At 33.6% G+C, this 143,745-nt stretch overlaps 2 protein-coding genes across 7 annotated transcripts; one reads left to right on the top strand and one right to left on the bottom strand.

Annotated features, from left to right (window-relative positions):
• Positions 1 to 11,034: 11,034 nt before the first annotated feature.
• Positions 11,035 to 61,110, bottom strand: LOC143247445 (uncharacterized). 4 transcript variants are annotated; one of them, XM_076495554.1, is made up of 4 exons: positions 60,704 to 61,103; positions 23,702 to 23,806; positions 15,090 to 15,202; positions 11,035 to 14,126 (listed from the first exon to the last, which is right to left on the bottom strand). In XM_076495554.1, exon 4 carries the CDS (start codon positions 14,084 to 14,086, stop codon positions 11,513 to 11,515), a length of 2,574 nt encoding a protein of 857 aa, XP_076351669.1. In that variant the 5' UTR covers positions 14,087 to 14,126; positions 15,090 to 15,202; positions 23,702 to 23,806; positions 60,704 to 61,103; the 3' UTR covers positions 11,035 to 11,512. The 4 variants fall into 4 exon arrangements, with proteins under 4 accessions (XP_076351669.1, XP_076351668.1, XP_076351671.1 ...); XM_076495553.1 differs by lacking the exon at positions 15,090 to 15,202 and having other exon boundaries at positions 60,704 to 61,110; XM_076495556.1 differs by lacking the exon at positions 23,702 to 23,806.
• A 19,967-nt stretch (positions 61,111 to 81,077) lies between these two features.
• Positions 81,078 to 116,311, top strand: LOC143247447 (uncharacterized). Of its 3 annotated transcripts, none has more exons than XM_076495563.1 (6): positions 81,078 to 81,205; positions 82,778 to 82,872; positions 95,797 to 95,909; positions 106,274 to 106,336; positions 108,138 to 108,317; positions 112,918 to 116,311. In XM_076495563.1, exons 2-6 carry the CDS (start codon positions 82,823 to 82,825, stop codon positions 112,923 to 112,925), a joined length of 414 nt encoding a protein of 137 aa, XP_076351678.1. In that variant the 5' UTR covers positions 81,078 to 81,205; positions 82,778 to 82,822; the 3' UTR covers positions 112,926 to 116,311. The 3 variants fall into 3 exon arrangements, with proteins under 3 accessions (XP_076351678.1, XP_076351676.1, XP_076351677.1); XM_076495561.1 differs by having other exon boundaries at positions 116,003 to 116,311; XM_076495562.1 differs by lacking the exon at positions 81,078 to 81,205 and adding an exon at positions 81,632 to 81,761 and having other exon boundaries at positions 116,003 to 116,311.
• The last annotated feature ends 27,434 nt before the right edge of the window (positions 116,312 to 143,745 follow it).

A 143,745-nucleotide genomic window follows, 5' to 3' on the forward strand; every position in this document is an offset into this window, starting at 1 on the left:
TTGTGAAGGAACTATGGATTATCACTATAGAAATGATAACAGAAATGTGAGGCAGGGATCAATAGAATAATAACCTAACTGTACGTGATACCTAAAGAGAGAGAGAAAATATGTGAAAAATGTAATAATTTTTCAAGAACAACAAAAATCAAAGTTAAAAATGTATCTCAGAACGGCTGGTATGGATATGAACACTTTTACTGATAAGGAGAGAACAACGTCATTCTATCTTCCTAGGTCATCTTCAGGTTATGATAGAGAGAGTGTTTGAATGTGATCGTTGACGTACACGACTTAAGGACGAGAGTATAAACAGATACCGGATTGTAGGGAGCGTTGCAGGTGGATGTTAGGTTATTAATTAGTGTAGGTATAAAGGTGTTCCTTTATATTGGTTTAATTTTGGTTTTGTTGCTGTATAAGTAGTGCCTCTTTGATTTTGTATTTGTTTATATTTGTTTCCCTACTTAATATCTATATGTTTTCCATGATTATGTTGTGTTTATTTGATTTGCAGTGTTCAGAAACATGTGAAGGTGACTTTTTGTGTTCTTTGTATCTGGTTTCTATTTTTCTACTTGTTTCTCCAATATAGAAGTCGTGGCAGTTGTTACAATGTATTTTATAAATTATGTTGGTGTTGTGTTTATCAGTGTAGTTTTTACATAGTATGGACTTTAGTTTTGTACCTGGTTTTTGAATAAATTTGGTGTTTATTGGAATGTTGTGTTTTGTTATAAATTTTATCAAAATGTCGGTTATTTTTTCGCTGATGTTGCGAACGTATAGTATGCAGCGGTATAAGGTTTTGTAGTTTGTTGTATCTTGGGATTTATTGTTATTTGTTTGTTGTTGGTCCAGGTGTGTGCGTATAATTTTTTCCACGGTTTTTGAAGAAATTTGTTGATGTTGATGAAGTGTTTATTTTGTTGATTTCATCGTTAGTTTTACCAGGTGAACGTAGATTTGTGGCTATGTTTATTTGGTTTCTTAATATGTTAAGTTTTTGTTTTGTTTTGTTTCATGTGCTAAGTCCCATGGAATATATAATGTAGTATGGGCGATTTTTTTGTGGATTTCTGTTTTGAATTGTGTAACAGTTCCAGTGATTTTGAGGTCAAGAAATACTACTTGGTTTTTTTTTTTTCCTGTTCATGGGTGAACTTAATGTTGGGGTCTATCGAGTTAACGTGATTGAAAAAAACTAAGTGTGCGTTCTGTAGATGTGAATCCAGCAATTGTATCATCAACATATCTGTACCAGTATAGTGGTGGGTGTAAGGTTGAATTGATCGCTTGTGATTCAATCTGTGTCATAAAAACGTTGACTAAGGCTGGTGACACGGGATTCCCCATACATAGGGAACTTATTTGTAGGTAGTTTGGATTATTGAACATAAAGTTAGTTTTGGTAGTAGTGAATTCTATAAAGGTTGCTAGTTGGTTGCTGGGGATGTGTATCGATGTTTTGGGGTCTTGGATATAAAGATCTAAGGCTATCTTGCAGGTTTCAGTTGTTGGGTCTTCTGTGAAGAGGGAGATTACATCAAAATTAGTCTTTAAGGCTTTGTGATTTAGTTGATAAAGAATAGACTTAACACTAAAGAACCTTTGAAAAAGGAGCCGGCTGATATTACATATTTAGAAAATGTCCACACTATATATTTACCGAGGGTGTAGTTAAATGATTCATCAAGAAATATCATAGTTATATAGATTGTGTCATTAAATAATCATTTTACTAGTAACATAATTAAATTTAGACATTGATGACATTTTTAGAAATTCTATGATGACATCGCCATCATGGCCGCCGAGCAATACGCTTTCTGGACAACGTCCATTGTTATGATAATAAAGCCTCGCCTAACAACGATCTCTATGTCTTCAGTTTGTCCTAGCAAAGCACCAACTGGCAACACTTCATGGAACCATCGTTTCTAGCGCTGAGGTGATATACTCGTGTTGCTGTCTGGAGGCGTGCGTGGCAAATATCTTCGAACTATTCACAAATATCCAAGTACTTTATATTTGTCTGAGGAAACGTCAAGGGAGGAGATATATGACAGTTTTAATGATCAAATGTCAAAATCTGTAACGTCAGTTGGAGATTAACTCCTTAACCACATTTAGTTCGAAGTTTCTTTACTTAATTTATCAACTATTAAGTAGTATTTTGCAATGAGGTGTGTTCACTACTCAACATGATTATTGTTATGTTAGTTGAATACTGTAGAAAGGGTTTGCATCATTTGCAGTTATTGCTAGGAATTTGAAAACAATTGTAAGTTCAAAGGGTGTTGCAACCCTCACTTTCAAAGCTATCAACCAGTATTCAGAAGGAATATGTCTTGTGATAATCACTTGTGCTATATATGGTAACAAGAATGGACTTTCTGCAAATCGGAATTTGCAATACTCGTTAGATATACAGTAGAACAGCTGGCGGTTGTATAGCGATTTGTGATAATCACTTGCACTATTTAATGGTGAACTTTCTGTGGAGTAAATCATCCATTATTATTTAGATACAATAACTATTGTTAATTAAATGTAGTGCGTAAAACATTAACTGATAACAAGGCTGGAATGGTTGCAAGGAGTTAAAGCCTATATAGACTGAAATGTCTTTGTAATCTTTGTTTGCTTAAAAATTGGGTGAATTTTGTGTTGAATATTTTAAGGGGTTTATAGAAAAAAACTACGCGATTACACATACAAACTACAACTTACCACCAGAGGATAAGTTATTAGGGAAGTATTGCTAGGCTGCTATGACAGACGGCCATGATGTCATAGCTCCACGAAGTCGAAACAATACACATTTGATCAACATGACTATATTTAATACAATTAGTTTAAATCACTAACTTATTAGCTAATTAAATTTCTTGATCATATATATTTAAATCCTATTAGAAAAGGATGATTAACACTAAGTTATTATTTATATACATTTACCAATCATTTATACGCAAACAGTCCAGAAAAAATGTTTATTAGACTTTATGCAATAATTAAAACTTCCACTCCACTGGCTTGACTTCGGCTATCAATATAACTTGACAAAATAATACATCTCCATGTTCGACAAAAGTGGATGGTGTTCTGCATATACACCATGTTCTAAAGCATTAATTATACTTACACATTCACTAGAGTGAATTCATGTTATAATTTAATAAAATATTTTATTTTACACATTAGACTTTACAGTTTTATCTTACACGAGGGTTAAAAGGGTAAATACTACACTCCCACGTATTAACATATATGCAGTGACAGTGTTATTATATTTCCACATGTTATTCCATGATCAATGTCTAGATGTAATTATATCAGAACCATAATTTTGCATATTTTAACATTGTTCTAATACAATTTCTTTAAGACTGCCACTGTTCCAACATATTTAATCAATGTGTTCTTTGGTATTTTACTCCAAATGTCTCTAATACACTCCCATACAGTTTCTTTGGAAATAACGTTTAATATCTCAAGTTTGATTTATAAAATCCTAGATATCTTCATTTGGGTTGGGATTGGGGCTCTGTGGGGGCCATTGTATCATAAATGACTCCAGCAACTTCTTTCTTAGATAAGCATTTTTTTCATAGTTTGGATGAGTGTTTGGGGTTATCATCTTCTTGGCAGTAGAATCTTTTACGCAAATCACTGAATATACAATGACGGACGAATATGTGATGGTACTTGTGCTGGTCTATTGTTCCATCTACTTTCTAAATATTTTCTGTTTTTTCAGCTGAAAAACAACACCTAAACTATTACATTACCTCCCCATGCTTCATGGTAGGTGATACGCACTGATCAGGTATCGAAAATACTTATTATGCTTCGATACTATATAGTTTCTTTGTTCAAGACAAGTCTAGGTGCAGCTTATTTTCAACCGTGTAGAAATATACGCATCACAGCACATGCAAATAAAACAAGAAACATATCAAAATTATAAATTGAAACCGAAATTAAGACTTGAAAAACATTTTAAATATAATAAGTTACCATAACATGATAAATATGTGGACATATCATGCTTGTTCAATATTAAATATGTGGACATATCATGCTTGTTCAATATTAAATATGTGGACATATCATGCTTGTTCAATATTAAATATGTGGACATATCATGCTTGTTCAACATTCAGCTGTACTGCCAATTGTTATTGTTTTCGTGACTAGCACTACCCAGTTACCTTATTACATTTTTTTGTTTTCGTGACTAGCACTACCCAGTTACCTTATTACATTTTTTTGTTTTCGTGACTAGCACTACCCAGTTACCTTATTACATTTTTTTGTTTTCGTGACTAGCACTACCCAGTTACCTTATTACATTTTTTTGTTTTCGTGACTAGCACTACCCAGTTACCTTATTACATTTTTTTGTTTTCGTGACTAGCACTACCCAGTTACCTTATTACATTTTTTTGTTTTCGTGACCAGCACTACCCAGTTACCTTATTACATTTTTTTGTTTTCGTGACTAGCACTACCCAGTTACCTTATTACATTTTTTTTGTCTTCGTGACTAGCACTACCCAGTTACCTTATTACATTTTTTGTTTTCGTGACTAGCACTACCCAGTTACCTTATTACATTTTTTTGTTTTCGTGACTAGCACTACCCAGTTACCTTATTACATTTTTTTTTTTGTCTTCGTGACTAGCACTACCCAGTTACCTTATTACATTTTTTGTTTTCGTGACTAGCACTACCCAGTTACCTTATTACATTTTTTTGTTTTCGTGACTAGCACTACCCAGTTACCTTATTACATTTTTTTTGTTTTCGTGATTAGCACTACCAGTTACCTTATTACATTTTTTTGTTTTCGTGACTAGCACTACCCAGTTACCTTATTACATTTTTTTGTTTTCGTGACTAGCACTACCCAGTTACCTTATTACATTTTTTTGTTTTCGTGATTAGCACTACCCAGTTACCTTATTACATTTTTTTGTTTTCGTGACTAGCACTACCCAGTTACCTTATTACATTTTTTTGTTTTCGTGACTAGCACTACCCAGTTACCTTATTACATTTTTTTGTTTTCGTGACTAGCACTACCCAGTTACCTTATTACATTTTTTTTTTTCGTGACTAGCACTACCCAGTTACCTTATTACATTTTTTTGTTTTCGTGACTAGCACTACCCAGTTACCTTATTACATTTTTTTGTTTTCGTGACTAGCACTACCCAGTTACCTTATTACATTTTTTTGTTTTCGTGACTAGCACTACCCAGTTACCTTATTACATTTTTTTGTCTTCGTGATTAGCACTACCCAGTTACCTTATTACATTTTTTTGTTTTCGTGACTAGCACTACCCAGTTACCTTATTACATTTTTTTGTTTTCGTGACTAGCACTACCCAGTTACCTTATTACATTTTTTTGTTTTCGTGACTAGCACTACCCAGTTACCTTATTACATTTTTTTTTGTTTTCGTGACTAGCACTACCCAGTTACTTTATTACATTTTTTTGTTTTCGTGACTAGCACTACCCAGTTACCTTATTACATTTTTTTTGTTTTCGTGATTAGCACTACCCAGTTACCTTATTACATTTTTTTTGTTTTCGTGACCAGCACTACCCAGTTACCTTATTACATTTTTTTGTTTTCGTGACTAGCACTACCCAGGTACCTTATTACATTTTTTTGTTGTCATTTTTTTGTTTTCGTGACTAGCACTACCCAGTTACCTTATTACATTTTTTTGTTTTCGTGACTAGCACTACCCAGTTACCTTATTACATTTTTTTTGTTTTGTGACTAGCACTACCCAGTTACCTTATTACATTTTTTTTGTTTTCGTGATTAGCACTACCCAGTTACCTTATTACATTTTTTTTGTTTTCGTGACTAGCACTACCCAGTTACCTTATTACATTTTTTTGTTTTCGTGATTAGCACTACCCAGTTACCTTATTACATTTTTTTTGTTTTCGTGATTAGCACTACCCAGTTACCTTATTACATTTTTTTGTTTTCGTGATTAGCACTACCCAGTTACCTTATTACATTTTTTTGTTTTCGTGACTAGCACTACCCAGTTACCTTATTACATTTTTTTGTTTTCGTGACTAGCACTACCCAGTTACCTTATTACATTTTTTTGTTTTCGTGACTAGCACTACCAGTTACCTTATTACATTTTTTTGTTTTCGTGATTAGCACTACCCAGTTACCTTATTACATTTTTTTGTTTTCGTGGATTAGCACTACCCAGTTACCTTATTACATTTTTTTTGTTTTCGTGACTAGCACTACCCAGTTACCTTATTACATTTTTTTGTTTTCGTGACTAGCACTACCCAGTTACCTTATTACATTTTTTTGTTTTCGTGATTAGCACTACCCAGTTACCTTATTACATTTTTTTGTTTTCGTGATTAGCACTACCCAGTTACCTTATTACATTTTTTTGTTTTCGTGACTAGCACTACCCAGTTACCTTATTACATTTTTTTGTTTTCGTGACTAGCACTACCCAGTTACCTTATTACATTTTTTTGTTTTCGTGACTAGCACTACCCAGTTACCTTATTACATTTTTTTGTTTTCGTGACTAGCACTACCCAGTTACCTTATTACATTTTTTTGTTTTCGTGATTAGCACTACCCAGTTACCTTATTACATTTTTTTGTTTTCGTGACTAGCACTACCCAGTTACCTTATTACATTTTTTTGTTTTCGTGACTAGCACTACCCAGTTACCTTATTACATTTTTTTGTTTTCGTGACTAGCACTACCCAGTTACCTTATTACATTTTTTTGTTTTCGTGATTAGCACTACCCAGTTACCTTATTACATTTTCTTCACCACAATATGTTTGTTATACAAACAAAACCCAGATCCAGCAGGAAAGGAAATGGGGTGGACCTGCAACTACTTCTTCCTGCACAAATAACTGAAGCTTAAACAGGCTGCCTGTTGTAAAAAGTATCATCTTTTATCTTTTCACTTATTGAATCCATTAAGTACAGATCAGAGGTGACCTCAAAGAAATACCATGAAGTGTTACTTTCTAAGTGACGTTACATACTCATAGTCTTCCCGTTTATTTTAACTGTATTTTGTGCTGAAACAAAATTAAGAAAATATCAGTAAAACTGTACCTTAAAATATTATTTCAATCTGAACAATTGAAAATAACGAAATATATCAAAATAAAACTTTGCTCTATAAGGTATTATTTGTGAACTTCGCACTCATCAGATTTCACCATTTCATGAATATTATTACTCAATAAATTAAAAATGTTCCTCTACTATTACTAAAACAAGAAGACAGCTGTGTTTTAATCGAAGATAGTATGAGATCATTACTTGCTAATATTTCTTCAAGGAAAATCCACTACTTGACGAATATTTCAGTGTCGAAGTTAAATATTCTTGAAAATAAAATTAATAAACATATTGGATATATCATATCTTGAGTGATGCTTTACATGCTAATAATTACTGTTTAATTCATGCTTCAGTGTATTAGTAATCAGATCAAATTGATCTATTTTTAATCAGATGTTGCTTCAGCGTTGTGTTCCTCCCATGCTACATAACACTTGTGAATACCTTTATTAAATGTCCACATAGGCATATAACACAACGTATGTACATTCATACATATACATTGCAATATACTTATATCTGAGCAGTACATATGAATATATTACTAGTAGCATGAAATATACTTCTTCTTGTTGGCACACCATTACCTTGTGAACGAAAATGAGCTATCTCCGTTAGGTATATCTCAATAACTGTGGCACCATCCATGTGCCACTATCTATCAGCATGTTATAGCTCGACATGTTATCTTAGCTTTACAAAAAAAATAGCCATTGGCAGAAATGAGTTTATCTAAGACTTTTAGTCTAAAATTATTGTAGACAGAATTAATATTTGTATTGTCACTGTACCAACACACTCAGAGCAACAAATACTAAATATGATAATGCACAGAAAAGTATACTTACAACCCAGACAAATATTAAAGCAATAGCCAAGCTATCACAATGTGATATTACCATTCCTGAGTCGATCCATTGCTGAAGTTTGTATTACACAATAATAATTATTAGAAACATCTTATCAAATATGAACTTTTCCACTTAGATTTGTAACCACTTCATTCATGTTCCATGTTGAAAGAGAACAGAGTATCCTTGCTGCACATATAGGAATCATAGGAATATACTGAGTTGTACAAACTGTTGTTGTTCCGTGTGTTACACGTACTAACACTACGCATTTTAACTGTATAGGAACACAGGAGCTACAATTAAATATCATATTGAGATCTTCCAGTTTAAACTCTGTTCAATAGCTGGAAAGGTTACACTTCACATTTGCACCCTTAATTTTCCATTTAACAAACAATCCTAACTTTGTAGTAGGCAACTGGCAAACACATACATTTCGCAGTAAAACATTCCTTGATAGCTCAGAAAGCAAGAAACGCCATTTTGATTACTCCTTAATTTTAGTATCGTGCCTTCTCCCCAGATGTTTCCAAAATCTGATTCATCTCATACAAACAGATAAGTATTCTCAAAATTTGAGTTGAGATGATACAAAAAATAATCTTAATATTCTCTGATTCATCAGACTAGGTAATGCATGAGAGGTTTGTCCCATTTGGTTCTATTAGGAATAGCAAACTTCACAAACATTTGCTTTATAGGTTGTATTATCCATTACTTCTAAACATCAAGACGGTTCTGTCCAGTAAGCCATGCACTCATATCACGTGATACTATGCATTCCATTTAGCCAACATAAATGCATATTTATAATTTTAAACATAGCCAACAACAGTACCATCTGGTGAAATCATTGCCAAGTCTTGAAAAAAAACAGTGAGGAAAAGCACACTGACTTTTGATCAATGACTCAAGACTCTGGTTCTCCAGTAGATTACATAATATAATATATGAAAAATATTGATGGTTGGTGTGTATTTATTGAATTGTAATTTTAATACATTAATGTGACACTAATTCTGATCTCAGATAATGTTGTTTCCATGCTAACGAATCTTTCACGTCAATGTGACCGCACTGCCTAAAACAAAGCCATTTAAAATTACTTAAAGAATGTGTATTTTAGTAAATAATTACAAACATAATAAAACTGTTTATTATATTAGTTTTCCGGAAAATTATATTTCAAATACTGTTACCATATAGCACACTTTGAGTTATATTTCTTGTAAGGTTCTGAAAGCTCTTCATTTTGAATGTTTTTGTGACAGAAAATACACAAAGAAAAATTATAAACTGTCTCTTCAGGCAATAATCCTAATTATTTACTGTATCAGAAGTAATAGATGTATGCAACTACACAATTAAAAATTGTTGTTGTTTTTTAATTTCGCACAAAGCTATTCGAGGGCTATCTGCACTAGCCGTCCCTAATTTAGCAGTGTAAGACTAGAGGGAAGGCAGCTAGTCATCACCACCCACCGCCAACTTTTGGGTTACTCTTTTACCAACGAATAGTGGGATTGGCCGTAACATTATAACGCCCCCACGGCTGAAAGAGCGAGCATATTTGGCGCGACGAGGATGCGAACCCGCGACCCTCAGATTACGAGTCGCACGCCTTAACACGCTTGGCCATGCCGGGCCCGAGTTAATTATTATAATATTTAGTTTTTTTGCATGTTTGAATTTAATAATGATATAGTCCATAAACGAAAAAACATGTAACAAGAATCAACGTTTCAACTGTAATAAGAGTTTAGAAAAGTGTTATGCTCAAGTTGTGGTTAGAATTCAACATTCAGGTTTGCTATCAAGATAGCACTTTTATTTCACAAAATTACAAGACAGCTTATAATTTATGCACTGGTGAGAATAAAATGTTCTCATAATCGAAATATCTTTATGCATTGACGCAAGTATAACAATATAGGTAATAATATTTATAAAATTAGTGCTCAATCTAAGTATAAAAGTTCTCATTGACACATGGGTATTGAAAGGCAGTATGCGACGATCTTTAGCTTTTCCGAATCTTTAGGAACTTGAAAATACAGGCTACTCAATGACTCCACTGTTCGAATTACTTACTAAAGTTGAGAGGAGGTCGTCTAATTGTCTTTCATCTAACGGTGTTATAGAATGCTTCAGTTCATGGATATCTTGCGGTTGAAAATATTTCGAGGTTGGTGACAATTTTAGTGGATGTATTTGCTTGATCAGACTTGGGGTTGATTGACAGATTCTGTGACAAGCAGAGGCCACCTTTGGTGAGTTTAATTTAAGTGACATTGGTCTGTTTGTTCGTCCAGTGGGCTCTTGTGTTTCTCTAGTAACTTTAAGATTTATAAAGTCACTTGCTACGGAGTTTGTGTGGTCGTTTTTCCTTAACTGTAAGTTTACCACATTATCTTGTTCTTCTGCACTTCCAGTGCATCGACATTCTCGACTAACTATTTGTTTATCAGAAGCATTTTCATGTGCAAAATTGACAGACATGTGTTTGGAGACTCGAACGTCTTTTATCTGTTGGACTTCTGTAGACATCTTCATTAAAGATTTGGGTGAATTGCAGTTAAATGAGGCTTCATGTTTTCCACTAAACAAACAGTTTTCTCCGTCGGCATTCATGCCAATGATGCTCTGAGCTCGTTCAAAATCTCTAGAATTATTATTAAGTTCTTTACTAAAGGCAATATTGGCTATATTTGCAGATAGTGAACGTACAGCTCGATGTTTCTTTTTCTTTTCGCAGTCAACAAAACAAATATCAGTAGTTTCTTTATTATGGTTAAGCCGATCTTTTGAATAATTTTTGCAGTCTATTTCATTAAGTAATCTTAAATTTGTCTTTTCTAAAAAGGTATTTTTTTCTCTTTTTTCGGATTCAGTATTAAAATGGGGGAATATTAGAGAGAGGTCGAGAATAAGTTGTTCTGTAAACAGGAGGATGTTCATGAAATTTATCTTCCTTCATTTGATCCATATGTGAACTCTGACTCTCCTCATTCAAGAGTTTTTCTGCTTTTGTTGTTGAGATTAATTCTGGAAATTGTGATTTTTTTTCCTTAGGCTTTTTTTGTGTTGTCGTGAAAAGTTTATTTTGTCCTGGTGTAGAGATATTGAATGAAGGGTCATTCTCAACACTGTTTGATACACTGAATCTTCGTCTATAGGATGTATCAGAAGAAGAAATTGCGTTGAGTAAAGATTCAGTTTTGCTTTTTACTTCAGATTTCAAACTGTAATTCTTTCCATCACTACTGCTACGAGTCAAGGGATAACCAGCAATAGGTTGCATTTTGTTACTAATATTTTGTACACGGTTAAAAACAGAAGAATCTTTACATTCTTGAGACACTGTAAGTTTGCCACATTTAGCCTTTATTGATGGAGGATGAGAGTTATTCTGTTCTTGAAACGCTAACTCCTCGTCAGTAAACCTCAAATTATTATATATTTCTTGAAGTTCCTTAACTGCATTAACAAAATTTTCAGAAAACTTTTTTCTTTCTTTCCCTCTGTACAAACTCGTCGATTTGTTTTTTAGCTGTCTCCAAACTGAGAGTAGAACCCGAATGTATTTTGTCTGGAAGGAAGAGTGAAGCATTATTTTCTACTGAATCTGTGAAGCTACATTTACTCTCTGACAAAGCACAGTTGCCTGAAGTTTTCAAAGTGCAGCACGTATCTCGGTTAAAGGAATTTATCATTTTATTACAAAAATCAGTTTCAGTCATTTCGCAGTTACAATTAACTTGGGATTGTTCTTGCTCATTAATTTTTACTTCTTCTGGCCTAGCAAGGTAATCATTTATTTTGGGAACTCGAACATTAAACTTATTATTGCTGACAGTCATTCTGTTTCTCTGCCTTGTTCGGATGCCTGACATCATTTCTACAAAATTAGTGCTGTTTTTCACATTCCTCTGAGAATCATGTACATTTAAAATATCAGTTTTTTCTGGGAAATTTTTGTTTAGAAAGGTTTTAGATAGTGGAGCTTGATCAGTATAGGAATATACGGGAGCACAGGATTTAGAACAATTTATTAGAGAGGCAAGAGTTTGTTTTGGTGGCATATCTGTGTAACTATATATCATATTATTTTTGCTTGCTGTAAAAGTGTTGGAATTTTTCGTATGTTGTGATATTTCTTTCTCATGCATTTTTATTTTAGAAGAAGTGTCAGTGACACATGTATTTCCTATTTTTCCTTCGCTTTTGGGGGATTGTTGAATTTTACTTCTTGAATTAGAATATTTTTCATTAAGTACAAATTTCCTCTGATTGATGGAAGAATTATAATTAACCGTGTGTTTATCAATTGCTTTCTGTGACTCTGTGTGTGTGAGTAATGAATGATTTATTAAATTTGTTTGAGAACTACACAACTGATGGACAGTTTCGTTATAAACAATTTTGGACTGAGAGGATCTTGGAGGAGGAGTGGGTGCTCGTCCATCAGTTGAGGCTTGATTTAATGGATGTGAAATGTTTGGTGGTGTGTTTGTTTGTCCAACGAACGTGTAACTCATGATGGGATGGGAAATTACTTGAATTGGTTTCATTGTTTGCACAGCAGGTGGGCAACATGTTACAGGACACGAATTGTTTGGAAGTGGTTTGAATGTTTTTCCAAAATGTGGGTCACATAAGGCAGAGCTCGGGGCGTCTAAAGCAAGAGTGGGCTCTTTCCTAAGGGATGAACCACATACCACAGACGATGTAGTATATGCTTGTTGAACAGATTGATCATCTTTTGAACAGATCTCTGAATCTAAAGATAAACAACTGGCACTTATATGACTATTTATACAGGTACTTCCAGATACTGATGTGATCAATGCATCTGCTAATGATTCCCTTCCTGTTGTAATAGTAGAAGTCACTCTCGTCAACAAATTAATTGGTAGGGAAAATTTTCGATGACTAATTTCCCGTTGCTGAGTCCTAGGAGAAGCTCGTGAGTATTTTATCCCTGATGCAGAACAGAAAGAGATATCTGGAGAAATACAAGAAGAAGGATTATCGGGAAGTTGGGATCTTTCTTTTGTTGCATTAGAATTACTTGTAAAATGAGCTAGTGAAGAAACAGAACGAGTTTCGTCTAATAACTTGTTCATCTCAAAGTTAGAAGTCTTAGTTTCGTATGCATTATCTTTAATTCTCTGACAGTTTTGTTCTTCCTCTTTTACAGTCAGATCTTTATAAATATTAGACTCTTGCCAGTTATAGCAAAGTCCTAAATATGGAGCAACTGGAGGCTTTTTGATATTTTCACTGACATGCTTTTCATGTAAATCAACTACTTTATCTGGACTTCCAATGCATTTTACATTTGCTTCATCTTGAGATCGCCGTTTATGATATTTCTCTGATCGTGTTGATTTTAATCTGTTATCACGGTGCAAACCTATATCACTATAACAACGCGAATGCTTCTGAGTCATCTCTTCTTCTGAAGAGCTTTCACCTAATTGTTCACGTTGTGCTTCAACCCTAGCTTTTAAAGCTTCACGCCTTTCCTTTCTAGTCCAGCTATCTGTAGAACTCTTTGATGAAACACTTGAAATTGTGGATTCTCGTTTGTCGTTTTTATCCTGAATGCCTAAGTACATATGTCGATTTTCTTTAAGAGGTATGTAGGTTCCAGATAATTTATTGGGTTGAACTGGATTATTGAAATCAGACAAGCCAAATACAAAAGAATATAATCTCTGTTGTTCTTCGGAGAGATTTGCAGACTGTCTCTGCTGACTCAGTTTTTTTTGCCATTCTTCGGGTCTATGAAACTCTAGTGATGAACATGATGTATCTGAGCTTAACGAACTTTCATGTTGACTAAAGTGGTTTCCTTCAAATGACTTTAAAGGTAAACAAGAGTAGCGGTAATCACTCACATTTCTCTGCTGAGTATTTTTTTTAATTTTTTTTTCTTTATCATGTTCTCTGAATGTTGATATGTGATCCACAGTTTCCAATCTACTCTCTGTAGGTAAGCTGCTTGATTTTTTCTTGATTTTTGATGACATCAAAACTTCATTATTCATTCCACTCATTTTCATTGTGTGGATAGACGCTGTGGATTTTAAGGAAATACAATACCTAAGGGGAAAAATATATAAATTATTATGTTCAACATACTACAAACACAAACATATAAAAATAATTTATTTCAAACTTTTAAACAACTAATAATGAAATTGCAAAGTATTTATCAAAACTGTAGAAAAAACTAATTACTACTGTATATATAATGTTTGATGTGCGATAATTACAACTGTCTAAACAAAGTGAAGGTTGAAACAGTAGCATGTCTTTTAACTGAAACATTTTCTTCCTAAGTTAAAAATTTGCTTTTTAGCACAAAGCTATTCAAAAAAAGTGACTTATCAGTCCATTTACCATCAATAGAAGCCGCCTCTGTGTGTGTGTTTAGAGGGATCATTATTGAAATCAAAAAGTGTTGCCCAATGTGTCGTCAAAGTGTGCCATTAGGGGATAATCAATGAGATTATCCATTGGGCAGATGTTTATAACACTGTCAACGTTAAAATTGACTGTTTTACTTCCAACCCTGTCCTATCAGACTCAGAAATAGACTCATGCTACTCGCTGGTCTTGTCTTCATCCGAGTCAAACACTAATACTTGACCGCCGTGAAGAAGAAACTGAGAAAAGTAGAGCCACGCAGTAAGTATCTCCCCTAAACCAAATGAAAATTATTTCAACAAGAACAATTCTATCAACACAACACACTCGAACAACTAAACAACCTACATTGTCAATAAACCACTCATACCCGTACTATTTGTTCCTACTGTTCTACAAGCAGCCTCAAGTGGCTGGAGAATTTCGAAAATTGTTTCCGAACATAAAATTAAAAGAAATCAGAAGGCTTTATGAAGAAGGACTACGGAACCCCAAGATTTCACACACATATTAGCCCGCTGGATCACTAGTGCTCATCTGTGCACACTCCTACAAACATTTAGCAGCTACACACTTTAGTAATTAAACACATTGGACCACTAGTGTTCATCAATGCACACTCCTACAAACACTTACCAGCTACATCCTTTAGTAATTAAACACAACAGTGAAGCCAATGAAATCCACGAAAGCCTGGTAGCTTCGAGACTGTCTCCGAAAAGGGGTAGAGAAGATCGTTTCGTTTAAAACTAAGGAAAAAAAACACCACTGATTAAAATTAGTTTCGATGACAAAGAACACTACAGCTTATTCAACAGTGGCTGCACGCTCTTTTTCACAAAGTGTAGAAATGAGGCCTCAAAACCCCTTCTAAAGTTGGTGCTACAGCGGGTGCATCAAGTGTTAGAAATTAGGGCACTCGAAACACAATGTCACTGCTAACCCGAGACCTGTCAGGTGTTCCGGCCCACAAGAGGTTGATTATTACCCCAACCAATGAGATGAGGCGAAATGTGCAAATTGCCAAGACTTATACGTAGCAAGATACAGAATTTGCCCAAAATATTAGGCTATTATAAACAGACTCAACCTAATTCACTACAAACTACCCTTACCCAGCCCCCAGCAGCTCCACTGATTTTCGCTTCCCAAGCAAAATAATTTTTCAACCATCTACACAATTCAACCCCTTTTCTGTTACAGTTCCAAAGACAAACAAAACCATTCACTTTCACTGCCATAACAAACATCACATCTGCACAAACCCTGTTAAATAACACCTATGAAGCTGTTGTATATAAAAAGACAAACACGCTCAGAGACACGTAGCAACACACACACAAAATAAAACAACAGCATACGCACATTAACTCAGACTGGCCTTTCTCACTAAGTGAAGCATACAACACCCTCATTATCTACAGGCCCGGCATGGCCAAGCGTGTTAAGGCGTACGACTCGTAATCTGAGGGTCGCGGGTTCGCGCCCGCGTCGCGCTAAACATGCTCGCCCTCCCAGCCGTGAGGGTGTATAATGTGACGGTCAATCCCACTATTTGTTGGTAAAAGAGTAGTCCAAGAGTTGGCGGTGGGTGGTGATGACTAGCTGCCTTCTCTTTAGTCTTACACTGCTAAATTAGGGACGGCTAGCACAGATAGCTCTCGAGTAGCTTTGTGCGAAAGTCAAAAACAAACAAACAAACATTATCTACAAATGCGACTAATCTAAACACTGCTTTCTGCTACAAACACTAAAGCCAAACCATATTGCACAAAGCGTGGAACCTCGTAAGAGTAATGCGCAACATTCAGAAACACACTAACCATTTTATACAAGTGTAAAAAACTTGAAATATTCAACCTGATCAGAAATATTGCAGAAATAATTATAATTTCAGAAACTCTAGCAAATGAAGGTTTGTTTGTTTGTTTTTGAATTTCGCGCAAAGCTTCATGAGGGCTATCAGCGCTAGCCGTCCCTAATTTAACAGTGTAAGACTAGAGGGAAGGTAGCTAGTCATCACCACCCGCCGCCAACTCTTGAGCTACTCTTTTACTAACAAATAGTGGGATTGACCGTCACATTATAACAACCCCACGGCTGAAAGGACGAGCATGTTTGGTGCGACCGGGATTCAAACCCGCGACCCTCGGGTTACGAGTCGAACGCCTTAATCCACCTGGCCATGCCAGACCTGCAAAAGAAGGAAGTAGCATTAAAATTCCAGAATTTAAGTTATTCACAAGAGTGAAATTTTAAACATCACTTTCACACCGCGTATCAATTGAAAGAAAATATTTCAAAAATGAATGAAAGAATTTTCTGTAATAAAAATCACGATTTTTTTAGCTGCAAAATGTTCATCTAGTAAACCGTTAAACATAAACTTCCTTTCAACCTGCCTTTTAATGCATCCTAAACCCATCCTAATTTTAATGCCTCTCACACCAACTTGGATAGCTCCGGAATCAACCCCAGAGATTCAGCCCATCACACACTTCTCACGAACAATAACATGCACGTCATGAACAGCAATAACCATATACAGTTACAGACTCTTACGACCTAGTTGACGTAACAATAATTCCAGTCACTACCACACAGTTACAGATTCTTACAACCTACTTGACGTAACAATAATTCCGATTTAACTCTACCTATCTATTGAAACTTCTCAGAACATTTTGCCGTGTCTAACGACCACTTTCCTATCTCTCTCTCTCCAAATTAACAGATAAGACACACCCATAAATTTCCCACGGGCATGTGATTACAATAAAACTGACTGGAACAACTCCAACACATTAGTAAATGCCCTTCTAGCTAACCCGACTAATTAAATAACGACAACTAATACGTGAAAGACGTTACAAAAGTGATTTCTATAGCTACTGAAAAGACAACACCCACAGCTCAGAGGAGGCATACATCATAACACTGGACATTATTAACTCCTGAAATTTACAAACTAATTCAGAACCGAAAAACTTTGTAACTGTTGAGATGGAAATAACTTAATATAATAGTTCAATTAGTGTCTGCCCATTATGATTTTAGTGATAGAGATGAAAAAGGACCGTTAGGGGATGCTGTGAACCTTGTAAGTCTAGAGAATTATTTGTTTGTTTTTGAATTTCGCGCAAAGCTACACGAGGGTTATCTGTGCTAGCCGTATTTAGAGGGAAGACAGCTAGTCATTACCACCCACCGCCAACTCTTGGGCTACTCTTTTATCAACAAATATTGGGATTACCCATCACATTATAATGCCCCCACGGCTGAAAGGGAGAGCATATTTGGTGCGACCGGGATTCGAACCCGCGACCCTCAACTTACGAGTCGAGTGCCTTAACCACCTGGTCATGCAGGGCCAAGTCTAACCTTAGTATGGGATCACCTATCCTTGCGCCCCCGCTAATACAGCAGTAAGTCTACGGATTTACAACACTAAAATTAGGGGGTTCGGTTCCCCTCGGTGGGCTCAGCAGATAGCCAGATGTGGCTTTGCTATAAGAAAACCCACCCACACCTAACCTTGAACAAAGTGAATGAAAGTTATCATGAAAGAAAAAATATTATTTTAAAGGTAAATCGTCTATGAATTAAGGTATGTTCTATTCTATCACCAACGTTTTTAGTAAAAAAAAAACCTCTTTAATTAACGGAGACTAAATTAAAAAATTAAAAATATTCTTCCATAACATAGAAGTCATTGTTGGAACATAGTGTTGCAAAAACGTACTGGGTTTTCTGTATGTTAGAAGTTGTCAATGTAACTTATTTTTATCTACAACTATCCTATAAATATGCCACAAATTTATTTCATCAATAATCTTAATTTTGATTGGCTCACAAAGGAATTTATCAACGTTTTACTGTTTCGATGCACTTTTCTGCTTCTTTGTTTGTCAAGCATGATTTTACAAAATTTATTTATTTTGGTTAGGTATGAAATGTGAAGCGTAAGCGGTAGTACTTGCCCCCTGTCAGTTTTGATGGGCTGTACACCAATACAGAACATAATATCTTGATAACGATCGTAGATAATAAAACAGTACTTGTTATTTTTATAATGTTATGCATACAAGATATGTCGAAACTATGTTTATGTTAACTGTGACGGATTTACTATAATGTATCTATTTTAATATCGGTGTGTGTTTAAGTTAAATTTATATTTAGACGTACACAACTTATGTTGTTAAATCTGTATTGCGAAATTCCCGCCTATTTACTAAACTTGTAGAAAATTTCTGAGTGTAAGATTCGGGCCTGGCATGGCCTAGCGCGTTAAGGCATGCGCTTCGTAATCTGAGGGTTTCGGGTTCGCGCCCGAGTCGCGCCAAACATGCTCGCCCTCCCAGCCGTGGGGGCGTTATAATGTGACGGTCAATCCCACTTTTCGTTGGTAAAAGAGTAGTCCAAGAGTTGGCGGTGGATGGTGATGACTAGCTGCCTTCCCTCTAGTCTTACACTGCTAAATTAGGGACGGCTAGCACAGATAGCCCTCGAGTAGCTTTTTTGCGAAATTTCAAACAACAAGTGTAAGATTCAACAATATATATGTGTACTTAAACACTAGTGTATCGTCGGTATTGTTGTACAAGCTGAAATTTCTAGAAACTCTCCTCACATCTATGAATGTAACCAACGCTACGCACCAAGATATATTATTAGTTTGATATAGTTGGGATACCATAAATGAAGAATACAGAACCAGCTAGCTCCTTGTTAAATTCAGTTGTATTTACATTAACTCTAAATTAATTTGCTCATCGCGAATCCTCGATAAGATAAAGGAACTGCAGAACCAGATAGAAGACTCAATACTGTTTGCAAGTTTATTAAACTTTTGTATAGATAATTATTTGAAATAACCCTTATCATGTATTGTATTATTATTTTTTGTATATTAAAATATATTTGTATTAAAAAAGAAAACTGTTTGTATCAATGTTGTTGGCAAGTATCATATATTTATACATATTGACATTTTATTTACCTTTCAAATCTCAATTACAATTTAACTTAGTTTTAGACTATTTGAAATTGTAATACGTAACTTAATACAAAAAACAGTTTTTCCCGTAACTTGTAAGATCAAGTTTCACATGTGTATAATTATGAAGTATGTTATACAAACATTTCAACTGCAATACACAAAATATTAATTTTATATATTCAGACTCTTTGTTTATTATTGTTATCGAAGAGAAACTATGAAGTTGACTGTGAGCATAACACCGAAATCCTAAATACATGAAAGGATTTTAGATGAGAACAAATCAGTAAAGTTGCCGGTTGCCAAGATTTGGACATCTGTGGTACTAGAAGTTAGATCTATCTTCCTTGACTCTGCAACAGATAATTATTGTTTATTTAGAGATTTAGTGCATTAACTATAATAAAGAGGTAATTTTTGGCGTCATAAGTTTAAGATTTTAATGCACGAGGTAATTAGGAACGTGTGGTATGAGGTGAAGTAGACACAGTCGATGAAACCCCCCAGTGGCTCGGCGGTATGTTTGCGGACTTACAATGCTAAAAACCGGGTTTCAATACCCGTGGTGGACAGAGCACAGATAGCCCATTGTGTAGTTTTGTTCTTAATTCAAAACAACAACAACAGTCGATGTAAAGACATCTGGTGTGGATCTGTCAATACAAATACCATGGTTGTAATCTATAGATCCAATGCCTACAAGTTTGGTATGGGGAGAAACGGGAGAACCTCAAAAAATCCACTTTCACTGAATGGGACTGAATTAAAACCAGGCCCAGATAATGTGCAGACTGGACTTTGTGTGGATGTCTGCATACATCAGACTGTATAACGAAATGTACTTTCTCCAGATAAGATAAGTAACTTCTAAAGAAGGGAGGTGAAAAGTGGGAGAGTTATCATTTATGGCTTTAATACAGCACGTTTTTCTAACCTGAGTAGCTTGGTCTTGATATGGGATGCTTCCCAATGGTTCTCTATGTTGTGTGAAGGCGCATATTGTGAGAGATGGTATGCTAATCTAGATACTTGATTTTGAAGTTTTTGTAATTTAAAGAACTAAGTTTCTTTCATATTACAGGTGATCATACGATCGTATTCTATTAAGGGTTTGATGGATGTTTTCTAAATATGAAGCATTGTGTGTGTTTTGCAGCCGTGTATATGTTGGCTTATCATTTTGAAGTGTACTATTCTTGCTTGAAGCTTTTTGTATATTTCTTTTATGTGTGAATGCTTTGTGATATTGTGGTTGAGTGTCATGCCTAGGAATTTGATTAATGATGACAATGTGATATTGGAGTTGCAAACTTTAAGATTTAAATCTCTAAGTTTTATATTTTTTGTTGAGACTTCTGTGGAATATTATGGCTTGAGTTTTGTCGTGGACCATATTGTGATTTTACTGGGTTTTTTTTTTTGCAATGTGGAAGCGGCTAGAATTGGGTATTTGGAAGTACTTAAAATGGCTATATCATTTGCGTAATGAGAAGCATGCGTGAGTGGTGTGACAGTTTGGGGAAGGTCGTTTACGAAGAGCATGTATAAGAGAAGGATGAGGACTGCGCTTTTAGGAACCTCTTCATTGAATGGAATGGAGATGTTGTTCTTAATTTTCAAATTTGCTGTTCTGTTTTTGAGAAAGTTAGAGATACATTTTTACATTTTACATTTTAGTCCATTTTGCCAAATAGTGTTGAAAGCTTATTGAACTTCAAGGAAGGTGGCAACTGTAACTTGATATTTACTGAACCCGTTAAAGGATTTTCCGATTAGTCTGACAAAATCTGAGCTTTGTCTGTTTTTCCTACCTGCGTTTTGAATTTAAGAGAGATTATTGTTGTATCGTAACATCCATAATTCTTTAGTTGTTATTATTTATTCTAACAATTTTGGAATGCAGTTGATGTAATTGATTGGCCAGAAGTCATACGGGTTTTATTTTTATTTTTATCTTTTTTTAATTTTTTTTAGGAATTAGTGTGATGATTGTTTGCGGGAGATAACCTGAGAAAAGTGATAGGTCATACACATTCTTTAGATGTTTTAGGACTTTGAGGGAGGCATGTTTTAGTACTGTATTGTAGATGTTTTCTTCTTTAGGTGTGCTATTGTTTATTTTTTTAAGCTGTAATTAGATTGTTGCAGTGGCTATACGTATAGCCGTACTGTTGAGGGCGGTGTTCAGAATGGTAGTTGAGAAGCATGTGGAAAGTATGCTGTAGATATATTGGATAATGTTATTGATTTTATTGTAGTAATTTTGATTAAGTAGTAGCGAATGTGTTGGAGAAATACTTGGGATTTTTTTTAATCATAGAAATGTATATCAATGTTTCATTCTCTTTTTGTATATTGTGACACGACTTCATGTGCTACAACATCCTATGTTAGTTCACTCGTGAACCAGTTAAAGAAATATCTGTTATCGTCCAACAGAAAGTGAAAATGTAGATTGAACTGGACTTCCCTTGAACATAGACTTTGAGATTGTACAATTTTCTGAATACCTAGTTTATTTATAACACCTGCTGTTGTGCGGCTATATAATGTCAAGAACTAAATAATGGTCAATGGCACACTTCATTTACCCAATGTATAAGTTTTTTCATAATGACTACAAAGCACGTTCACACCGACAATGTTTAAGGCTATTACATTACAAAGTTTGCTCTTAGCTCATGCTACGCAACTTGTAGCTTAATACTTGTTAGGTACGTATCATCTTGCATGCAGGGCTGTTTGAATACTTGAACTTAAATCATGAAATCTGTAATTACCTCCTGTTAGGTTTCATTTTATTTTTACCTTAAACATTTGAATCCTTAACAATAGATGGAAGGATACTTTTTATATCTTAAATATTTGCTTTCTTATATGAGAAGAGACAAGTATTTTATCTATACCTTAAATATTTGTTTCTTCATCAGGCAGAGAAAAAGTATTATGCTCGTACCAAAAACAATTGTTTCCTTATTAGATAATGGACATAAGAATGGTGATTATTTTTGCCTAAATATTTGTTCCATATCAGACAAAAACCTTGATTTTACAAGATCAATATTTGTTTCCTTACCGAAGAAGAACGAAACGTTGTGTTCATATGATAGGAATTTTCGTTGTTATCAGACAAGATATGGATAATTATTTTCACACACTACATATTTGATTCCTTATGAGATAAAATGTTTAAGGATTTTACTTATAAATAAACAATTGTATCCTTATCGCATGATTGGAAAAAATCTAAAATTAACATTTTATTCTTTACTACATAAAAAAACAAGGATAATCTTGTTTATACCATAAACATGTCTATAGTTATCAGGTATATTTGATTTCTGTTTATACCATAAACATGTCTATAGTTATCAGGTATATTTGATTTCTGATGAAAGAGGTAGAACGATTGTCTTTATACCGTAAAAAATTTCTTTACCAGACAAAAGATAAAAGCGCTTTCATTATATTCAAAATATTCATGCCATTATCAGAAGAGAAGTGTAAGGATTACGGTTATGTCAGAAATAATTGCTTCTTTATCAGGTTAGAGATAGAGAGACTGTTTATACCATAAACAAAAGTATCTTTACATTTATAAAACAGGAGGCAGAAGAACTGTCTATACTATAAATATTGGTGTTTTTAACAGAAAAAGGACAACCCGATTTTTTTGTCATACACATTAGTTTCTTTATCAGATAACATATACCATAATATTTGTTTTATCAGACAACAAAGAAGAATATTTCCTTTTAACATCAAAAAAAATATTTCCTACTTAAACAGTAAAAGGAAGGTTTCTGTTTACACCATCAAGACAGATAAGAGCAAGAAAAATTATCTTTATACCATAAACATTGTCCTCATAAAGAGGAGACATAAGAACGGTATTTGTTCCTTAAACCTTTGTCTTTCATTTTTCATATAATAAATACTTGATTCCATATAAGAAATTACAAAAAAGGGATTTTAGCTATGCCATAAATATTTGTTTACTTATTAGATAAAAGAATATTTTTACAATAAATATCCGTATGCTTAAAAAACAAGATAAGGATTTTCTTTATACTGTAAGCATTTGTATCTTTACTATTCAAGAGACGGAAGGATTCTGTTTATACCATCAATTTGTTCTCTTATCATAGAAGAAACTAAAAGAGATGGTTATTTTTAAATCGTAAATATTATATTTCTTGTCAGATAAACCACATACGATTTTTAAAATAAATATTCATATCCTTACCAGGCAAAAGAAAAAGATTCTCTTCTGCAGTAGTCCCCTGTTGTACAGCGCTAAACGTACGGACTTACAAACCATAAAATCAGGGGTTTGCCGGATGTGGCTTTGCTATAAGAAAAACACACAAACCTTATACAGTGATCATTCAATCCTTTATCAGATAACACACAGAATAACTGTTTATATCAAATATTTCTTTCTTTAGCTGACAAAAGACAGAATAATAATTTGTATACTTTAAACAGTTCTTTACTTGTCAGATAGAAAACAAATACTTTTTAATAAACAGTTGTATTTTCCTCAGAGTGGAGACAGACTAGTTCTCTTTCACTCCATAAATACTCAAGAGAAGGACTTTTAAATATTAAGCATTTGTGTGCTTTCCAGATAGAAAATGTAAAGATTTTATTTACACCAGAAACATATGTCTATCAGATAAAAGAGAGGAAACCTGTATTTATACCATAAGTTGTTTACTTATCAGACAGGGAATAGAATTATAACCTTCGTATCATAAACATTAGTTTCTTTATCAGAAAAGAGGAACATTTGTTTATTTCAATAAAATGTTTCTGTATCAGACAAAAGAAAGAAGAATTCTGTTTATACCTTAAACATTTGTATCTCTTAGAAGGAGAGAGAGAGTGATTTACGTTTTCTTAAGTTGAAAATGTATTTTCAGAAATACTTACCTTCCCACACTCATAGCTATTACTTAACCTCCAGGGCTTCTTTCCTTCCTCATCTAAGCATTGATCCGATTTTTTCATTTGTTTCATTCTTTTATACCAACTCAACTGCTTTGGGCGATATCTATATCTTGATACTCTCTAACCATGTTAATGCATCTCTATCCCACTACTTTGTTTTAGCACCTTTTTCAGATAATTTTATCACTTTTTCGAGACTGACTCAATCTCGAGCACTGGCTCATAGTGGGGAAGAAAGGTGGGAGAACGTCACAGAATGTTAATATTATTCGATATACATTTTCAATTTAGGAAATTGCGAACTTCCAAAACATATTTACCGTCTCTGACGCTTATTGCTAGAAACCCTCATTGATAAGTATCTGCATAGATCATTGGTATGACAGTAGAAGATTGGCACTCTCGTGAGGGGAATACACTACAACTAGAACATTTATGTTCTTCACTTTTACTTTTGTTCCTGTATCATGAGTGAAATTGTACATGAATGGTAATTACTATAGGCCAGTCCCAACATGATAGTCAAAGTTCCACTACTTCGGGTTGAAATTATGGAGTCTTAGTCCTTCTATCCCATGTTGGCAATTGGACCACAATGTGATAGATAAATATACTTGTGAGTAAACTACAACCTGTAACCATAAAGTTATGCATTTTGAGCCACTGATATTCACGATGTAAAAGTAAGCAACACAAAAATAAATAAACCTTCCCTTCTACCTAAAAAAAGCCCCAAATGCAATACTTTAGGTTTGTAATAACAGGATCACGTATGTCGTGCTCAACCAAAGGAAGAGAACTAATGCAGTCTGGAATTATGAACATCATCTCCCGAACTGAGTTCATAAGGTACATTCCACTTGCCCCTGGTATTATGGGGAGGACATGAAATAACTTTGCTCAATCAAAGACTTGGGATGGGATTACTCCACATTCAGAATTACAAGGAGATAATGGACTCTTTTCCATGAGCAACATAATGATTCTATATTGATCAAAAAGTGCTTCGTACATCCTAACTGGATAAATGAGCATTAAATTTAAACTGGAATTTCGAGTAGACTCCTGTATAGACTGGTGCCACTCCTACTGTCATCTGGGGAAACATCCAGGGATCCAGGTAGGAGAGCACCCAAATTCGCCCTTTTCTCCAACAGAAGAGAAATTCAGTCTAACACTCTGGAAGAAAACCCTCTGTTCACCACCACAGTGACTTGAAACTGGGTGTAGTAAAAACCTCCCTAGCTACATTAGTTGAACCTGGAGAATAATACATGTTGTGAAGGTCTGAGGAACGTTGCTCTAGAAACAATGCAACGGATGAACCAATTTTCCTACATTATTAAAGGTAAGCCGATCTTGACGTATTCAATCAATATGGGATCCTACGAATACAAGGTTAGAGACTGAACTTTAGAAATACTTACCTCTCTGGATAGTCTAGCAAAAATGGGTAAGATAGGTATAGGGAGAAGGTAAAAACTCTTAGATGGAGAGACGGCCAGATTATGCAAATAAATGGAGATAAAGGTTTTGGGGGAGATTCACATACCACTTTACACCATTACCTCAAGTGAGCAATTTGACAAGGACACTAAGAACATAGAAAAGTAAAAATCTGATAAGATATGGCTTACATAATATTCCTCGCCTTTAAAGAGAGCCCAGTATACAAATTGTTGTTTATTTTCTCTAAAGGTATTATTGCAGACAACAAAGACTAAACCCTCACTGAACATTACCAAAATGAAAATCTTATTGGACATAAAACAAGAAATTATGAACATTGAAACAGAGAAAACACCTGAACTCCTTTCATATTTTACATTTTCTTGGATAAGAATAACTGGTCTGAAAATGTAAAGCGAATGAGAGAGTAGTCTTTGGATAAACAACGTTAATCACTCCAACCATGGATGTACATAGGTCAGCAGCTATGAAAACTAAACCTACATGGCATATAAGAGTTAGATCACAAACAAGTGTGAAAACAAAACACGTAATATAACCGTAATATACCTGGTAGGTAATTGGTATGGCCTTTTGGAACAATGTACCCAAAGTGATTTGGAAAATCTGGAGAGTACTGGAGCCTCGAAAAATATGTATTCGTGATAATCAAATAATAGTAGATAAGGTTACATAAAACAAGGCGGTTGTGGAAGATGCAAAACTTCTGTCAAAAAGCCAGGTTAAAAATGCTATTGTTTACACTACTGACTGAAATAAGTTCTACATTCTCCAATACACCATTGTCAGTATGCAAGTTCTTAGTATTGATAAATGTCTCTTTCTCACTAAGCAAAAAACTAAAACAGATGCATGGCAACCTCAGAAGTTAAATCCCGATGCTGCAAGAAAGATAGCATAATATCTGTGCCAGACGCTTAAGCTTTTGGATAACTGTATTCATCATATCATCAGATCAGGACTGCTCACAAAGAGAAAGCCTTAACAGAATGAAATGTTTTGACATATTGTACGGGACCACAAAAGCTGAAACACGTGTATAACAAATAACCTGATGCTATTAACAGAATCTTAGAATGACTTGGAACTAATTTTTAGTACCGCAGGTAAGAAATGAAGTGCAGAGAAGGTTTAGAGTTGTAAATCCCTTTCTGTTCTGGAAAAGCCTGAATATAAGTTACTGGAAACTGAATTACCAGTAGTTAGGTGATCCAGTGAAAGATAACTAGAGTGGCAAAATGAGACAAAATCTAATCAGATTTTTTCAATTTAACATGCATACTGTCAGGAGAATCTAGTTGTATTAAAACAGATTTTCTACCACAGGTACTCTCTTTGAGCATGGCAAGTTAGCAGTGTAAGAAGACAGAAAAGTTCCAATAAAGGAAATCGAAAAGTCAAAAACAAGGATCCCTCTTTGATGAGAAACATAACACACCACATGGAATAGTCAAAGTGAAGTCTGACGATTTACCCCTTTAATCCTCTTATGTTGGGTATTCTTTACTTATAGAGAAACAATACTTGTTGTTTACGTTATACTAAATAGTATAACATAAAATTGTAGCTAAGAGTCTATATTTTAGTAGCATATACTTTAACTTCTTAATTGATTATAAAGCAATATTTTAAAAAATTCCTGTATTTCCTCCAGTGTGACACGTACACACCTAACATAATTTCTCTGGGTATCTTCTCATCTGTAATTTATCTACCTTCCCTCACAAGAGACTAAGAAATTAAATTCAATATACTCATTATAAAATCGCCATTGTTTAGAAAAAACATAATTTTTATAGCTTTCAATTTTGTTTGGTTACAGAGCTATTAAATAGAAAAGCAGACCCCTCATGCCATACTCACTTATTACTCCCTCTGTTTCAGGACTCCTTACTAGTTCTCTCTTTGTTTAATTATACGTTATTTATAACCAATATAAAGTACACATTTTCGTCTTTCAAATGACGTATTGTATACCGTTGTGTTCTAAACATAAAATAATAAATTTTACTTCCTATTCAACTTTGGTTCTCACAGGAATCACAACAGTTAGCTTGGATTCAAAGATATTTTTTTTTAGTTTGATAAAAATACTTATTTAAAATATCAAACATTAGTAGTATCGAATTTATAAACTATGCGAGTACAAAGAGGTCACGTGTGAAAAGAGTTAATAAGTCTAGACCATAAGGCATTGCCCTTTGAAGATCAAAAAGGATAAAAATATCGTGTAAAGAATCCTCTTCTTCTGTGCATAGATCCTAAAGTTTCAAATTTTGTTATAGCATCCCATCTCTGACGTAAAGTCTTCATGAATAGATGGAACTCTGCAATGAGGTGGCAGTAGAGGAACCTACATCGTAGTGGTGTCCAGACTTAATAACCGCTCCAGACTGAAGAATGATTCCAACTAAGAAAACTGGGGAATTAACGAATCAGTGCTTTTATGAAATCCTGGTGGCAGAAGGACTAATAAAAGGATCCTTGTGATCCTGCCCCATAGATACGAGATATTCGAGTGTTGTTTACATTCCCAGAAAAGAAAGAACCATCTGTGGAATGGGAAAAGATGAAGTGAGTAAGAGTGGCATCCTGTTCTATAGCATTGAGCCAGATGGGAGTCAGCTGGGTCCGACTGAGAGACGAGATGAAAAATAAGAAATATCCAGACTGGTAACATATTGAATTGGAGAAAGAATAGATGTTTCAGTTCTAAAAGGGAAACCTGCCTTGATTAATTCTGAAAGTAGAATCAGAATCTAATATTTTGACAATTAATGAGATAGTGCTTGCAGTAACCATCGTCTATGAATGGTTTACCACATTACAATAAATGAAGGTGTCAGGTGATGATAGAAAAAAACACGTACCGCACAGTGAGATCCACGTGAAGCCATTAACATTCCGAAGGTAAAAAAACCTAGAACTGCAGTACCCTATCCTTGTGCACAACAAACTCCAATAGTGGTGAGATACCTGCTATGGCAAAGCATGGATAAGAACTGACTATAACCAACGTAGGCATCTATGATACTAAAAAAACTCAAATTGAGAAATGAACAATTTGTGAATATTAAGAATCTTGTTATTGATATAGACGAGAAAGATCGATGACTGAACACCAATATCCTATGTGAACAGGCCTGACAACGAACAGAAATTAAAACTATGAAGAACTAGTACGAGCTCTCTCACTACTCTCAAACCATCCAAACACAAATCACTCTAGAACGAAGTTCTAAATCCCGATAAACTCGACCAAAGATACTTGAAACCAAGCTGTGAAAGTAAACAAGAATCACTAATGCTGCTGGTGATCCGACCAAGTGGAAACCTTATGCTCGTATTCAAACATAATCTATTCCAGGTAACAATGTATCGAGGCGCTGATGTTGGGACTCAGTGCGAAACTGTGACCTGTGTGTAAACTGATGTAATTCGAGACTCCACCAAAGTGCATGCTAATAATGAATTAAGCTTATACAAAAATATTTGATTTCCTACTAAAAAGAAAAAAAAATTCTTTATGAAACAAGAGAAAGAAATATTCTGTCCATACAATAAACATTTCTATCGTTATCAAGGAAACTATAAGAATTCATTTTATGCCATGAACATTGGTTTCATAATAATAAAACAAAAGATAGAAGAACTGTGATTTTACTGTACACATTTGTATTATTATCAGGCAAAGACAGGTTTCTCTTTTTATATCATAATATTTTATACCTTAATAAAACAAGAATAAAGAACAATCTAGAAGCTGGAAATTAAGGAAAATGTATTCGATCTTTGCATCCTACATTATCGAAACTAAACACTAGTTTGACCCAAAAGAAAAAAGTGCAAATTTTACATATCTCTGAAAAAAGTAAAACATACAGAGACAATCTGGAAATTTTAGAAATAAGTAGATGACTAAAAACGATCCTGAAAAAGGCTCTACACGACAAAGCCAACTTGTTTCATTACTTTTTATAGCAGGATCCATAATTCGTTTTAAAATTTATAATTTTAATAATCTTGTTTAAATTGAACTCTTCAAACACCATCTATGAAATAAATTATAAACTGAAATTATGATTAAATGTATATGTATATATAGGTGTGAAAGACGGTAAGAAAGAAAACATTGCTTAGCAAGAGAAAGAAAAGTTAGATGAATGGTATAACAAAATTTAAACAGATTAGTTCATGTTTGGATAACTGAAAAGAGGGGAAACAAGTGACATGGTCGAAGAAGTTCCTGAAGAAACAAAACGAATAAGACAAACTGATACTGAATGAGATGCAGACTGGTTCCAGTCTCTATATCTTCTCCATGCGTTGAACGGATGTATTGATCATTACAACAGAAGTATCATATATGACGTAAAAACTGCTTTTAAAAGTAAAGCAATTGTCTTTTCTCGATAATATATGCCTTATGGGTGTCAAACAACCACTGCATCAAGCAAGCACAATAAATAAAAATCTAGCATTATAATACAATTTCTGCCAAGATTTACACAGTTCGTGTGAGTTTTCCCTGCTGTTTTAGAACACAACACGCTTACGATTGCTGTAGACTAACCACACTTACAGACATGATCACACTTTGTAGCACACAACAAGGCCATTCCATTTTGGTTTTCTTTAGCCAATCCCCCAATTTCCAACACAAAACTTAATCCGAGAATTTGAAAAGCAATGATTGAAAAGTCCTTTCAGCTAATGAGCATAAAACAGATCACACCAACTATGAACAGTCAGAACCAGTTGTTAATGTCCAGAAATTTATTTGATTACTTTAGCTTCTCACGGTAGCATTATGTGTCCTAAATTCATCAACATGATACTCTCAAATATTGCTTGACAGTTCAGAAAGTAGTTTGCAGTTTCCGTTCATTTGTTGATCTGCTAATCAAACAACTGTTTATAATGTATTGGTTATCATAACATGTTTCATAGATATCCCACCGTCAACCAACACTTTATAGGTTGAATGATATAATTCATTTGTGGTATTCAAATCCTGCAGCTGCTTTAACTGCCAATCTTTAACATCATTATAATTGTTTGTCTATCAGTTAATATCAGACATGATAAACAAGAATTTTAAGTCAGTGTCTAATCGATTTCTAAGTATTTTAATTAAGGCTTGAGGTCATCATAGGCAATTCAGATTGTATCATGGATTAAGCAAGCATTTCTATAGCTACTGTTGTTAGCTTTTTTTTCTTTTCTAGCTTTCATTTCAACGTGACTGCTTCAAACAGAAATATTCTTTGTTAAAAATGAAATGTTCCCAAGATCAGATGCAAGTGATGACTCATGAGTTTGTTTAACATTCGGTTCATCATTATCAAAGAGCAATGTGATACCTTCTCATGGAGTCTCATAGGATTGCATATTTAAACAACCAAGTTCTTGTAGAAAATCCGTCTTTTACTATTTAACTTGGTCTTATTGATTCTCTGTTTCTCAAGGGTCAAATTTTTGATGCAGTTGCTGAGTTACTCTTAAGTTAATTAGCACATTAGACCATTTACATTCAATATCAGACACTGCAACGCTTGTTTTTGGTCCCAATTGTTCCATTACGAAATTTGTACTATATATTTAGAGGAAATGTCTCAAATCGCTCTTTTATCTCTCTTTAAACATCAATGGATTAACTTGCATTACTTTCCTTTGTAGCAAAATCAGCATGTCTCTATCACTATGGGGCTGATACATCAATTAAAAGGAGGTGCTACTTTTCTTCATAATTCATAGATTTGTGCATGCTAAGGATTACACTGTCATAAGCTACGTCAGAAACACATGAGTTATTGCAATAATAGAAAGATCGAGAAAACTTATTTTTTCATAGGGTTAACTAAAATGGCCAAACATTTGTGTAAAGACAAAAATAAAATTTCCATACTCGTCACAGAAATTATTACATCCTTGTTGGACAAGAGACAGAAGGATTTTAAGAATTATAATGGTACTCTGTGTCTGTTATCGTTATATATGTTCAATAGAACTTTTTCCATTTCATATTAACTAGTGCAAGTCTATATGACTCATCCACTAAGGATGACCCACATTCCAAGATAAGATAACATAATATGGTCAAGCAAACACAAGCTCTGTAGAATAACCACTATGAAAACAAACAATCGAACTTTTTCAAACATGTTTGGTACCAGGTTAACAGCTAAATGAAAAACAGTATTCACACTAATGTATAAGTTAAATACTAGATAGGTACAACTACACTGTAAATTATTTACTTTATTTACATTACATTATATTTGTCTTTGAATCCTTAAACTATCAGCTTGAGATGTTTTCTAATAACAAAAAATATAAGTCCTATACTCTCAGATCTGTATGACACAGTCGATAAGCTTTGAACCCAAAATTTAACTGAGATGAAATCACCTTCAGTAGCTGACAACATTAGGGTTATAATAATGTTAGCTTACAATATCAAAAGTTTAAAAGCAACGCAAAACACTGTATAATGTGAATTTTTAAAGACATTAAAATTATTCAATCGCAGATTCAATGGTATGTTTTTACACAATTTTTTACATCTGCTGTAACTGTTCTCCTGGTTTACGATAGAGACGTTTTTCACCCACTCATAGAACAAGTTTAACACCTCATACCGTACGATAAAAATAATACTAATTTATGTCGTAAGACGCATTTTAGAAATTATATTATAATGCATCGCTAATTAAATACAATGCAAGCATCAGTAAAATAGCACACATAAAGCCAAACTTCATAATAACATTTATTTTCTATTTATGGTTCTAATGTACATTCATGAATTTAACGTTTTGGGCTCTAGTGTCACGTATTTTCGAAAGTAATGATAAAAAAAATCTGTGTAAGACTGATATCCGAATACAAGTTACATTTGCTAACCAAACCATGTGGAAATTCTTACAAGATATGTCGCGAGTATTTAGCCTCGAACTTTATTGAGCTCATTAAGTCTTTTTTATTCAATTTTAGAAGATGTTCGTTATGGAGGTCGCACTGTTTGCTCTTAATAAACAAACGAATTTGTATGATGATCTGGTGAAAGACGCTGAAAATCATAAAACTGTAACGTCTTGATAACTAGCGCTTAAAGACTTTGAATGACTTACTCTAATAAGGAGTTCAGGAAAACGTTTATCACGTGACACTTTGATAAATGATTACAACGATCGTTAATGAAGCTGAGCGTATAGAATGTTCAAACAAGTATACAGTTACAAGGTCAGAAGGGAAAAGTAACACACTTTCGTGCCTCTGGATTTTGGTGGAATCATTGTAAGGGAATCATAAACAGAAGTGTTTCAAAAAATTTTCTTTCACTCATATGGCAGCATCTACTAAAGTTATAAAATTCAACACTGAGGGCAACCGTAGACATCAAAACAATTAAACATTACGGAGAGTTAGAAAATTCAAGAACAATGAAATTAAAATACTAGAACAGTGAAATTTAGTAAAAGGGAAAATATCAAATTAACGCCAGGGAAGAGTTAAAATTATGAAAGAAAAATCATTACAAGAGCGGGAAATTGGTGTTGTTTGGAATAAAGCACAAAGCTATCTGTACTGTGCCCACCACGGATATCGAAAGTCGATTTCTAGCGACGTGAGTCCACATACATATCTCTGTGCCACTGGAAAGCAGTATCGAAAAGTAAGATAATAAGAAAATTACACACTAAAGAATATTAGCGCACTATAAAATTCATTCAAAGAAACCTTATGAAACCGTAAGAAATATAAAATTTCACACCAGCAGATTAATACCATTAAACACCAATAAAATTATAATTTATTTCAATGTCAACAATTTTGAAAAATTACAATACAGTATTGAAAATAAATACAAAATTAAATACTCTCGAAAATTATATAAATCAATACCAGAAAAAAAATGATAAAACTTACTGCTAAAAGAATTTTCAAAAATAGCATAAAAGAAAATTAAATATATTTAGTTCTTGTAAATTTTAAACAATTTAACAACAGGAAGAATCAATTAATTTAATACTGGGAAAAATTTAACATTCCATATTAGAGACATGTATAAAATTGAATTAAAATAAAAATTATCTTTCGCGGACAGTCTGAATTTTAGGAAGTAAGTATTAGCCCCTTTTTTTTAAGAAGACTCCAGTGACACAGCGGTATGCATATGGACTCACACCACGAGAAATCTGGTTTCGATATTCGTGGTAAGCAAAGTATAGATAGTCCATTGGGTAGTTTTGTGCTTAATTTCAAACAAAAGTCTTTTAAATAATTATTTGATTATTTTCTATTTTTATTGCTGTCATTTATAGGCTGCTGTGAGCACTCACTTCAGCAACGAGCTCAATTGATGTCTGTCGATTGGTGTAGAAGACTGGGAATTCGAGGATGTCCGGTTCGAGACGTGGTATTATAAAACACGCTTCACTTCGCTCCGTCACTTCAACTTTGAATGGAATGTAAAAGTAACAGTCAATCCTGCTTCTTGTGACACGTGCTGCCGACTTGTTGCCTGTCCTCTGGTGCGTAACTCAGAATTAGAAATAGTTATGCCTGAGGAGCTTGTTTTTTCATCTAAATAAAATCTTGCCTTCACAATTCGCTAAACAGGTGGGTCAGAAGTCATTATTAATAGCTTTAAAATCATATGTTTATAATTACACGTAGTTTTACTTCGTTAAGTACTTAACATGAAATAAGTGTGAGATTTAACTTTTGAGTGGTATTTTTAAAATTAGTTTTGTTTGTTTGTTTTTTGGAATTTCGCGCAAAGCTACACGAGGGCTATCTGCGCTAGCTGTCCCTAATTTAGCTGTGAAAGACTAGAGGGAAGGCAGCTAGTCATCACAACCCACCGTCAACTCTTGGGCTATTCTTTTATCAATAGTGGGATTGACCGTTACATTATAACGCCCCAACAGCTGGAAGGGGGAGCATGTTTGGTGTAACAGGAATTTGAAACCGCAACCCTCAGATTACTAATCACCTGGCCATGCTGAAAGTCTAAAACATTTCCGTTGAATACTTCCAATCGTTGAATGGCCAAAAAGGTCTCTCAGATACATGTAATCATTTATTGACCAAAAAGTTCCCTCGGATTCATGCAACAACTGAATGTCCCAAAACTTCCCTCGGATACATGAAATCATTGATTGATCAAAACGTTTCGTTGGATACTTGCAATCGTTGAGCAACTAAAACAATCTGTCAGGTACTTGCAATTGTTGAACAACTAAAATAATCTCTCAGATATTTGCAATCGTTGAGTGACCAAAGAAATTTTAAATATCCTATAAAACGTTTTGCTCGTTGTTTGACAAGTCTATTTAGTTTAGTTTATTATGTTGAAAAGAAACAAAATTACAAGAACGCACCGAACATACTGTTGGTGTAAACGTACTTTGTAGTTACTATGATAAAAACCAAAACATTGAATAGTAACCGATGACACTTTTATTTCACTTCACCTAAACAGAGTACAGGTTTTGCTCATAGTGACTACAAAACTGGTAAAATAATTACTATGCAGCAATGAATTCATTAAAAAGTTATCATAGTAATTTGTAAAAACTGTAGTATGACGTATTTTAAATGTTTAGACATTGTAGTCTTCGAGTTATTTAAGGTTTGTACAACATGTTCATTCTCGAGATATTTACTTGCTTGTTTTCCTGAATTTTGCACAAAGCTACCGAAGGGCTATCTTCACTAGTAGTCCATAACCTTGAAGTGATAAACTAGAGGAAAGGCAGCCAGTCGCAACTACTCTCTGTTAAATTTATAATAAATTTTACCAACGAATAGTGAGATTGACTCAAGAATATTGCAATGAATGAGCTTAATTTTCTGAACATTCTTCGGTATCAAAGTCTAAGTTCAAGGGAGGCCCATTTCAATCTTTTATCAACGTATGTTATTGGGTTATACTAGTTTCGGAGAATTCCACTCCAAAAATATATTTGATACTTTTCGTTATGATATCAACTCAACTTATCTCTCTTTGGTTAACTTGTGTTCAGGGTCACTGATGAGGACTGAAGTTCTCCAAGTATAATATGACGTAGTAACACACGTTTATAAAAGTGTAGATTGAAATGACCCTCCCTTGAACGTAGTATTCCAAAATATTGTTCAGCCTCGAAGTCTAAGTTTAGTTATTGTATGAACGTACGTGAAGTCACTATCATATGCGCACAAAATTTAACAACTCGTATTTTATTACATAAAACAATTGAAATATTCCATACTCAAATAGAAGAATGTCTACGTTATTAACGATTTTCAATATGCAATTCAGTAAATCATGTGATAATCACAACCGATAGAACTACATGTATCAGAGTTACATTTTGACATTGGTTAGTGTTTCGTAGGTAATGTGATGCCATCAAGAAATGATTGCTTTTTGGAAAGGTTACATAATACCATTTTATGATGCAAGATATTCATATACTTAGACCAGAAAGATGCGCTCAGATGGGATATTTAATATTTTAAAGACGAAAATATTCCTTGTGCTTAATGGTATCGGAAAATAAAAGAATATAAATAAACTTACACGCAAGTACTTTCAAATAAAAGGCTTACAAACAGATGTAATTCAACTTTAGTAAGCAAAATAAAGCAACTTGTAACATGTGGGAATCCATAAAATTATTAAACCAGTGTAAAAACTGCCCACGTGCTCCAGGTAACAAAGCACAAAAAATCTAGAAGAATCTGGAAAAGCGACAAAGTTATGTGTACACGAATTACTTCCACAACATACCCGTTTGACCGTTGAATACCTCAGACAACTGCAAAACCAAATGGATGTTCAAGTTATTCCATACAAAGGCATACTGATCAATTAGCTAAACGCATCGCCTATGGATTTATTTAGGATGAGATAGCTGAAAAGAATGCTTGAAAACCGATTTACTTGTACACCAGACTGATTACGAAAAGCACAAGGAGCAGTAGTATACTAACAACAGGAATGTAAAGACGTGATGAGGCCCCAAAATAATTTTAATATAACATACTGAATCCACAAATAACGCATAAGAGACATTCTATCAGAAATATAGTGCTTCTATACGTCATCAAAACAATAAAACAGTTGAAAAATATTGCACAAAATATTTTTGAGATGCAGAAAATAAATACACGCAATAGATATTGTGCAAGCAAGAACCTGTTGGGTCTGGCAACAGGTGTTTCTTTGTTTACTTGTCTTGTGTTTAAGGGAAAACAACATAATTACTACCTGCATTGAGTTAACTGCGGGTGTGGAGCTCTGATTTTTAGTGTTTTAAGTCATCAGGATTATTGCTGAGCTACGGGGTGTTCCTTGTTGGAGTTATCTTTTTTTTTGTTCTTGCTTCGTATATATAAATAGTTATTTCAATTTTAAGCAAGTCACTATTCCTTCTAATATCCTATACTCATTTCACAGTAATTTCAACCACACTATCTTTTGAACGTGAATCGAACAACATAAAATTTATAGTAATACTATTATTGAAATAATCCAAGGGCCATTAAAAACTAAATAATCCTTGTTAATTATACAAAGTGATAATAGAGATATAAGGAAGTAATTAAAATGTGTTTACTTTTTAAGCATACATGTATTCGTCAACCAGTCCGACTAACAACAGCTTTATGTAGGTCAGAATAATCTTCTATGCATTATGATAGAGGCAATATCTTTTATTTCTAGTTCTTACAGTTGAAGGGTCTGAACATGTTTATAAATAATTCTAAGAGTGTCATTGACTTTTAACTACTCGTATCTTACTAGATGTTGCTCAGACTGTTACCAGAAAAATGGTGTAGGTTTCTTAATGAAAACACTTAAAGTTCAACACAATACAACAATATACGATTTTTATGTTAGTCATTTCGAAAGAGTGTGTGAGTGTGTTTATTTGTTTCTTTTAGGACAGTCATAACGGTTTATCTGTTGTGTCCACCGAGGGGACATTTTGAAAGAGTGTCTCAAATGGTAGCTGCCAGGAATATTATGACGATTTCTTTTAATAAAATAACTCAGGTGTGGTATTTAACTTTTTTTGTAAAATTTTTCAATTACTGTTGACAGAGCCACATGTAGAATTTTAAAATTTTTCTATTGACTTTTCTAATATTCGTGGTATTGCAGACTCGCATTTTTGAGAGTATTACTGTGTGTAGCTTGGTAATGGTGTATTTACATTATTTTAGGTAATATGTTGTGATTCTAGTAATAAAGTTTCATAAAAAATACGTTTTATTTCTTGAGAAAAATAAGTTTATATTTATGAAATCTTAATTTAAAAAATAATCTACTATTTTCTAATATCAACAAACCACAATATGTACCATTTCTTTGATGGCTTATGTAAGAAGATTATTTAGTTTATTACTTTAGTGATAATTTTATTATCCAGATAGACTTAAATAAATGCTGCGATCTTTTAAATTATACTAAATTGAATTTTTTTGCGCAGTCATTAAAAAATTAATTATTTCATGATAAATATCATAACTTCATGAAAGCATAAGTCCAAAGTTCACATGCAGAGTTATCTCAAAATGTAAACGTTCGTTATATAACTAAATTATTAACGTACAAAAATTTTGTAAATGACATTACGACTTCTGAAATCGTCATTGTCATATTACTGTAAACAATTCTGTAACTTTTGAATTATTACTGATACATTTTTGTAAGAAGCTTTGCGATCCGAGGATTATGTCTTGTATGTTTCCATAATTAAATCTGCATCTTTGGAATCGTCACTAAAATTTCTTTTGGAAACAGCTCTAAAGCTCTGGGGTCAGCATTAATATATTTTTCTATACATCTTTGCAATTTTGGGATTATTACTGGTATATTCTTTAATTAAGTGACTGTGTTAGGATTATCATTTGTTTGTTTTTGGAAACAGTTTGCGGTCATCAGATATTAGGTTTAGAAAGCAACTTCGCGATTTTGCAACCATCATCAACATTCGATTGTAAATAATTACGTAGGTTTGGTATCATAATTGATATACAATTTTGTATCCAATTATTTAGCTTTCGGACTACCATCAGAACGTTGAGAACCTGACCCATCACTGATCACAAAGCCATCTGCAAGTGCAATGTAATGTATAATATTCCCCCTTCCCCGTAGAATATGTAAATTATTTTATCTCAATATAATATCGCATCCTCTAAATTACAACAAAATATGAATATTTGTTTACACTAATATTATCAAAGCACTATGTTAAGCATAGATAACACTTCATATTACACTATAATATTAACCGGTATCACAGTTTGATTAACAGTTTGAAATAACCTGAATGTTAATAAATACAATGATACTTCTAAAATTCTTGAAATACCAACAGTGCCTCAATAACTGGGTATAATTAGAAATTTTTAAACTGTATGCAACACACATTAATGACATTCCAAGAGACACAGGTAGATAAACACAATTACTAGAATAACAGTAAGTAATATCCAACAGTTTTATTTGATTTGATATAAGAAGATTTTTCTTCCTTTGTCGTTTTTAAATAGAATAGTCCACATAAAAACTGAAAAATGAAACATCGCATCTGTTGTTATGCTAAATGTTCTGAAGAAAATTGTTACTTTAGTAATTTAGGCACTATTTTATAAATAATTAAGAAGTTAAATTACCATAAAACTATATTCTTAAGTTCAGTTAAAAGTTTATGTTAAAACATAACCTAGGTTTTAAAGGCAACATCCTAGGTAGTAGTATATAAGTTTAAGTATTCGAGGTACCACCATAAGGTTCTGCAGTCGAATAACAGAACACTGTAACGCTAAATCTTACAACACCGGTAGTGTTACCAACCGCTGTTTAAGCTAATGTGATGTTATGCCGTCACAACTTATTTCAAGTCGTTCCCCATTTCTAGAAATAATTCCAACTTAAAATGCTTGTCATTAAGGTAGGAAACAACAGCTCCTAACCAGAAGATGAGCGCACTGCCAGTTCATCTTAAATTGTAAAAATGTGAAAAAAACAACATGAAGTTCGATTGTTTAATATCCATCAAAATACAAGCATACACGTATTAAGTTACTACATCAAACTCAAAAGTTGGATTCCCATATTTACCTTTCATGAAACAATAATAGTCAAACTGTAAACACGTATCGTTTACGAGAACGTTACACACAATTGGAAATTTATCAGGTATCAAATATTGAATTATCAGTAATCACGGGAGAAAAAAAACACCTGATATAAATTATACATTTTTAAGCCTATAAAATCATTAATTGTAAATTTTATTAGTGATAAAACAATTTAGGATAAAAAGAAATAGTGTTTCCTTCTTTAAACTGTGTTTTCTGTGTCGTTATTACCTTCAACCCACGCTGAAGAGTGATTTCCAGAATCCCGTAATTTCGTTAGAGTTATTTCTGTATAAGAGTCTGGGTCCCACGTAACAAAACATTGTACTCGTTACGTCTTCAACTTCCAACACATTTAGTATCTATTTAACCAACCCACTGTTTTAAATGCAAATAGTAAATTTAACAACTTATGGTTCCCTTCTAAAATTTTGAATCACCTATTTACAACTTCACATCACTTACTTATGATGATTCCTAAGTATTTTACACATAATTATTAAAAGCACAAAGTTTGTAAATTACTAAAAGAACTCTACCCAACTGTTGAAAATATTAGTGCTTACAGTGTTTTTCACGTTTATTATTCTATGTTAAGTACTAAATCTTGACTTGTGTTTTAAGTCACACATGTGGTTACTGTCTCTTCAAATCGCTTAACATTTTCATATCATTCGATTCTGAATTATTGTTCAGTTATAGTAATTACCCATGATTAATTATTCAGAAATATCAAGGAAACAACAAAGGTGAGGAAGAAACGTTGTCATGGCATGTATTTTAGTCCAAGCTAGAAAGAACTAAGATATTTGTGTGGGAACAACCTGCTGTTGACGAACGATTGTTCAGACACGGCTATGCTTCAGGGCGTTATAGATAGAGTTGTATAATCTTTACTGGGTCCCTAAGCCACAACACGAAGGCACATGTGACATAACCTACAGAGATATTACAAACATGAGCTGGAAAACACCTCGACTCGATTCAGATGTGAATCTGAGATACCACCATGGATCTAAAATGTGCTTACTAAACCTTTGAAGCATCTCATCAGAAGAAAATTAATGTTCTGACCCTGAATGAAGCAGCGCAATAAAGGAAATTTGAAGTTATGAGAATGAAGATTGAAGGTATTATTACATTGATTGTGACAGCACACGGTTTCTTCAGTCGAAAGGTTTGGAACAAACTAAGATTCGTTTCACCTATAAACACTTACAAACAGGGTGAATTCCTGAAGCTGAACTTACTGAATCATGTTTTGATAAAAAGTTATGAATAATGAACCTTATAATTTCATGTGTCCACATCTGATATAGACTTTCATTTGTTACATCAAGCTCCTTTTTGACAATAAAAAGCAGAAGTAGTGGACAAGTATTTTACATGAATTGTGTATTTAGACACTTAGGAAACAATACAATATATATAGATTGTTCTGAATGTGCACAAATTAACTGTAAAGACATCCAACTTCTTTTGTTCCTCACATACCATAAATACCATCAATCACTGACAAATATATACTTGCATATACGACATTTCATGTGTACAGTTCCTCAATGGAAACAATAAGGAGTAGGTAGCAGTGAGATAAATAAATGTAATAAGAGAGTACTATCATGTACGAGAGAACGAAGGCCAGGGCCGCCGAGAATTATTCCAGACCAAGGAGCAAGCATGTACACATGGACCCCCATAATATTAGCTAACTTTAAAATACAAATTTCCAAGTCTTGTTAATGTTAAAGGTTTTAATGCACCCTGAAAAGTCAATTTGGCGAGCTTTTGTACGAGTCCTCTAATGACTCCGACCACGGGATAATCCCCCCATTACCCTCCTTATCGGCGATCCTGTATACGGTTTTAATCAACAGCAGCACAAATGCTAATTGCTACTATATACATACATACCTTACAGTATCATAATTTACAACGTATGGGGGCGTTATAAGTTACGGCCAATCCCACTATTCATTGGTCAAATAGTAGCCCAAGAATTGGCTGTGGGTGGTAATGACTAGCTACCTTCCCTCTAGTCTTCCACTGCTAAATTAGGGACGACAAGTACAGATATCCCTGGTGTAGCTTTGCGCGAACTTCAAACCCGACACAAAACCAGTCAATCTCTGTTCTATTGCATGGTATACCATCATGCTACATTGAAACTGTTTTTTCCAGTCAGTTCGACCAAAACTAGCGTACTCTGAAAACATTCAATTTCTAATTTGTATCACTCATTTCATCAAACCATTTATTCATTAGAACCTATGCCTTGTATAACTCGAAGAACAACTGGCGGGTGGAATTAGTTCCTAAGCAGTGTAAATTTCGTCTGGTCACCTATTGTTATGTCAATAAGTCAGCTACAGACTGTGCTAAAGTACTGGGTAATGGCTAAAGTTCAACTGATTTTGAGAAGTGACAATGATAAACACATACAAAGTACATTATTCAGTATGTAGGAGTGACTGACGAATATTCTTTGTGAAGGAGAGCCAATAATTATTTACTCTAGTTTAACCTGTCGTCTGGGGCAGTTTTTCGTTGGGCATCATACACTATACAGTGTTGATACCAGCATCTAATAACCAGAGACGTAGCTAGGGTTTTCAGTGCCCGGGGACAAAGTCAGTTTTCGCGCCCCTCGTGACAAAATGTAAGCCATAATTCCTAATTATGTAACATTAATTTGGCGCCTCCCACCCCCGATGCTGCGCTTGGGGACAGATGTACCCCCTTGCCCCCCTCTAGCTTCGCCATTGCTAATAACTCAACTTGAATTCGCCAGTAAAACCATTGACACACATTAGCACAAGTGCATATTACACTTTAATTACCCAAGCCTTTTCATTGTGTAAAATTTGAAAAATACCTTGTCTCAGAGTTCTTAGAACCACTATCTGCTGCACTGGATAGAAAGCATGCCTTGGTTTTGTAAACAAACCTAATAGACATGCCAATATAACTGTTGGTACAAGTGCCAAAAGGTGTACATACTGCATTCCTCAATATGTTTTAAAGGTGCTTCACCTTGCTACATGACATGAAATGTATCTACTGTGTATCAGAGGGTGTTTGAGGAACATGCGAGTCCATCTGTAAGAAAATTAAAGCTGAAGCACTGGCTGAAAACTTAGAAATGGAGAGTCCTGAAATGGCTGAATCAAAGCCCAAATCTTAATCCCATTGAGATGCTGTGGGGTGACTTGAAATGGGCTGTACATGTAAGAAACCCCTCAAACATCTCACAGCTGAAAGAATTCTGCATTGAGGAATGCGGCAAACTTTCTTCAGAATGATGTCAGAGACTGGTAGATGGCTACAAGAAGCATCTCACTGCAGTTATTTTAGCCAAAGGGGGTAACACTAGCTATTAGGGGGTAGGGTGTTCTAACTTTTACTCAGTTAGAATAAGCATTTTTGAAGAATTACATTTACAGAAGATCTTGAAAAGTCTTTTCTTCAGTTTTAGTTATATTCCTATAATCTATCAGTATTGTTGAAATTGAGATTAAATATCTATACAGCCAAACATGTTACAAAAATAAACAGGCTTTCATAGGGTGTCCTAACCCTTTCACATGACTGTACCTAATTAATGCTGAAACTTACCTCAACATGATTTTTGATCAGTTACATCTAATGATGCTTCAAGTATAATATGACAGAGATGGATACTTTACTGACTGCAGTACTAACCACTTCTGGCTATAAATATTGACAAGCTGATAAAAATTTACCAGTTACCTATAGCCTAATATTTCAAAATGGCGTTACCACATCTTTTCCAGGATAGGTAACAGTATTTCTGCTAATAATATTGTTAGTGAAGATAAAGTAATATCTAATAGACAGTTTCATTTCAAGAAATAATAAGTTTTAATGTATGTTATGTATGCGCTGTTTGTGTATGTTAAACTTAGCAATAATATTTAATAAATAACAATTTGAATTATGAAATATTTTGCTGTAAAGCACCATACTTGCTAAACCTAGCAAAGTTTATAAGATGACTCAGCATGAATGAAAAATTTCCTTATCTTTCAAACAGACATAAATTAACACTGAAAACATTATCAAAAATAAAAAAAAATCTCATGGAACTACAAATACTCTAAGATTTGTGGTTTGCTCCTGAGTATTCTAAACTTCCCATTAGATTGCATCGTTATTCCACTCAGAAGCTTCATGTAATCACTTTCCATACAGTACTGCTCATACATGTTTAGTTTCTCTATTTGTCTTGAGTAGTTTATAATCTGCTTTATACAATGGTATTTAAACCTTGTTTGTTGTGTTTATAATCTGCTTTATACAATGGTATTTAAACCTTGTTTGTTGCTATTTTCAAAACTGTAAATATTCAAGCAATATTTCTGACATCACAAATGACCAGGAATAAAGAGCTGTAATAATAAAATTTTCAAAGAAAGAATAAAATGACATAAAAAACAGTAAATTGAAGATTATATTCTGAAAAATTGTTAAGTTCTTATAAAACATAAATCTTTACTTTGAGATGAGCAGAATACCTCTAAAAAATAACAAGTTTACAAGTATGGTTCTTTGCAGCAGCACATAAATGAAAACTTGACAAGTTTCATTCTTATTTATGAATTACACTAAATAAATGTTGCAAAACAACAAATATCAGTTCTAAAAAATCTTGGAGTTAAAAATTATTAAAATATTTTTATCTTCTCACAATAATTTAAGTTTAATATACAGGTGTACACGTAACACCTGAATGATGTTTTATGATCACACCACGGTTAAGAATATAAATCCCTTTCTGCACATCTTAGAAACCAACATAAATTTTCCAAACTAGAAAAAAATGTTTTCGTTGCAAAATGAGACAAGTTGCTGCACCTACACACAAGAAGTCTCAGTTTTCAGGAAATATATGCTAACATTCACTACATAGTTTCTGTTTGTGTGTTCAGAAAATAAGAATTACAAAGTCATTTCAGCCACTGATGCATTAGAAATCCAAGAATTAGCAGCCAAAGCAACCCTACAATATTGTTCGTATCACTTTATTAATTCTACATTGACTTGAGTAAATTATAACCTGTTCCATCAAATTATTGTTATCAGTCTCTTGGAGATGGACTAGTTGCAACTAGGGTTATTCTCGACAAACAAGAATCTAAGTTGGGTGTTGTGTTTGGCTTTCACTCAGGAAAACACAATTTTACACTGCTTACGCCAGTTCCCGTTTTCTTGATGAAAAGCTGTCGAATAAAAAAATATTTGCTCATTGGCAACACTGTACGATATTCCATGATGACATATTGTCTTCACATTTTGCAATGTTCAAAGTATACTGGTTCCTTCAAAGATCATTTACCACATTTATGTGATTATAACAGCAGTGAACTACATAACTGCGCTTGCAACCATATATCTGGTCTGTGAAGGTAAGCCTCACCTTGCTACACAGTAAGTAATGTTTTAGACAAATGAGTTCTTGAGTTATTCATTCCAAAAAACTTTGATGCGTGATTCGCTGATCATCCATGACTGAAGTAATAACTATCTGCACGGCTTATTATTATTATGGTTGCAATGACTTTTATAGCGGCACAATGTTCTAGGCCTAAGCGTTTAGCAAATGAAAAAGTTCTCACCATATATTAAAGTAATTCATTTGCATTACCATAATTTTTACGTCATACTGCGTCCCCGCTGGTACAAACAGTACGTCAACGGAGTTGGACGCTTCTGTAACTTACCCTGATAGCCTGTAGGTTCTTGGTTGTACAAGTAGCCACCATGCTTTACATTAGATGTTTTTCACTCAGCACATCGGAGTTCAAAACAGTCTGCCAAGTTAATCTAAGAATGTTCAGTTGACCAGCAATATGGCAGCCAAGTCTAATGACCAAATTCTCTAGAGAGCTGAAAGTATATGAGGGCTAACTTGCTTAAAATTCTGGAAGATTCCTGGCTGAGGGCCTACTTTGTCGTCTGATAACAAGATCGAGAATCCAGGAATCCTCCCTTTGCATATGCGTGCAGAATAATTTCATTAAGGAAAATACTAATCGTCGACCATGTTGTATTCTGTCTCGGTAACACTTCAACTTTTGTTTCCTTTGTCATTCATAAGACCTTTATAATATTAGAAAATATTTTTTCATCTTCACAAAAATATACTCAGTAATACCAATAGTACAAATGAAAATCGGAAAAACACACTTAAACTCCATAAAACAAATCCTAACTAACAACACAAAAAATGGTAACTTACGCTTTAAATTTCTCAGATAAAATTAAAATAGATATGTGAGTAGGATTTAGAATTTGTATACAAAGATGGATAGTTCAAGATTAAAGAAATTATGACCAAGAACTAATATATCTTGGATTCATATTCAAGTCCAAGTCTGCTAGGACTAAAAAGAATGTTACACCATCTACATAAAGAGTTCTGTCTCGTTATTTAATTTAAAATTGAAGACCAACGTGTCTCGTATTTTTAGTTTTGCTCATGTCCTGCACATCAAACTTTATTAAAACGAAATCAACAATTTATAATACACTATAAAACACGCAGAGAGACAGCATAGAGGCAGATAAAGTTACACAATGATTCATTGTCCACGAGCAGTGTTTGGCATTGTTCAGAACTGGATACATTATGTTGGTTTAAAAAACTAAGTACAAGGAAAGTGTACTAAAATCTTAAGAATATACCTGAAAATAATTAAAGATATACTCATTTTCTATATTATGAAAGAGTTAAAGTTTTATATATATATATTGTATAGGATAAGTATTATGGGCCCGGCATGGCCAAGCGCGTTAAGGCGTGCGACTCATAATCCGAGGGTCGCGGGTTCGACCCCGCGTCGCGCCAAACATGCTCGCCCTCCCAGCCGTGGGGGCGTCATAATGTGACAGTCAATTCCACTATTCGTTGGTAAAAGAGTAGCCCAAGAGTTGGCGGTGGGTGGTGATGACTAGCTGCCTTCCCTCTAGTCTTACACTACTAAATTAGGGACGGCTCGGTGCAGTGGGCTAACAACCTACTCACTTAAATACTTGTTGAAGAATCCGCAAGCGATTGCGGCCCTATGTTCCTAGATGGAATCGAGTGGTGAATGAATGAATAAGTATTATGAAGAAACAAACATATTATTCATGAAACTACAAAAATATTTAGGCCTATTACAATTGTGGGCCACATAGACACACTTAGTGGGAAATGTACAACATATATTCAGACAATCAACATTTAATATTATCAAACATAATATTATTAAGTCTATCACAGATAATGATTTACATAAAATTTTTAGATAGATAAGTATATTATTTGTCTGAAGATCAGAAATAGCACCACATTACATGAGAAAAATACATAGACGTTGCCCTGATTCGTCGACTTCGCTTTGAGACCAAATCTCCTTGTCTTACTTAATCATGAATCACCCACGTTACAACTCTGATGTGTTGTAATAGAACTAATGAATTAGAATTTTAATGAATACGCTAAAGTGGGGATGGGTATCTACGAACTGTTTGAATTAAAGACGGAAGCAATTAAATATGTGTGAAATATTGTTTTTAATGATATACTTATTTAAAATGGTGAATTGGTGAACTCTGATAAAATTTAATGAAATAATATTATTTGAGAATTATCCTATTACAGACTAATTAAAATTATGCATTATTCCAAATTCAGTTAAATCGATACATGTGTTAAAACCAAAAGAGAGTCTGGAACAGCAATACAGACGCGAATATAAAGTTTAAGTGTCACTACTGTGTTTTAATCCGGTCAGGTGCTGGAGAAACGTGATTGTGACATCAAGAAATTGTGAAGAAGTTCACCCTATACATTTAGCCTTGGCGCTGTCTGTTACCAGATTTACAGTGTTTAATTATCTTACTTTGAAATTTGCCAGTGATAAGTTTACAGAGCTACAATGGTAGAATATAGGTTCAATTCCTCTTACTATATAGTGTAGCTACGATGTAGCTTTGCACTGAAAACAAAAGATGGCAGAAAAGAGAACAGTTATGTTTGTAAAAAACATTGTTATTACAGGTGAGACTGTAAGGAATTAACAGCTGTTATTAAGCAAATAAGATAGTTACTAATGGTATAATTATTCGGACAATTATTCACGTCTTTATTTTGTGTACTAAAATTCTTACCAAGTTTCGATCAATGAACTTTACAGGTTATATAAGACACATATACACAATTCCATGTAGTTGTGGTAGGTCAAAAAAAAGAGGAACAAGTCGGCCTCTGTATGTGAGATTGGAAGAGCACAGGAAGACAGCCATCCAGGGGGATACCAACAATTCTGGCATAGCAGAAAATGTGTGGTATGATGAAGAACACAAACTAGTATGACACGAAGTCACTATCATTGACACGGAACCACATTTTAAAATAAGAAAGGTCAAGGAAGCAGCAAGTATAGACAAGTGAAACAAGTGTAAACACAAGCCTGATTTGGCTTTCAGTATTACGAAAACCTGAGACGACAGAAACTACCAGAGATATAAATAGAGGTATCTCAGAACGACTGGTACGGGCATTAACACTTTTACTAATAAAGAAGGAACAACGTTTCGACCTTTCTAGGTCATCTTCAGGTTAAGAAAGAGAGAGTTTGAATGTGACTGTTGACGGATACATATCTTAGAAACGAGAGTAAACGGGTACGGGATTGTAGGGAGCGTTGCGGGTGGATGTTAGGTTAATAATTGGTATAGGTATAAATGTGTTCCTTTATATTGGTTTAATATTGGTTTTAGTTGCCTTATAAGTCGAATTTCATTGATTTTGCGTTTGTTTATATTTGTTTTCCTTCTTAATATGTAGGTGTCTTCTATGATTATGTTGTGCTTATTTGATTTGCAGTGCTCAAAAACATGTGAAGGCATTTTTCTTGTGTTATTTGAATATAGTTTCCATTTTGCTGCTTGTTTCTCCAATATAGAAGTCGTGGCAGTTGTTGCATTATATTTTATAAATTATGTCGTTTTTAATCACACGTTTTTCAGCACTGCAAATCAAATAAACACATAACCGTAGAAAACATCTAGATATTAAGTAGGGAAACAAATATAAACAAATGCAAAATCAAGGAAGCCTTACTTATATATGGCAAATAAAACCAAAATTAGTCCAATATAAAGGAACATTTTTACACCTATAATGACCCTGCACGGCCAGGTGGGTTAAGGCGTTCGACTCGTAATCTTAGGGTCGCGGGCTTGACTCCTCGTTGCATCAAACATGCTTGCTCTCTCGGCCGTTGGGGCGTTATGATGTTTCTCTCAATCCTACTATTCGTTGGTAAAAGAGTAGCCTAAGAGTTGGCGGTGGGTGGTAATGACTAGCTTCCTTCCCTCTCGTCTTGCACTGCTAAATTAGGGACGGCTAACGCAAATAGTCCACGAGTAGCTTTGAGCAGAATTCAAAACAAACAAACAATATACTTATACTAATTAATAACCTAACATCCACCTACACCGCCATCTACAATCCCGTACCCGTTTATACTCTCGTTCCTAAGACATGTGTCCATCAACAGTTACATTCAAACTCTCTCTTTCTTATCCTGAAGATGACCTAGAAAGTCGATACATTGTTCTCTCCTTATCAGTAAAAGTGTTAATTCAAAACATATTAAAAGTGTTTTCTGATGACCAAGTGATTAGAGTGCCTGTATTTGAGATCAGAAAGTGGAATCCTAGACATTTCATAAATTAAAAAAAACTTTGTACTTCTAAAGTATACAAAATTTCTCAAATAACAGCTTATGAAGGCCAGATAAGTTAAGTGAAATGTTGTGATAATAACATTATATAGAAAAAAAGACTGGAATAATAGAACAAATAATTTTACCATTAGTAATACCAACACCTTGTCTCAGTCATTTAGCAAAATAAAGAGAAAATATGTCTGGTTAGCTTTTCATTAACCCTGTAATTAGCCATAATGTTTCCTTCGTTTTGCAGAATGATTAAGAGAATTTTCTCAGATGAACCTCTTCCTATAGTTCCAGCTGGGATAATTCTCTCTGTCCAAATGAAACAAAGATGTTCATTATTTGAGGAAAACTACCCAAAGGTCTATGGGTTTATTGAAAAAATAAACCTTGCAGTATGTTGGTCAATACCAGTTTTAGCGCTACAACAATTTTGACACAATTTTACAATGAAGAATGAGAAATTGCCTACGGCAATAAGTAAAGAAGATAGATTGGTGTAAAAAGCTTCTTTAAAATTTATAATAGGTGGATATTTAACATTGAATAAGAGTTTATAATGAGAACTAACTTCACAGGGAAAGAGGGATACAACGTCAGATCAGTTTCTTCTAGCCTCACAGTCTACGTCCAAGATATCTCTGTACATTACATAGTAAATAATACAATAAATAAATAAATAATTAAAATATGGTAGGAAGAGTATTGATTGTACCACCAAGAAGTGAAATGTCTATATCAGGAGTTTCTAGAAGTAAACAATGATTAGGGAAAAGTAGAACTATACATTTTGGCATATCACGAGGAATTTTCACTTCTAAGAACTCTCGTGGATTCTAATAATAAAAACTTTATATATGACTTTTCCTGGGAAATATTTAAATCAGTTTGCGATAAAATTAAATTTCATTATGTTGTTAATGATTATCACATTGGATTTCATTAAGGTTATATAGTATGCCCATACAATCCTCACAACTGCTCCTTAAATTACAACTTTCCCTTTTAAGCATAGGGATGATTAAGTGTTTAAAATATTACCTTTGAAAAACAAAACGGCTAATGAAATTATTTATTTGTACTTGTCTACTTCTGTCTGATACAGATTATGACAAAGAACTATGTTTTTCCTCCGGAGAAGAAGACCTCGGGTGATGGAACAAATAAATCAATAATAATAAAAGGTCGTGTCTGTATGTGTGTGTGTGACCTCCATAACTCCAATAGGAATGGGACAGGAATGGGAATAACTCCAATAAGACCTAGAAACCATACTAAGCGAATCCTGAGGGTGTACACCTTAGATTTATTACTTATTTAGGTTTGTGTGCGTTGAAAAGAGTGTGTGACCACCATATCTTCAAGAGAAAAGAATCTAGAAACTTAAAAATTTTGTACTCATACTAAATGGATACTGAGGGTGTGCACCTGGGTATTATTATTTATCCAAGTAAGTGCGCGTATGAACATTTTTTTTAATGAGGCGAGCTACCGAAAAGCCACACGGAAAAGAAGTGTGACTACCATAGTTCCAAAATGTAAAAACCTGGAAACTTGAAATTTTGCATCTACATCAAGTGGATCATGAGGATGTGCACTAAGGTATTATTACTTATCTTATCCATGTACGCATGCACATTTTTTAATCAGGTAAGCTGATGAAAAGCCTCCTCACCGAATATTTTCTTTCTCTTTCAACCGTGGAGGCGTTATAATGCGACGGTAACTTTCACTTTTCGTTGGTAAATGAGTACCCCATGGGTCAGTGCTTAATGGTGTTGGCTTGCTTTCTTCCCCCTAATCTACCATTGCTAAATTAGGGACGGCTAGCACAGATGGCCATCGAGTAGCTTTGTGCGAAATTCAAAAACAAAACAAAACAAACAAACAGATAGCCCTCATGTAGCTTTGTGCGAAATTCAGAACAAACCAAATCTCAAGATAAATACGATTTTTGAGGTCTTATGCTCACATAAGAAAGTTTCGATGGGCCAATAAACAGGAATCTTATCAATGTTATTTTTGTTAGCTTTCTTCCTGTGTATAAAAACTTTTGGAAATTTGAAAACATATCGTCTAAGTCTAGGTTTTGTGACGTAGTTGCTTGTTTCTCTGGCAATCAACCTGAAGCTATGTTAGTACAGTTTATAAATAGTTGGCGCGAAAAACCTACTCAACATCTATGTTCGGTCTAAGCCAGCACATTGAACTTTTTAACACTTAACTCTGATAACATCACCAGAAACAACTTCCGCTCTCAAGTAATTTATATGCAAAACGAAATATAAATACAACTTGCGTTTATAGATTTAAGAAAAGCTATAACACAGCAGCACATACAGTAGATATACGATCTGAGCAAAGTTCGAGGATAGTAAATTTGTTTACACACACTTCTCTAGCACATTTCTTTTTCTATAAAGGCATGTGTGAAAATAGGATGGCTATACTCTCAAAGACAGTCTGTTCTTGGATAGTACATGCTGGATGCATGTGTCTTCTATAATTGTTTACTAACGTGGACTTCATGTTATCATGTTTTAGTATATTTTCGTTAGTTGACTAACAGAAGAATGCTGTTAAAGCCACTATAAAAACTACGTATTAACATGGTTACGATATGTTTTGTATTTAGAATGAGAAACCAAAATTAATAATCTATATGGACTTATATATATATATATATACATATTTGACTTTATTTCAAAATTGGTACTGAAAATGTTTATACAGTATAATGAGATCAGACCTGTTACCATGTTCGCCGATTAATTTTGATCCCGTGGCCTCAGTGTGCGAGTCGAGTGCACTGACCGTCACTCTCTCAGAGAAATGAAAATGGATTATTCTCATAGAAATATGAAATGCTTTAACACTCCTACGAAAAGTGGGGCCTAATAGGACCCAGAGCAACTTGAAAGGTTATTAATATTAGGCTAATAATTTTGTATTTAAATGAAATTGCCATTTAAATCCATTAATAAATGGATTAACGAGATTACCACTGTCCCTATCTACTATCTAGCGAAACCACAGCCAGGGGAACGGGCTTGGAGAAATCAGGACTAGAAACGTCTTTTCGTAGGAGTGTTAATACTTGAATAACATCATAATTCAAGAAATGTTTTATAAATAGTCATGTGTGTGTAATACTTCGAGTTGTATATTCTTGAGATTAACAATTTGAGAATCTACAGGAATTTTCATAAATACTATATTCGTAACTGTGCGATCAGCCCTCTTCAGGTAAAAATGAAAACTTCATAATTATTAATTGTTTACAAGAACATTTATTAAGACTTTCCCGATCTAAACAGGTAAAGATGAAATTAAAGATTTTTATTGATAAAAATTATTCAACGTTGTGAGAAGACTTTGGATAAAAGAGGATAAAAGACGAGACTGTTTTGACAATCTGTAAGAATACGACTCTTCAGTTTATTCATTTTTTAATTTGTTATTTCTACTATCTTAATTTGTGAGGATTTCAAAATGTTTAACATAACGTAATATACCACAACAAGAGATTATTTGATTCTTCAAGAGAGACCTTGCCACACTTTTTCTGAAACCATCGTTTTCCTTCTTTAACTCAGATAGAGTGTTGGCTTCTATGTTTACCAACGACAACATTCAGTAGGCCAGTCGCTGCATTAGACAAATAACGCTGTTTTAAACTTGTGTTCTTCAGAATGTAGCACACTTAGGCGTCAATAGCTACCGTACCAATTCGGAGCTACTACTCAAAATGGTTAAAACATAATTGCAATATAATATATTACACAAAGTTATGCAGGATATACTGAGGACAATGAGGGTCGGTGCTCAGCAACGCCACTGCTATCGATTTTCTAAATAATGTTGTAAACTTCAATAAGATTTCCTTCTACATTATTTTTCTTAAGAGAGAATAAGTTAAGAAGTTTCAACCTACTCTAAAAGATAACCCTTTTATCCACGGAATCATTCTAATAACCCTCCTCTAAGCCATTACCAAGATAAGGATTCCAAAACTATACGCAGTATTCCAAGTGAGGCTTAACAAATAATTCGTATGATAAAGATTATAGCCTATTTGGCTTGTAACTAACATATTAAGACACTTTAAAATTCTATTAGATCTGACATTATCTGGTATCAGAAAGTTTGCCTCGCAATCAGCAAGATCGAAACCCATTCGGAATATGCTAATGCCTTCAGCCATGAGAGTGTTGTTATGTGACGGTCAGCATAACTATTCTTTGGTAAAGAGTGGCTGGAGTTAGTACTGGGTAGTGTTGAATAGCTGCCTTCTTTCAACTCTACCACTTCAAACTTAGGAACGCCGAGTACAGATAGTCCTTGAGTATGTTTTGAGTGAAAATGTAATAAAAAACAATTCTTACTACATATATTGCCTCCAATGAAAAGATTCACAGAATCATCTAGTCATTGTTTGATAAGAGTAACTAAGTTTAATAAGTTTAGCCTATCTGCGTAGAAAATAGATAAAATGAAAGAAGTAGATATGACCAGGATATGCCTCCTTGTGAGGTTGTACAGAAGAAGCTTTACTACATCATGCTCATTCCTGACTTTTAATTTTTTTAATATTTATTTCACCTGTACAGAGAAACAAGACATCATAGTATTTGTTATTACCTCAGCAAAATTGTAACTGCTTATCCATAAAATAGTATTTCAGTCGTTTCTTTTTCTTCTTTACATTAACGCTAACATAATGATGTCCTTCTAAAAATAACTTTACTTTTGCAAAAGGATTATTTCGTAAAACAAATATTTTTTTCTGTAACGTTTCATTTCGGATCTACCACATTGAATGGTTTAGCAGTCACACCGTAGTATTTCAGTTCGAAGGTCATACAATGAGTGGTTTAGAACATGCACAGTGCATCACACTGACTGTCATTTCAGTTCGAAACTGCCATAATAAGTGGTGCAACATATGCATCGTGTTTCGCAATAATATTTGTGTTCGATGGCAGCATAGCGCGTCTCAAACTGTTACATTTCAAAAGAATCTAGCACAGTAACTAGTTTAAAACACACAAAATGTCGTACACTGTCGAAGTGTAAATGTCGAAGCTAACGAGATAACGCTCGAGCAAGAACAGTTACATTTTAGTTGAAGTAAATGGATTAGCAGGTACACCATGTGTCATATTGCAGTTTGAAGCTAGCACGATAAGTGGTGCAGCATGTGCACCGTATCTTAAACTGTAACATTTCAGTTCGAAACAAACAAATTAAGTAGTTTAGCGTGTGCACTATGCTTGACATTGTAAAATTTCAGTTGACAGCTAGCATAGTGACTAGTTTAGCACGTTTCAGTTCGAAGGTAGTACAGTGAGTAGTTAAGCACGCGAGACATGTCTCTAGAAAACAAAATGCTGCCATTGCCCTCACGATAAAACACCAGTGTTCACGAGATACAACACCAGTGTATATCCAGTGGACGGAGACCGTTTCTTGAACTTGTTGTGTCTCTTCCAATTAAATTTTTATTTTTAATTTAAAGAATTACACGGGAATAGTCTCTTTTACAATCTAAACTAAGCTGTTGATCTTTATGGTTTAAATGTATTCTCTTATCTAAGAAATTTTATTTTAAAACGGTTCACCATGAGTACATTGAGTTGTTGGCAAGCTTGTAATTACAGTAACAAATGTAATGTCAGCATTTGATATGTACTTTTGTCAGCGGTTTCACATCTGTTTGTGACCCTTAATTTTCATAATGAATTTCATTTTATTTTTAACTCAGTGATTTTTGTTGATTGTTTCAGCACAGCTACTCAAAAAACTATACGTTGCACCAACGCAGGGAAAGAGCCCCGAATTTTAGTGTTATATGCTCCAAGCTAACGGAGAGGCATTTTTAAATAAAAGACAGAATACGTTTGGCATAAATCTGATTTTCTTTTTTCGTAATTGCTTTCAGGGAAATATATATGTCATATCAAAATGTGTAATTAAAGGCAAGTAGTTTGGTGAAAGAGTGCAAGACTATACACAACGTCTTTCGAAGCTCTGAAAAGAATGCACAAGGTCTTCAGTTGCGGTATACGGTTACTTGGGTTGTGTATGTACTTCATGGAACGAAAACACGTGTGAGACAGCAGAGTATGTAATTCGTTGGCTGAAACCCACACATAGTATACAAATAAATGTAACATTCCGCTTGTTTCAAAATATCTTACTTGGCCAGAGTCCATAAACTAGGGTCTCTGCAATTCTTGAAGGAGAAACTTTTTATATAAGCTACTCATTAGAAAATCAAACTATCTCTGCAATTCTTGAAGGAGAAACTTTTTATATAAGCTACTCATTAGAAAATCAAACTATCCCGATTAGTGAAGTTTTTTTTAGAAACTAAAGTTTCCTGATTACAAAAGTCAAAATTTATCAAATGTCTAAAGAGACGAAGTTATAGTTTTGAATTGTTATGCTATACCAGTTCCCATGTATACAATATTTTGTACAATATCGCCAAATACGGGAATTTAGTTGTGGTTCTTAAGGCGTATCTTGAAGGTATGCTGGAAAGGTCACACTTCAAAGGAATATATTTTATTAAGTGTGCGTTACAGGAGGAATCTTCTGACTAACATCAGAAAGAGACAGTTGGAGTTTATAGGACACGTTATGAAAAGAGAAGGAAGTGAGAATCTGGTCGTAACTGGAAATGTTAAAGGAAGGAGAGTTGGTGGAAGAGAGTAGTGGACTTATGTCAAGAGTTTATCTAAATAGATGTATAAATCGAAATAGGAAGTTTATGTGCCTCAAAAAAAAAAAAAATCTGTGGAAGGACACAGCCACCAACTACTTGTTTGGATATGGTACTTAAAGCGAGAGACCTTTAAGTTCGTAGATGTCAGGTGCTTCGAGAGTCAACCAAATTTTTGGAATAACTTGAACCTCCTTTCAGGAGCTCAGATAATTGTTGTTTTCGAATAAAGCACAAAGCCATGTAAAGGGCTATCTGTGCTCTGCTCACCATGGGTATCAAAAACCGGTTTTTAGTGTTGTATGCCACAGACATACTGCTGTGCTACTAAGGGGCAGGCTCAGAGAAACGAAGTAATATAACAGTATGTAACACAAATCTTGTTCCTGGATAGTATGTGTTATTTCTTAATTGTTTATGTTGTAAAAGTAGAGAAAATGGCCATTATTCCCTTCAAACTTTGCTTTTGTGACCTGGATAATGAAATTTAGAAATTAACCCATTTTCTGTGTAAAAACGGGCAAATTTGCACATTTTCACATACATAAGGTCTGAATAAAGCAACATATGAATCAATATTTACATGTATTCCTACTAAAGTTATGCGAAAATGAACAAAAATGTTTAGAAATGAGTAGTTTTCGAGATTTGCGACTGTAATGTAAACCACTTTCACATATCAGCCCCCAAATATTCTCCCATTATGTTTTCGTTATACGCTCCCAGGTCACAAAAGCAAAGTTTGAAGAGAAAAATAGGTCTTTTCCATTTACTTTAGGCATAAGCAATTGGGAAATAACACTTTCTGCACAGGAACAAGAAAGAGTAAAAATTGTGTTACATAGTGTAGTTGAAGTTAATGATTCCATTTTTCACTACTGTATCTTAGTAGTGACAAGTGTTCACCAAATGTTAGATACGTAACATACACATGCCGTATCCGTTTCTTTATTGAGCAATGTAGTAATACCCACACCAAGATTTCTGCAAAGTTTTGTCTTTATAGCCTGAAGTGTTATGTGAATACGAAAGAAGATAAATAGAACAGCTACTCTTATGGTGTGATATGCATGTATCACAGAACAGGCCTCTTTAATTTCTGAAGTAGCAATGACTAGCTCGATTCAGTGAGTTGAAGCAATTAAACTAAGTTACAACCAAATTTAAGAGATGCTGAAAAAATGAAACGTATGAATCATAAATCGTATTTGTTTCTGATCATTTTCAGCACAAGCTCTTCAAAAGGAAATAAGACTACATAATGAGAACTTATAATTACCCCAAATGTTTTTTTTTTTCTTAATTTATCCGAGCCAGACCCAATGGATAGCATGTAAGGAACTATGAATCTACAGGCCCTTTGTTAGCGTGTTATCAAGGAAAAAATATTTGTTGTGGTTGCTGTTTTATCTCTTTTCTAAACAAAGCACCCACTATGCTGAAGTAAAGCGACAATAAATACTGGCTAATGTACAACAGGGACTAGCGTTATTTGTTTGTTTTCGAATAGTTGTACAAAGGTACTTAAGAACTAACCTTTACTAATTCTAAACTGATAGATACTAGTGAACAGTACCTACCACCAAACTTTTAGTTGATCAATGAATGTGAATGTTATTATTATAACGTATGAATGGTACCAAACAGTATTTTTAAAAACTGAAACGGGACGCTAATATTTAACCCTCTGATCAGTAGTTCGTAGTGTTAACTGTTAAATCACGATCGGCCCTTAGAAGGAAAATAATAAAAACTTTCCTACAAGCAATGTAATGAATCAAACTAATTTTATCCTCTTTCTGTGATGTAGGACCCTCCACACTCTATAAAAATTTAAAATTACAATTTGGAAAAATAACGAATCAATTGAGAATCAATTTTATATAAAACAATTTTTTTTATGATTAACGACAACTGAGCTACTTAACTTCACTCAGTTCCATAAAGGGAAAATCAACTGGTTGTTCACTTAGTGGATTTTGGCTGAAAAGAGAAATAATTGTTTCCATAACGTTTGTTTTTTTCGAAAAAGACGATTGCTAAAAGTACAAAAGAAATATAATTTATTTATTGAAATACAATGTTGAGCGTCCAGATAATGTAATTTCTAAAATCCAAAAGTATTATTTAAATATTTATATTCATTTTCATTGGAAATTTAAAGTCAAAAATATTATTTTTTCAGCCTTCATTACAATGACAAAAAACGTGCGATAAAAACATAGTTATAAATGAAACATAGATATGTGTGAGGATATAGGTGGCAGTCCTCCAAAGCAAACTCTTAGACGGGAAAAGAGTAGGGTTAGCTCAAATTCTATCTTTAGCAACCAGAGCGTCAAGAATCTTGGAAATAATAACCGCTTGATGAATGAAAAAAAAAAAAAAAAATGAGGGGGGAGGTTTGTCATTACTGAACAAAAACAAAAATACCGCTTTGGAAGATGTTACTGAAAGCTTTAATTATGTTTATCGTTTACTCGTGAGTTTTGGAAATTGCGCATGAAATATAACAGTACTACATATATCCTATAACTAGACACATACATTAAATGTAATTAAATTGTGTTATTCCTACAATAACATTTATAACATTAAACTAACATCATGTAACTTTTCTATAGAAAAATATAATTATGTTTCAATTCTATTTATTTATAATGTCAACATAATTGCATTGCGTTGTTCTTGCAATAATATTTAAAAAGATATGTGATTAAACTCATGTCGCGTAACACCTTTTTTACAAAAGAAAGTAAATACATTGCAAATTTAGTTTTAAAATTTTAACATAATTGCATTTTGTTATATCTATAATAATGTTTACATCATTAAGCTCTTGTCATGTAAAATCTTTCTACAGAATATAATTACGTTGTATATTTATTTACTTTTTATTTCAGCATTACATAATTATATATTGAAGCTACAACACATAGTAACAGTGTTAGAACTCTGTATTATAAAGCTTTATCAACTAAATGTAGATACAAACACATAGCACGCTCACTAGTATAAACTCGAATGGTGGCATAGTTGGAACGAGCGAACTATGTGATGTATGGATTCAAAGATATATACAATTTATGGTAAGAAAAACTACTCAATCATGGCGAGCAAATAGCATACACAAAACCTCACCCTAGTGGCTTTATAAGGTTTTTTCCTTTTTCACTTGAAGTGAAAAAACAAATCTGCACAGAAGATAGTTTTGGTTTTTAAATTCGTTTGGTTATGGTGGTAACATATATATCTTTTTGTGTTATGTACACCTTGTACAACTAAGTAAATAACTGAGTAACATGAAAAAATATTATTGAAAAGTTTACATTATTTTTGCAGTTAAAAATTTGTTAGCAAAGTTCAATGCAGTTTTGAAGGTTGCACTATATAAAAAGGTAGTTTTTGTCCGAAAGTTTTGACTCAAAACATAGGAATTGTGTTCTTATTACGTACACTGAATGATATTCCTAAATAAAAATCCTATGTGTATATAATTATAGTATTTCACATTTTACTTATTTGATTTTTAATTCATTATTAAACTCTAACATCAGTACAGCAACTCCAGCTTTCATGCCATTGTCCACATTATACGAGAAAAAGCTCAATGGTAAAAAGTGAACTTTTCAAGCATCGTAAAGCAAGTTTTATTTTGAGAGTTGTGTGAAGTTTTAAAGAATATTATGGGGAGTATGGGTTGTCTCTGAGGCTCTGATACACATAAGGATAAAGAAAAACGACAAGAAGCAAACAATCATATTTTACTCTTATTTACTTGGTCTTATAAATATTTTTAAATTATAAAATTAAACTGTGAATCCTTATGTGTAAACATTTAAAAACAGGTAACATTTATTTATTATTTTTTTTACTATCAAGTCCCTGTGTTCCATTTATTTTAAATATCATTTTTATCTAATAACTCGCAACAAGAGAATAGTGAAATCAGGTAAATCTTGTAGTAGCAGTTGATAGTTTCTTATGAATGAAAACAGGTAATTTTGAGGCAGCAAGCATAAAGTTTGAGCCCACCTTGTGCATAAGTACTAGCTCCTGTTACTTTCTAGAAACCAATGCTTATTATGTTATTCTCTACTTGTAGATCAGTATACCAATAAGGAAATCAACAACAAGGTCTATAACTTATTTTGTTCTAATTCATATTTCTAAATTAAATTAATGTGCACGTTATCTGACTTACCTAACTTACTGGGTACAATTCTTTTATTAATGGGTGAGATTCCAAAGGGGAATGTCTTCTTCTTGGCTGACTCTAATGGTAATTTACTTTACTTACATCATAAGATTTAGTGCAAAAATGTTTAAGTCAATCATAAATTATTTATGTCAAAAATTATTTTTGCTTTATAAACTAATTTCACGTGCCCAAACACAGAAAATCCTCTTGTTGCACGAGCCAATACTAACTTCCCACCAGCAGAGTATTCTCGTGCTGTAGACATCAACACGCACAAACTATCATAAACGTTTATTATAAGTTACTTGCGAATGTAAACTGTTAAGAATCAGCGTAAAAGACTTGCATGCAGAGGGCGCGTCCAACAGTGCCACACTCAGTAACAAGTCGTATGGGTATAAAAATAAAACTGAAGTCTGACTCTCATGGGTTTCGGCAGTAGAGATAACGATAGATGTGACAGCAACACCAAATTTAACTGGAAACTAAATTAGAAACTAACTCTTGTTTTTCTCTAGTCCAAGTACATAAGTGGAATAAGTTATATGACTTCTCTCTGAACTTTTACGTTAAACTTGGTATTCCACGCTATAGAGAAACTTGATGATAAGAATTAAGTGTGATTGATCAAAATTTGGAAAGTAATAATCTGATAGCGTTTTAAAATAAAAATCCATAACATTCTGGCAACAAGAAGGAGGTACACCTTTAACATGTTAAGATTCTGTTTAAGCTCAGTTAGATTTATATGTTATTTAAACTTTAGTTGAGCTTTTTTTTAAAATACCTGTTCACTCTTTAAATGGAGGAATGATATAGATTACATGAAAATTGTATTTGAAAATATGCTCTTATAGAGTAAGATACTGACGAGCGCTCAATAAGTACTTTGAAACGGTTTAAGTTACTTTGGCAAGAACAAAAAAACAATATTCAAGAACTGTGCCTCCAGCATCAGTAGTCAAACAGTACATTCGAAAAACACACATCCGATCTAGTGACACTTTATATGCACCAGATTTACCAACTTATAAACAAATTTATTGAGAACATAAACTGGAAATGCCAGCAAGGATATTAAATAAAGTTATCGCAGTTAAGTGACAAGCGTTGGTGGTTCAGTAGGTAGCGTGATGAGGTGTAGGTCTCAGGATCCATGGTTCGCATTCCATTACCATAAAAATATGAAATAAGATCATACTTCGCTCTTTGAGGCCGTGGATGCGATATAAGATTTACGGTCAAAGCAATCTGTTATTTTAAAATGAAGTCCGGCTAGCGTAGGTAACACCCTAGTAGCCTGGAGTGAAATTGATCAAACAAATGCACTTTTCAATTAGAGAACGCCGAGAGCTGGTATTCGTTGACTAGTTACCTTCCTTCAAGTCTATCGTCTCAAATTTCGGTTGGCGAACATAAACAGTTTTTGCGTCATTTCGTAGAGGTAGTGCTGCTCTGTATTAGTTTTTCATTGGAATTTTAATCAAAGTGTTTGCCGATAAAAATATGGTTAAAATATAATTTTATGTGTGAAAACATTCATGAAAATGAGTAAAGTTTTTAAAACAGTTTAGAAGCTTTGTTTTTTTGTGTTTTTTTTTAATAAGTGCAAGGCCACCCGATAGATTTACTGCACTGAACCGGGCCCAAGATTTTAACATTATAAAGGCTCAAGCTTACGGCTGGGCCATTGAGAGGTGGGGCACCTTTCAGAGACGAAGATATGTTATGCGTTATTTGTAACTTCATTAAATTAAATATGAAGTAGTGTTTACCAGCTTCTGGAATTCAACACTGTAACATTACTTACAAATTATATAATATTAAACTTTGTCGAGTTTGACATAAATTATGACTGATGCCTTATAATACGCTTGTCTCTTATTTCATTCTAAACATTAAATATATATACTAAAACATTTCGAGTAATAGTAATAAAAGCCTTATAGTATTCTAACAAGTAACATTTTTAATGTTGTGAACTATTTATTATTTAGAGGTTTATAATGATAAGCTAAAGTCTTTAAGTTAACGTCACGAAAAACTTACTGACTTTTCAAAATATCTAGAACAATGATTCGATATAAACACGGGTCAATGACCTATGCAACTTTACAGAGTGAACAAGTGAAGCACAGATCAAGTAACTCAGTCAGAGAGTGTTTTGTTTTCAGTTGTTTTATCGATCAGACGTGATGTGGAACAACTTTATTCTTTACGTTAATTAACGTAGTGTCGTTACTGTCATTTATAAACGTGGCCCAGAACAGCTTACAGTTTGTTTGTTTTTTGAATTTCACGCAAAGTTACACAAGGGTTATCTGTACTAGCCGTCCCTAATTTTGCAGTGTAAGACTAGAGGAAAGGCAGCTAGTCATCAACACCCACCGTCAACTCTTGGGCTACTCTTTTACCAACGAATAGTGGGATTGATCGAAACATTATGAAAATTCTACAGCTAAGAGGGCGAGCAGGTTTGGAGCGACGAGTATTTTAACCCTCGACCTCAGATTACGAGTCAAGCGCCTTAACCACCTGGCCATGCAGGGCCACTGCTTACAGTGAAATTGTTTGTAAAGTTGTTAAAAGTAAATCTGCTTATTTGTTAACGTTTGCATGGATTGGGTTTTGAATTATTCTCACTAAATAGTTTAATATAGTCCGTGTTGGACATACAAAACTGTTTCGTATAAGAGTTATTTAGTTCATTCACTTAATATTTAATTATTAATTAGTTTTTATAACAAAAATGTTAAAGTAATTACTTTAAGGCAATCCTGCAAAAATTTATACCTGCGTCCCTCCAGTCCTGCTATTCTCACTGTTAAATATGGAAAAGATTATGCATTAACACTATCAATTCCCTTTATAATCTTAAATACCTCAATCAGACCTACCCAACAGTTCTTTTTTTTAAGAAAACATTTAAGAACTTTCAACATCTCGTATGACAACCCTTCTCTGAATTCTTTCCAACAGTTCAGTGTCTTTCCTAAAGTAAGGAGCCAAAGACTGAACACAATACTTCAAATGTGGCCTAACCAGTCATCAATACAATGGAATTATAACCTCTTCAGATTTGTATTTACTATTTCTGTAGATACAACCTAAACTCTTATTTGCCCTACCACTAACAACAGGACACTGTTTTTATGGCTTTCGAGACTGACCAACTATTACACCAAGAACTCGTTTTTTTTTCATGACACATTTAAGGTTATTGTCATCAATATTATACTTATAATTCAAATCATGATAACCCACATGCATTATCTTGTATTAATTATAATTAAAACGTATTTGCCATTTATTTGATCAACTCAATAAATGATATAAGTCGTTTTGTAAATCAGCAGCATATTCTTCAGAGGTAGATAGATCCAAGATGTTAAGATCATCTGCAAATTTAATTAATTTATTAACCAGTTCTTCATCTATGTCATTGACGTAAAGCAACGAGAGCAAAGATGCTAAGAATGAGCCCCGAGATACCCCATTTCTAACATTAATCCAGTTTTACTAAACCCCATTTCTAACAGTTTTGTGCTTTCTTCCATCCTTTTTATATATGTAACAGGTTTAAACTGCCTGAAGAATGGCTTTTGCGTGAAACGTTGCAAATATAGTTTGTGTCAGAGACGTGTATCTTTTCTAATTTTGAACATTTTTTCTTGATTTCATATTTTTATCCATCCAGCTACTCTTCTATCTAATTTGATAACTTATTCCCCACACCTATAGAAATAATTTTTACAAGCTTTTCATGTGGCACTTTGTCAAATGTCTTCTCAAAATTTAGATACACGAAATTTAGACATTAACCCTTATCTACACAAGCAGTAGCCTTTTGAAAGAATATAAAAATATATGTAAAGCAAGATTTTCCTTTCGTGAAACCATATTGGCTATCTAATAAATTCTAAACTTTGTCAAATGGCTTTGAATAGTAACTTTTATCAGACGTTCTAAATCGTTTTTCCACAACTAATATAAAATTAATGGACCTATAATTACTGGAACAATACAATCACCTCCCTTGAGGAGTTACATTAGCCAACTTTCAATCCTATGGTACCTGTGTACTATTCAAGGACTGAAAAAAGATAGTAGTAAGAGGCTCACATAACAAATCTTTAATCTCTATCAAAACACTTTGGGAAATATTATCTGGCTAAGAAGTCCTGTCGTTCTTTAAACTTCCCCCTTTTTTTTTTAAAATCAGCTCAGAATTAATGCAGTCCCCTTCTCCTATCTTGTTTCCATCTATCACCTGTTCAACATGTTGAATACTACTTAAATCTTCATTTGTAAAAACCACAGAAAAAAATAAACTTTAATTGTGTTTGCTTGTAGCAAAGCTACATCGGGCTATCTGCTGAGCCCACCGAGGGGATTCGAAACTCTGGTTTTAGCGTTGTAAATCCGTAGACTTACCGCTGTACTAGCCGGGGGCATAAACTTTAATACCCCAGCCATCTTATAATTAGATACTAACTTTTCTTTATCATCCCTCAAGGTCCTTATCCCATTCTAACAGTTTGTATCCTTAAGGTATTTAAAGAAACACAAACTGTTAATTTTTACATTTTCAGCCAACCTTTTCTCAAATATCATTTTTAATGTTATAATTTCCTGTTTCACCAACTTTCTCAATCTTCTACAAAATTCTAAGTCTCCTGTCATACCAATCAACTTAAATACCTTCAATTTATAATTCTCTTCTTGAATTTTATCTTTTAAACTCTTTGTAAGCTAACCTGGTTTTTCACTTGCAGCTTTACCTTTTCCTTCTATAAATAACATGTTTACCTTGAATATTTCAAAATGTATGTATTTAAATATTTTCACACTTAATCAGTGTCTTTCAAACAGCTCAGCTGTCCAATTCACAGCAGGCAATTCCTGTCACATCGCTCCAAAATTCTTTATACATATATTTGTTACCAAAACATCATTATTTCTTATCTCCATACGCAGCAAAACATTGAGCCTAATAGAACACTTATAACTTGCACCGAGATGTTCCCAAATATCCACACTCTCGATCATGTCTATATAAGTTAACAACAAATCTAAAATAAGATTGTTTTAATAGGTTCCTGACTAATTGATGAAGAAAGCCATCTCGAATACTTTCCAAAGACCTTTCTCCCACACAGATAGACTTTAGCATTTCCCCAACTATATGCCTGAAATTAAAATCACACATAATTACAGCTTCATCAACATCTGAAACCTTAATCTCACTGTATAGTTTCTCACTAATTTCATCAGTTTCATCTGGTGGTCTGTAACACATTGAAAACTTTTTCTCTTCATATCCACTAATAGAAATCAAATAAATTCGATATCTTTGATATCCTCAACTTCAACTGGATGTAACTCACATTTTATATGTAAAGTCACTTCTCCAGGGTCTTTAGTAATCTATACCTGTTAAATAGCCTATGACACTGCATTTCAAAGAATTTTTGTTACCAAAATCATCTACATTTACCCATGTTTCAGTTTTTTCCATTATACTAAAATTCTCCTTTCCAAGAAGTGCTTTAAGCTCCCCGTTAGTACAGCGATAAGTCTACAACGATTTACAACGCTAAAACCGTCATTCCATTCCCCTGGGTGGGCTCAGCAGGTAGCCCGATGTGGCTTTGCTATAAGAGAAAAAAACACATAAGTGCTCTAAAGTCATCTATGTTATCTCTTATACTTCTAGCATTATAACAGTATTGATTAAGCCTACCATTATAACTATTTCCATACTTATTTCTTATGCTAAACTTTTCTCCACCTCTTATTCTTCCATCAAGCTGATACCCAGAAGTCCAATCTGCTTATTCTTAAATACTAACCTAAGCTTAGTATCTTACTCCTTGTGACCTACTTATAACTTCATTCCTACATTTAATTATGGGGCTTCCCTGACAACATTAAATTATGGACGTTTTCCGTAAGTGCTCTTATCAACAACTGGTACATATTAATTTATTTTTGAATTTCGCGCAAAGCAAAACGAGGACTATCTACATTAGCCACCCCTAATTTAACAGTGTAAGACTAGAGGGAAGGCAGCTAGTTATCATCATTTACCACCGACTCTTGAGCAACTCTTTTTACAAATGAATAGTGGGATTGATCATAACACCTCTATGGCTGAAAGGGCGACCATATTTAGCGTGATGGGGATTCGAACCTGCAACCCTCAATTTGAGAGTCAAGCAGCCTAACCACCTGGCCATATCCAGTAAAACCTATCTAAGGCGGAATCGCACCGGACCGAGTAAAACTTCCAACTTAAGCAGGTTTGCCGGCTTAGACAGTGAACACGCATTTCCTTAATTATATATAATATTTGAGCAGAACGTTATACTTGCTTGACTCAAGGGAAGTAAGTTGTTTGTAAATAAAGTTATTATACTGTTTATGCTATATTTATTGGAATAAGAACAAAAATAGACATTCAAAATATACATAAGTACGCAAAATATTAATCAAATTTATTTGCAGAAAGTGTCCAATTTCAACTGTTTCGTTTTTTTAATGGTCTTTCTTATGCGGTTAAAATAATACGCCAATTTTCATGAAGTTCATTTTCCCCTTCATTTTTGCATACAATTTGAAAGCGTTAATATAATAGTTAACACTTGCGATGAAGCAGTAATATCTATTTCCTCACTAACTTTTCCATATTGTTGATCTTTTGAATCTTTCACAGTGTTACCATCTTGTGATTCTATTATAGATTTTAAGTCAATTTCATCAGTTTCTGTTAAAACATTCTTGTCAACGTTCACAAAACTTTCCGCGTTCAGAGAATCATTTGCATCAATTTTCTGAGTCAGCGGTTGGATTTCACTACGATCGCCATAAGAAACAACTTCTCCACAATCTCCGCCATTATCAAGAATAAATCCACAGTTACGAAAACACTTTAATTCCATTATCTAGTGGCTGTAGAACTTATGTTGTGCATGGATGTAGAAAGACTAAACGAACATTTGAAAGTTGAACTTTTGGGTGACAAGTTACATTATCTAGGAAAAGTATTCCTATTTTCTTGTTCCATTCTTTTGTTTAATTTGTTCAAAAATCCCTCAAACATAGCACTTGCCATCCACACTTTATTATTCGCTTTTCATTCCACAGGAAGTTGATTCTTCCTTGAATTTTTGAAACAGCACAGATTTTCACTTAATTAGTTATTACCCATAGTTTCTCTAGTATTCCATCAGCAAATGCGACCAAAAGTACAATCATTCGTTCTTTCGAATAGCGACCTCCGGAATAATGACGGCAGAAAAAGAACAGAATATATTTAACCAATATTTACTGTAACAAAATGTCCGAGAAGTTATTAATATTTAAACAAATTATCAATTAAACTAAAATTTATTAATATTTAAAGAAATTATTAATTAAATAAGCAATTAATATTTAATTAGAAACATATTTTCTGCCTTAGTCAGGCTTTAACTTTACTTGTTGGTAGATGAGGTAGGTGAAGGATAGTTTTCTATCTGCGTTACGCAAGTTCCGCCATCTAAAGGGCCTTTTATAAGAGAAATCTGTGTAGTGAACCCAATAATTTCAATGCTCGCTCAAGAGAAATGAAATCAGTTTTCGTTGATTGTAACCACCCGAATATCTCTCAACTCTATCAATCAAGACCACATCTCTTCTGATCATCTCTCACGAAAACAGATTAAATTTTCCTGTAGCAGGTCACCCCTTATCTTCACACACCATAGTTATAACAAACACGTTAAGGACATAATTCTACATAATGTTCACATTTTAAACATCACTAAGCATATTTTTCCACGTCTCCGTGTAATTTCCTACGGTCACGATATCAGTATTGGGAACTATGTAATACATTGTAGCCTTAAAACACACTTCAACGAACAAAAATTTTATTGTAGGTAGTTATCCCTGGAATAGAAAACGCTGTAACAAATGTGCAGAATTATACACAGAAGAAAAGAGTAGATTATTAGCAGAACGTACCCTAGAACATCTTAGAGATATAATACATTATAACGCAAACAAACCAGTGACCCAACATTTTAATCTGCACAACCACACCCTTGACCAGTTCAAAATGCTTGTTTTGAAGAAGACCCCTACAAACAAACATATCTGTAAATTACAAGAAAACAAAATGATTTTTGAACTGGAAACTTTCCACCCCAATGGGTTAAATTAATTTTTAGTTTTTTGTAATATTTCTCCCTTTTGTTTTATCCCCACTTAAATGGTTTTATACAGTGATTTATGTATTATTTATTTTTAAACTATAATACGTTTGTTTGTTTTTTGAATTTCGCACAAAGCTACTCGAGGGCTATCTGTGCTAGCCGTCCCTAATTTAGTAGTGTAAGACTAGAGGGAAGGTAGCTAGTCATCACCACCCACCGCCAACTCTTGGGCTACTCTTTTACCGACGAATAGTGGGATTGACCGTCACATTATAACGCCCACACGGCTGAAAGGGCGAGCATGTTTGACTTTAATACATATGTGGTCTTATATGTGTGTGTGTGTGCGCGCGCAAGCATGCGTGTTTTTAAATGGATATATCTATGTGTATATACGGAGAAGTATGTGTGTGTGTGTTTATATATATACATATATAGAGAAGTGTGTGTGCGTGTTTATATATGTATTTATACACAACTTCCTATTGTTTCAGATGTTTGTGAATATTGTTATGCGCATTCATTACTTACATTATCACGCGGCGTTCGATTTAGAATGTTTTCATTTACGCATACATACTACATGACCAAAAGTATCTGGACACCTGACCATCACACCATATGTGCTTGTTGAACATATCATTCCAAAGCCATGGGTGTTAATATGGAGTTGGTCCCCCCTTGCTGCTATTACAACGTCCACTCTTCTGAGAAGGCTTTTCACTATATTTTGGAACATGGCTGCGGGGATTCGCTTCTATTCAGCCACAAGAGCATTAGTGAGGTCGGGCACTGATGCCTGGTGAGAAGGCCTGGCTCGCAATCGGCGTGCCAATTCATTCTAAACGTGTTCAATGGAGTTGAGGTCAAGGATCTGTACAGGCCAATCAAGTTTTTCACAAAACCAAAGCAAACCATGTCTTTATAAACCTCGCTTTGTACACGGGGCATTTTCATGCTGAAACAAAAAAGGACCTTCTGCAAACTGTTGCCACAAAGTTGGAAACACACAATTCTCTAGTGTAATTGTATGCTGTAGCATTAAGATTTCTCTTCACTTGAACTAAAGAGCCTAGCCCAAACCATGAAAAACAACCCCTGACCATTATTTCTCCTCCACAAAACTTTACAGTTGACATTATGCATTCAGGCAGGTAGTGTTCTCCTGGCATCCGTCAAACCTAGATTCGTCCGTCAGACTGCCAGATAGTGAAGCGTGATTCATCACTCCAGAGGACCCGTTTCCACTGCTTCAGAATCCAATGCAACGTGCTTTACACCACTCTAGCAGACGCTTGGCATTGCGCATAGTAATCTTAGGCTTGTGTACGGTTGCTCGGCCATAGAAACCTGTTTCATGAAGCTCCCGACGAACAGCTCTTGTGCTAATGTTGCTTCCAGAGGCAGTTTGGAACTCGGTAGTGAATGTTGCAACTGTGGACAGGCGATTCTTCCGCGCTACACTCTTCAGCATTCGATGGTCCCGTTCTGCGAGCTTGTGTAGCCTACCGCTTGTATAGGAGTTGTTGCTGCTCCTAGACGTTTCCACTTCACAATAACAGCATCACAGTTGACCGGAGCAACTCTAGCAAGGCAGAAATTTTAAGAACTGTTGAAAGTTACTGAACTCTTCACTACGACCCATTCTACTGCCAATATTTGTCAATAGAGATTGCATGGCTGTTTGTTTGACTTTATGCACCTGTTAGTAATGAGTGTGGCTGAAATAGCCAAACCCACTAATTAGAACGAGTGTCCACATACTTTTGGCCATGTAGTGTATGAAGAAGAGCATTGCCCGAAGCGTTGTATCGACAATAGCATATATACATATCTATAGTTAACTTCTTGGTTGTTTTACCTTCAACATTTTTTTCATCTCTTTAAACAACCACTATGCGTAATTTTCTCCACAGTTTTGTCCCAATGTTAGTTTAGCCGTAATGGGCGATATTTTAAAGTGAGATTCACAGGTTAACAAAGACAAGATGAACAATGTGTCTTGTTAGAGAGTGCTCTTAAGTAATGGAACCCGTCTTTGTGAAATTTGATGAAAATAAGAGAATTATTTAAAGCTCTAGTTACAACTGTGGTAATCCACTGGGTGACGTGAGTGAATTTATCACAGACTGTGTAGCATGAAACAAAGTAAAATAATTCTTGTCAACTGTGTTCTAAAGTAAATGGACTTATGACAAGAGAAGAGAATAATTTAGATTTAGATACAACTTTGATATTCTACAGTATGAGGAATTTTAGTACATACGTTTGATTTATTTTGAATATATTATGATAAAACAAGCGGATAGTGTACTGTTAATTTATTATTCGAATTTATTGCCAACAAGCAACAAACACCTACTGTAAAAGAATCCGGCCATACATACAAAGAAACTTAAAAATCAGCCAAGAAAATAACAACATTACAAAAGTATTAAAGTCCAAAATCTACAATTGTTTATTTTTCTATTCAAGAAAGAAAGACTGGCAAGATCAGTGGCCAAAAGTAAACACCGAAGTTAGTGTTCAAATAGTGTCTATTCAAGTATTAGGGGAAAAAACTAATTTTTGACAATAGTTTAAAGTCAATTATACTTCACCAATTTAACTTTTCACACTTTACAGTTGTTCAAAAGCTGCCTAACTTATATAAAAGCCAGTGTGTATCTCGTCACCCTTGTTCTCTCGAAAGAGGATAAGTCGTAAAATCCAGATGCATTTATCCAAACAGTTTGTTTGTTTTGAATTTCGCACAAAGTTAGTCGAGGGCTATCTGTGCTAGCCGTCCCTAATTTAGCAGTGTAAGACTAGAGGAAAGGCAGCTAGTCATCACCACCCACCGCCAACTCTTGGGCTACTCTTTACCAACGAATAGTGGGATTGATCGTCACATTATAACGCCCCCACGGGTGGGAGGGCGAGCATGTTTGGCGCGACTCGGGCGCGAACCCGCGACCCTCAGATTACGAAGCGCACGTCTTAACGCGCTAGGCCATGCCAGGCCCTATCCAAACAGAATAGAACACAGAAAAAAGATGTTTACTTGACTGACAAGTCATCAGTCAAGTAAACATCTTTTTTCTGTGTTCTATTTGACAGTGTTATTCCGTTCACATACAAAACAGATAAGGTAACATATTTGTTAAAGAGAGATTACAATTTGTGCTCTACGTAGTTTAATTACACTTTGAAATTTCGCTCGTACAGGACACTTTAAAATATAACGACCACCCACCAGTACCGGATTATTCTAGTAGCAAAAGTAACATATGCAACGGGCCCCGCACTTTCAAGGGCCCCGATACATGTTTTCATGCTATCAACATGGATTGTCCATTTCGTTGTGCACTTTAAGCAAAAGACAAAAGTCCATAGATCGTTTCTGATTAAACAAAATATAGATGAAACGCTCTGTAAATAGATTTTGAAGGCTTTAAAATTTACATGCCGAAAAGTGCAGTATTTGCGTTCTTGCATTCTTAGCGATTCATGGCTGAAAATAGTTCGCCAAAGAGAATTTACGACCAAATTTGCTGGCAACACGTGAAGGACATGTACTAAGATTATATACATATAGATACCACACTTGCATGCAAAGAGTGGTTCCAATAGAAGGTGAAAATATAAGGCCGAAACCGCTAACCTCGGACACACAGTCGTTTTTCTAATTTGCTACTACAACACTGAGGAGAAAAACCTATTTGACCAAAGTTACAGCAGAAGAATTTATATTTTAAAGTTTCTGAGTATGAAAAGCAAAAAAGTAGCTTGTGCGAAATTTCAAACAAACAAACAAAATATTTTAAAGTTAAATAATTGTTTAATATAAAGCTTTTAAATGGCTGCTTACTTCTAAGCTATTTTGAATACAATTGAGTTATATTTCATCGTAACAATTGGTTGTATAAGAAACTATTGCAAGCACATAATCGATAAACACTTTTTCTGTGTTCTTCATCGCATGCCTAATACGCGAAAAATTAACTCATCTTTTACTTGAAGTTTTAATTTTATTTTCAACACATATAATAATGGTTCTACATAGCTCAGCCGTATAAAGACCTTATTTTTATTTTAGTGATTTAAATATATTTTGCTATGGCAAGTTTCCTGCTTTGAGTTGAGACAGCCAAATTGTTTATTTGTGCTAGGCCTAAATACCATGTGCTAGACCTACGGTAAGTTAGCACATTTATTGTACTTTTTATTGCCGGCCGAAACCTTTCCTTTTTCACGAAAACACATTGTTTTTATAAAATAATCCAGTATGCTGTTAGTGTTACGTACAAAATACATCATGTTACTAGGTCTACTATTGCTCAATCCAGTTTCAATGACAAATTACCAACGAAAAAATGAAGATAAAATAATATAGAAACTGCATTATCATTTACGATAATTGCAGAATACATAAGGCATCTGAATTGCTGAAAATTTTGAAATGTTAGGACATCAAGTAAGTTTCTTCCTCCCTATTCCCCAGATTTCAGTCCCACAGAAAATCTTTTTGCTCAATGGAAAAATAACTCCAAACAATTACAGCGAACCAATGAAGATGATCTGATGTCAAAACAGTAATTCAGCCGTTGAAAGCATCTCATCGACTGTCTATGAAAGTTACTATAGGCATATGATGCATGAAATACTCACGTTTTTAGGGATTGATGAAAATCTTAGTTAAATTAATTCAAAAAATGTTATCCTTTCTTCTAGAATAAAAAAAATTTATATACCTCACTTTGCTTGCAAAACGTCTTCAGTTGGGGTTATTATTTTAACACAGTGGTTAATGAGAGCGTGTTATCTATGAGTATATAATCTCAGGACATATGCGACACATATATTACGCTGCTTGTATATTTACGTTGCTTAAGACGCACAGCCGTAGTTCTGAGGTAGGTGTACGTCCATTCTCTTGTTTCTTTGGGTTTTTTTGTCTGGCTTTATTGATACGCGAAAACCTAAGGTATTTTTAGTATTTAGTACTATCTCTCAACTGATATGAGTTCCAATTAGCAACCAAACAGAGGATTTTCAGAACACTGTTCCTAGTTGGTTGTTGAGTGCTTGTGATCCACACGCGCTCATAGTCACAAGAGCCACATAAATTTGTCATTGTTTGCTAGTCTTTGTTGGTACCGCTAGTTTCATTTTTGTAATATAAACTGTTGATGTGGACTTGGCTTGCTAAATCATACCTTTATATTTCCTGAAGTTCATAATTTTATTTACATAATCTTTAGATACTGAAGATGAAATCTGTTGAATTCCAAAACATTTATCTGTGTCCACTTGTTGTTTATTTTAGCTTTATCCATTTTATTATGAACACAAGGTTATATTTCTGTTTCTAAGAATCATGACACAAAAGCCATTGTTGGAACATGGCGTTACCAAAACGCAATGAATTTTCTATATGTTAAAAGCTCTTGATCTAAATGATTTTTATCAATAACTATTCTACGAATATGCTATGAATCCATTTAATGAACAATCCTAGTTTTAATTGACTTGCAAAATAATTTACCAACATTTGACTGCCCTAACTGAACTTTTCTGGTTTTTTTATTATCAAGCTTGGTTTTATAAAATTTACTTATTTCTGTTAGCTGTGAAATGAGAGGTTAGGTTATACTATGGTGTGTGGGAATGATTGTACTTGCCCTAAAGTTGATTGAATATTTTACAATATCTTCTTTTACCATTTCCTCATCAAAATATCAGTAATAATAATATCAAATGATATTAAGAACTCTAGCAATGATTGTCCATCACCAAACTGAATGAATCTGTATTCTTTTTCTGGAAAGGTGTTGTAAATTTTAGCATTAAATACAATTTTCTTCATTGAAATAGCCAAAAATATTGATTTTCATTTTTGTTACAGACTTTTCCCTGTATTTTTAACATTTTTGATTTAATAAAAAAACAAGATTATCATAGTAATTGCTATACAGAACAAATATACTTGAACTTCAAGAAATGATGCACTGTGTGAAGAAAACACAAGTGTGTGTCAATCAAAAATCAGAAACTGTAAGACATACATTGCCTGGCTAAGAAAATATTTATTGTTAGGTGATCTACATCACAGATATTAATTATTAACAAGACATATCATTCTGTGATAAACTATTACCTCTTAAGGTTTCTGGGATACAACCTTTAAGAGCAGTGATTCTCAACCTGTGTGCCGCGAGAGATTGGCAGGTGTGCCGCGGCGTTTTTGAAACACATTCAACTTTCTTGGGATTTTACAAGCAAGTTGAACACATCAGTTAATAAAAGCTACTGTAGAGACACTCTGAAACCTTCCAAAACATTCGATGGTTTTCATTGAACTCGAGCAATGAGAAGTTCATATATAAATTTTATTCTCGACTGCAACGGTTCGACAGTTAGTTTAATTGTGGCGCAACAAGCGCTTCGTACGTCATAAATGATGCATCAAACAATCAAACTGCTTTATGGAACACGTCCTTATTCTGCGGTAAGCTACAGCTACTACGAAGTAGGTAGGAATTTTATATCAACTGCAGAACTTCGTGCTTATCCTGTATGAATTAGCTTTATCATTTATCGATGGAAAAATATTAAAATAAGTCTGGTGCTGCAAAGGAGAATGTATTGAATCAAAAGCAAGGAATCAAACGAAAGTACAAAAACGAATACATCGAATACGGTTTTATCGCTTTGGAATCAGAACATTCTCAATTACCATTCTGCCTACTCTGCAATACAGCTTTATCGAACGAGGCGCTTGTTCCCAGCAAACTGAAGAGACACTTGGAAACAAAAAAATCAGCTGTGAAGGATAAACCAAAAGAATACTTCGAGAATCTCGTGGCTCAACAACATGAACAATCAAGGAACAATCAACTGAAGTAATTTCTTTCTTGGAGGTTGAGGAAGCAGGTTTTGAATTTTCTTTTCATGATGAGATCTGATGGCTGAAGGTTCAATTTCTCTCCGACTTGTTTGACAAATTAAATTCTCTAAACTTAAGTCTCCAAGGACCACCCGAAAACATTATTACTGCAACGTCCAAACTGAAGGCCTTCGATGAAAAGGTGACGCTGTGGAAGAATAAGATCTCGAAACGAGTCCTTGATTGTTTTCCTTCTGTTAACGAATGTCCGTCAAAGAAGAAAATTGTCCCTCAACTTTTGAACATATTAAGTGACCTAGAGTCCGCACTAAAACATTACTTCCCGTCACTTGCTGTCGACGAATATAACAAGGTGACCTATCCATTCGGTATCAACGAGACAACAAATCTTACAACTGAAGAGAAAGAACGACGGAACGACAAATTTTATCAGTCATTGTTTCCCGAAAAGAGCTTGGATGAGTTTTGGATCCCCATTAAATATTCATACCCTGCAATAAGTTTAAAAGCAGTTGAAGTTCTGCTTTCATTTGCATCTTCGTGGCTTTGCGAAATTAGATTTTCAGCATTGACTGAAATTAAAGCCAGAAGAGAGAGAAGCTTCTTACAGGCGATGATGAAATGCGAGCTTCTTTGTCTACGTTAGAGCCTCCCTTCAATTTGATTTGCTCTCGGAAGCAGGCACAAGCATCACATTTAAAACATGTAAAATTAAAAAGTTTTGATTTTTCTGCTATACCACAAAATCGTTAAAAAGCCTCAGAACGACAATCACGGCCAAAGCAAGCGATAGTATTGACAATGTGCAGGTGACATTAATATCGCTTGCTTTGGCCGTGATTTTCGTAAGGCCAGGTGTGCCGCGAAAATTTTCAAATTGTCATAGTGTGCCGCAAGTCATAAAAGGTTGAGAACTACTGTTTTAGAGGTTCAACACATTTCTTTCTACTATCTTTCAACACATGTACTTTAGGTGCCAGCCTCTTCAGTGAGGCCAAGTCACTCTGCCACTTTCAAAAATGTTAAAATGTCCATAAAATGTAACAAATTATACTTTTCAGGACGACACTAACCCACTTGAAGTAAAAGTATATCCTCAAGACTTTTATTTCTTACATGACACTCTTAGTGAAAAACTTTTACAAATTTCAATATAGTATAGCATTGGATGCAGACTTACAAAGGTAGTGTGTTATTAAAATAAAAACCTATTAAATGTTTTACAAATAAAATCAGTATATTGTGAACATTTCATTAATTCTGCTTAACTTTGCAAAATCCACCTTGAAAACAAAGGAATTCATAATCACTGGATATACAACTCAAATCAACCAATGAATGTCAAATATGTAACAGTTTGTGTTCTAGTTAGATATTGTAGCTTGCAAGTCACTGATTGTACCATAATCTCTCTCTCTCTCTCTCTCACACACACACACACACAGACATATAATTTGATAATAATACAAAATTCCTAAAAACAGAGTTTGGTAATTTAACTGATATAATCATTTACCTATGAGCTGCAACTAAAATGGTTAGTGTCATATAAATTAATAATTTAATCTAATTTGTGATACACTGATTGATTAAAATCAGTGGTTTTGATTATTACTATTTTGATTGTACCAATAATCAAGTAATAGAAGTTACAATTAAATCAACAATCAGGAAAATAATAAATTAATCAGAATTAGTGTTTCTGATTATTACTGTTTGATTATTCCAGTCACTCATTAATCAAAATTACATCAAAGCTCACACTGAAACTATGTTTCTGATTATTACAACTATAAACTGTTATTTCATATTTGTTCAACTTTAGTGGTTCAAACAGGGTAGGGGTTGTGACTCAAAGTTCTTGGATTTGATTCCCATTGGCATTAAGTTTGCTCATACTGCCTTTGCTATGACAAAATTACTAAGGTGAACTACCAGTTGCTAATTTTAAGCTACTGATAGGAGAGAAGATAACTGTCTGAAAGCACTTGCTACCAACTTTTATTATTATTATTTTTTTCTTTCTTGAACACTCCTAACCAAAGGGAAGACAACTGGCTGGTAGCAGTGGCTGCAGATATTTTTCCTTTGTTTTTTCTGCTTGTACATACCATGGTTTGAAGAACACTGTACTAGTCCACTGTACTTGATTAACAGGATTGTTGATTAATCTGATTTGTCAATTAGTAAATACCACTAACTGCTCACTAACTAACAAGTAGTATTGAAGAATAATGACATGGTATGAACACAACCCTTCATGCTTGAAACACACCATTGCACTAATGCTGAAAATCACCAATAAAATGAATGTCAGAAACTCTGTCAAGTTTATCATGAAGCCCACTGCTGGTCCTTTATTCTTACTAAGAAATAAATACTTTTGAATTCTGATTCTGTTATTATTTATCAAGGTAGTGTTTTTGCAATCAGCTGTTGTCTGTATACACAGAGCTCACAGGTAGCATCATGTAACTCTGTTGGCTGCACTGACTCCAATACTTTAGTTTCCATTGGTTGAAACTAGTGATATTACAGGCATAGTAATATGGCATTTTCAAACTATACTGCTATGTATACATATAATAAACTCATATGAGAAACCACATTAATTATGTAAAGTTTAAATTACAAAATTGGATTTTAATTATTAATAACTTCAAACTACCAAGAATATTTCTAGTAAGTTTTATCATTACCTAAACTGCATTTAATGAACTACTTTCTGCATAATGACTGCCATACTGATCTTAGATTGTCATAGTTCAGTGAGACACCACAAACATATTGCAATTTAGGCAGCAAAACTCTTTGCTGTTGATATAGAAAAATAGAACAATTCAAGTCAATACAAGCTGACTTTTGTTGTTCAACTGTGTAAACAAAGAACTGAAATACAGCATCAATCCAATAACAGCTCTTGTGGACTGTTTAAAAACCTTATGCATCTTTCAAACATGAAGAATAAAAAACATTTTTTAACTAAACAGGTTCCCAGTTTGCTCCTGGAGAAGAAAGGTCCACCTTTCGAAAGAGCTTGAGTTATAGCGATTTTATTAATTTCTCTTAAGACTTCTTGAACCTACATGTTGTTTTAACATCATAAATGTACTTGTTATTTTCATTAATAATGACGGAATATTTTGAGTTGACATGGAACATGGGTATTTCATCTTGATGAAGCTGAAATATTAATGAGAGGATAAAATTGTTGGTAGTGCATGCAATTTCTAAATAGTGGATTAGATGTCATAAATTTATTTATGTAAGTTGAAGCAACAAAACCTACTTTCCGTTAAAATTTAAATTTATTACCTATTTATCCTATTAATTTCCACAATAATCTTCTAAACTAAAATAATAACACCCTTTATCATTCTTTTCTCAAGAACCTTAATTATGGCGTGAACATCTTCAAGCTGGTGAAGCATTATTACAATTAATTATAGTTGTCATAAGACACATTATAATGATTGTTGTATCAAACAACTTATATAGTATTAAAACTATATTAAAACTAGGTTTCTTGTATCCCAGTCAACCTGAAGAGCTGTGGATTGTCAATGCGTTATTGACAATGGATATGATGAATACAGTGTGACTTAAAAACTGTTATTATACATTATTCTCATTTTTGAAAATCCTTAAAGGGCTAGATTACAAATGTAATATTAAAAATATAATAGGCCTCATGGAATATCTTATGGCAAGTATAGTTAATAGATATTAATTTTTCCCCATAAGATAATCTTTTCATCCCTGGATTTATTCTAGTAAATCACTCTGAATCCTTTCTTGAGTACGCCTAGCATGGCCAGGTGATTAAGGCGCTCGACTCGCAATCTGAGGGTCACGGGTACAAATTCCCTTCATACTAAACATACTCGCTCTTCCAGCCATGAGGACGCTATAATGTTAAGTTAATCCCACCATTCATTGGTAAAAGTTGGTAGTGGGTGGTGACTAGCTGCCTTCCCTCTATACTAAATTAACTATTAAAATTTTATTTAAACAGTTGTACCAATATAACTGTACTGTTTATTGTTTGGCCATGTAACTACTTCGTGTGATATGGGTGAATTTTTAACATTATTTCAGTGGTTCATTAGGTCAATGCGGCGATACAGACAAATGTTCAGTTTTACATTTTGCGCTTTGCTTGTTTGTTTGTTTGTTTTTGAATTTCGCACAAAGCTACTCGAGGGCAATCTGTGCTAGCCGTCCCTAATTTAGCAGTGTAAGACTAGAGGGAAGGCAGCTAGTCATCACCACCCACCGCCAACTCAATGGGCCACTCTTTTACCAACGAATAGTGGGATTTACCGAACATTATAACGCCCCTCACGGCTGAAAGGGCGAACATGTTTGGCGTGACGGGGATGCGAACCCGCGACCATCAGATTTCGAGTCGCACGCCTTAACCTACCTGGCCATGCCAGGGCCTTCTTTTATTTCCTTCATCCTAGTATTATGATACTTATTTAAATTAATCGCATTCAGATTTATGTTGTATTGGTTTGTAACATTTGAATCTAGTACTGACCGCGTAGATGCGTTTGTTAGGTTTTTGTAAGTGATACAATTTATATTTTAATTATTTCGATTTTTTTTCAATGTTATATTTTAACATATTGTTTTTGTTTGACCCTGGTTAACGGCGTCTTGCTTAGTCCGTTACAAATAGTAGCGGAAATTTTGAACGGGATTAGATATCACTCGGTAGAATGTTTTTCTTGTTTGTTTGTTTGTTTGGGAATTTCGCACAAAGCTACTCGAGGGCTATCTGTGCTAGCCGTCCCTAATTTAGCAGTGTAAGACTAGAGGGAAGGCAGCTAGTCATCACCACCCACCGCTAACTCTTGGGATACTCTTTACCAACGAATAGTGGGATTGACCGTCACATTATAACGCCTCCACGGCTGGGAGGGCGAGCATGTTTGGCGCGAACCCGCGACCCTCAGATTACGAGTCGCACGCTTTACGCGCTAGGCCATGCCGGGCCTAATGTTTTTCTTGATTAGAAAGTTGCGAGTTCAATTTGAATAAAAACGAAGGATACCTATTTTTTCTTAAAGTATTTATAAGGAAAGTTATTTTGTTATTAATAGAGCAATAATTCTAGCAGATTGAGTAGGCTCTGAGAATAAATTATTGTTATTAATACAACATAATATTGTTTGATTTCCCACGTTAATAGTTTATCTTTTCATTGCAATTGAGATTACAATAATAATGCTCTAAAATGTGTAAGGTAATCAAACTTTCGTATAAATAATGTACAACTGTCTGTAAACTTTTGTTGTTATTTTAAATATTTATTAGTTTTACTTTTTCTTTTATACACCAGGTCTCGCTTTATGATAAGAGGTATATTCAAACATATCCGTACGAAATGTATATGGTGTTATAACCTGTGAGGTATGGTGTAACATAGTATTGTAGGATACTAATAATTCCTTTGATAGTTTAGGATATTTAAGCATATCATTTTGAACTAATATATGATATTCTTTTCTGAATGTGATAGTTCTACGTTTGACTTGAGTGTGAATGCAAAAAAAAAAAAGAAGTGTACTTTAAAGTTTTGATTAGTTTCCCATACATTAATTAATTAATCACAAATACTAATTTTTGGTTAAGTGACCTAAAAGTAATTGTGATTATTACTGTTTTCAGTTGTTATAACAGTTGATTAATCTAAATTCCAGTTACATCGATTGCCTTGAAAATTATGGTTTCTAGTTATTCAAACAATCGCAGTAATGAAAATATTGCTACCATACTTGCATTCTCTGTCCTTGTTATTACAAAGCTGCTAAGGCCATTTGCTACTGTCATTTATTTTTCACTGCAGACTATAGGTTTACTTTTAATCTGCCATGTTTTGCTGACTGGCAGCATCCTTCACCACATTTTTTCTGAATTGCTGATGAGAACAAAGGTAATCTCAGGCAGAACATGGTTACATTTTGAGGTAGGTTTTATGTACATTTGCATAATGTATATTACAAATTGGATTGAATCCTGTAAACAGTTGGTTGAGTACATGAATGTGATGTGGTTTCCTGTCCACATAGACCCCAATCATGTAGTTATCAATGAAATTAACGAGTACAATCAGATTGATTTGTATTTTGAAAGGTGAGTTGTCAAGTTAGTTTCACGTTAGTGGTCGTATTTGATTAGTCTAGACTTTATGCTTACACAGTTTGGAATTGAAAGAAATGCTACTTTAAAAGGCCCACCAAGCAGATATTTTGTAATGAGGTTGAAAACTGATCATAAGTCATTACATTTTGCACCTTTGAAGATTAACAATGATGAGAAATCAGCCTGATTATTAGATTAAAGAAAACCTACTTAAAGTTGTAATTATTGAATAATAACTACATGCACACAAACACACACACACATACATGTGTTCTTTAGAAATTTCAAAGTTTCACTCTTGGAACTTAACACTAAGGTCAAGTAGTTATTTTACCTCCATTTCTGGTATCCTATGCAGAACACTGTTTATAAATTCATAAAAGATTATCAGTGGATTGGTTTTACAGAAAATTGAAAAATAAAAGTGAATATACATTGTACACACAAGTATTATTTATGTGGCATTATCTTTGTATGGCTTTTGAGTTATGACTTATCACTAAAATGAACTTAATATAATAAGTTATCTTTTATATAATTAACTGCAGATAAATGTTTAGTACTTAAGAAAATGTTAAACTAACTGCAGAGACATAATTTGCAACTTAATTCAAAGTTTAGAAAGGTTTTATTTCTTGATTATTTTTATTTCACATTAACAGTTTAAAATGTTATTTATAATGGGCTGTATTGTTAACAATAAGTAAGAAGCCTGGTATATGTAACAAATTAAGAACAATACACCCCTGCCTGTAGTGATTATGTAACCCTATTTTATTTACAAGGTTGCCAACATTTTTAGTATGTAAAAGTGTTAATGTTGTTTTCTTTTCTCTACAGATCATTTTATTGCAATACAGTAGTACTCATACATAGGAAAACAAAATGTATTATGCTGTTCATAAGGGAAGAACTACAGGTGTTTTTGGGTCATGGTATGTTTAACTATTTGATTTCTTTATATAAAATAAGTGATTTGTCATTATACATGTGTTGAAGTTGAGAATGGCATAGGTCATGTATGGTATTTTGTATTCCAAGCAACTTATTAAGTAAAGGCACAGGCACAGTGAATACGTTTTGTGAGGGAAAATAGTTATGAAGTATTTATGTTGTATATTATGCAAGAACAATCCAAGTTTTGTTTTAAACACAGATTAAAAAATGTGTCCAGCACATGTGCTAAAATGTACACAATATATATTGAGCATCACAAAATATCCAAAACTAGTATGTATTTTTTAACTACAAAATGTATAACTTTCTCTAATTATTAATACTGGAACATATTTTATTTGCTTTGAAGTCATCATGTTCAGCCTGTGTTTTTACTTTTTTATAGCTTCACTTGTTTAGAAAATTACCTGCTATTTCATGGCATAATTTGTGTCCTGATTGACCTCATGTTTAGAAGATATCTTGTACTTATCAGGTGGAACTTTTCTGATTGATCAGCTGCAGAGAAAATGTACTTTGTAATTGCAAGTTTTAACACAGAGAGAGATTTATTCTGACCTTTGAGGAGAGTAAACTTGTTTCTGCCCTGAAGGAGTCAATTCCTGCTAGTGAATTTTTATCTGTATGTTTATCTTTTAATCTACCATGTTCTGCTGATTCAGTTAACTTCCTATAATCTATAAATACAGTCCATTTACTTTCTAATAATACTTCTTCCACTTCATTTACTAAATAGAATGTTTGTTATTTAAACTTAGGATCTATGCCTTGTATCTTTAAATTAATTTGCATAAAATAAATGTTTATTTCCTTACCCATATCAAATACATAAATCTTTCAATTTTGCTGAGACAAGGTAACTGTGAGCTAGTGAAGCATTGAATTATCACACTGTAAATAAGTGTGAGGTATAAAAATTAAATGGACAAGGTAACTCTATGGCTCATGAAAAAAGTAATTAAAAGTGCACTGAAATGTATGTGTTTAACCCTATCATGACTGGTCACAGGTCAAAGGCCATGCCATTGGGTTTGTTGACTTGCATTCAAAATTTTATTCAACTACTATTTTATGAATTTATGTTGTTAAGCTTGGTATCAAACTGTAATTATAATTCAAAATTTTATACCAGAAATTATTTACTTTCTTAATGTAAAATAACGTGTGTAAAACATCTAAACATTGATTTTGCATGTTATGTGGTATGTCGAATGCATCACTGGTTCAAATTAGATGTTTGTGATGTCAAAATACAAAATCTATGGTTTTGTACAAATTACAAATTGAAACTACAAACATATAAAAGCTAGAATATAAGATAAAAAACCTTTTCTATATGATGAGATATTACTTTATGTACTGAATCAAACACAGTGGGCTGCACTCACCTCCATCAATTTTTTTAATGGTTGCTTATAAACACTTAATTCTATATTTGTCATGTTAGTATCCAGTTGAAGGCTCAGAAGTCCCACAAGTGGTTTTTCTCAGCAATTTTCAAATATAATGGCATTGATCTTTCTTTGGAGACAAACTTTTGTGGTGGCAAGTTGAGTCTTTAACCTGTTCAGAATTTCATTTTTCTTACCTACATACAGCTTTGTTAATAAACTTGATAAATTGTAACATATTTCTAAGGTATTAATGTAATAATTTTTTGGTTACTCAAACATATGTATATATTATCTTAAAATTTGTTCTTTTTGCATCCCACACTTGCAAAATTTCTTAAGGCTTAGCAACTTACTACAAGCAGCGAGTACAAAGGTTGTAACTAGAAAAGATAATTGTTTGCATTACTTTTATTTATTGTTCTGTGTTTTAAGAAAAATAAGTTTAAAATCTTATTTGTAAATAATAATAAGATATACACACATATAATGTATTATAATTGAAATGTGATTGTTATTTCACAAAATGTTAGTCAACTAAAACACAGTCACGACAGGTCACTTTGTAAAGACTAAAGGTCAGTTTTGTAGACTTAAATACAGTACCATGAGTGCAGGTGAATCACATCACTATAACTTCTATATAAGCCAGCAATAGCTGAAAGGTCAATATAATAAAGAATAAATGTATAATGTTATGAGGTTTAAGGTATTTAGATAAAACATTTGTGTTAGTTGTAGTCATTCTAGAAAGAAAAAGCATAATTTAGAATTATTTCCTTTTTTTTATGGTGATTATGAGATTGTTCATATCTATTGAACATATACAGAGATTCTGATTTGATAGTGAAAATAAATTTTTCTTATTAAACACTTTATGGTTATATGGAGACTATAAAATTTCACATGTGAAATTAAAACAGTTTCTCATGCATAAAAGTATTTTTAATCTTCAAAGGAAAATTACTCTGCATGTTGCCTAGTCAAATTCTGAAAAAGAAACTGTGTGAGAAAAGCTTTAATTAAAATATCTTAATACCTGATTTAAAAGCCTGGTATTTTGTGGAAGAAAGCCTTGTAATACATACTAATAACATTAAATTTTGTAAACATATGCTTTCATTATTAAAAATTGCAGTATAATTACTGCTATGGATATCTTCATGGTTACAAGCTGGGTGGATTACACCCAGTCTGTAATGAAAGAGTTAAAATGTTTATATTTCATGCAGAAACCTTTATAGCAATAGTGTGAACATCATAAATACCAAAGATGTAAACTTTGATCACCACTCTGATTAGTATACTATCTGTTGTGAGTATATTCTACATTTTCATTTATGCCTAGTTAGGTAGGATCATGCACAAGTATTATATCATTCTAATCTAAAATATTACGTAACAGTTCAGTGAATAGAACTACTGTAATCAGATTACTATGAGCATTGGAAATTGATGTTTGTTCTAGCTTTTTCTTCATAGTGTTTGGAATTTCTAATTCTATATTAATTACATAGATTTTAAGTTCGTGTTTATACCCAAGTTCATAAGAGAGCATATTTCATTAGACAAGAAATACTAAGCTACCTCATACTGAATATGCATCATATTCATCTATTTTATTGTTGGAAACCAGAAGAAGTGACACTTTGTTCCACAAAGTAAAAAAAAATCTTTGAAATAAAGACAACTGTCATAAATTGAGTTCTTATAACTGTTTCATACTCTGTGCATTATCAAAAATACCACTGTTGTACTTTGTTTACTTTATACTGTTTTATTGAATAAAGTTGCATTTGTCTGAATGCATAAAGGTTTTTTCAAATAGATCAGGATTTATCAACTTAACACAATGTCTGTAAGAAAGCATAGTTTAAATGCCATGTATGAAAATTATATAAGAAAAATTCAAGTGAAGGGCATGTAAACTACTGCAGTTAACTTTTATTATTATTTTTCATTGTCTTACCTATTCTAATTTTATTAAATCTAATAACTTTCCAATGAAGGAAAAAGTTTTTCAAAATTGTTCAGGATGGCTTTCTTCACCAATTATTAATGAAAACATACTAGAAACAAAACTATTTTGGACTTAATATTAACTTCAAATGCAGAAATGATTGAGAGGGTGAAAATTGGAGAAACTCTTAGGTGTAAGTGGTCATTGCTCTATGAGGTTCAATGTTTTGCTGAATATGGAGATAAGGAAGAGCGATATTTTAGTTACAAATTTAAAAAAAACTTTTGAAGGGATGCTACAAGAATTATTTGTAGTGAATTGCTTAGCCGAGTTATTTGAAGACACTGATTGAATGTGGAAAAAATTTAAAGATATTGGTTTAAATATTCAAGGTAAATAAATATATTCCTTAAAGAAAAAAAAACGTATGTGCAAATGAAAAAAACAATTTGGCTCACAAAGAGTTTAAGAGATAAAATTAAAGAAAATTATCATGAATTTAAGAAATTTAAATTGTGACAGAAGTTTTAGAAGATTGAGAAAATTGGTGAAATAGGAAATTATAACATCAAAAAGGATGTATGAGAAAAGGGTTGAAAATGTAAAAATTAACCTTAAATACATTAAGGGGTAAACAAACTGTGAAAATGGGGGTAGGATTCTTGAAGAATGATAAAGGAAGGCTAGTACCAATAATTATGAGATGGCTGGATTATTAAATTTTGCTATCCCTTCAGTTTTTACTAAAGAAGTTTTAAGCAGTGTTCTACATCTTGAACAGTTGATGAATAGAAACAAGATAAAGCAAGATAACTGCATTAACTCAGAGTTGGTTAAGAAAACAATTGGGAAGTTTGAAAAATGGTAAGGCTTCTGGGGCAGATAATATTTTCCCAAGGTTTTGATGATTGGATATGAGAGTAGCTTACTGCTGGTTTTTTTTTTGTAAGCCCTTGAATAGTGGACAGGTACCAGAGGATTGGAAGTTAGCTAATGTAACTCCTCTTTTCAAGGGAGGTGATAAAAATAGTTCCAGTAGTTATAGACCAATTAGTCTTATATTGGATGTGGAAAATGTTTTAGAATGTATTCTAAAAGATACTACTTAAAGCCATTTAACAAAGTTTTCGATTTTTGGATAGTCAACATGGTTTCATTAAAGGAAAATCTTGCTTTACAAATCTTTTTATATTCTTTGAAAAGCTTACTGCTTATGCAGATAAGGGTAAGAGTGTAAATTTGGTGTATCTGAATCTTGAGAAAGCATTTGATAAAGTGCCGCATGAAAAGCTTGTAAAAATTATTTCTATAGGTGTGGGGGATACGTTAACTAATTGAATAGAAGATGGAAGAAAGCACAGTTGTTACAGATGCAGTTTAGTCAAAATGGATTAATGTTATAAGAAGGGTACATCAAGGGTCAATCTTTGAACCTTTGCTGTTTTTCACTTACAGCAATAACATAAATAAAGGAATAGTAAATAAATTACTTACACTTACAGATGATATTAAGATCTTGGCTGTTGCTAGCTGTGAAGAGTATGCTGCTGATTTACAAAAGGATTTAGATTAGTGGTGGGTTTCAGCCGATTTTTGCACCAGTTTGTAAGAACCTGTTCCTAAAATTTCATACGTTCACCTAACTGGTTCTTACTGGCTCTTAGCCCTCTGCTAGATTTACAATGTATTGACTGTCACTATGGGAATTCATGCTACATAAAGTCACACACAATAACACAATTGTAAATTAGTATGATAGCGTTTGAGGCAGGATTTGCACAGGCCTCTACAAGTGACAGATCGGCCATCTTAAATGAAGGAAGAAGAGCATTGCTGTAGACTAATATAGGCCTACATTTTCCTGTATGAACATTTGGTATCAGTCATCTGCAATACTTGGAGCAGACAGAGAAAAGAAGGTGAGTTTGAAAAATGATGTAGTCTATGTAGACTTCTAGGCTATTAACATTAAACTGTGAGGCTTAATGTTATTTTGTAGGTTTTACTATTCTAGAACAAAATTGAATTGGAGATTTAGCCTGGATCAACGTTTTTATTGTCAATCTTTTCAGTACTAGTTGGTTAATATTGCTTACCCTCACCTCTTTATAGCCAAATTGTGCTGGTTAAACATTTAATTTATTCAGACACTGAAAAGTTCTTTTAATATGCATATTACCAAAAACATTAAACATAGTATGTGATGGCAATTGACTGTTTAAGGGGATAAAATACATTTCATATTTTTGCTTAGGATACTAAATCTCTCTCTGCTTGTATTTTCATACAGACAGGATACAAAATTTGGATACTAGGCTTAGTAGGCTAGTACTCATGTAGGAAAACTATTCAAATAATAAATATACACATGAACCATAACACTGTAGTACTACATTTGTGTTATAATTGTATGGCTTGATAAAACTATATTTCACTACATTTATCTTTTTGTTATATATTTATCACACAAAATTTCTTATGTAAGCAGAACAATAATAACAATATTTACAAAAATAGTTAAATGTTAAATTAATTTTCTTTGTTTATATGCCACCAAAAAAAAATTAAAAGATGATTATAAAAATAGTTCTCACATGAAATTTTAAAAAAATAATAAAAAATAATTGTATATTTTTAGCTCTTATGGTGAAAGTTTAATAAGTTATATTAATACATTTATTTCTGAATATAGGAATTTTGGCATTTCAGGCTTCAGCCCTTAAAATGAAGAAGCAACAGCTATACTGGAGTTTGTAAGAAAAACCCCAAGAACTGAAACTTCAAAGAAAGATCCAGTTGAACATCTAACACCAGCAACTTCAAGAAGCAATAAAACTTCCACTTCTGATACTGCATAAACTGGAGATGATGAAGATCCAACAATTGCTCTTCTGGATTGCTGGAGTATGAATCAGGCCAAGGAGTTGAAGAAAAAATATGATGGTTTGGTTGTTCACAGCAAGAAACTTGGTTGTTACTGCTCTAAATTTGATTCCATAAACATGAAGGGAATTCACATATCAATGGAATGGAGAAACTACAGTGTTGAAGCATCAGGAAGGAATAAAACTGTTCAGCAAGCATCTCTCAGAAAAAAATGAATGAACAGTTTTCATTGAAGACACACAATATATGTGCAATGCAATTGAAAGATTGTGCAGATGATGCAGTTATCAAATGCCTAAATAAAGTAAACCAAAAATATATCCACTCCACATGTAAAGTTTTTAATGCAATCTACAGTGTAGGAAAACAAAGCAGGCCATTTTTCTGATTTTGAAGTTGAGATTGAGCTACAAATAAAAAAGGGATTGGATATGGGAGTGGGACTCTATTCCTGGAAAACTACTGTTAAAATTGTTGATCACATTGCAAAGGAAATTAAAAATGAAATTTTACTAAAACAATTGAACAAAGTTTAAAACTCTTACCATTGATGAAGCTTCACCCATATCTAGTAAACCAGTGATCATATTTTTTGTAAAAGTTGAAGATTGTGATCTGTTGCTAGTAATTTTTCTTGATTTGGTCGAGTTGAAAGGACAGGATGCTGAAACTATGTATACATCTCTATTAGATAGTCTTAGATTGTTCTGTTACTGATATAAAACAAGTGGATCACTTCAAAGTGTTCATAGATAAAATCTACACAATCTCTCACCAATCAACCAAAAACCTGAATGGAACTTTTCAATATTTTAAAAGAAATTGGACCAGAAGTTCTGATTATTGGTAGAGTTTTGGGACCAAGATGGGCTGCTTGCAGCCTAAGATAAGCACCTGATGTATGGCATGCTTATCCAGCATTATAAAAATATATCTTTCTATTGAGAAAAAATATTTGGGAATACCCAGCCATCTTTGCAACAAATTCTTCCTGGAGGATTTAACAATAATGATAGATGTACTACGAGAAATTTCTTCACTTTCTAATGCCCTTCAAGCCAGAAATTTAGGTTTAGCAAGAGCTGAAAAACTAATAAAAAGGGCCATTAAGACATTTGAAGTGCTCAAAGAAAGTAGAGGAACCTTTGAAAAGAAAATTGATGAAACCATTGCTTCTGATGCCTTTAGGAATATTGAGTTTATTTAAAACCAAATAATAAAAAATATGAAAGCCAGATTAATGGACTGATTACTTAAAAAATAATGCACAATAAAATAACAATAAAATTCATGAACTGGTAAACATACTTGAGCCAGATTCTTGGAATATTGATGAAGTTGTTGTCTCTTGGAAAGCTTCTGAAGAAAAATTGTATGAATTCAGTAATCTCTTCTCATGAAATCAGCATTAATGATTTCTGTGACTATGTGGAAAATGTCCTAAGAAATTGCCACAATCATTAGATTCCAAGAACTGTACAAAAGACTAAAAATATCATCAATACTGTTGCTCTTAGTTCTGCAGAGGTAGAGGGTTTTCAAGAATGAATATGATATATTCAGATAAAAGAAGCTGCCTTACAGTTGAAAATGTAGCAAACCTGATAACAATTAATTTGATCAGCCTCCCACTGGATTCATGGGATCCCACTTCTGTTCAAACATGGCTAAGAAAAAAACCACACAGCTGATGACAACAGAGTCAAACGTGGAAGGAATAAAAATTATGATGATACTCAAGTGGCAATTTGGAGATACTTAAGTATGCTAAATAAACTTTTTCAGTAAGATATTTTTGTTGTTATTTTTTCGTTGCAAAAAATGGGTGTGTGTAAAGTGAGATAGACTGGTTAACATTTTTTAATCCCACCACTGATTTGGATCATTTAGATCATAAATGGCAGATAAGTTTTAATCATAACAAATGCAAGGTGATGTGTTATGAAGGAAAGAGATCTTGGTGTAATAGTTGATCAGTCTTTAAAGCCATTCAAGCATTATCAGTGATGTAGAGAAATATATATATATACGTAAAAATGGCTCATTTGGGTTGAGAAAATATTTTATGTAGAGGAGCGAACAACGTTTCGACCTTCATTGGTCATCGTCAGGTAAACAAAGAAAGAAAGAGGTAACTGACTGGAAGCTGACCACATGTTTGGAAGGGCTTGTGTAACTGAGTGTCAGAATGTAAAGGGTGGTGTTAGATGTTTGAATATATAATTTTATATTATTTATTTTATTATTTTCCATATAGGTATAAAGGTGTTCCTTTGTATTGGTTTATTTTGGGTTTAAGTTGTATAAGTAAGGCTTCTTTAATTTTAGTAACAATACACAAACATTACAAACATCCAAAATTTATAGAAAAAACTACTTAAAGCCATGTTGAACACGAAATACAAAGAACTACATGACTTACAAAAAATGAACCTAGACCATCAACTAGCATTTACGGACTTATACAACAAAACATAAACCTAATCAACGCTAAGAATGACAGAGGCAAAAAGATCTGCCACAACAAAAACTAGAAAAACTAAGATGCAAACAACAGAAAAGACATTGCAACAAACCGTTGACTAACCACATAATTAACAGATCTAACCGACAATTAAACAGATGAGATACATCTACTTAACAAAGGTCTCAACTTCGCAAAAGCACCTAGGTACATTTCAACTTTAGAAATCAAAACACGTTTAGAAGATCTAGCCAGGAGACTTGTGATACTTTCTACAGAAAACAAAAACAAGAAAATAACCAACAGAAAGAAAACAACTTAGACAATTTCATTGACATCTAACAGCCAAACTTCCCAAGAAAAATTAAAAATTTATATTTTCCAGAAACACCTAAAAACAACATCTTAAAGGATTTTTTCAAAGAATTTTCTCATAAAACCATTAACATAATTTCACAAAACAGAAAGCTAAAAAACAATCTTAAAAGAGACATTAATTCCATTAAAAACCTGAAACAAGACAAAATTATAAAAATTCTAAAAGCAGATAAAGCTATACAGTCATAATGAACACGAATAAATACATCCAAAAAATGAAGAACATCCTATCAGACATGAACAAATTTAAACCAATACACACAAATCTAATAAAGATGCATGAAATGCAACTAAACAAAATACTAAAATGAAAAAGCCAACACAATTTCACACACATTTTATTCCTACCTACGTAAAACTGACTCACGCACACCACAAATATACGGCATCCCCAAATCTCATAAACCAGATTGTCCATTATGACCAATAATGTCCACATATGAATCATTTAATTGCAATCTTGCTAAATCATAGCATGAGCATTCTCCAAATGTGTAACATCAGCCAGCTCATTCATCAAAGACACTTTTAATTTCAAGTCTAATCTAAATCAGCTTAATCATAAAGCCTTAATGGCCAGTTTCGATATTATATCCTTCTTTACAAAAGTTCCAACCACTGAAGTCTGCAAGATAGCCTTAGAACTCTATATCCGAGACCCTAACCCATCTATAGACATTCCCAGCAACCAATTAGCAACCCTCATAGAATTCACCATGATGAAGACAAACTTCATGTTCAACAACCACAACTATATACAAACAAATGGCCTAATCATGGGCAACCCAGTATCACCAGTTCTAGCCAATATTTTTATGACACAAGTTGAAATACAGCATTACATTCACCACTATACTGGTACAGATATGTAGATGACACGGTTGTGGGATTCATGTCTGCAGAACACACACTTAATTTTTTCATTCACATTAACTCTATACATCCCAACATTAACTCCACATATAAACAGGAAGAAAGCAATCAAATATCGTTTCTTAACCTCAAAATTACAAGAACCAACACACAATTTAAAACAGAAATCCACCAAAAAATCACCCATACTGGATTATACATTCCTTGGGACTCAGCACATGAAACAAAACAAAAACTCAACACACTAAGAAACCAAATAAACACAGCCATAAAACTATGCTCACCAGATAAAATTAACAATGAATTAGACAAAATACTTCATCAATATCAATAAGTTTACTCCACAAACCGTAGAAACATTACACGCACACACCTAGACAGAAAGTAAAATCAACCAACAAAAGTAAATATATCTCACAAATCAAAAAATCATGAAACCATATGCTGCTGCCTACCATATATTTCCGACATTAGCAGAAAAATAACCAACATTAGGCAAAAACTAATAACAAAATATGACATTGCAGTTAATACCAAATTTATTCAAAAACCAGGCACAAAACTGAGGTCTATACTATGTAAAAACTACACTGACAAACAGCATTATTTATAAAATACAATGTGATAACTGCCACAACTTCTATATTGGAGAAACAAGTAGGAAAATGGAAACCAGATTCAAAGAACATAAAAAGTCATCTTCACACATTTTTGAACACTGCAAGTCAAATAAACATAATATAACCATAGAAAACACTCAAATACTAAATAAAGAAACAAACATAAACAAATGCAAAATTAAAGAAGCCTTACTTATACAACAACTTAAGCCCAAAATAAACCAATACAAAGGAACACCTTTATACCTATATTAAAAATAATAAAATAAATAATATAAAATTATATATTCAAACATCTAACACCGCCCTCTACATTCCGACACTCAGTTACACAACCCCTTCCAAACATGTGGTCAGCTTCCAGTCAGTTACCTCTTTCTTTCTTTGTGAACCTGACGATGATCGAAGAAGATCGAAACATTGTTCGCTTCTCTTCGTAAAATATTTTCTCAACCCAAATGAGCTGTTTTTACATATATATTCATTCAAGCATTATGCTGTTGCTACTGGTAGGATAAATAGGATTTTAGATTGTATCTACAGAACTAAATTTTAATCCAAAAATGTTACAATTTCTTTGTATAGGTCTCTAGTTAATATCACATTTGTAGTATTATGTTAAGTCTTTGGCTCCTTACCTTAATAAGGACATAGAATTGTGAGAAAAGGTTCAGAGGTGGATTAGTAGAATAGTGCCTGGGATGAAGAGGTTGTCATATGAAGAGAGGTTGAAATCTTTCAAATTGTTTTCTCTTGAAAAAGAAAGGGAAGAGGTAAGGGAATCTGATTGAGATGTTTAATATCTGATTAAATTGTTTAAAATTGTGAAAAGGAATTGATAGCAATAACACATTCAACACAGAATAGTAGGATTGGGGAGCACAAATATAAGGGTAGGAGTTATTTTCAGCTAAGAGTTCATTTTTCTAACAGAATGGTTGGCTTTTGGAATGTGTTGCTTTTGGATGCTGTAAAGGCAGTATATTTAAGTGAACTTAAGAAAAGCCTTGATAAGTATGTGAATGATAAGGACTGGCTTTAAAATTTCATTTATTTTTTGTATTTATTTAGAGGATGGAATAGTTGAGATGGACCAATAAGTCCCATGTTGTTCCAGAATGTTATAATAATCAGCAATTAGTAATTACTTACTGTGACTTGATCACTAAAACAATAGTTCATTCATCATAACATATTTGTAATTACAAAACATAATTTATTACACAATTTTCTCACAGATTAGACCATAAGGGCCCACTAACTGGAGGTCTGAGAAATACTGGATTATAGTGTGTATGGCTGTTTATCTCTTTGGTCTCTGACTGTGGTCATCTGGAATGGTCAAATTATGAGAAATATTCATTGATATTCTTTTGTCACACAAAAAATCACTATCACATTAAAACAAAATAAGAACAAGTGTGTTTATTGTGTGTTGGACTGGTATGACAGACATGAAATCTTAGTGGGCTTTTTCTCACCAGTCCAATGTGTGCTTCCCACCCTTTAGGATAAATTATAATATTTTAGTGTTTAATATTAGTAATAAAATACTATTATAACATCAAATTTATATTTTTTTTATTGAAAACTCAATTTTATCCTTTTCAGTTTCTTCAAGAGTGTTTAGCAAAATGTATCACACACTACAAAGTTTCATTTGGTTTGAAAATAAAGTTTATGCAGATCTGTAGTATGCATTTCTACAGCACGTGTTTGAATATAAAGCTTATTTTTGAAATAAGCTGAAATATATAAGAAACAAAAATTTTATCTAAGTTACAGATTAACATAAGGTGAGATGAAAAATAAATTTTATTATAAATATAGACACAATCCTTTGTCTCTGTTTATCTTGGGTCATAGCTGTTCCTTGAGAAAAGCATTAACTTTTCTGTTGGTGTATTTGGCTTAGTTAATGAGTTGTATATGATCTGTAATGAGCGAAAATTTGCATAACACCTTCAACAAGAATAAAAGAACAATTAAACCAAGAGTGGGAAAAAATAATTTTCCAAAGAAAACTAAAAAATAATGCAAAGAAGCTCATAATGAGTAACAGTGTTGGTCAGTAAGCTTATTTCATAGTTTTTAATATGTTATTTTTTGGATAAATTTGTGAAGAATATTCTTCCATTACTGTAAATCTATCTGATAGATGGACATTAACATTGATTGTATAGGATCAAACACGTATGTTTCTACTTCTGGAGATGTTATTATTTTGAATGCATTTTAATGTGTTATCAGTAATATGCATGTCTTTATGCTATGCTGTTGGTATATCCTGTTGAAAAATGTTTGATTTTTATCATTTGATTTATGTTTAGGGAAGAATGTGAAAGACAAGTTAAAGGATTTTCAGGAGCAGTTTTCAAAAAATTTGATACACAAGCAGAAGCTCAAAGTTTTGTGATCACTGGAACTTCTAAAAAGAATGCACGTATGTGCTAACTGTTTTTTTTAATACTACATTTTCAAAATATATCAAATTACTCATGTCCTTGATTAAATATGTAGATAAAAGATGTATTTTCAATTTACATTGATCATAGAAAATTAATGAAATGACTTCCCTATAGGGTTCTTAGATATTCAAAAACATTTACCAAACCTGACTAAACTTTTGAAACTTAAGTCTTCATTCAAAAACTCTTCAAAAGTAATCTATGATGTTCAACAGTGTCTAAACAATACTTAGTTGAAACATTTGAACTGCTTTATCCTACACCTTTATTCTTTGGAAAAATAGCAAAAGTATCTTTGTGTATAGAACTTGCCAAAGTAAGCAGTGTACAGTAAAATAATTCAAATTATATATGATTTGTTATCATAACTAAAATATGTCTGTAAATTTGTAAGTTGAATATCTTGTGACCACTTCCATAACATTTTGCTTAATTTTTAAAGTATATGTAGTGTTAATAGAGGAATAATGAAATTATTAAAAAATATCTTTCATATTTTATTTGACAAATATTACTGCAAAAGTAAAGTAAATTTGTTTTCTAACTAAACATCTTAATAGTTATTCTGAAAAAAAGAACATGACTAGTTTATTAACACTAATAAAATGCCTGATTTTCTAATTTTGAGTGTTGCTGTCTATACTGAATAATAATAAAAAAAACCATAAATAAATTGTAATTTCATAAAAAGTGTTAGTCAAATATTCCTTCACATTTGGTATAAATCAATCCTAGAAACACTAAATGAATTAACAACAAAAAAAAGATATAGGCTTTGCCAGAAATGCACTTTAGTTGAGTACCATGGGATGTTTGTGTACAAGACCAAGAACAATAAGAGTTGTTTTCAACATGTCCAAAGTATATATGGGAGGAACTAGATTTGCACTCTATCAGGGATTTGGGGAAGATGATTGAACAACTAGCATTGTGTTACAATTTTTTGGTGACAATGTTAACAAACATATATGGGATTGAAAAACACCCCATGCGACCAATGGAGGGTTAAGAGAATCCCCTCTTATTTTCTAGGGCCAAAGAATATGAATCCTATTTCACTGTTATTACCAAAAGCTTTGAACCATCAGCATTTATTTCATCCAGCTCTTCCAGATCCAATAATCATAAACATGGTTGCTTATGACTGTATTAAGTACTATTATTATAACTGCAGAACATCTTAAAGAATATGTGATTGTATATATCAGTGAGTAAGTTTAAATAAATGTCTAATGAGATCAAGCAGTTAATTCTGTGTTTAATGTTTGAAAAAAAAAAGTTTAATAAGGGATTGTTTTGACTTTGTGCACATGCAGAAAGAATTGAGATGATATCCATTGATTTTCTGCACTTCAAGATGTAAATATGGCTAAGAAGAAACATCCAGTAATAACAAGAACCAGAAATATTGTACTTCATCCTAATAAAAGGACCTACACTGTCAGAGAGAGGGACCATTGAAGATGGCCACTTGTGAAATGCTGCTGCAATCCAACAACAATGTGAAAGCACTTTATGCCATCAGTTGTGAATAGTCTTGAACTGTATCATTACCCAAAACAGATAAGCAGCTGTTTTGCCAAAACCAAACTTTATCATAACATATAGGCATTTTGCCCTTCAAAGCTGTCTTTACTTACCTTAAGAAATGTATATTTAATTCCAACCCTTATATATCAGAAAATTAATCAGAACTCCATCTCAGACATATGCTGCTGCACTCTGTTCCACTATCACAGTGGAACTGCAGACAGATCTCTCCATGCCTCTGAAGATTCTTTTGCCCTCTATGATTAAAAGAGTTGATGAATCTATGTAACTGTCCAGTCCCACTTCCCTTGGCTTTGGGTGTTTCCTCAGGTTCATCATCTTCTGCACCTCCAAGAAGTAAAACAACCATTCGTTCATGTTCTAATTCACTAGAATCTTTGTCCACACACAGAGACCTGCCTACTTGTCCCAGAGCATGATCTGTGGAGGTCGATAGACCTTTGTACAATAAAGAAACAAATCATGGCCATAAACAGAAAGGCCCCCCACCACATTCTCTTCAATGCAAATAAGAATGGTCACTCTGATGCAGTGGAACTGTCGGGGGGTTTCATTCAAATATAGGTGGCATTAAGGATTTGATTGATTCTTATTTTGTGTGTCTTTCCTTGCAGGAAATATTTCTGAAACCTGTCGATAGAGTCACTCTTTGACAGTTTTCCTTGTACAGAAATGACAGGTTGTGTGATGGATGAGTACAAGGAGGGGTGGGACTGCTGATTGATCAGCATGTGCCCCTTTGTCTTTGCCACTCAATACAGCCTTGGAGGTTGTAACTATCCATGCTTCCTTGGTTTGTACCATTACTATTTGTTCTGTCTGCCTGACTCCTGAAGAGACCTATGATCAGTTAAACTTTGATGCCCTCATTAAGCAGTTACTGTCTCCCTTTTTAATCCTGGGGGATTTTAATGGACATAATCACCTCTAGGGTGGTGCTGATATTGATGGGAGGGCTCATTCCATAGAGCATATGCTCTTAGATCACAACCTATCTTTTCAGTACTGGTTCTTATACTTATTTTCATGCACTTAGTCTTTTACTACTATTGATCTTTCTGCTTTCCTTCACTTTTCTCTTACTTTTCTTGGAGGATTGATAGTAACCCATGGGGTAATGATCATTTTCCTATTATTTTGAGAGAGATTGGCCATGGTCGATGCCACCTGACCCACGTGTCTCGATGTAAGTTGGACCAGGTCAACTGGTCCTCTTTCACTGTTCTCTCAGAATTTTATCCTGCCATCATTTGTAAACCACTTAAAAACTTGACAAGTTTTCCACAGTTTCCTCATTCTTGGTGGAATCCTGCCTGCCACATGGCAAGGAAAGCTCTGAAATTGGCTTGGGATACCTTTCATAGATATCTCACACTTTTAAACCACATTGCATCTCAGTGAGCCCATGCACATGCTCAGTAAATCAGACCTCAAAGCCAGAAGGAATCTTAAATTAAATACACCTCTAGCATCTCTTCTACCACCAGTTCCAAAGTCATGTGGGACAAGATTCGAAAGGTTAGTGGACAGCATACTTCTGCCCCCTTTTGATCATGCTCTCTGATGGCTAGGAAGTTGCTGATGCCCAGAGCATTGCCAGTACTCTCAGCAAAAGCTTTACTTGTGCATCTAGTGCTTCTGCTTCATCCCCCACCTTCTTAGCCATCAAGACTCAGGCAGAGTGATTGTCTCTTTCCTTTTGAGCTGATCATCTCTATGACTATAATTGCCCCCTTTATACTGGTGGAACTCAAAATTGCTCTTTACTGGCCTGGCAGTACATCAGTCAGACCCGATGATATTTAGTATGAGATGCTATGCCATCTCTCTCTTTGCTATTCTTCTAGTTGTTTTTAACTGGATTTGGCAGGAGAATATTTTTTCTGATACTTGACACCATGCTATGATACTATTTTCTCATGAGCCTGGGAAGGATCCCAAGATTTCTTCAAGCTATTACCCAATTTCTTTGACAAGCCGTCTCTGTAAGATCTTAGAGAGGATGGTTAATGCTCGTCTTGTTTAGCTTCTTGAATCAAACAACCTCCTCTGATCCACTCATTGTGGGTTCGTATGACAGCACTTTGCCATGGACCACCTGATTAAACTTGAAACGTCAATTGGGGAAACCTTTCTCAAGCAACATCTTGTGTCAGAACACTGAACGTGAGAAGGGTTATGATATTATGTGTGAAGTTTAGCATTTTGCAAGACCTCCACTTATTTGGATTGCATGGCTATTTGCCCCTTTGTATTAAAATTTTTTTAAAAGGAAGGTGATTCCAGCTTCATGTGGATTCGACACTTTCCCGTTCTTTACTACAGGAACTTGGAGTCCCTCAGGACTATGTCTTGAGTGTTGCACTTTTCAGTGTGAAGATTAATGCCATCATTGGACAACTCCCTCTTACTGTTGCAAACAGGTTCTATGTCAACGACTTCCACATCTCATGTCAGTCGTCAAATATAAGGTTTATTGAGTGGCAGCAATAGCCTGCCCTCAGTCATTTACTGAAATGGATCACAACATACAGTTTTAACTTCTCTCTTTCTCTCTCTAAGCTGTTTGTATGCACTTCTGCCCTCAACAGGATATTCACTTCAATCTTGAACTTCATGTTGGTGAAGTTGTGCTTCCTGCGGTCTCTGAGGCAAAGTCCTTAGGGGCTTATATTTGAGCATAAGCTGACCTTTATGCCATGCAACAAGCAGCTATGAGTCAAATGTAAAAGAACACTGAACATCCTCAGTGCCCTGTCTTCCTCTTCTTGGGGAGTGGATTGATGTTCTTTGTTAAAGATATATCCTGCTGTCATTCAGTTAAAACTGGACTATGGGTCTATGGCTCTGCCAGGACCTCAGCCTTGAAGGTGTTGGACCCCGTTTATCATCAGGGGCTTTGGCTCTGCACTGGGCTTCCTGCACTTCCCCAGTCCAGAGCTTATACACAAAGTTTCATGAACCTCCTCTACACCTCTGTTGTTTGCAACTATCTTTACTGTATGCTTCAAAACTTTGATCCTTACCACAGCATCCCATCTAAAGTTGTGTATTCCTTCCTCAGTGGGCCATGCTTTTTCTAAACAGATGTTCTGCCATTGTTCCTTTTGGCCTTTGTATCCAGGTGCAGTTGGATGAATTGGGTCTGTCCTTAGATAACATTGCTATATTCACATGGCTTCTTACCATTCCCAAATGTGACCTTTCTTTGAGTCATCTGAAGAAGGCAGGAAGTATCACCTTATATTTGCTGAACATCTTTAGAACCATCCTTACATTTCCATTTATACAGATGGTTCAAAATCAGATTACTCTGTTAGCTCTGCCATTGTTTGCCATGATTCAATTGCACATAGAATCCCCTCTACAATTTGTGTTCACTGCCAAATTGTATGCCATTTTTCATGCCCTGGATCACATAGAAGCTAAGCAGTACATGAACTGTGCTATTTATACTGATTCAATTAGCTCTCTGTTAGCTCTGGAATCACTTCAGTTTTCACCCTATTGCTGATATTCAAAAGCAACTGGCCCATTTTTCTGTCTCATTTTATTTCTATCCAGTTTTTCTGGATACCAGATCATGTCGGTATTCATGGGAACAAGCTTGTTGACATCACAGCTAAATCTGTCTGCTCCAGTACTATCATTGCCTTGGCTGTCCCATACATGGACTACAGTCCTCTATTCAATGCTCCACTCCATGTTAGTTGGCAGTTGACTTGGAGTGAGCAATGTAATTACAAACTTTTCCAGTCAAACCTTCTATTGCTCTTCGGCCATCTTGCTTCCATAAGGATGAAGTTGCTGGGCAACACATTGATCACAATTTTTGACTGATAATTTTCTTTTATCTAATACCCATTGCACCAATATGTAGTCTATGTGACACAGGTCACCATAGCCCACCTTCGACTATAATGCCATTGAGACAGCACCATTTTAAACATATTTTTATCATGTTTGCCCTTGATGTTGTACAGTGTCATTATCAATAGTAACATTGTCCACCTCAATTGTGATTTTAAGGGCCATTGGCCTTTTTTACTCTACTTAAGATTTTAATTTGAAAATTGGATTGTTTAAGCATGATTCCTTTTCACATATTTTAATGATTTTATCTTTTTACTGGTGGTTTGGTGTAGATGGCCCAGATGTTTTGTGCCAATAAATGTTAACCAACCAACCTGGTAGTTGGATTAAGATCCTACCATTATGGATGGTCTTCTTCCTCTTCTGAAACATAATATCATTATAAATGCCTCTCATTCCTGTTGGAGCACCCTCCTGCTTCCTTGGGGAGGTCTCAGGGAGGATTCTCTCCATGTCAATCTCATGGTTTATCAGGCTTTGGTTCACTTCCTTCTGACCCTTCAGATCCAGTTGATGGTTCATTCCAATAACTTGACTGTAATTTCATATATCTCAAAACAAAGGGGACTTGGTCAAGAAATCTCTGTTTTCAGACATTGGACAATTTATACTGGGCCCATGGTCATCATATTCATTTCACTCCTGTGTTTTTCATTTGCTTGATCTTTACCTTCTGTTTTGTTCCCTCAACCTCATCCATCCCCCTTGCCCTGCCCCACCCCTGAATTGGAACCTCCATATAGTCCTCCATCCCCTTAATATAGTCATGGATAGCTTATCTCCTTTTGATGAGATTCTTTCCATGGAGTGGTCACTGGATCCTCTGATGTTCAGTGGATGTTCGAGATCTGAATTGCCACATATTTCAATTCCTTGCTCCCAGTATTTTGGTCTCTTGTTCCACATCCCTTGATGGGGTGGTAGCTACTCTCTGTCAAGATGGGATGGGCCTCTACCTGTATTCTATCCTCCCATCAATCTGTTCCCTGAGTCATTTCTTTCATCTAGACCATTTCATGTCATGTCCTTTTGGTGGTTTACTTTGGTTGGTACAGCTGTGATTCCACTACTGAGCCATCTTATACAGGGTGGTCCATAAGTCCCTACCCCTCCATATGTTATTATGTTATATTCAATAATACTAATGATGAGTTGAAGGCAGTTGTTACCATGGCATTTGGAACAATAACCCCTGCTATGTTGAGGAAAATATTATGCAGCGAGAATGAGGGACAGCACACAGATACACTGGATACATAAAATATATGGATGGGTAGGGACTTGTGGGCCACCCTGTAGTATTGCTTCCTCTTTCACTCTCTTTTTACTCCAATCCTTTTATCAGCCCCAGTTCAGTATGCAATATTCTTTTGTTTCCATACTGTTTCACACTTAACTTTTGTCTGGAACCTGACCAGTCAGGCTGATCTTTTGCAGCACATCATCCTTGATTTCCCATTCCATTCATCTTTCTTCCATGGTTGTGTACCAATAGCAGCATGGTACACATACCATAGTTTGCCCATGCATCAGGGTCATCCTACTCCTTGTTTTAATCTTCTCCACATCATTTCATATCTTACCTGGCTTTTTGACAGAGTCCTTTGGTCTCCTTCATCATTTCCTGTATTTCTGCCTTGTTAGTCATGTTCTGTTTTACATGTAATACCTGTGTCTTTAATTTTTCTATCCATTCCCCTCTGCCTCAATCATCCCTCTGGCTCTGCCTCTCTCCTGGATTGAACATCGGTGTAGTCTTCTATGCCCTCACCCCTTCTTTCATCCAAGTCTTTGTTCACCTGTTCCTTCTATGCCCTTACCCCTTCTTTCATTCAAGTCTTTGTCTCTTTGCCACTTAGCTCCTAGCTGCTGTGGTGTGGACTATAGAGGCTTCCTCCTCCTGAATGTGCTCTCTTCATCTCTGTTGAGAGGGTGGTGGTGTTTTTCCTTTATAGATGGTGTTGGTAATCATCCTACTGCAGATCTTGTGTACAATTCCAGGTGCAATGAGGTGATTGAGAATACATCCTACCAACATGCAGTTTGCTCCTCTGGCTAAGACATCCTCCTTCATGCTGTTCTCTGGATGTTGGTTCCTGGTAGATGTGATGATTAGAGCTGCATCAGCCACACCTCCTCATATGAGTGTGTGGCCAGATTGGATGTTATATTCCCAATGCTGCTTGGTGCTACACTAGAGATTAATTCTTATTTTACTGTCCACCTTCCTTATGTCCCCCAGATGTCAGTTCCTGGTGGATATGGAGATGATTGTGTTTAATGTTCACACATTATGTTGTGGATTCTTGGTACAGAGAGGACCCTATTCATACCATGGGTTGGATATCCTTGTCATGGTTTGACTGGTCTTAGTTAAGGCATGCCTCCCATTTATAATCTTTTGCACCCAAACAACATTACATCAGGAGTCCATTAATTTCATTTCAATAATTTACTGGGGTCCCTCTTGAGTGAACCCTTACTGTGGCATATTTTCACATGGGAGAAGAATATGCTTGCATTAGAAGTAGTGCAATCTCCCAGAGTTGTATTGCCTTCTACTTACTCACACACTCCATTGTCTTACTTTCAGTCCTTTCTAAAGAGGGATCATTTTCTAATAAGACCCTCTGTAAACTCAATGTGGCATTCTAGCTATTCATGAGAGAGGTAATGTTTCCCTACACAGAAAATATAGTTTCAAACTATATTTACCTCTTCTTACATTTCCCATTTAGTTACAAATGCAACCTTCCTATGTAGGGATGGCTAATATCAATCCTTCAAACATAATGCAAGTAAGATGACATTTGCATCATGCCTACATTTACATCTTTTTTGAAAAGTGTGTTTTTGTTTTTTTTGTAAAGTTATAGATGCAACACTTAAGGCTCTGAAATTGTTGTAAACATACTTATGGACATATATATAGAAAAACACACAATTTGTGTTTTCTTACTTCTTTGTGTGTATTTAGTTTAAGGTTACTAATTATACATCTATTAATACATCATATTAAAAAATCATCTCACAAAAAGACAATTTTTCATTAACATACATGTCTATCATTGCTAACCATGCTGGTAATTTTATTGCTAACATACACATTGCATGAATAAATTCTCTGCAAGTGCAACCTTTTCTGATAAGATTCAATTAACATTTAATTTAAAATATAGCATTATAGGCCTACTTAGTTATAGATCATTAACTATACATTTAATACATAATGTTTAACCTCACACACCACACAAAATAAATGTATGCAGAATTAGAATGTGTGTGTAAAAACAAATAGCAGGCCTAGACTATAAAAATAAAATAGTACTGTCTGTCATAAAATAGAATCCATTAAAAAGAGTAGGGCTTAAGCTATAATTCTTATTGTGTACAGTGAGATTAAAGTTAGTGTAACTTGTAGAACACTAGCATTAGGTGAAAGATCTGTTGAAATTAAATTGTATTATTATTTTTATTATCATTAGAATAGACAGAACTATTTAGTTATAGATTATTAATTATACATCTACTAATACATCATATATTTAACCTCACACACAAAATAAATAAATGTGTGCAGAATTAGAATGTAGTGTGTGAAGAGCAAACAGCATGCCTGGTCTATAAAATAAAAGTATGCTATCTGAAATGAAAATGTTTTGTGAAATGAGATTAAAGTTAATTCAGCAAATGTATTTTATTTAACTTTTTTTCTCCAGATGGTTCAATACCTGAAAGTTTTTTTTCTTTTGATACATTATAAATCACAATGTTCAATTTTGTTTGTAGCATATTTCGTACATTATTGCCATAATGTGAATGGCATCACATTCATAAAAATATGTAAAATTTACATTAAAGCAAATTAAACACATTACATATGTATTTGTATTTGAAATTTTAATATATTGAAGAGGAATGATGGAGGAAAGTAGAGCTAGGCGTATTCTCTTTCCATAATGGGTCCTCGTATAAGGTAATCTAAATATTATTCATAAAAGTCTCTTTATCCTTACCAACAAAGGAAAAACATAAAACTTCATTCAAAAGGAAGCCCAAATTTAAAACAGGTTCATAGTTTGTTTTTTCTATAAATTCACAAAATATTTTTTTCCTAATGAAATATGGAATAGGAATATGGAGAGAGTAGGGTTTTGTTTTTAAAACCCAGACAATGCCAGGTAATGCTGCTAGTTTAAAATAAAACTAAATAAGCCTACAGTTGTCAAGATTTTATCACAAATTTTAAGCCAGTTGAAATAACATATCTAGAAAAGTGTACACGTCATTTCTGCAATGGGTGACTCACAAGTGAATAATCTGTTAATGTTTTTAAATGTTCATTGATGCACAAGATTAATGTGTAAAGCTTTAGAGATATTGAAGATAAACTTAAATTCAGAATTATAGTGAAAATGATAAACCTTTTCAGAATAACTGGAATTTGTACAACATTTGGAGATGGATACAATGAAATGAAATCACTCTAAGAAAAGACTGGCTTATCTATTCCAAAGGTTTCATGAGAACTTTGCTGTATTTTAAGGTGTATTATTTTGTCATATTTAGCCTATTTGCCACAACCATAATATCATTAATGCTGAATAACACATGCAACACTGGAAAGTAAAATTTTGGAAACCTTGTGAAATATTTATTAATTTGTGTATTTAAGTACCTGTGCAGAATATGTATTTATTAACTGATTTTTGTTTTTGTATTTGTTCAGAACACTAAAGGATTTTACAAATGTGAATATACATTTAGATGGGTAAAAGTGCATGTCAGTATACCTACATTAAGGCAGTATTTCTTGAAGATACTTAGTGGGTTACTTTGTTGTATTAATTTCCTTTCATTTGAAAAAACAAAATTTTTCACAGTTATCATTTACAATGTACTTTTTTTTCTGTAGAACCACCTGCATACCAAATGACCAAAGATTCCAATCAAACACAAGAGAGAGCATATTCATCTGGTAGGTTGCTTGCATATTTTAACTGTTAAGTTTGCTAAAGATAATGACATGAAAGTGAACAGAATACAAGTTAGTTGAAAATCTCTATGTATTATGTCCACACAGGATATTGGTGACCATGGTCTTATACAGATTTCTTCTATTGAAGGTGCAAAGAATTTCTAACATCGATACATTCATCCACGTAGATAGATTTTTGACACAAGTCAACCTCTGTATACCACAGTTTCTCCTCCATTCAGTCTTTCCAGTAACAACTAGACTTTCAATTTCTTCTTTCCTCAAACATGCCCTAGAAACTAACTATTGTGTTCTGATATTAGCAGTCTCTTTCTTCATTCTGCTCTTGACAAAATATCTTTATCTGAGGTGAGAATTGCCCAACAAATCTTCAAGATGTGCCTTAAACACTACAACTTATTGCTTCAATTCTTGGTGATATTTGTCCAAACATGGAATGCTTGTGAAGAAACACTAGACTACATATGCTGTTTTCATCCACAATGCATAAAACATTCCTTATTTTCTATGCTTACTAAAGAAATGTGTAATATATACTTAAAAAAACAATGTTGTTATTAAATATTACTATGAATTAAAGAAATATAAACTTTTAAAGTGTTAACTTCATTGTACAAATTAACAGCTTAGTGAAGGAAACAATGCAAAAAATCTTTCTCTCAGCTAATCAGATGAAGTATTTTTTATCAAAGAAAATGTAAGTAAATAAGTAACATTTAGCCACGATTATTTGTACAAAAAGAATCTTTAGAACTCAATTTTCAAAAAAGATTACACAGTAACATCAAATTTGAAAGTACACTTTCATAGCATGTGTTTATTGCCTATTTATATGAAAAATATTAAGTCACTGAAAGACAATAGACTATAATTATGTTTTGTATTAAGTTTATCTGGAAACTTTTAAAGTGACTTGTATATTGGAAGTGTTATAAGCCTTTATGCATGTAATATTTTTCAAAAAGTAAAATGAGTATGTTTTTAGTTTATTAACACTATCATAATGGGCTTGCATATTTTACACAACCATGTAACCATTGTGGTATTACATACTATGGCTGAAAGTACTTAATATATCTTCATGAAATATGGCAAGCTTTCTGTAAACATTAATAAGTTTTTTTGGATTAAAAAAATCAGAATTTCTAATTAAGTGCTTTCAGTTGAACATTCTGTAATTATATGATGTCAGAATGTTGATTGCTGTGAATGCAGTTATTTTCATGACTCCATCTGTCATCTTGCTCAATTTGCCATTGGCTGTGGTTTTTGTGTTTGGCACCTTCCTATACATCATTATTGACAAATTCTCTGCATGTTTTCTACATTCCATCCATTAATTTTGTAGCTTCCCATTCCTTGTGTTTTCTTTCAACATAGCATTAGCCTCTTTTCTATTTATTGGTATCATGAGGGTCTTCAGTTGCCATGTTTATGGTTCTGAACTGACATTGCATTTTTGAACAGCTGATGTAGCTACATTGTGTTTAGTCAGTTTCCATACTTTATGCTGTAGCTGCTGATTAGTAGAAAGTCCCTTACAATAAACAAAATATAATTATTATATATTTGAACTAGTTTATAACAACTGTGGTTCCACTAAACTTGGCTGTTAGTGATGTTGAAAGACAAATTATTAAAGAATAATATACATGCAACAGCTGAACCCAAATTTATTGCTTGCAGTAATTTCCATCATTAAAATAAATACAACTCCATTTAAATATGATTTCTCAAAATCTAACATTTGATGTTTGCTCTCAACATGTTACTTCAACAGATGCTGAAAATAGACTTCTTAGAGAACAGTTAGCAGGTGTAACAGAGGAACTGAGAGTTATCAAGCAGCAGTTGCAGAATATTGACAACAGAGGTAGAAGAGGTCGTGGACGACAAAGAGGAGGGAGACAGTCATGGAGAAATTACCAACAGGATACCTACCATCAACAGAGAGACACAAGTAGGTGTTTAAAAAATGTTGAAATTTACAAAAGTTATTCTTCAGAATAAAAGTTATATTGAAATGTTATTTTTGATTTTTGCATATGATTCACTGGTAATATTTAAATTTTTTTCTTTTTCTTCAATTTCCTTTTAATGCTCTGTCTCTTGTGTCCAACGATATTTATCTTACTTTATGGTAATTTTGTCATTGTGACAATTGAATTTTAGTTTAACTGCTATTTCATTTTTGTCAAAATGATGCCAGTGTTATAGCATATTCTAATTTGGGTGGGCTCTATCAGATTATTTGGTGAAAATTATGGTAAGGCCAGTCTGCTTAATGATAATGAGTTAATTTCATTAATTTCTTTAATTGTGTTTGCTACAGGCTCTATTCACTGGTAAAGCCTAACAAAATTTGAACAGAAGCTCCAAAACTAATTTATGCCTGACTTTTACAAATAAAAATAAAATTGGAATTTTGGAGATAAATCACCCTAGAAAACTATTGTTTTGTTTTATTTCCTTTTTGATCTTTCAAGAAAATACTTTTTTGAAGCAGAAACAAGCCTGTCATTTAATGACAACTGTTGGATCATTTCAAAAGGAACTGTACACAATGTCAGAATGTAATGGGAGATAAAAATATGAGAATTAAACAATCTACTAATGATAATATAATAAAACTAAACAAAATGGGTGATCATAAAGATAATAGAAATTATTAAAAATATAAAAATAATCAACAAGAGCAAGTTTACAAAAAAATAACTTGCAGGTCTTGGGTAATAAATATACAAGTGGTAAATTAAAGAACTAGATGAAAACTTGGTAAGTAATCCTAGAACCATGAAAAAGCCAAGCAAATTAGTATGTGTATAAACCAGAAATAACAACACAGAAATGAAACTCAATTTTATTACATCATTTTGGTTTATGTTAAGTGCTGATTTTAATCATCTATGAACAATTACACTGCACAACAAAGTTTTTGCTTCTTGAACACTGTTGGGTGTTCCTTATAGATTTTTTGGTTGCTGATCACGAAACTCGCATCCAAATTTGCTCATCATGTACCATTTCATCGAAATCTTCAGTTTTGCTACAATGGAAAAACTGTATCAGGGCAACTGGAATCCATCAATGCTTGCTGACTACTGTTGGACACTGCAACGTGATGCACCGGACATTAAATACAAATGAAAATCAAGAGCAAAACACTTAATTATGTTGAACTTAATAGCATATTAGAAACATAAACACAATTAAATACGTTATTGCCAGTAAACAGTTAACTGTCTATTTCTCAGAGTTCCTACGTGGTGAAGCAAAACCGAAACTATAAGAGCATACCCACCAGGTACCTGTCAAAATCAGCAAAACCTTTTCAGGAAGCAAAACTTTTCGAAGAAATTGTTGTGCAGTGTTATCATATTGCAATAGCATTGTATATGTGTGTGTGTTGTTTAAGGTAACATATTTCTGAAAATCTAATTTTTATCACCTTTTTGTTTTTCCTGCTTATTTTGCTACTTTACTAACAAACTTACATGCAAACTGTCTTCACTAAACAATTGGTAATAAAAAACTCATTAATTAATTTACTAACTGAATTATAGATGAGTAGTTACAATAATTTACTGAGTAGTTTACTGATTCTGGTAATTGTTTATAATCTTGTTCAATATGTAATACATGAAACTTTTAGTTTCTACAAAGGATGTTGATATGATTTCTACTTGTTGCATTAGCATGAATTTATGACATGCTCCTTTTAGTAAACAAATATCTGAATTAAGATATTACAAATATACCATACAACAGTGTTTAGCAAAAATCTATACAATAAAAAAGTTTTCACATAACATTACAGAATGTGGCTATGAAAATATACCTTTTTTTGAAAATAAAACATTCTTGGCTTTGTTACATAAATCTTACAACCAACTTGGACAAGTAACCCAAATTATTTTCCTGCATAACATAGTTAATTATTCAACCGTGAAGAATTTAATCATTTTAAATAACATTTTTGGACAAAATTTGACTGCTCTCTTTATGTATCAGATGCATGATAAAAATAAGATAACTAATATTGATATTTTAGGTTGGCTTTGTGTGAATTATATAGCCAGTATAAATAAGAAGTAATAATAACACTATCTAGAAATATGTATATAGGTCTACAGCAGAGAGGTATGTTCAATCAATGCATTAGATCTCTGTCATAGATTCTCTTTTCAGTTTTAAACTCTGGTGCAAAAGATTATCCTTTAACATATACATACATTCATAAAACAGTTTGTCCACTATATAACATCAAATAATGAACTTGACAAAACATTATACACATACAGTTATTTAATTTACTAATTGGTGAAGTTAAATAGACTTAAAACTTTGTAGATAGTGTTTAGAACTGTGCAATACATTAAAAAAGTCATTCCTTTGTACATGTTTTTATTTCATATGAAAAAAGACAGAAATATATTTATAATTTTTTTTGCCAAGAAAAACATAAAGCAGTATATGAAAGAAACTAGTAATTAATGTTCTTTTATTTCATCTGTTCATCTTTAGTACTGTTATTAAAAAAACATTTCAATTAAGATTAATTTTGTTCATTTATTGTTTTATTGCGTGTATTTTGAAAGAGAAACTAACAAAACCATAAATGAGAAATTGATAATGGGAAAACATAGATTGATTAAAGCGGATGTGTATCAAATATTTACATTAATAGAAATTTAATATGTGGTAAGTTTGTCTAATTACATTTATCAGTAGAATTTATGACAGTTATTTGCCTTTTAATTTTAAATATTTATAGCAGTACTAAACGTACAAACAGACCAACACAAAAAATACAATTAAAAGTCTGTAGTAGATGAATGTATACAAGTTGCAAATAGTAGTTCAATTATATTTAATGATTCAAATTCTTGGTTACTGTGACCAACATCTCCAACCATTTGTTTTGTTTTCATTGTTGATGACAAACTGTGATAATAGTGATGCCTAGGTAAGTACACTTACCAAAAATCACACATTTCTCTCAATCCCTCAATTGAGGCTCTTAAAGATTTTCCCTCATTTTTCACTGTAACTAACTGGATGAAAACTGTCATAGCTTGTCACAGTTTCAGTGACAAAATACAGTAGACAATATTAAGGTCGTTTTTCTATTTCACTAATTTATTTTTTCTAACTAGTTTTTGTTTCTTTTCTTTCTGATTTTTGCCACTTTGCCGTTTCTTCTTTTTTAGTTACTAAAAATTCTTCCTAAATGTTTCCAATCTCAATATTATCTCTATATTGTGAACATTTATCCAAAAGAGCTTTCACCCTGAATTTTCAAACTTTGAGAATCTGGTGCAATATCTTAACTAGCATATTTTCAACCATAACTTTTAAAGTTTGAAGATAGGTTGCAATAATGAGATTTTTACATGTTAATACACTTTAAATCCAAACAAGTAAAGAAAACTTTTCAAAAAAGGAATCAAATTCAGAGATGGGTAATATCAATCCTTTAAAACAGTGCAAACAAGATAGTAGGGATGTCATTTGCATCATTCTTACATAATAGCACAGGCACACAGTGTAGTAGAATGTTAACAGACGAAAACAGGATAAACTGAACTTAGTTGTGAATGAATAGATTTATATATGTATTGTTATATGTTAATTCTCATTTATTGTAATATTTATTGTTTATCTATTATTGGCTGGTAGTTCCTGTTTCACTTTGTATGAAAGCTAACTTCAAGGTGTAATGATAAAATTGGTTACACTAGAATTATGATTTAAAAAAAAATTACAACTGTTTTTTATGATGTCAGAAAAACACAAACTAGAAAAGTCTTGGTACAAAATGATAAAAATCATATAACTAGAGCTTTGTTGATGAGATACACTGTTTTTATGAACAATCTAAGCTTTTCCTACATAGCTAGTACTACTGAGTGCCTGATATCTTAAGAGAACTAACTAGCTTCCTAAAGTGAGACAAGTTGCTATTTAGTGTTTTCTATATTTTTCATTAATTTAGGAGAAATAACAAACAAAATAAAACTTGTATTACTCATACCTTTGTTGCATGTGTGTGTCAAAGAATATTTACTTTATTTATTTTTTACAAATCGGACTTATTATAATGGAACTAATTGGCTTTGTGTATGGTTTATTTTAATATACCTGTACTTGTCACTGTGTTTCATCTGCTTCATTAGAAGTGTTCTCACAACTGACTACAATGTTGAATGGTAGTTTACATGTAGATGTAGTATTATATTATGTATTTTCATAATTTGAAATTTTAACTATTTAACATGCAGGACTGGAAACAGATTAAATCTGTTATACTGTTTATTATAAATGGTGTTACACTTACAAATAGCTCTCCACCACTAGCTTTTGTCTGCAGTCATATTTAAATGTGAATGTTGCAGGATCTTGCATTCTACAAAAATCCTGTCTTTATATTTTGCTCTTAAGTCTTGCATACATTTACATGTCCTGTAAGCTCAACAACTTGTTGCCTGAGCTCATGCATTAAAGAGTTTGTGCAAGTAACAGCATATAATCAGTTGTTCATTTTTTGCCATTGTTTACAGGACTATGACAGAAATATCACTTCTAAACACTTCAACATCTTGAGGAGTGCCGATAGCAAAGAAATGCGACACATTAAGGAATGTTTCTGGATAATCAAGATAACCCCTGAATTAAAATTTAATTTTCATAGCAATGTTCTGTGTCTTTTAAAGTGTTGGTAGATGTGACAGAGCGTGCTCATGTTCTACTATTCTAATACTTAAATTTCTACCAGCCTCTCCTAGATAGAGATACAGTCCAGACATTCTACACTGTAAATGACTACTTTCTCAAGTTTAATTCCATTTGTAATATTATATTCAGCTTTTCCCTGATTAAAATACAAATCAAATTTACCAACCGCTGTTTCTTTCTACAGTCTTTTTATCATATTTGACAAACCAGGTATATAAAGAATTACACAATAAACCAAATTAACTAAATGATTTTTCGTCTTTTAGTGTCAACCTATCAGCTCTTAAATATTTTCTAACCACATTAATACAATAATTCCTTTTTACTAGTACATTTTTCAGGTAATGTGCTTCCATATCCAGCTGTTCTTTTGAACTGCAGGTAGCTGTTTTTGAGTTCTGGTCATATCTGTTAATTCTACAATGCATTTATGACTTTTTGTTTTTTAGTTTTCTGGTTTTGCATTTCTCTTTAAACTTAACATAAATCAAGATGCCTTCTTTTCTGTGAAAAAGTAATATATAATACATACACATATAGTAAACATGCAATTACAAAATGAGAACCTAATATCATCATGTGTGACAGCAAAAATTGTCAACATTCATAAAAGAGTGAAGTGAAAATATCTTAAAATGTGTGCAAGTTGAAACATACCAATAAAAACATTAAAAAAAACTATATAGAAGTATTTTATAGGTTAAACCTCAAAAATAACAGTTTTACTAAGATGTATATATATTGTTACAGATACAATGTTTCAAGCAATGGTTTTTAGATATTTTTAGCTGAAGAGTAAATCCCTAAAGGAAGTTCTATTTTAAAGGTTGCTTTACAGTATTGTTTACAAATGCTAGAAACAGTATGATTTACTATTTTATAATAGTGTAAAACATCTGTATGAAAATCAAAGCCTAGATTTAAAGAATATTTAAATATATATTTAAACAATAAGAACAGCAAACACCTGCATAAAGAATCTACTTGGAGAACATTAGCATGATATGTTCACATGTGAAGTTTCTATCATACATGTGGTTCACCTTATTACGGTAAAATTCACCTATTTGCTAGCCAGGTATTTTAAACTGTAATAGTACATATTAAAGACATATTTTTAAAGAAATATAATGCATTTGAGTTCTTGTAAATTAAGATATATACCATTTTAATAAATTAGTGCAGCTCATATTTAGACTTGATGTCACTTTTTCTACAGAGTTTATTGCATTATGTCATATCAAATACTTTGTTATATATTTTACAGTCTACGTGAAAGAAAACAGTTTTATAACTATTTAAAACTTGTAAAAATGTGTGGATCATAACACAGCAGCTTCAGTGTTTAACCTTTCATTAAATCTATATATTGATTTTTAAAAAAGGTTTTGCTTACTTAATTTATGTAACCTACTTTTGACTGTTTTTTTTATATATTTTTAGAAAATACCAATAATACAGAGGTTGATCTATGATTTAAATAACTATTTTTTTTTGCTCTTGGTATGTTATATTTTTTTTCTAGATCCTCTGAAAAAATTACAGTTATACAAAATTAAATAATTCAATTTATATCAGTGGTTCCCTGATATAATTTACACACTGTTTTAGAATACTTGGTAATATTCCATCATATATATCCTGGATTTTTCCTGTTTTTAAGACTCATAATTATGGTTTTCATTTCCTCATTACATTTAGGAAATAAAAACATAATGTTAAATCCTATGTACGTTAAGTGTTTCACCAGTTTATTTTGTTTTTCAACCTTTTCTGCCCTAATATTGTTTATGCATATTGTATTATAGTATGTTGAAAAACAAAAGGAAGAATACTATTTTTGGCACAATGAAATGTAAAGTTTTGCTCGTCACTTAAGGTAACTAGTTTTGTTAAACAACTACCATTATGAGGGCTGTGAACACTGTTTGCATAGTCCATTTTTTAGTTCCTACCTTTAAATGGGCCAAGTTCATTTGCTATATGATAGAACTTTATTTTGCTAGACATCACAAGGAGTTTTTCCAGTGGTAAATGTTAATCAGTCAGTTGTCTTACTATATAAGCAAACATCTGTTTTGAATTATGTTTCTTTCTGCAGTTCTTAATATTTCCAGAAGTGAAGATAAAAATACTTCCATATTTTATATCATTTTAATGTTTTTTCAGTCTTACCTTTAATTTCTTCTTGTTTGTCATGCATACATTTTACAATAAAACTCATTTGATAAATTCCTTCTTTCTCTTAATTTTTTCAGGGTTTCTTAAGTTGTTACAAATAATTTCTGATTTTATTTTGGAAAGCTATTTCAAAATCCTTTTGTTGAAATATTTTTTGCAGTTTTCTCAGAAAGAGAAGGAAAAAAAGGATATAATAATAAATACACTTATTGTGCAATTATTTTTATGAGATTAATTCAGAGATATTCGTTTTTCTAGTTTAACTCCTTTGTTTCTGAGTTTGTTTATTCATGATACTTAAAAACTCTAATCTTGGGAATGTATATCTAGGTTGTGTTTTTTTTACGTTTACACATGTCACACTTCAATGCTGTTAATACATTTTTTGTATCTTGTATATGAATCTCACCAAACTTTGCTTGAGACATGCTGCTTCTTCAATATGTTTTTAATTCCATTTTCAAGTAAATGCACCAGATGGTCAATGCAAGAACTAGATTTTAATTGAAGGTATATTTTTTTTCATTTACTCCTAAGAAGTAAAATTATTTGATGTCTTATAGAGATAAACACTGTACTTTTGAGAAAACTGTGTGATATATGTATCTGGCATTTTCTTTAATCATTCATTGACTTAAAAAAATAACTTTAAGCCTAGGTGTGAAATTAAAATAGTGTTGGTTTAGTAATAGTTAACTAGTTTTAATTTTAAAGTTTCCTTTTTTACAGAATGTTACTGTCCTAATTGTAGAAAATAGTTCCAACTGCTGGTCAACAAGTAATACTGAAGTCTGTAAGATGCAGGCTATAAATGTTTTTTTCAGAAAGATGTTTTTTTATACTGATACTTGATTTCATAGACATACTGTGAAAAATACTAATAGTTGGTTATAGTCAAACAATAAGACTTACTCTCAGTATGATAATATTTTATAAAAACATTTTTGACTGTAGAAAAATGTCATGATGTAATATTTTAAACATTTTTATATTGGATTTTATTGTTTTAATGTACAATAAAAGTTATACAATGTGCTCGTAAATATAATAATTGTATCTCATGATCTTTGATGTTGTTCCAAAAGTGTATATTATAGCATATTTTTTTCATAATTATCTAGAAACCAAAATAACTTCAAAATAGCACTCAAACTAAATACAAAATTAAACCAAAATAGCACTTTTAATGAATATTCTTTCTCTTCTGTTTTTTTTCCAAACAGAAAAAGAGGGTAAAGGAAAATAGATAAGTTTGAGGTTTTTAAATTAATATTGTAAGTGACAAAAATTACCAAGTCAAGTGATGAAGAGGATACAGTTGTGGACAATATTATACAATGGAATAAACAGAAAATGTTTTATTTATATTGATAAAACTACACATCACCTAATTAAAGGTGTTTGAACAATGAGTTATAAGCATAACAAAAAGTTTTATTGATGATGAAACATACACTACATGTTTTAATGGAAGATTGGTCTGTCTTCAGATATGATCATAATTGATCAGGTATATGAATGGTAAATATGCCTTGCCAAATATGGCTGATGTTGCTAATGCCATTATTATGGTTTAGTGAGAGATTATTTGCTTTCATGATTTCTGTACTTCCTAAACACTGTATTTATTTTTTAGTTTTGGGTTAGTGTAGGAGAAAAATTTCATCCCAAACTATTTTGTAGCCTGTTGCATATTGATATGTTAAGGAAGATATCTGGAATTCATATGTGACCTTGGTGTTCTTTAAGTCTTATTTCTAAAGAGTTTGACATTTGTTGTGTGCATTTCTTCCTACTTTCACATATGCCCTGTTTATGTTCTTTTAATAGGGATTCTTCTGGGCTGGGTAGTAAGATGCTAATTTTATGTGAAGATTTGAATACAGCTTTTACGTCAATACTTAAATTATTAAAAGTGCTATTACTTTCGTTAACAATTTCTAGTACAAAAGAGAATGAAACAAATTTGTTATGGCTTTGTACTGTTAATAGGCAAAAGGTTAACAATATTTTCCACTTTTTTGAAGTTTGTTAGAAGTCCTATCTATGATATTATGATTGAGACCTCTAGATAGTGCTGTGCTCATTAGATGAGTCGATTCAGTAAGCAAGTGTTCTTTGTAGGTGCATAGTTGTACAGCATGATTTACATAGGTGGTGATAAGATATTGTGTGGTGACATGGTGACAAAGTAGGGTTTCTGGTAGTAACTTTATTATTTTATTTATAGTAATGCCTATAAGGGAAAACAGTTGTTGAATTCTATTTCATGTTAAAAATTATGACATTAAATTCTTAAACACATTAGGACCCAATGTCATAATTTTTAGCATGAAATATAATTCAACAATTGTTTTCATGTTAAAAATTATGACATTGGGTCTTAATGTGTTTAAGAATTTAATGAAATTGAGTAGTATCTCTTTTCTGTTTCCTCATACTCTGAACATTTCATCTGCTTATCTTTACCTGATTACAGGTTTCTTGGTGTGAATGAATTTTCTAAACAGTTCCACCATCAACTGAACTTTTCCTTGAGCTAAAAAAAATAATTGTTTTTCTACCTGTTATTATATTAGCATAATGTGCTTCCTACTCAAATACACATCACTAATAAACACATGTAAATAGGAGTGGATATAAGCTAACTAATCCACATGAGGTTTTTATCCAGTGAAAATAACAAACACCTTGCACTCATACTTCAAATTCTCAACTCTGGGACTACAGATTATGATCTCTATTTATTGTCATTTATTTTAAAGATGCAATGTTTGTCCTTAACCCTTTCTTTATAACGTTTTCTGTTTAGAATGCTAATAAATTTGTATGTAGGTCTGGTAATTAGGAAGTTTGACTCCAAATCTGAGGATCATGGGTTTGAATCCCTGTCACTAAAGATGCTTGCCCAGTCATGTGGAGAGTGTTATAATGTGACAATCAGTCCTACCATTCCTTGGTAAAAGATTAGCTCAAGAGTTTGCAGTAGTTGGTGTTGACTAAATTCCTTCCCTCTTGTCTATAATTGATAAATAAGGGAAATTTAATGCAGATAGCCCTTGTATAAACTGCACATCTTATTTTACATTCCATTATATCATTACCATTTATGTTTATTTATTCTAAACTTTTGATTGAATACAGAAACTACTTACACAAAAGCTAATGTTGTTTTTTTTCAGTTAGAATGTTGTGAACTAACATTTTGAGGTTTTTAAAACTAATGATGGTATTTGAAGTAATTCCAAGACATCCTTATTAAAGATATATTTTGGTATTACCATGTTTTTAATATTTATAATAAAAGGACAATGCTACAGAAAAGGTAATGAAATATAAAGCTGGAATGTATCTGAGTTATCAAGAATTATAGAATAAAAAATTTAAAAATTAACTAAAAGGAATAAAAGTTTAAGAACTAAATTTTTATAGAATTTTTAAATTGTACTATAGGTCAGAAATGGTTAAGTATAACATCATTCTCAGTTTATATAAACTAAAGTTTGTCACTTCTCAGTTGGCTGGGTATGGATCTAAGAGTCTGATCCATTGCTAATAAAAAAAACAAACGAAGTTGCACCCTGCATTTTGGGGTCATAGGTGTATTATAAAAGTAATGACAGCATCCCATCATTCATACAGAGGAGCATTTCCCAATCGGTGATTTGTGAACCCCTTGAGGTTCAGGAGTGAATTCTGAAGAGTTTGGAAGAAAATGTTGGTAATGGCTTCTTTTCACTTTTGTGAATATCAATTCTTATCAATATTTTAGAAGGAAATAAATCTGGTTCTGCATCAACCTAAGAGTACATTTCTCTTCTGTTGAACCAAACTTTAAAGCACTGTGGTATTCAAAATAAACTTGGAAGTCCTATTAGCTTCAGTTAAAATTCTCTTTATTTTTTTTAATTATTATACTTTAAGAATTATATTTCACTTTTACTAGATACTAATTACAAACTAATGACAATATTGGTGATTCAGATTTTATTGTAAATGTGTTACAGAAATTCAATTTTCAATAAATTCAACACATTCAAAAGATACTTTACAAAATTCATTACTGCTTAAAAAGGAGTTCAGTGTAAAAACTGTTTTTATTCAAAGGATTCATGCAGAGAAAATTTTTGGGAACCACTGACTTTTAAAATCCCATGAAATGGCTATGGGTGCTCTTAACTTGCTGCTTTCCTTCTCATTTTAAAGGTGTGAAAATGACTACTGCAGATAGGTCTTGTGCTGCTATACCCAAGTGTATGAAACAAATATTTCTTTGTTTCATTTTCAATTTGAAATCATTGTCTAATCCCATTAGTAGAATATTAAAAATGGAATTTCCATTCAACAGCTTGATAATTTGTTCTAATAAAGGTCCACAGTATTGTGACATGCTTTTGAAAGATCTCAGGGAAATAATATAAATAAGTAACATTATGCTTGTTTTCAGTTTTGTTAAATGAAGCTCTATTAGATTGTTTTAATTTTTTGACTTTTATGAACTAACATATCTCATTCCTACTTTTTACTACTGTTGGTTAATTGAACTATTATAGTAAACAATTAACAGAATGATAAACATTAGTCTTGGATATAAGTTTAATAATTGCAATCTGGATAAAATCTTAGAGGCTGAATAGGTAAAGAGGACCTAAGCTTTTCATCTGTTTATAGCCACTACCATGAAGGAATTTACCTATTTCAAAAGTATTTCATTTATCAACATAATAGTCGGATAGTCAAGTATCTCTCCAGACTTAAGAAACAAAGCTTTGATGCCTAACACCTAAGCTGGTTTTATATTAGATTCCTGTAAGAACAGTGTCTTTCTATACTTTTGTTCTTGAGGCCTTCTGGCTCAAACAAGGACACATTCAGACAGTTGGGTTTGCAATAGATTTTGTAAAGAACTGTTACATCTCACCATTTCATATTGAGAAAGAAGTATATTTTTATTAATGTAAATGTTTTAAAATGTTCTGTATTAGTTATCACTATTATTAACAGAATGGCAAAGATCATAAACTTGCACAAGTCCTCTTCTCAGACAGTGACTGTTATGGTAGGTTTTGTCTGTAGAAGCTTTAAATTGCTTGAACCTGTTTCAGTATCTCCTGCATACTCCTGGAGTATGAAGTTCTACTTCAGTTGATTTAGGATACAGATATTTGTGCAGGTTAGTGTGAACTGTTTTTTTTTTTACTTTCTCACAAAGCTACATGATGACTATCTGTACTAGCCATCCCTAATTTAGCAGTGTAAGTCCAGAGGAAAAGCAACTAGTCATCACCACCCACTGCCAACTTTTGGGGTACTCTTTCACCAACACATGGTTGGATTGACCATGACATTATAATGCTCCCATGGCTGAAAGGGCAAGCATGTTTTGTCTGAGGGGATTTCGAACTCATGACCTTTGGATTATGAGTTGAGTTCCTTAACCATCTGGCCATGTTTGGGCTTCTATTGTGAACTGGAAGTTATTTCCCTTAAATAGTATAATAGGCAGGTATTAAAATAAATAGTCTAATAAGGCTGCATGTACACCAAAATTTGAAAATGAGGGTTAAATAATTTCATCTTCTCGTGCCTCTGCAGACTACAGGTTGCAAAACATTAATTGCATTTTTTAGCACTGTCAGTGGCTGACTGCAGTTCTCTTCCTTTCAATTGTTCAGTTTTAGTAAACCTTAAAAGTTTGTGGAGAATGTTACTGTGGTTTCATTTACAGTTAATGCTGAAATACTTTCCAGAAATATTTCTAGTTTATTGTATGGTAACACATAGTGGCTTATTTGTCGTTCACTACATACCAAAATAATTGAGGTGATCAGAAAATTGTTGTTGCTTATCATTTGAACCCCTGATAATAGGGATTATTGTTGTTGAAGGTAACCTGAGATTAGGGGCATCACACTAAAAGCAGTCATTCTGCTCTAATAGTGTGATAAATCATGATCCTAGCCCTAGTTTTCCTACCTTCCTAACAGCTAGAGAACTCTATTAATACTGATCATAACAATGTGAAAAATTAATATTTTGTTTTATTCACTTAGGTTTGTATCATCCTTTTCTACCATTTTTTTTACCTTTTGGCACTGTGACAAGAACTATGTAGAACTTAACAATTAACAGGAGAAAACTGTGGTTGAGGTGGAACACAATTTGAAATATTGGCAAAACTAGAAGAGGATCTCCTCTGTACTAAGAACTTTTGCCAGCTATGCCTGAATTTGAGGTACATCCTTGGGACTTGAGGGATATAGAAGCAACTCTATCTTGTTATTTTTTGCTTCCTTCTATAGATAAGAGCACAAGACTATAAACACAGGTCATGTTGGCAAAATATCTTTCATCTCACTGTTACTGACTAGTTGAAGTGATTTTGATAATGCTCTTAAATTTTTATTACTAGTCACAGGCATTGTTGAGCATATTAAGGTTAAGTGTACCTGTAGAGTAGCCAGATGGTACTGTAGATGAAGTCTGCCAGAGTAGCTGCAGCCTTAAACAGAATAGTCAGAACTTTGCCATGATTCCACATATTCATGGAATAGTGAGGAGTCTTCCCAGGCAATAAAATACAATACCAGTATTGCAAGATGTCTACAGTGGCTAAGGTTGATGTAGAAAATGATATATATTGCTATGTGCTCTAGAATTTAGTTGAGATTTCACTCAAAAACATTGAACGTGGAAGGATCCATGTGTTTCAAGAATTTTGTTGGAGGATGAGAGCTTCCATAAATCATTAATTGTGCTTTAGCTGTCAGTGATATGAAGCAGGTTCACCCAACAGTATGTAAAATGCAGGTGAAGGAAGATTTAGACAGTTGCCCTAAATGTTTTAGGCAGGCTGTTTCTTAGAATGGGCAAACTCAGGGACAGGTAGTTTAATTTTTTTACGAATATTTATCGATCGATATATAAAGTATGTTCAACGTACTCGACACAAATCGAATGCTTGATCAATTCAGCCTTATACCCACCACTATACTGGTACAGGTATGTTGATACAATTGCTGGATTCACATCCACAGAACACACAATTAGTTTTTTCAATCACGTTAACTCGATACACTCAAACATTAAGTTCACCTGTGAACAGGAAAAAACGAACCAAATAGCATTTCTTAACCTCAAGATCACTAGAACTGATACACAAGTTAAAACAGAAATCCACAGAAAAATCACCCATACTGGATTATACATTCCTTGGGACTCAGTAATGAAAGAAAATAAAAACTTAACATATTAAGAAACCAAATAAACACAGCTACAAAACTGTTCACCTGATAAAACTAACGATGAAATCAACAAAATAAAACATTTCATCAACATTAACAAATGTCCTCAAAAAACCGTTGAAAAAAATTATACGCACACACCTAGACCAACAACAATAAATCCCAAGATAAAACAAACTACAAAACTTTATACTGATGCATACCATATGTTCCCGACATCAGCGAAAAAATAACCAACATTTGCAAGAACTTATAGCAAAACACAACATTCCAGTAAACACCAAATTTATTCAAAAACCAGGTATAAAACTGAAGTCCGTACTAGGCAAAAACTACACTGACAAACACAACACCAACATAATTTATAAAATACAATGCAACAACTGCCACGACTTCTATATTGAGAAACAAGCAGAAAATGGAAACTAGATTAAAAAACACAAGCAAAACAGCTTCACATGTTTTTAAGCACTGCAAATAAACAGAACATAATCATAGAAAACACCCAGATATTATGTAGGGAAACAAGTATAAGCAAATACAAAATCAAAGAAAACCTATTTGTACGGCAACTAAAACCAAAATTAAACCAATATAAAGGAACACCTTTATACCTATACTAATTAATAACCTAACATCCACCTGCAACGCCCCTTTCAATCCCATACCCGTTTATACTCTCGTTTCTAAGATGTGTATCCGTCAACAGTCACATTCAAACTCTTTCTTAACCTGAAGATGAACTCGGAAAGTCGAAACGTTGTTCTCCCCTTATCAACAGTGTTAATATCCATAGCAGCCGTTCTGGGATACAAATCGAATGCTTTGTTTAGCAAAAACAGTAAGCCTACATATCACGTGACGATGCTGAGGGGTAAATGATGATAAAAGCCTGAAAACTGTATGTGGTTCAACCGAAATGTGCTGATGTGCACGAAGATACTCAATATCTTAACGTGGGAGAACCAGCTTTTAAAATCCACTTTGCCGGCACGTGTGTTTATGTTCAACAGGCAGCGAACTATGTTCAGAAGAATGAATCTTTTTTTTCTTTAAGTAAAATTAATATTCAAAGTAATTTCACTTGTTTACTCCTAGTTGAGACAGCTACAGTTACGTGTATCTCGCATCAATCATTGACAACATGTGTATCGAGGTCGGATTGTTTAAAATCTGAAATTCTGTGGGCTCTGAAAATTGTTAAATCACACTATTGCTTCAACTCGTGTACGGATGGCAATCCATGTTTTGCTGCAATTATCTGACTTAACAATCGCAAAACAATTGTTAATATGCAAAAGGAAATGTGTTATATTGGAACAGCACCATATCTGAAATATATTCTCACTAAGAAAATCAATGACCAAAATGGATAAGTTTTATCCGTTGATATACTTCATATACTATGAAGATTTTCTCCTTTTTGTAATTTGCTAATCCCTCCTTTTGTGGTTTCTGTTTCTGTTCTAGTTTTGTTCCCGCGGCAACCACATCAACTAGCTTTGCAAGATTTCAAATGGCTGTTGTGGCTTAGTGAGAAATCCAGAAAAATTGTGATAATAATGGGAGGTTTTATTGTTTTTACATATTATTGTCCTATTAACCATTATTTAATAAAATAAACTGTTAATAAAAGTAAAAAAATGAAAAAGAAATTTTTAAGTTAGGGAAGGTTAGAATAGGTAAAATAACAGATTTACTGTTGTCCGTTTATTTTGATGCCTACATTTGTTTCTGTGTAGTTTCCTGTTTTGCATATGACGTATATTCTTGACTGTGTATTGCGCAAGTCCCACCTGTTCTCGAAATTTATCACACCAAACATGCTCACCTCTTCAGTCGTGGGGTGTTGTATTTACAGGCAATCCCAGTATTCGTTCAAAGAAGAATGTTGTCGGTGTTTGGGTAATAAAAATTCATACCCTGGAGGGTCGGGTTCTCTATGACCTCTTCCTCCTCCCCGTACTTATGTTCTTGACGGATTGGTATTTATAACTGTAGAACTGAATATTATTTTGATCCTTTTCAGGGCAATGTCCATGTATTGTGGCTCGTATATAGTGATTATTTTATTCTAACAGCAGAATGTCAAGTTTGTTGGTGGCATTTTTTTGTTGTTGTTTAATATATATGTGTGTGTGTGTGTATTTTTATTATTTAAAATTTATATATATATATTTTTAATTTTTTTATATTTAAAATATAAATTAACTGGGCAGAGATATTTAGGACTAGCTTCATCATGTATAAGGTACCTCTCTAGTTCGCATAGTAATTCGTTTTTCATCCAATTCTTATTAAAGTACATTACTGTAATATGTAGGAGTCTATCTGGTATGGTTGGTATGTTCGAGTATTTGTGAATGAACTGAGATGATATAGTTCTTGGAACTCTGTATGCAGTTGTGAGGAGTGTGTTTTGGATTATTTGTAGTTTGGTTTTAATTATTTTATTGCTTACAGTTATCCATGCTGGAGCTGCATAATCTATTACAGGTCGAATATATGTTTTATAGATTTTTAGTATGTTATCTGTAGATGCTCCACTGTTTTTACCAGTTAGACTCCTAGCATAGTTAGTTCTTCGTCAGACTTTATTTTTAATTTCGTTCACATGATTGATCCAAGTTAGTTTTGAATCATAGGTCAGACCTAAAAATTTTGCCGATGGGGCAATCTGGAGAAGTGTGCCATTCATATATAATTCTGGCTGTTGTTTTTTGTGTTTTGTCAATTTCGTAAAGACTACGAGTTGTGTTTTTGCTGTGTTTATTTTTATTCTATATTTTTGATAGTATTAACTTGTTCTATTTAGTTGCGGTTGTATGTTAGTGGCTGCTATCGTGGGTGTTGCGGCACTTTTCCAGACTGCCACATCATCTGCGAACTGTGAAGAGAATCCATGATTCGGATCCTTCAGTGACATATTGTTTACATACATGATGAAGAGTATAGGGCTAACCACCCCTCCCTGAGGGACACCAGCTTCAGGAGTAAAGTATTCAGAAAATGTTCCTTCAACATTTACTCTACATTTTCTATTTTCCAAAAAGTTAGATAACCAGCGAATAATTCCTCGCGGTAGTTCCATTTCATTCATTCGGAACCTTAGACCATCATACCATACAGTGTCGAATGCTTTCTCGATATCAAGGAAGCAAGCGACAGTACATTCTTTTTTATTGAAGCTATCTATTATGGTTTAGGTTAATCTGATTAGGTGGTCTGTCGTTTGTCTAAATTTCCTGAATCCATTTTGTTTGTTTTTTGGTAATTTTGATGTTATCTCCAAGAATGTGGAGAGTCTATTACTGATTATTCTTTCAAGAATTTTGCCTACGCAGCTGGTCAGGCTGATTGGTCGGTAGCTATTAGGTTTATTTGCAAGCTTCCAAGAAACTGGGATGTATCCTGAGGATAGAGATAAGTTAAAAAGTGAATTTAGGTGGTCAAAAAATTTCAGAGTGCCCTTTTTTTAGAAGGATAGCTTGTATTTCATCTTCACCTGGTGCTTTGTTTTTGTGTTTTTTATTGCTTCGAGTAGTTCTTGAAGGGATATTTCATTTGTTAGTAACGTGCTTGCATAATCTGTGTTGGAACTTGTATTTGTATCAGTTATGTTTATTGGAAAAATTGGTTCAAATTGATGTTTATTGTTTAATATGTGATTAGTGACTTTATTGTAGAAATATGTATCCATATCTGGATCAGTGTGAGTCTTAAAAGTATTTTGAAGTTGATCTTTGAAAGCTTCGGCTATTTCTTTATTTGTGTGTGCTGTAGTATTATTATGTTCAAGTGCAGGATATTTCTTTGTGTCTGTGTTTTCATTTGTGAGTCTTTTAAGATGTGACCAGAATTTTTTCGGGTCAGTTTTATCATTTAGTTTAGAGCAGTAATTGTCCCATTTATTTTGTTTTTGTTGTTTTATTTGTGTTCTGATGTGATTTCTAATGTTGTTTATATGCATTTTGGTTTCTCTGTTTCTTGTTATCATGTACTGTCTTCTTAATTGTCTTCGTTTTTTGATTAGATTGATTATTTCTGTGGTGGGTTTCCATGTGTTTTTTGTTGTTTTATGGTGTTGTTTTGGTATTGTTAACTTGGCTGCTTTCTGAAGGCATTCCGTAATTGTTTGACAGTAGTTATCCATTTCATTATGGGTTTTAACTTCTTTTATAACTTTATTAGGTAACAGGTTGTCTAATTCCTGTTTGTAATTTTGTTAATCTGCTTTTCTGTAATTAAATTTTTCTTTCCTAAATGTTATATTTTTATGGGGGGGCGAGATCAAAGACACAATATATTGGAAGGTGATCACTGTCAACATCTTTTCCCACTTGAAATTTTATTATTTTCTGGCTCAGATTATATGTACACATACACAGGTCTAGTATGTCACTGGAGTTAGTGGCATACGCTATGTGTGTAGGGGTGGTATCATTTAATAAGACTATATTGTTATAGTCTATGAATTGTAATAGACTTCTACCATTGTAGTTTGAGCTTCGGCATCCAAAGGTAACGTTTTTACTATTTAAGTCACCCATAACTATGGAGTTTTGGTTGTGGGAAAAGATGTTGCTGAGTAGTGCTATATCTATTTGTTTATTAGGTGAGCAGTAAATTCCTGCTACGGTTACTTTTGTTTTATTCATTTGCAGGATGTCGACAGTAACATGTTCGTTGTTACTGCTCAATTTAATTTTGTTACTGAAAGCTCCATTTTATAGAGCAGCATAATGCTCTCTGTTTTCATGATTCTTATTTATTCTGTCTTTCCTTATTGTTGAATAATTTGGAATTTTAAATCTATTGTTATTGTATATCAGAATTTCGCTTACTATTATAATATGGGAGTTCATTCATGCAATCACCTCTCGATTCCATCAAGGAACATAGGGCCGCAATCGCTTGCGGATCCTTCAACAAGTATTTAAGTGAGTAGGTTGTTAGCCCACTGCACCGAGCTGTCCCTAATTTAGCAGTGTAAGACAAGAGGGAAGGCAGCTAGAAATCACCACCCACCGCCAACTCTTGGGCTACTCTTTTACCACCTAATAGTGGGATTGACCGTAACATTATAACGCCCCAACGGCTGGGAGGGCGAGCATGTTTGACGCGAACCCGCGACCCTCGGATTACGAGTCGCACGCCTTACGCGCTTGGCCATGCCGGGCCAATATGGGGGTTAGTCTCTTGTATTAGGACTTCGATCTCATGTATCTTGGAAGCTATTGCACCTTGGATGTTGATATATACTACCGTGAACATTGTGCTGTGAGCATGTAACCAGTAAGTGTTGATATTATGTAGGGTATGTGTGGTGTGATGTGTTTTATGGAGATATTAATCAGTAATTCGAAGCAGTTGGTTGTTTGGTTTAGTTTTGTGTATTCTGTTACAAATTCTGTAATTATGTTTTTTATGATGGTTCTGAAAAGGCTTGTTTTATCTGGTGTGTTAATATGCGTTTCTTGGAAGGTGGTGCTGTTTTCTTGTGGCTTTTATGTTAAGGTGTTCTTTTCCTGAGTAATAATGTTCTGTTCTTGCTGTTTGTGGGGTTCTTTTCCTTTTAACATTTCTTCATATATGGTTTCAGTTGTTTTATTAAATTCTATTGATATGTCTGTCTTTGGTTGTCTGTTTGTATTTATCACATCCTTTATAATTGGCTGTGTGGGTTTGACCACAGTTACAACATTTGGGTGTTTCTTTATCTTTTTTTGCACTGGGAGATATGGTGTTCACAGCCGCAGCACCTCGGTGTTGCTAAGCAGGCTGCAGAAACATGTCCATATCTTTGGCAATTGTAACATTGTGTTACTACTATTGCTGGAGTTTTAAACTGTTCTACTTGGTAATTTTGATACCAAAGCGTTATTCCATTATTTATTAGTTTTAGTATGTTGTAACTGTCGTCTGTGTCTATACGTATAAGATTAGTGGGTGCCTGTGTTTTCTTTGAGATTATTCGCTGTATATTATTATGTGGAATGTCTTGTTCGTCTAAAGCTAGTGTAATTGATTCAAGGTTAATGGTCTGGTGAACCCCTCTTACTATAATGGCTTTAAGCTGCGGCTTACTTCCTGGAAGGTGGATTTTAATTTTTCCTGTTTTAAAAGCATCTGCTGACCACTCCTTTACTAATCTGTTTAGGTCAGCAGCGTCTTGTCTTTAAACAAGGACACTGCCTCTGGGCAGACGCTTGACATTAACAATAGTTACGTGCGGTTTGCAGCGTTTAACCTCTGTCGCAAGTAGGGGTTGGTTGTACTGCCCTGGAATACCTTCTATAATGATTGAGAATTGTGGTGGTTTTTTTTGTGCCATATTGTTACTTATTTTTTGTTCTTTCTGTAATGTTTTTTTTTTCTTTTTGATGTGACTGTAATAAAGCCTTCTTGATCTTCTGTGTCTGGCTCACTGTCTGTGGTATTTTTCACAATATTATTTTGAGTGTTTTCGGTAGAATTATCAACATCCACGGCGCTTGTTTTTACTTCTATTTATTTTACATTGTTAGATATTTTATTGTTAATGTTACTTGCAGGGAAAGCTACCTCTACCTCGGTATTAGGTACAACAACTGATTCTTCATTTTCCGTAGAGTTAGTTAGTTTAATAATTTTTCTTTTGCCTTTTCTTCTTTTTCTTACATTATTTTCGTTTGTTTTTTCTGCTGTACTAAGTTCCTTTTTAGCTATAGTACATAGCGCTAATAATGGTGAATTAGTTAAATTACTTTTCGATTTGCCACCAACAAGACTTGACTAACTTGTTTTCTCTATATCCTGATCGGCATCGGTACTTTTTTCGTCTGCCATGGTTTGTCCTGGTCTGATTTTAGTCTCCAGGTGAGATCTTGAACGCGGTTTCCCGCTCTGCTGTCGGTGATTTCTTCAGGTGGCCGCCGCTGTAGTAGTAGTCTTTGTAGTCAATCGCACTGGCAATGTGTTAAATACTTTTGTTCAGCTGTATTAGTTGGGGAAGCCTATCTATTCAAACTTTCCTTTTTTGCGTTGAGAGAACACGTCTATATCTTTCTCACTCTCGCCAACAAAATTCCAGTATTCGTTTAGTTTTGTTTGTTTTATTTTGAATTTCGCGCAAAGCTATTCGAGGGTTATCTGCGCTAGCCGACCCTAATTTAGCAGTGTAAGACTAGAGGGAAGGCAACTAGTCATCACCACCCACCGCCAACTCTTGGGCTACTCTTTTACCAGCGAACAGTGGGATTGACCGTCACATTATAACGCCCCCACGGCTGAAAAGGCGAGCATGTTTGGTGCGACTGGGATTCGAACCCGCGACCCTCGGATTACAAGTCGAACGTCTTAATACGCTTGGCCATGCCGAACCCTCCAGTATTCGTTGGTAAAAGATTAGACCAAGAATTGGCGGTGGGTGGTCATAAATAACTGCCTTCCCTCTTGTCTTACACTGCTAAATTAGAGACGGCTAGCGCAGGTGGGCCTCGTGTTGTTTCGCGCGAAATTCAAAACAAACCAAGAACTTCTGTAAGTAGTACTAAGTACACTTACACTACAATCAGAATACTACAGGATATTTTCATTATGGTAGTGAACATACTGAAACGTTTCATGAACCCGGAAGTGTCAAAGAATATTAATAGTGTAAATCTCCAGATTACATTTACAAAACCAACACTATAATTGAAACAAGAAATTAATTTTAAATTTACAGCAGAGCAAAAGGTCAGTAAAATCCTTTCATCAACTACAGAGGTCATCAGTGATATCAAAGTCATGGAACTGAGAAACGAGTGCCGTAATTTTATAGTGAATGTTGCTGGTAAGATACTGGAAAACTTCCCACTCAAGTATTCACTGGCCCGATATAGCATTTGCCTTGACCCCATTTCTTAGTCAACGTCAAAACATGACAGTGTGACAAGAATGAAAAATAAAATTGCTTGCTTTGCTGATAGAGGCTGGGAGCTTGTGATGACACATTAGCTTAGTTTGAAAATTTCTTTAATGTGAATGTGATGCTGTGGGAACAATCGAGTATATTATCCTAGTCATCACGAGGAGATTATCAATAATTTTTGCTACACAACGAGGACTGCAATTTGGATGAATTTTTGTCCAATATTTTATTTTAAAATGTCTACTTTCATAAAGTTTGATTTTTTGAAACGATTTGCTTCTAATTTCACATAGACAAACAACTGTATAAAGAGTATTTTCGATCAACAAGGAAAATGAAGTGGAAAATTTACATGAACAATCCCTCATTTCACACAGTTTATTCTGTGACTATATTAATGCTGTTGGTGGAGACCTTAACATTAACATCAACAGCTCGTTTAAAGATTCAGCAGCATTTGTAAGGCAAAGAATTGCGACCTTTATCGATAAACAAAAACAATTGGTCAACAAAGAAAGACTAAAATGGATGAAATAGACATTTGCAGGATGGCATTGCTACTTTGCATAAATTATCAGACGAGTGTGCAGAAAAGCCAGAAGCATCAAGAAAATTTACTTTCATTATCCAGGCAAACAGTCTTAGACACACTTACTACTAAGGAATTCGTTGAGTTACAGACCAACTCGATGAAAAGTTAAAAAAACTGAAAGAATAAGAATTGATACATACATCACTCTGTATACACGTAATGTTTTCTTGAAATTAAAGTGTAATAATTATTTGTAGATTTGTCATTCTCTACCAGGATTTGCGGAGATATTGAATCAAGACCTGTGCATGTATCTATTTTGTTCTTTATGTTTTAAAAACGTTCACTGATATAAATATAAATCTAGCTACTCAACTAATTACTCCATAAGAACGATGCAAGTTATACTCCACTAGATTGTGGAGTGAAATGTCTCTGAAAAAATATTCTGAACGAGTATGAGCCCTGATGGTAAGAATAGCGATAATTACGAGTTTCAAGATATAAATAGTGAAAAGTGATTAATCCAATAATTTGTCACCAATCAAGAGAATTAACCGTAATAAAACTAAAGAACGACAGATAGAATTTGCAGTATTTGTCACTTATACAGTGGCTGATTTTATTGATTACAAAATCGACTATATGAGCAGTAGAAAACAGAGTAACACATTAGAAGGAGAGCTGCACGATTAGTGGTATTTGCTAATCGATTACATCTTACTGATTGATTAGTACCTTTCTCTTATAATTCATGCACAGATGAGTACTACCTTTATAACATTCTGAAACACTAATATTTACTGTTTGAGAATAATTAATATTTCTATTTCCAATCAATTGCTTTGTTTTTCTTGAGGAAGGTGGATAATTTTCGAAATATTCATGTCTTCATATGATAAGACCTCTTCTGGTTATCACATCACGTGAAAAATATATTTTGCCATAACTTTCCTAAACATTTGTCACTTGGCGAGTGATTCACTAGTGTCGACTAGTACCACCATGCGATTGTAATTGTGTTTATTTTTCAAGTATTTAGTAATTCCACTCGGAACTTGTGTAAATCAATTAAACTGATAATTGAAGCATGTTTAACTACTATCCGTGAAGAAAGTTTTGCTTTAAAACATACCATGGTTATGGTTAAAAATAATTAATTAGCCAGTTTTCCTATTTATTTTTATTCATTGTTTGAATAGGATAAAGATTTGCAATCGACTACCATACTCAATAAACAGTGCACTTACTTGCTTTAATAAACATGATTTTAAAAAGCCTCATTTTACAGACGTTGAAACTCAATAAAATATCTATTAAAAACCACAACGGCAACAGAATACCTTTATGAAGACTTCAACAATCTCCAGTCGTGTGACTTCGTTTCATACTTTATATTCGTGTGCCTACGTAAGCTTGCGTTTACAAAACTTCTCCAAACGTTGTACATTTGTTACTGTGTTCAACTTCTGATAAAGTTTTTTCTTGTAACCACTTCATCTCATCTCTGTATAAGACGCTTCTTTACCTTATCTCGAATTTTTTTGGTGTCTTCTCGTTGAGAAAATTTCGTAGCTTTCAAACGTATAAATACTTTTACGATTCATAACGAAAGCAACATTTATTGATACTATATTCTGGTCAAAGTATGGTTTTTCTTTGTTTTGAATTTCGCACAAAGCTGCACGAGGGCTGTCTGCGCTAGTCGTCCCTAATTTAGCAGTGTAAGACTACAGGGAAGGCCACTAGTTATCACCACCCACCGCCAACTCTTGGACTACTATTTTACCAACGAATAGTTGGATTGCCCGTAATAGCTACCGAATAGTGGTGAGGATTTAACCCATCCTTCAAATCTTTGCCTTATTGTATGATACAACATAAACTGATAGTTACTAATTCATGAAAAAGAGAGAACGTGTCCCCTTTCCAAGGTTTACGCCTACTTATAACATTAAGAGACAACAATAGATGGTGTGGTCAATCTTGGATGTCTTATCCACTAAATCACACTAAATATTAAATAATGAAAAACAAAACAGACCTTATAATTTCACTATCTATCGAGGTTAACTACATTTGCCATATCTGAAGACAACCTGTTCCAAAGTCCAATCATCATCTTGTTAGACAACTAAAGCTGTCTTAGCTGAAGGTTACTACTATTCTTTAAAGACTTACAGTTCTGCTCCTTAGTATTACCATTCTCACCATTAAACACAAACAAAAAATGATGCATCAAAATCAGTTTCTTGAGTCTTAAACACCTCAATCAGATTCTAACTCTTCTTTTCGCTTGGATGGCTGAAGAGACTGATCAACCAGAACACCAAAATATGTTTATTTCATAACACTTTTAATGTTATTCCCATGAAAATTATACTCATACGAAAAAAAATTCACATGAGATATCACAATTTGAATTATATTATAATTAAAAGCCATTTGCCATTTATTCGTCCAACTGATCAAATAATCTAAATCCTTTTGTAAAACAGTAGGATTGTCCTCACGGTCAGAAACAGCTAAAACTTTTAATGTCAACAGTAAATTTAAATAATCTGTTGACCACCCCTTCGTCTATGTCATTGATTAAATCAAAAACGGCAAAGGCTCAAACACTGAACCCTAAAGTACCCCACTTGTGACATTAATCCAGTTTGACTGAATCATTTTTTCTTCAGTCTAATCTGTTTTCTATTCAATGAGCTAATCTATCTTTTATAATCTTTGTGAGGCAAGCTAGGTTTTACTTGCAACCATTATTTTTGTCTATAAGGAATATGCTCATCTTGAACCTTTAGGAATTTATTTTAGTCATTATCCCAAACTAATTCAGTTACCCAATTTACCGTACGCAATTCTTGTCTCAAATTTTCAAAATTTGCTTTTATGAAATTCTGAACTAAAATCTCATTAATTTTTATTTGTGTGCAACCAAATATCAACTGTATAGTTACTAATTTCTGTAACAAAAATAGATGGAAGTCTAAACTCCTCTCTTAGACCTGTGCTTGCTTATATAATATTAAATAACACAGTTACAAATTTATATATTGAAAACATAATACAATGCAGAAAAATATTAAATTTATACTTTATTTAACACTTCATTAGCAAGAAATTTGGCGTGGGTGCTGCCAGCCAGTTGCTTTCTCTTTAGTCAGTATTAAAAATTAATTACAGTGGCAAATAGTTTGTGTTTGCGTGTGTTTTCTTATAGCAAAGCCACATTGGGCTATCTGCAGAGTCCACCGAGGCGAATAGCCTTAGCAGATTTATAAAAACAAATATAGGACAAGAAAGTTTAATGGCAATGGAAATCGAACCCGAGGCCCTCAACTCGCAAGACACCTCACTATTATGTATCTTTGAACTTAGCAACAAACATAATAGTAATATTTAGATTAGCTCATTATTTTGTTGCATTAATCGATTAGCTCCTTAGTTTACAAGACATTAGTCGATGTAATCGCTTTTCACATGAAATAGATTAAATAGACTAGCTGCAATAAGTTTGGAGCTCGATTTTGTGGCTTTTTTTCACAAAATTAATATTTAAATTTTTACTTCCGATTTTTTTTAGATAATTACAAATGATTGCTGGCATGTTGAGCAATGAAAAAAGACATTTTCTACAATCAAAATATACTCTTGTATTCTAACTTCGTACTAACACACATAAACATGCTCTAAGAAAATTTGCACATATAAACTAATGTACCTATTATCAGAGTGAGAATGAATAAAGAAAATTAATGTACCTATTACACTATGTAACAAATTTTTTACTTTTCCTTGTTCCTGAGCATAATGTTTATTTCCCAATTGCTTATGCCCAAAGTAAATGTAAAAGACCTGTTTTTCTCTTTAAATTTTGCTTTTGTGACCTGGGAGCGTCTAACGAAAACATGATGGGAGACATTTGGGGCTGATACGTGGAACTGGTTTACATTACAGTCACAAATCTCGAAAACTACTTACTTCTAAGCATTTCGTTCATTTTTGTATAACTTTAGTATAAATGCATGTAAATATTGATTCATATGTTGTTTTATTCAGATCTTATGTATATGAAAATGTGCAAATTTGCCCGTTTTTACACAGAAAATAGGTTAATTTCTAAATTTCATTATTCAGGTCACAAAAGCAAAGTTTGAAGGGAATAATGGCCATTTTTTGTACTTTTGCAACATAAGCGATTAAGAAATAACACACACTATCCAGGAACAAAATTTGTGTTACATATCAAAACACCCATCATGAAAGCGAGAAGCATCCTATTATCTTTGATATACCTATGTTTATATCAAATAACCTTAATGGTCATCAGTAAAACATGGCAGACTTTACTCTCAAGTTCTCTACTCTCTCCTTCAAGAGAAAGATTGGAGTTTTGGAAGCTGTAGAGGTAAGGGTTCCAGTGACGAAGAAGTCGAAAATTGCAACAGACTTTGGAATTCCTATCTAAACCCTGTAATTGATTCTGAAGAATAAGGACACACTTCAGGCCAAATTATTTTGCGCTCCTCGAGTCTCAAAGGCTTCAGACGTTATTAAGCACATACTGTAGATGAGCCCCTCCTGGTTTGGCTTTGTGGAGCGCGTGCATCGAATCTTCCAATTACTGAGAAAGACTCTTCACGAGTATACCTTAAGAATTTCATGGGTAAATCGATAGAAAGCTCGTCATAACATCAGCATCAAGGAAGTAATTGAAGAAGCAGTAGCTATGAATTAGGAAGTGGATGATAAGTGGAGGAGCACTGACCTGTCTAAACTTATTGAAAACTAAGTTTTGTGACGTATTCAACATCGATGAAACTGGGTTGTTCTGGATAATTCTCTCAAACAAGTGATTAGATTTCAAAGGTAATTAGTGCTAAGCAAGTAAGCTCAGCAAGAAAGTCACTCATGGTTATAGCAAACTGAGATGTCACTGACCAGCATTGAAAAGATCCAGAAATGACGTTGCTTCAAAACAGCAAAGAGATTTCCCACTGCATATGACTTCAATCGGGAGTATAGGATGACGACTGTGAATTTCCCTAGCTGGATTCGAAAATTCAATACTCTGATGGTGCACTCAAAGAGGAAAATGTTGCTGTTTGTTGACAATTACAGTGTTTATTCACCAATGACAGATATTAAAGCTGCCACTCTCCAATTTCTGCCACTTAACACTATGTTTCACCTTCAGTCATGTGATGCCGGAATAATAAAGAATTTTAAATATTAATACAGGAAACACCTTATGTCGAAGATACTCGTCTGATACGATGTAGGAAAGGATATGGAAGAGTTCAAAATTTTCCTTGATGCAATAAAAATGGTTAAGTCTATGTTGTCCTGGGTGACAAAAGAGACAATAAAGAATTGCTTTAGGCACTAAAGATTCATATGGTCAAACAGTGTAGCAGAGGAGGAAAACGTTAGTACATATGATGAGGTCACCCACTTGCAGCATTTGAACATCATTGACCCCGATCTATATACAGAACTCATCAATATTGACCTTGGTCTTGCAACTTACGAGATGCCAACAGAGTCAGAAAATGAAGTTCAGGCCAAACAGGAAAAAAACAATGATGATGACTGCAAACAGGAGTTACCAAATGTAGAACGTGCCACTGAAATGCTTCAGATTAATGTACTGCAGAAAGGCTTGGACGACAACTTCTTCATTCAATTTGAACAAATGATAACAACAGAATACTCAAAAACAAAGCAAACAATATTTGACGCTTTTTTTTTCAAAGTTGTAAAAGTTTATGTAAATAAAGAACAATATGTTCAGAAATAACACAGTTATTCCTGATAAAGTATCTTTTGTACAATTATAATTTTTATATTAACTTTTCTAATAACTATTTCATCCATCTATGTACTTTCATTACCTTTACTATTTAAAAACAATATTTTATAATTTTTTACTCGGCTTCAGATATATTGAAATTCGCTTGTATCAAAGTTTGTTTTTACTGGTTCCTCTGAAATTCCTTTCATCCGGAGTTTCTGTACTTATTAGATATATATATAGCTACAATAGAAGACAACTTAACAGCATATTACAAGATCAAGAAAAAGTTCAGGATCAAAATAAAACAAGCAGTTCATGAAGGTATGAAATGTAAACCTCACAACAGTAACATTCTCAAAGAGTGTATCCCAATGAGACAACGGTAAGTCTTCAGATTTACAACACTAAAATAAGGGGTTCGATTGCCCTCGATGGACACAGCAGATAGCTTGATGTGATTTTGCAATAAGAAAACACACAATCCTCAAAAATATTCTCACCTAGACTTGGAGAACAAAAACATGATAACAATGCTAATAACAAAAGTAATGCCATTATTGTAACGATCTAAAATAGCACTGCTACACCCAGGGTTCAACAACAAAAAATTATCAAAGAAGTTTCCAAAAACAAAGTTAATAAAATCGTGTATCCAGGACTTGAAACTAATGTTAACTGTTAGATACACACGACTGTTTAATTTAAGTATGGCGCGAGTATTAAATTTAGTTATTTTTTAGAAGCGATAATTGATCGCAAATTCGTTTTCTCGATTATTATTGTATCTTGTATTGCAAAATTCTAGGCCTCAGTTTATTTACTTATAAATACGCTTCTAAAGTGTGGTTTGAATCAAGACAAAATTCGTGAGAGATATATTCAAATAGATCTGAATCATGTTTGTAAGTTTAGCTGTAAAGAGATAATATTGGTGTTTTTTGGGGGTGAAATTATTACAGGAGCCCAGTATGGCCAGGTGGTTTTAATGTAAGGGTAGTGGGTTTGAATCTCCGTGACACTAAACATGCTCGCCCTTTCAGCCGTGAGAGCGTTATAATGTTTGGTCAATCCTCCTATTCATTGGTAAAAGAGTAGCTCAGTAGTTGGCTGTGGGTTGTGATGACTAGCTGCCTTCCCTCTAATTTTATACTATTAAATTAGGGACGCATGCGCAGATAGCCATCGTGTAGCTTTGAATGAAATTCAAGTAACAAACAATTATTACAGATTATATTGTAATAACAGAGCAGAGAAGAGTAATTTGTCTTGTTAATTGTGTTCTAAAGTAATTGAACCAGACTGCGTGAACTTTGACGAAAAAAGACGATTATTTAAAACTAGATACAACTGGGAAAATGAACTATGTAACGAACATTTGTGCATACGTTTGATTTATTTTTAATGTGTTATTTTAAATCAAATGGATTGTGCTCTATTTGTTTATTTTCGAAATGTATTGACAACAAGTCACAGACAACTACTGTAACGAATCTGCCTCACATATACAAATACAGTACCTGAAAAAGTGCTCATGCAAAGTTTTCTCATTTTGATACTCTCTGAGTTTGCGATGATGAAACCTTTAAATAAGACTTTATATTTACAATCTGCACAATCTACTCCGAACTGAGTAAGCTAAAACATGTTGATTTTATGTAAGAGTTTCAAGAAAAGTTAGAATATTCTTAACTGTATAAGTATTCAACCCTTTTGCTACAGCAACGCTAAACCAGTCAAGGTGCCGAAAATCAGTTTGAAAAGTTATAAAATTAGTGTAATGGTCTTTTTCTGTGTGTTATCAATGTGGTTTAACTTCACATCGGCGTAAATGCCACAACTCACGTAGTGATACGACAAACCAATCATGAAGTCCAAGGAGCTATCTGAACAAGTCAAGGATAAAACGGTAGAGAAAAAACAAATTGAGAAGACGTTACAAGAAAATTTCAAAATCGTTGATTATCCCTTTGAGTATAGTAAGTCCATTATAAAGAAGTGGAATGTGCTTCATACCACCTAGCTACTACTCAGATCAGGCTGCCCTTCCAAACTATACAGCCAGGCAAGCAGTAAACTAGTTCAGGATGCTATTATGAATTTGAAATATTTGCAAAGTTCCACGTCTGAGATGGGAGTCAATGTTCATACATCGACAATATCCCAGATCCTCCACTTGTCTCTATGAGCAATCGACAAGAAAGAAACCATTACTGAAAAAGAATCATCTTAAATCTCGTATGGAGTTAGCAACAAAGCATATAAATTATAGTGCAGACAGAAGGTTCTGTGGTCATACGAGACAACAATGAGGTGTTTGGTCTAAATTCAAAGTATTACAGTTACGACAGAAAGTGCTCCTACCCCTGCGTCGTGAGTAGGTTTTTGCTCATAATTTAAAAAGTATCACGATAAGGATAATAAAACTATTGTATATTATAAATATTGTACTAACACACATCTACATAAATTTTTATGTAAATTTAACGACAAATAAACTGTTTATAAACAAATAATCAAACATAGGAGGGTCAGAAAGTGTTCGTGCATCTACTTTAATGGTCAGTTGTGTAGCCTTTCAGGTGAATTACTTGGCGCAATCTCTCCTCATAGCCCTCCATGATCGTTTAACAGTACTCAACTGGTGTTTTCTTCCATTCTTCTTTACAGAAAGCCTCCAACTCTTGCAAGTTTTTTGGATGACGCTGATGAACTCTGGTCTTCAACTCATGCCAAACGTTTTCAATTGGGTTGAGATCGGGTGACTGCGATGGCCACTCCAAAACGCTTATATGGTTCCTCTGCAACCAGGATTGCGCATATTTCGATGTGTGCTGAGAGTCATTGTCGTGCTGGACGATCCAACGACGCCCAAGCCGCAAGTTCCGAGCATCATTTTTGATATAAGTGCCTAATATATCAATGTACTCTTCTATTTTCACGATTGCGTTGACGCGGTGGAAGCTGTCTACACCAGAAGAGCTGAAGGAACTCCATAGCATGATTGAGCCACCTCCGTGTTTAACTGTAGGGACAGTGTTCTTTGGAAGATTTCGTTCCTCCTTCCTACGGAAAATATAGCGAACATCATTGTGGCCGAAAAGCTCGACTTTAGTCTCGTCTGACCAAAGAATACTCTTCCAATAATAAAAGGGTTTATTTATGTGCTTTCTTGCATACCTCAATCGTGCTTTTAAATGAACAGGCTTTAAATATGGAGTTCTACGATGACGGCATGCTTTGAACCCAGAAGAGCGTAACATGTTCGTAACTGCAGAAGTGCTTACTTCAACCCCAGTTTCCCTTACCAGTTTCTGTATGTCATTACGTGTTAAATGAGGGTTCCTACTAACTTCTACGAGAACCTTCCTCTTGGTTCTCTCTGGAATTTTGGTGGGGCGTCCGGAACGAGGGAGGTTAGCAGTTGATCCTGTAAGCTTAAACTTGGCAATTATGCTTTGAACAGTAGATTTCGGAACATTAACTTGTGTAGCAACACCGGAAAGAGACACACGAGACTTGTATTTTACATTACTTCGGTTTTCTAAATCACTGGACAGTTGTTTCCTGTTCGCCATAATGACCAAGCAGATAATGACGGAAACGGCGCTAAATTGCCGAAAGTAAATGATTTACTGGCTAAATTCCAATAATTATGAGCCCAGTGTCTAGTTGTGGAATGATATAATGTAGTTTATTCGTCAAACTTAACACAATTTTTACGGGAATATCAGTTTTTTCACGTTTTGAAATGTACGAACACTTTCTGCTCCTCCTATTTTTGGTTATTTGTTTATAAACAGTTTATTTGTAGTTTCATTTACATAAAAAATTATCTAGATGTGTGTTAGTATAATATTTATAATACGTTATACGTCTGTTAGCCTAATCGTTATACTTTTTAAGTTATAAGCAAAAAACTACTCGGGACACAAGGATACGAACACTTTCTGTCGTAATTTTGCGTCACCCAATCAACACCGTTTTAACTGTCAAATATGGTTGTGGTAGCATTAAGTTATGCTAACGCTTCTAATCATCAGAAACTGGGAAGCTTGTCAGGATTTGTAAGATAAATGGTGCAAAGTACAGGCGAATCCTAGAAGAAACTGCTTGATTCAGCCAAGAATCTAAAACTGGATCAAAACTTTACATTTCAGTAGAACAATGATCCGAAGTACATAGCCAAAGTCATACTGGAATGGTTTCCAATAGAAAATTTATGGCGAGAATTGAAGATTGCAGTTCATGAACGGTCCCCAACATAAATATCAATACTAATTATTTCAGTTCATGAGATCGGGAAAAAAACACAGAAGAAAACACGTAATTCAAAAATAAAATATTCAAAAATCACTTTTCTCTATTAATAACAATACTGAGTGTCAAACATCAACAATTTATTTTCCTAACTATGTCGCTCAGTGTCTCGTGATACATATGACAGGGTATTTATTCACTAAATACATCACGACAGTACATCTTGTGCGATCTTAGTTTACATAATCTACTGTTACATTACTAATATCACAGCCACGGAAGCTGCTGTCAGTTTCATAATGAATACATAGTTACTTAAAATACACGTGATCCGCTAGAATGTGAGTAAGGTTCTAATATAACTAAAAATTCACAGCTAAACTAAACAACAGAAATAATATTAAATGAACAATTACCAAATAAACATAGAATTTGCTATCTTCCACTACAGTCATGAGCAAAGAAGAATACATCACCATGTTTCAAACTTCAGGTGAAAATGGCCGCTACGTACAATTAAGTTTAACCAACTTCTCAGTAAGCATCAGTAGTAACAGATGTGCAGCAAGAAGTTACACTCTTACATAATAAATTTAACTTATGGTCCTATCCACATATCCATAAAAATAAAAGTAGAAATCAACTGTATAGCACAGGACAACTTGCAACGTTCTCAAATAATAAAGATATACAACAATAATACAGTGATTCGCGATGACGAGAAACCCATTTGAAAAAAAACAAATGTATTTCAAGACGGATGATATGGGTATTAAAACTTTTATTAAAATAAAGTAGAGAACAACGTTTCAAGCTTCTTAGGTTATCTTCAGGTGTTTTCTACAGTTATGTTCTGCTATTTGACTTACGGTGTTCAAAAACGTATGAAGGTGTTTTTTGTTTCTTTGAATCTGGTTTCTATTTTTCTGCTTATTCCTCCAATATAGAAGTCGTGGCAGTTGTTGCATTGTATTTTATAAACAATGTTAATGTTGTGTTTATAATTGTAGCTTTTACATAGTATGGACTTTAGTTTTGTACCTGATTTTTGAATAAATGTGGTGTTTACTGAAATGTTGCGTTTTGTTATAAGTTTTTATTTCCAAATGCTGGTTATTTTTTCGCTGATGTCGGGAACATATGTTATGCAGCAGTATAAGGTTTTGTAGTTTGTTGTATCTTGGGATTTACTGTTGTTGGTCTAGGTGTGTGCGAATAATTTTCTCAACAGATTTTGGAGAAAAGTTGTTGATGTTGGTCGTGTTGTTTTATTTCATCGGGTAAGCATAGTTTTGTGGCTCTTTATTTGGTTTCTTAATATATTGGCCAGGTGGGTTAAGGCGTTCGAGTCGTAATCCGAGGATCGCGGGTTCGAATCTCGATCGCACCAAATATGCTCGCCCTTTCAACCGTGGGGGTGTTATGTGACGGTCGATCCCACTATTCGTTAGTAAAAGAGTAGCCCAAGAATTGGCGGTGAGTGGTGATGACTAGATACCTTCCCTCCAGTCTTACACTGCTAAATTAGGGACGGCTAGCACAGATAGCCCTCGAGTAGCTTTGTGCGAAATTCAAAAAACAAACAAACAAAACTAAATGTGTTGAGTTCCAGAGAACGTATAATCCAGTATAGGTGATTTTTCTGTGGATTTCTGTTTTGAATTGTGTATCGGTTCTAGTGATCTTGAGAAATGCTATTTGATTAACGGTTTTTTTTTTCCTGTTCATAGATGAACTTAATGTTGGGGTGTATCGAGTTAACGTAATTGAAAAAAAAATTAGTGTTATGTTCTGTAGATGTGAAGCCAGCAATTCTATAATCAACACACCTACACCAGTATAGTGTAAGGCTGAATTGATTGCTTGAAATTCAATCTGTGTCATAAAAATGTTGGCTAGAACTGGTGACACGGTATTTCCCATACTTAAGCCATTTATTTGTAGGAAGTTTTGGTCATTGAACATGGTTTTAGTAGTAGCAAAATCTATAAGGATTGCTAATTGTTTCTTGGGGATGAATATCAATGGATGTGGGTCTTGGATATAAAGTTCTAAAGCTATCTTGCAGGTTTTGGTAATTGGGACTTCTGTGAAGAGATAGATTACATCAAAACTGGCCATTAAAGCTTTATGATTTAGACTGATTAAGAATAAAGTTAAAAAGGTCTTTAAAAAGGAACCGGCTGATGTCACATAATTAGAAAATGCCAAAACTTTGTATTTTCCGAGGCTTTAGTTAAATGATTCATAGGTCGACATTACGGGTCGCAGTGGACAATCTGGTTTGTGATGCCTTATAGTTGTGGTGTGCGCGAGTCGGTCCTGTGAAGGTTTGTTTTTGAATCGCGCACAAAGCTACCTGTGCTAGCCGTCCCTAATTTAGCAGTGTAAGACTAGAGGAAGGCAGCTAGTCATCAACACCCACTACCAACTCTTTTACCAACGAATAGTGGGATTGACCGTTACATTTTAACACCCACACGACTGAAAGGGCGAGCGTGTTTGGTGTAACGGGAATTCGAACCCACGACCTTCGGATTACGAGTCGAGTGCCTTAACCACCTGTTGTCCTGCGAAGGTAAGAATAAAGGTTTTCTGAGATTGTTTTGGTTTTTTTTATTTGCAGTACTATTTTGTTTAATTGGTTTCATATGTTTTTGTTGAATTTGTGTGTATTAGTTTCTATCTGATAAGATGTTGTTCACTTTGTTAACGTATTGATTTGTGTTTATTATAGCTATAGCA

Source organism: Tachypleus tridentatus, chromosome 3 (assembly GCF_004210375.1).
Source record: "Tachypleus tridentatus isolate NWPU-2018 chromosome 3, ASM421037v1, whole genome shotgun sequence".
In the NCBI taxonomy this organism is placed as follows: Eukaryota; Metazoa; Arthropoda; class Merostomata; order Xiphosura; family Limulidae; genus Tachypleus; species Tachypleus tridentatus.

Bases quoted from the DNA above. Each gene is read 5' to 3' on its own strand.
- LOC143247445 (XM_076495553.1), bottom strand. From the start codon at position 14,086: ATGAAAATGAGTGGAATGAATAATGAAGTTTTGATGTCATCAAAAATC.
- LOC143247447 (XM_076495561.1), top strand. From the start codon at position 82,823: ATGTATTATGCTGTTCATAAGGGAAGAACTACAGGTGTTTTTGGGTCA. The intron at 95,910-106,273 runs GTATGTGCTAAC...TTTTTTCTGTAG, and splicing joins AACTTCTAAAAAGAATGCAC to AACCACCTGCATACCAAATG. The intron at 108,318-116,002 runs GTAGGTGTTTAA...CCTTTTTTACAG, and splicing joins CCATCAACAGAGAGACACAA to AATGTTACTGTCCTAATTGT.